Here is a 144179-nt window from a genome sequence, read left to right on the forward strand (position 1 = left end):
AAGTATCATATAATATTGAAGATGGATGGTCTTTTTCCATCATCTTTCTTTATTAAATGAATACATTAGGGTACATATCACAATACTTTTAAATTTTGATACACACTGTTTAAAAACTAAGTCCAATTAATGAATATCAAGCCTACCTAAAAAGAATTGTCTAATATTCTTACACTTCCCAACTTATATAACTTAAATTATCATTAAAATATAATGGAATTGAAAATAGATCTGAAATTTAAAACTACCTTAACGTGTAAAGCTAACACCTCTCATGAAACTGAAACTTACCAAGGACTTTAATAAAAGTGACGCAAAGAAAAATGGTAATTTCTATATTTGATTACTGCTTTGGTTTTTATTAATTGTCCATGTGTACAAAATCTTATTTGTATATATAACATTCTTTTTTACATACTGTTAAGTGTATTTCAATAAGTGCTCCCTTTTTGAAATAATTACTGTACATGTATAATACAATATAAGACACTAGAATGGAAAATAAAAGTGTTAAGGATGAAATAAAAATAATAATAATCTGTAGGAACATATGTTAAATAATTTATAATCATAACATAATAATTTACAACAGTCAATATAACGGATACAAAACTAACCAACAATATTAATTTGACTTAGTCCACAGCACTCGAGTAATGCTTAAAGAATAATCTATACTTTCACGTGTCTAAAAAATAAATCATACAGTTCAAGATAAAAATATACTAAATAAAATCATATTATTTTATACATCTCTACTACTTTTATCACTGCCTTCACTATGTTCAACATTTTCACAAAAAGTTATTAGTCTTGATATAAAGTCTCTGCATTGGAAACGCAAGGATGAGGAAACAAAGGCGTTGTTGATTTTATCTTACAATTACACAGCACAAGTCTGAGAGCAACATAAACCAAATCTGTACAACAATAATTGTTAACAATAAACAACATGATCCACTAAAGATGAGTCCAGGAAGGCAACTGGCGGTACTATCCTGGTTGTTGGAATGCTTTGAGCAAGGTTCTAAACTACGGTGTCCCCACTGACAGCTGTATCCAAGTATGTCCCACCCTGGAACAACAGTTTACTCTTTAACAAAACTTCCATCCAATTTACAGTATGAGTCATAATTACAGTATTTTCCAGCTGTATCCATGTATGTGCAACCTTAGAACAATGGTTCACTCGTTAAAAGTTTCTCTACCCAACTTACAGTAAGATTCAAGTTTGCCACTGACAGTTGTATCAATGTATGTCCCTCTCTGAACAACGGTTTCATTCTTTACCTTGGTTCTTCACCCAACTTACAGTAAGATTCAAGACTATAATGTCACTGCTCACAGTGTATCTGTATATGTCAAACACTTGAACTACTAGTCTACGAGCTGAGAATAAATTTTCATTATGAAGCACACGACTTAGTTTGTCTTGAAATCAACAGAAACATTTCTCCTAGGAAAGTAATTAATTGCCTGCCACACTAGTTTTGGTACGGGTCAAAATTGTGGATGATATTAAAAGGATTACAAATATCAAAAAGTTTTTTCCAAGATCATATCTTTCTACGTTTGACATACTTAAAACCAACAGGAAGAATGTTTAAAATGGTGCATTTGATTTTTTGGGTTTGTAAAATATTTTTTTATTTGATTTAATAGCCCATAAAGATAACTTTCCTGAATACAAGAAAATAGAACATATTTATCATTCCGCGTGAAATTACAACTATTTGAGAAGTAAATTCAGGCCCACATCAAAACGGCTGAAGTTAAAAATGTTAAATTGTTATAGTATGTACATGAGTTATAGCTTCAGCAAGTGACATGTTTTATCCCTCCAATTTGCTTTAGTAGTGGCACATATATGAAGAAACAGACAATGAGAAATTCTTTACCAGTGACAACTGAGCATACAGGTAGATGTGTAGTAGGCCTAGTACCAAAACTATTTTTCTTATATAAATAATTACTGAAATAATATCTTTTAAATACATTACACCAACAGCAGATGATCTCTTGAGCAAGTGGATAAGAAAAATAAATGGAAGGAACCAAGAAGTTCAGCAGTCTACTCCCGAAACTCACCAAATCTCTGCAATAATTCATACTAAGAAAATCTCACCACCAACAGGTTCAAATTTCAGCAGCAACCTTCAGTCTACTGTGTTCCCAAACATTCATCGCTATGAGGATGGCTCATATGTAAAACAACCTGCCTACCTCAAGAGACCAAGACCTATAATCTCAACCAAAAAACCTTATTCTGTTGAAGAAGAGAACGAGATAATAAGTATTTGTGAAACTGTAAGTACCTTAAGCACAGACATTCTATCAATTAGAACCAAGATCAATGCTGAAAATTAGGGCAACCAGAAGAACAAAGTTGATCAGAGAATAGATCTTGTACAAAAGGCACCAAACTCTTCACATTTTTTAGCACAGGCAAAAAGGAAAAAAGTGAAGGTCAAACAGACTCAGCTTTTCCCGACCAGAACATTCATAAACTCAAAATTAACAAAACACAATCCAGACAAGGTAAATTTATAAGTCCCACACTCCACCAACAACCAACAGATTTGTCGGCCCATATTAGAAAAGCAGATGGAAAAAACTCACCTGAGAAAACCAAAATTCTCCACCACAACGTAGACCGACTTAGCAACAAACTTGATAGGCTCAACCATTTCCTTGATCATTCTAAGCCTGACATAGTTGTGCTGACAGAACATGGACTTAGCAACAGCATTCTTCCTAACGCTAATCTGATCAATTATAACCTCATAACTTCCTATTGCAGAGTCAACCATATCAAAGGGGGCGTGTCTATATACAAACGCAAAACTCTAGCCAACTCTGTAAAAGATCACAGCATTGCTAATCTAAGCCAAGAATTAATCTGTGAAATGGCTGCCGTAAAAATGATGACAGGGAAAGGTGATCTCTTTGTCTTGGGGATGTACCGACCTCCAAATGCTCCTTTTGATGAAACACTAGCATTGATTGCCGAGGCTTTGGATACTATTCCACAAAATAACTGCGGAATCTGTTTGGTTGGAAATCTGAATGTTGACAGTCTGGAAGATACCAATGAGAAGTTCCTCCTCCGTGATCTTTTAGCTTCCTATGACATAGCTAGGCTTGATCTACCACCAACAAGAATCACCAACACATCCATCTCATCCATAGACGTTGTGTGCACTAATCTGAACAATACCATGACAGATGTAGATATTGTGGACACTGGCATATCCGACCATACAGGGCAGTTATGCACTATCAAGTTTCCTTGTAGATCTAAAAAGAACCCAACATCTTGCAACAGAACCTTCACCTCTCGTAACGTGGCACTTTTTAAAAACCTAGTGTCTAACCAATCTTGGGAGAAAATCTACAAGGCATCAGAAGCAGACATGGCATATGATAACTTTATCAACATTTTGGCAACCGTGTTAGACATAACTTGTCCTTACAGAAATTCAAAACGCAATAGTCAACGATCTAAGCTAACCATCTCCAGCCCAGAAGCAGATAATCTAAGAAGATTATATATTGCTGCTAATAACAGATACATTCTCACAGGTCAGGAAGAAGACAAAATAGCAGCCTCGAGAACAAAAAAGGAATATGACTTAAAATTAAGATCTATCAGGCGTAAGGCTAATGAAAAGTTGATAACTGACTCTGAAAATAAAAGTAGAATGATTTGGAGCATGATTAATTGTGAAAGGGCTTCGAGAATGAGTGCTGAACAAGAAAAATGGAAGCTAAGCATCGCAGGAGAGCAAACTGAGGAACCCTTAAAGATAGCAGAACATTTTAACAAGTTCTTTACAACAGTGGCAGAAAAGACTTTAAAAGCCAATAACCCCCCAAGAACTGTTGGTATAGGTGTTTTTCAGCACAACTCGAGGAGCAAACTTGTTGCTTTCAAACCTACGAGTGAAGAAGTCAGGATTATCATCCAAGGAATGAAATCTTCAATATCAGCTGGTGTAGATGATATCTCCTCAAGACTTCTGAAGCTCTGCAAAGAAGAGTTGTGTGCTCCCTTGAAGGACATCATAAACAAATCGCTTTCACAAGGAGTCTTTCCAAATAAACTAAAAACTGCCAAAATAATTCCTCTGCATAAACAAGGTCAAAGAGATGAAATAACCAATTTTAGACCCATATCACTTATCCCAACGGTATCTAAAGTCATCGAAAAAGTTGTGCTAATAAGACTAATTGAACATCTTGAGTTTAACAAGCTCCTACCAGAGAGAAAACACGGCTTCATCTCTGGAAAATCCACTACAACTGGGCTTGTTGACCTGATTGAGTTTGTTATCGATAGCTTTGAGTCTGGAAACTCTGTTGTTAGTACCTTTCTAGACTTAAGCAAGGCTTTCGATTGTCTTGACCACAGCCTAATACTGAAGAAGCTTGATTCTCTGGGAATATGGGGAACACCTCTCAAAGTTTCACAAGCTATTTGTGTAACAGAAGACAGATTGTTGAAATCAAACATGTTATTGAAGGGTCAGTGAAAAGAGTGGCTTCAGAACCTAGGGGTGTATCACGGGGCGTTCCCCAGGGATCCGTCCTGGGACCCGTTCTATTCATCTTATTTGTTTCAGACTTGCCAAAGTACTTAGAAGGTTACTGCTATCCCATCATGTATGCTGATGACACGGCCTTACTCACTACCAGCAGGTCTGCAGAAGAACTGGAAATAAATGCATACATATCTCTAAGTATGGCACAAGACTATTGTGAAAAGAACGACCTTGTGTTCAATGAAACAAAAACAAAGCAGATGAACCTGGGACGACTAAAAGATAGGGTATCAGGACCTCCTAATATAATAATGACTGACTCACTAAAACACCTGGGAATGATTCTGGATAGCTGTCTTTCATGGACTCTGCATGTTGACTACTTGTGCCAAAAACTAAGCACGGCAACATTTGTTCTGAAAAGGGTAAAGGCCACCAGTACAGATGAAGCTATGACCACCGCTTACCATGCTCTGTTTGAGAGTCACCTACGATATGGTGTGGTACTGTGGGGCAGTACATCTAGTACAAATATTCAAAAAGTTCTTGTCCTGCAAAAGCGTGCCCTAAGGACTATGGTGGGTCTATTGCCGCATGAAAGCTGCAGACAGGTGTTCAAGGATCGCGGAATCCTGACAGTAACAGCTATCTATATTCTGGAGGTAATTCTTCACGCCACAAAGAAAAACTTGAAGAAGCTTGGAGACTTTCGAGGGCATGCAACTAGAAACGCACAGGATTACATCCTCCCACTACACAGGATGGAACTCTTCATACAAGAAATTTTAAGTTCTGAGATAATATCTCTTAGTTGGGATCATCCCAATAGTTCTAAGGTACAGTCAAACATGATACTATTACTGATATGGTACATGGATTTTGTTGCATCAGCTGCTCCCTTTTTATGTTATTTAAGAGGGAAATGGTTTTAACTGCCTATGTACATGAGTGTTCATACACTTGTATGGACAGATTGTGAGTGTTTGCAAATATGGATAATGAAGGGATTGGTGTGCTCAGAATATGTATAAATTCCATTTATTTATTCAGTTGATTCCTTTACCCTCACAAACAAAAATGATGTTTTTATGTATGACCCTCAAATATAATGTAAGCGTAACACGTTAAAATAATAAACATTTATATATATAGAAATCTAGATAACTCCTTATAGAAAGGAATGTTCTGAAAAAGTATAGCAGGCAAGTTGTGATTTTGGGGAAAAATAGTTTTATTCTTATTTTCACTCTTTTCATTTTTATTCTAAGAACAAAAATACTTTTTATTTTTCAGATTTATAATTTCTTTTTGTATTTTTATTGTTTTTGTGTTCTATGTGGAAACTATAAAAATATATATGAGTTTATAGAAAATAAAATAGAAACAAATAAAATAAAAATAGGACTATTTTTGTGAAGCTGGGTATTCTTACAATCTTCAGTCAGTACATTTTGAACAGTCTGTTTTATGTTAAGGCAAATTTAAGCAAACTAGCAAGCACGCACGAATGCACATACACACAAAACACCCACAGAAAGCATAATAAATGTTCCATACTGTAGACTAAGCAAGGGGAAAGATTGCTTCCCGGCTCTCTCGACTAGGGTATACAATGCTCTTCAAAGAATTGGAGTATTGCAAATTCAAGCTGAGACTACAGTCTCGGCTTAAAGAGAATCCATTGTACTCTATCAATGAGTTTTTTAGATTAACCGGGCCACAAGTGTCTAATTCATTGCAATACGTAGTAATTAAAGTTACCAAGTTATACAGGTTTTAAAAGTGAACAGTTTGTTTAGTTAAGTTAGTTAGTTAAATTAGGTCAGTTATCACACAGCTAATCCAGAAGTGCTGGTCAAAGGCACAGGAGAAGGTATTCAGGTATGAAATTTTGATCTGGGCTAATAAACAATTTAACAATGAGAACTTTTGTTTCAGAATGAACTTTTTTCAGGTCCCAATGAATAGTTGGGCTAGAGAGTATGCTTTCATTATTATGAATATTGCAATCCAACATTATAAACTAATATATTGTTTTAGGAGTATTTGTATTACTAGCTTGTTACCAGTTATGACCTAATATTTATCTTTACCAATTATTAGCTTTCAGCAATTCTGTACAAGCACATCTCTACTGCAACAAAGAAGCTATAGAAGTTTTTTCAGATAATTAGAGAGTAAGTGATGAGCCAAATAAGCTGAATGCATCTTGATGATAAGCATGTTACATATGGGATGTGTGTGACAATTTCAATTGTAGTATACAAAAATAACGTGATTTCCTGAAATATTTTATAGAAGTATTTTCCTGAGCAGGAAATGGTTGCCAAACATGCTGGTTCTGGTGGAGGCCAAAATGGAAGGGTTGCAAAAGGATTGAAATGATAAATTTTTCCATGAGCATATTTCAAAAACTTTCAGTCTGTTTATTTTGCTGGCTAATGCTGACATAACTGTTATTTGCATGTTTGACACTTCTTTTTAAATATTTCAAACTAATAAATAAGACCTGTAAAAGTGTAACTTTTAATAATTATAATATTTTTACTTCTTGTGCAATTCCCTCATTTTTACCCTCACCAAAACTAGAACAATAAAGCTGATGATCAATCCCCTTCTGAGGGAAAATTTCTCTAAAGACTGAACATAAAATTAGCTTGTTCTTTTAGAATGCATACTGGTTACTCACTAACCAGACTATATGAAGAGAGAAATTTTAAAGCACACATCAAAGAAAAAGTAATATAAAAAAAGTATGAAATGTAACTGTGTACTTAGGATTGATATATTTTAGTGATTTACTTTTAAACCATGCTCAGCTTAAAATCATTATTTTAGTCCTATTACTTTCCAAAATAAAAGCAATTTTTTTATATCCTTATACCAAATAGTTTATAAAACTTAAGAGGTTACTTAACTCTTAAATTGTCTGGCACATAATTATTGTTAACAATATGTTCTTTTAATTTCCTACTGCTTATACGAGGGGTATCCAAAAAGTAAGTTTCCCTGTTCTGTAAAAAGACGTGTACGTAACACAGCGTGCAGCTGTGGGCGGGGATATGTAGCGCGGTTCGGTTGGCAACAGGTGCGCCGGTCACTGGCCCATTGTCACGCTTCTCAGTCAGTTGCTGCCCAAACATCATGGAGACTCCACTGCGTTCTGCCGCCAGTTGCGAAGTCCGTAGTGTTATTCGTTTCTTGACCGCCAAAAACGAAACTGCCGTTGAAATTCATCGTCAGTTGTGTCATGTGTATGGTGAACATGTTATGTCCGTTCAGATGGTCCGTCGTTGGCGTGCAATGTTTTTGGAAGGAAGAGAAAATGTTCATGACGATGAGCGTAGTGGCCGACCGGCCAATTCTTGGCAACCTGACATCATTAATGCTGTACGAGCAGTTATTGACAATGATAAGCGAGTGACTCTCGATGAAATTATGGATAAACTGCCGTCAAGTGTTGAAGTTAGCCGGTCATCTGTGCACAATATCATGACAGAAGATCTTCAGCTTGCAAAAGTGTGTGCAAGATGGGTGCCTCGCTTATTGAGCAATGCCCATAAACAACAACGAATGGCTGCGGTCCAGTCTTTCTTGCGATTGTTTGACGATGAAGATGAAAACCTTTTCAGTAGAATAGTCACTGGTGATGAAACATGGATTCACCACTCAACTCCAGAGACCAAACGCCAGAGTATGGTGTGGCAAAAAAAAGGAGAGGCAGCTCCTCAAAAAGCCAAAGTTTTTGAGTTGGCAGGAAAGGTAATGGCTACAGTTTTTTGGGACTGCCGTGGAGTGTTATTGATTGACTATCTTCCTCGTGGCGAAACCATAAATGCAGAAAGGTATTGTGAAGTTCTCACCAGACTTCGGCGGGTAATACAGAATAAACGGCGCGGACTTTTGTCGCGCACGGTTCTGCTTATTCAAGATAACGCCCGACCACACGCTGCTCGTGCAACAATGGAACTTTTGAGGAAATTTAAGTGGGATGTTTTTGGTCATCCTCCATACTCACCAGATCTTGCGCCTAGCGATTTTCATCTGTTTCCGGAGCTGAAAAGACACCTTGGCGGTCGGCGATTTGCCAACAGCGATGACCTTCAAAATGAGGTGGATACTTGGCTTAAAAATTTGGCGGGTGAATTTTGTGATGCTGGAATAAAAAAACTACTTCCTAGATACGAAGAGTGCTTAGAAAGGGATGGTAACTATGTAGAAAAATAAGGTATGATGTAAAAAGTTGAATAAATGTGTTTCAGCTATTTTTTGAGTCTTTTTAACTTTTTCATAATTAATGGAAACTTACTTTTTGGATACCCCTCGTATTTATCATATTCAGTGCACTAATGATAATGATCAACATTTTTATATTTCTGTTCAAACTATTTTTGACAGGCACTGCTTGATATTGTTTGACTCAAAATTAACACTAAAAGATCAAACCGTAGGAAATTCCATGCAATATATAAGAATTACAAATGCATGTAGTTTAATACAATACACAATTTTGAAAATAGCTAAAAAAGTTACAGTATTCTTGTCACCATAAATTCATTAGTACTGGACTGTTCCTATGGTAGAGTACGTATTTTGTCGGACTGGATTATTTGTACAACAGATAAAAAAATTTTTTGTATTTTGTGATCAAAAGGTTACTCTGTCTTGTTTGATCCAAACTTTTGAAACATTTTTTCTAAATTAATTTAAATCCACAACAAATACAATTTTGATATTGATACACCACTACAAACAATTAAAATTTACGATTTTTTACCACAAAAATATAAATAAATAAGCTTATATTAGTTAATAATGATATACTATTTTATTTTATATGAATTAGAATATTACCTGGTATTAGTTGGACATGCAACAGTGTCACAAGTCTTTGCTGTCAATGCAGTTGGACATCAAGTTGTTGCTCACTAGTTTGTTAGGCCGTGCCCACGTGTAAACATAGCCATCCTGGCAGGCAGCCACAAAACAATCCTCTCTAAATACCAACGCTGTCAAACGTTCGTGTGCAATCTTTTTACAAATTAAAGGTTCTAAGAGTGGACATTCGTCGAATCTGGGGCATGCGCTGGTCCCTATAAGCCTCATTGGATCATCTGCAGAATTGTGGGGTGTAGGGGCGGACCCAGAGTTCCTCGACAGGTTGCGTTTATGGTTGCTACTACTTTCCTTCCGATCGCCAAACCCTCCCAGCCCCCCAACCAGTCTTTGCGTAAATGAAGGTGGTGAATTATGAGTATTACAATCTTGAAGGTTCTCCTTATCTTTGTTATGAATTGAGTTAGATTGAACATTATTGCATTTAGTATGAAAACTACTGCCACCAGCTGATCCGTTACCACTGACTGAGCCTGCAACATTTGTCCTCGTCCTCGGACAGATGGGTTGTCGTAACACATCCTCAGTGATGTCCCACAGACAGAGCTGTGTGTCCTGCCCTACGGAGCCCAACCTATAACAGATAGGCGACTCCAGTCTGTTGCACTCTGAGGACGTCGAGATACGCTTGTTACACTCGTGACTGTACTCGTCGTCAGAACCACACACAGCATCACTGGCACAATGTCCCAAGGATGTCGTGAAGGGGTCAAAGGCCACAACACTAACCCAACTATGATGTCCTTGTCCTCTCGCAACAACACGTTTCTCATAAAAACTCCACACAGTCACTAAATCATCCTCTCCGCCAACCACCACGTACTTGCCATCTGGTGACCAACACACACACAAGAAGCCACCAAAGTAACTCCTTGCAGCTCCAACCAATTCCATTGTGTCGTAGTGGAAGACCCGCAGAAATCCATCTTGTGATACTACGGCAAGATGTTGTCCACAGGGTGAAAATGCGAACTCATTGATGCTGCAGCCTTCAGCTCCAATTACCCACCGATATAGCGGGTTACGTGTCACCTTGGTTTTGCAGGTATGTATTGAGTAGCCGTCACCCTGTTTGAATGTCTGGTAGTGAGGCTGGGATGTGCCACACAACATCTCTTCATTGTACAAATAGAGCTGGCCACTCGCATGAGATACCAGGAACAAATTTGGAGATCCAGGCACCCACCTGATACAAGTCACTTTGGTCTTGTCTATTAGCCTCTGGAACAATGAAATCAATTAATTCATATTTAATATATAGCTTAATGTTCTTTCAAGTTTAATTAAAACTAACACAGTAACTCAGTTTTTTATGATTGAATTATATTTAAAAGTAGAGATCTTTACTAATTTTTTACCAATATTTACAAACCGAGAAAAATGTATAAGAGTACATATGAAACTAAACATTTCTGAAAACCCAGCAGAGATCACTTCTGGCTGGTTTATACCTTCCAGTTGAACCTACCACTGGGCACAGCAAAAATCGATGTGTCACTTAAATCTGGGCAACCTTATGGATGTCCAGAAGCCGCACATCGCTAACCGAAAATGTCGAGATTCTGGGGTGCAAAGGTAATTGATAGGTCTAGTCTACTGCGGGAGATGACTGTTGGAGTTGGTGGGGTTCATTCCCTAAGTATCAGAGATTCTTGCTAGCCTCAACAAGGGTGTGCCACCCCATGCCTGCTTTGACTGGAGAGGCTGGTTCAGAGCTGGTTTTCCCTTCTTTTGAGGGGACATGCCTTTGAGATTAGTGCCCTAATTCTCCTTCATGGATTTTGATAGGAGCGGTCCCTACCTCTTAACCTTATCCATCCTGAATATCCTGTCACTCCGGAAGCAGTGCTAAGGTTCTTATAGGACTAAGTGCAATTTATAAGCTTCTTGTCCTAAGAGTACAAAAAAAATTTCTGAACTACACATCTTTAATTATTATGATGTACTAAACATACCTTGAACTAAAACTTGTAAAATGTATAGTATAGTCATCAAATAAATTCTACATCAGCCATAATTATATTTTACATTATGCAAAAAAGGTTTGGGTGAGTGGTGGGAACTGGCTATGAAGTACGGTAGAAGTTAGTGGAAACTCCTTGGTGGAATTCATTGACAGTTTCACACAGGTCTTTTTAGTGACTTCATGAACTTTGTGTGTATTTGAAATAATCCTCTCAGTTTCAATGAACTTTTGAAGTAGAATTTTTCATATTGAAAGCATCCAGCCTCATTGCTTGAAATCAAGTCAAAACACTCACTAATTGTGTCCCTAATTCTACAGGGACTAGGAGCTAAAAATGACTAAATCCCAAAATTTCACTCTGTTAGGTTAGGGATATGCCCCAAAACTGTATAAGCCTATTAGCAAGCATTTTCCCATCTACAAGAATTATGAAAAAAACTATCACTACAAACCCAATAAAATTAATGAGAAGAAACATGTTTTTAGTGCCAAAATGTGCAGAAATTAATTGTTTTCAATAAAAAATATATATATATATATATATATATATATATATATACTTTCAAAAACTTTGAAAATCTAACAAGTACGAAGTATAAAATAAGCTAAAAAGGTTTTAATTTGAACAAATTTAAGTTTAAAGTCTCAGTTTTATTTAACAGTTTTTACTATGTTCTGCATATTGTTTTTACTTGTTCAAAATTTCAAAGAAAATGTAATTTATCTTGTTTGTTTTTTACTAACAAACATACATATGATATATCAAGAGTGAAGACAATTTGAATATGAAATAAACATAAATAAAACTACTTATTGGGTTTCATTGTTTGTAATATATACAAATTTAATAATAAATATAAAAATTGTATTATTTTATATATATATATATATATATACTGAACCAGTAATATAGCAACGGTCGGTCTGGAGCAGAAAAGAACGTGCTGTCACGATATTGCAGGCTGGTCCTCAACACTGTTCTACTTTACGAGCACTTGCTCTTTGATTATCCTGCAATAGCAAGGGAGCGGTATGCTATGTTTGGTAGTTTGTACAAGGGTGGTGAATTTCCCCAGGAGGACCTGATAGGTTGTTTTTGGCGGTTTGAGGTACTGCTGAAATCACAGAGTGGTAGGCCTCATGGTGTGCTAAAGAACCTTGAGGCTTAAGTGCATGGCAATAGGCCGCCCCATAGAAGAAGAAGAAAAAGCAATATAACAACAGCTAGTCTTAAAAGAGTTTAATGTTCATTTCTGAAGAAAAATGATGACCATGTAGGAGATTAAAGGATAACCACACTTAGCCAAATCAAACAAAAAAAGGTAAATGTTCTATTGTGTTGATGCCGTTTTCTTTCAATACCTCCGAAGTTTGTACAGTGGTGTATGATGAGGTGTTGTTATAGTGCAGCTTTAGAGACCAATGTTCAAGCTCTAAAAATGTCTGGCAAACATTGTGGAGTTGATTGTTTACTTAATTTTATTATGATTAAGTAAAGAAAATTTTGTTGGAGTCAGCTTATATCTTTAAACACCCAATTCAAAACAGTCACGCAAAATTGTAAACATGCTTCTGATCTAATCCTTACTGAAGCTTCGCTTAAAATGTAAGTGAAGTTTCAATCACAGTGCGGCTTACTTGAAAGTTCATCATCCTGATGTGAAATACAATATGTCCAAAATTCAGAATGCCATAGCAAATAGTTGCACGTGATAAATATTTAACACCAAAAGTAAGGCTAAAACATACACAGTTTTTGGGAAAAAAACTGATTTTAAAATTGTAGAAAATTATGGAATTCATGATTGATGATGACTTAAACTTCATGTATGGACGACCCAGGTTATCTGATAAATCTATACAAACTGAAACAATTAGATAAGGTTTGTGTTACCGTAGAATGCACAGTTTAACCATATTTCAAAACTATTGGTATGATCTTAATATAAGTTTTTTTTAAATTTTTTATGACAACATTTTGTTACCAAGTAGGCCTGTATATTTGTCATGTCCACAGTCATGTTTTTCACTTTATTTCTTGTATGCAAAACCTTATGTTGCAGAGTTTGACATTTGGAAAAGAGGATACATACCACTTCTTAAAATATTGTTTCAGTTTTTTCAAATGTAAACATAAAAAAATAAAATTATTTTCTGTCAGCAAAACACTTCAAACATAGAATGTTACATTACTTGTGGAATCAAAGTTGTTTCAAAAAGCATTTTACAATACTAAGTTTACTCATTATGTTACAAAAAGACATTAAATAACTTACATCTTCATTGAATAGCTTGTTGATCTCCTTCTTGATAGGATCTATGACCTGCACCTGACCAGTGGAGAAGCCAACTAACAGAGATACAGTGTCCGGAGTCATGGTGACAGTGTTGAAGTCATGACAGGTGGGACTTGTACCTTTGTACATCTTCTTATCCACAGGCTTGGTGAGGTCAGCAGCCTGCAACAGGTAACATAAACCCAATATACTTATTTGATCTTGTATTATTCACTAACACAAATCCAAGCTTTATTGTAATAACTATCTTGTGATTATATGCTGTGATTAAGATTTAGGTGCATGAGATTAATTTTATGCCACTCAACAGCAGATTTAATGGTTGAATGCTGTGCGAGTTGGTTTTTCCATTTAGGTCATATATCATCAGGAAAAAGTTAGTCATCACAGACATTATTAACAAACAAGAATAACAAAAATCCAAAATTAAAGCCTTGAGGCACTCCAGAACTGACAAAAAACTTATTTAACTATAGTGAACAGAACACACTTAACTAAATTGTACTTGAAATGCCAATGCTAGAATCAGTTTTCCTTAGTTGAATCTCTGATGAAACTAAGCTGGTGTGGAGAAATATGATTTCTAACTCTCCTAAAAATAGAACTGCAAATAACATTCTCAAATATATTTTTATGACAACTACCACAGAAATTAATCTATAAGTAGAGTTCTAATCACTTTTTACCACAATCTTGATACACAAATGAGAAAAAGCTTCCCGTTTAGAATCCCTGAAATAAAGAGTACATTGGTGACACCAAGCAAAACATTATTCACCCTAGTGCAGTTGGAATCGTACTTCCTGTTGGATCTACAAACAATGAAATACTCTGGGATAAAGGAACATCACAGACATTCTAATTAGAATAGTAAAGTACATAACTGTTTACTAACAATTGTAGCCTTTGATCAATCTAAAGTTGACAAATATTTATAATTAGTACGGAGCATATCTCTGAATGGACATATTAAAAGAAATTTATACATTATTAACTACTTGAAAGTCACATTTCGCAGGAATAAAATCTTAAGTCTACATTCGCATACACAGCATGTAACATACTGAATCCTTTGAAAATGGTACTAACAATCTCAGTGAGGCTAGGTCATAAACTGAGCTTTTATTTTGCCTGATATGTTTAGAGGCCACACATATCACTATTTTGGATTTCTCTTTCTTTTCAGTTGTTAGTTTTTAAGACAAATATTGTCGGTTCAGACAGGAACTAACACTGTTCTGTTCAACATTGTATGTTCAATACAGTTTTAAACCAAAATAAATTGTTTAGAAATTATAAAGATGAGATTCTAAGCTTTAACTCATGCATAAACATTACGGACTCATGTTGTTTTAGCTATGAAAAATATCCCAAGATAATGACCAAATCTAATTTTCCATCCGCTTGTCTAGCAATGACGACAAAATTGTTGAATTTTGGAAAATTCAACTGAGGTTATTATTTGTCTTAGAACCTGATAGTAGGATCCACTTTTAACATCTAATTTTGTAGAAGAAGTGGTCAACTGAACATTTTACTACCAATGTATAGTTTTTTTATCTACAAATTTTAAAATAAGGCTAACATTTAACATTGTTTTACGCTGTCAGTCGATAAAAAACATAATTTAGCTGATAAAAATATATATAGGGTGTAAATTAATTCCTGATATGCCTGGATATATTCCAAATGGAATGAGATATCGATGTACAATCTTCACCATACCTATTAAAATACTTTTTTAGACTGTTTGAAGGATAAAAAATAATGTAGTAAGTACAGGAGTAGTAATCCTAGCAAAAGTTAAGGGCAAATAATCCCAAAATTCAGGGTAAATATAATCATACCTTGTAGACTCTTGGAGCAATTGGAAAATTCTTTAAATATTACTAAATGTTAATAAAAACACTACTTTTTCCAAATTGTTTATTTTTCGGACGAGGCCTTTCGAAACCAAAGGTTTCATCTTCAGGCAACTCCACAAATAAATATTTACACCATATGTTATTTTAATATTAATTGTAACAAACAATGTGTAAATATTTATTTGTGGAGTTGCCTGAAGATGAAACCTTTGGTTTCGAAAGGCCTCGTCCAAAAAATAAACAATTTAGAAAAAGTAGTGTTTTTATTAACATTTAGTAAATATATAGTCATACCTATTACAACATTGTAACTGACACGTAAACTAAATCACTTTAATAATTAATTACATATTGAATGTAACATAATAAACAATTTAGAAAAAGTAGTGTTTTTATTAACATTTAGTAATAATATAGTCATACCTATTACAACATTGTAACTGACACGTAAACTAAATCACTTTAATAATTAATTACATATTGAATGTAACATAATAATGTATATATATATATATATATATATATATATATATATATATCAATTATAATTTAAATTAACCATTTCGATTAAACTCTAACATAAATCTCTTTAATACAAAAAAGAGATTTTTTTTCTTCTGTTGGAAATGGAAATAAAACTCTCATACTTCAACAACACGTAATGATTCTTTGAAGACATTGAAACGTATGAAAAATTTTATGATCATGTATGATTATTGCATAATTGTATGATTAACTCAAAAAAGAAATGTATTTTTTAATTTATAAGAATAATGTTATAATTAATATTTAAAAAAATATCCTAATGCTCATTTAGGATGGAATGGCCCGGCTTGAATTTCATTCTCTAGATGTCCTGTGAATAGACAGAGACAAAAACAGAAAATAAATTTTTCCTTGCCCCAGAAGACAAAAGAGAAATTGTCCTGGCCTACCAAGTGATTGGCTTCAATGATGCTCAGCCAAATTTCATAGTTGGACTTGTACCAACAAAGAATTTATTCTTATTGGCTGAACGTAAGCAAATCCTACCACTGGTGAGGCTAGAAATATTTAATTTTATCTGTCTGTCTGTCAACACAATAATTTGAAAATGACCTGACCTATAGACTTTATAAATTATACAATTATAAATTTGTAAACTAAATGACAGTTTTATTCATAACAATAAAAGGGTATAAGCTTACACAACCCCCTTTTATTTATTTATAAAATTATTTCTTTTATTATAATCATAAATACTGCAACTAATTCTGATTACAACAACAACACTATGTGGTTTGGGTTTGATATGTATATTCTAAACTATAGGGGAATTGATGACTATTTGCAAGAAGACCAAAATCGGCCAGTTGTTTGGTAAGTGTTTGACTACCGCCTTTAGAGTTAAAAAGGATATGTCTACAATGCCCTATTATTCAGCATGAATAATTCGTGTAAATCTACAGGTAACAGCTAGCCTATATTTATAAAAATGTAAAAAACAAAAGTGTGTAACATTTCATTATTTTTTACTATTTTGAAGGGTGATGTCTGACAGCTTATGACACAAACAACACATGTATTTTGCTATTGTACTACTTGCAGCAATTACTCAAATACCATAGAAAAGATTTTACTTTTTTTAACTTAATTTGGAACAATATTGTTATTTAATACATTAAAAATAGCTGGCAATAATGAATTGTAAACAACTATAATTAGAACATTATTGTATTCGATAGTTTAGGTGAGTCATCCCATATCAAATCAACACAGGATAAACATTACCACCTCAGAATTTGATGAAATATGGTATGAAAGCAGTCCTCATATAGATTAGGAAATATGCCAATATTCCCCTAATATTTCAAAGTGTTTAAAAGTTACAGTTATTAAAAGTTCCTCAAAATTAACAAAAAAAAACTGGAATCAACATATTTTGAAATCACCATAGCTTTTCTCCTAATCGAGCTAGAGAGATGGGAGTGGTGTCATTTTATTCAGTTTTTTTTTATTTTATTTATTTTTATTTATTTATTATTAACGGCAAGCAGCCAATTTACATACAATATGCAATAAGATGGCAGTACAGTGTATATAGTGCAGTAAAAAGTACAACTAGTATAAAATAATACAGAGCTAGCAATGGCAGAACACAACACAATATGACAATGATCGATTCCAAGTCCCAATAACTGTCCATCACAACAAGAAAGTTTAGTTATACACTAATATCATATAAAAATCAACAATATATTATGAAATAGACCAACGTACAATAGAATCAACAACAATGCATAAAATAGAATAGTATAACAACAACAAGTACACGTAAATAACAACAACCAAAATAATATAAATACACCAATGATGCAAAAAGTCGAAATTAAATTAAATGTACCTTGCAGTAGAGCAGAAACATAATAAAAATACATAATAGCAAAAGCTAAAAAATGAAATAGTCTTAAAGTTACAGGGGATTTTAAGTGTGTTGAGACAAAACATAAGTGGCCCCCTTTCTGATTTGATGTAGGCCATCAGCGAAAAAATCGCACTCTGATGCAACACGATTCCCCAGGCGAACAAATCTTGCCAGTGGACTGTTGAAGTCGTAGTTCGTGGAGTGGTACTTGCGGCTGAAAAGCCCACTAGATCTGGGCACTGCACATGGGCGCCAACTAACTTCCACAACATGAGTACATCTGCTACATCACGGCGCAAAGACAGAGTTGGAATATTAAGTTCTGCAGTTAATGCTTCCACGGGAACATCAGGATAGTTGTAGCCAATCCTCACACCGACCAGACGAATGAAGCGTCGCTGGAGGGCCTCAAGTCTAGTCCTGGCACCAACTGTATAAGGAGACCACACAGGACTGGCATACTCCAAGAGTTGTCTTACCAACGAACAATAGAGAGAACGTAGGGCAGAAGGATTATTGATGCCTCTAGAGAATCGAGATATAAAGCCCAACATCTTGTTAGCCTTACTACAAATAATATTCAAATGCTCAGTAAATCCCATGTCACTAGAAAAACACACGCCCAAATCTGTTACGTTCAAAAGTCTTGGAATTTCGGAATTGGATATAAAGTAAGAGTACAGAATCGGTGATTTGATTCTATGAAAGGTAACAACAGAGCATTTGCCGGGGTTCACAGACATATTATTGCTTTTGCACCATTCCTCCACTGCAATCAAGCTACTTTGTAGTTTTAAAGAGTCTTGTGGGGAGGAAATTTCCATGAAGAGCTTAAGATCATCCGCAAATAGCAGGGCGTTGACATCGACCACCTCCATGAGATCGTTAACGAAGACATTGAAGAGGCAGGGGCCCAACAACGAGCCCTGAGGCACTCCTGAAGATGGCGAGAATCTGGTAGATGTGGAGGAACCAATTTTAACACAAAGATAACGATCCCGGAGATAGCTGGAGATCCAAGACAATAAGGGGTTGGCAACTCCGTAGCCCCTCAACTTTGATGCAAGAATAGAGTGGTCAACCCTATCAAACGCCTTTGCCATGTCAATGTACACGGTATCCATTTGCTTATTCTTGCGAAAGGAACCAAGCACATGCTCTTGGAAGAGTAGAAGATTGGTTACTGTGGATTTACCACGCATAAAACCATGCTGTGCGGGGTGGATTGATTTCGATATGAAGCGACTAAGCCTATCAACCACAAGGCCTTCGAATAGCTTGCCAATCACTGGAAGGATGGTAATTGGCCGGTAGTTCCGTACATTGTTAATGTCCTTGGACTTGTGCAAGGGGATGATAAAGCCATTCTTCAAAGCGCTGGGGAATATGCCCATTTCCAGTGACTCGTTGAAGAGAGATGTAAGAGGATCAACGAGGAGGCTGCGGCAGCGATGAATGACAGAAGGAGGAACGTTGTCAAGCCCCGCGCCCTTAGTGATATCCAGATGCTCAAGCTTGAGCAAGACCTCCTCCCTGGTTAGTTTTAGGCAGCATAAGCAGTCCGAATTGGCGTAACAATGGTTGAGGGAGCAATGCGATTGTGGCGAATAGACAGAACTAAAGTAAGTGGAAAACAATTGGCATATGCTTGAGGAATCCGTGGCCTCCTCTCCATCAAGTGTTTTAAATGTTCTTTCTTTAGATTTACAATACAACATACTTTGTCTAATAAAGTCCATTATAAAATAAAAACAATTATAAACTAAAACCTTTATTTTGTAAATAACTAAATTTTTGTCTTAGAAGCAACCCTCTTTTAAGTACTCAAATTATAATTATGATAATATAATCACCATCACAATGAAATTAAGTAAAGTAAGGATAACATAGTATGAAATTTTTATAAAAACTCCTAAACACCCTTTCTTAAATTAATATTTAACCACCAACCCATTAGCCTACCACTTTGAAATTTTGAGAATCACTTACTAAAACTCTTAAACTATTTATATAATTTTTTTTTAATTTTCAAAAATGCACTTTTTGAGAAAATCCAAATTTTTAATTTGATTTTTCAGCAAAATCTTTTATTACAAAGTATGTTATGTTGTAAGAAATCGAAAGAAAAAGAATTTAAAACTAAGTAAAATGACATTACTCCCATCTCTCTAGCTCGATTAGGGAAAAAGCTATGGTGATTTCAAAATATGTTGGTCTGGTTTCTAGGTGGATTTTGAAGAATTTTACATAGCTGTAACTTTGAAACTGTTTGAAATATTCAGGAAAAATTTGCATTTTTCCTAATTATGGACTACCTTAATACCAATTTTCATGTAATTCTGAGGTGGTAAAGTAATTTTTTTTTATTTTAGTGTGTTGATTTCATATGGAATGACCCAGGTATTTATAATTGATAATTTAGTAATCTGATTTGATTGTGGTGGTGGCTGTTTACTATACTCCAGCGAAATTTGAATAGTAAAACTATATAATACTAAAACATTTGATAGATTCAATCAATCTTTATTAGATAATTACAAAGCAGGCTATAAAAGAATAATTACTGTATGTATTTACATAAATATATAGTGCATTTAATTTGAGTTTCACAGTGAGTTTAATTTTGGTGACTTACTTTGTTTCCAGGTAAAAACGTGTATGCAGCAAATGCATAATAACATAATCAATTTTCAACTTAATTTACAGTGTAACATTGACCAATTTTATCTCCAAGATTTTGGAGCAATAAACTTATCCATATCTTAATATACAACTAACTAGTATAAATTTACTAGTAGTAGTTAGTATAAGTCAACTTTAATCATAATAAAATATTTACACCATTTTTATAATTAATAATCTAGCATATCACTCACTATAAATGAGTCCCTTGACACTATTACAAAGGATGTCTGTTAAAAGAATCATGAACTAAAAGGGGTGTTGAGAGCAAGTCTTGTACCTTTTTGGTTTTGGTGTTACCCGGAGGCTATTATTTTTGGAAAATGTTTCTTACCGGAGACCTAAAAAGACTGCATTAATAGAAAAAATATACTTTATTTGACATAATGTGAAAATTATGAAAATTGGTTCTTATGTTAGCTGCCTCCCAAAAGGAAGCAATGTCGGCAAAAACGAGGCCACTCAGTCTCTGTCTACTGTTTGTTATTAGACTAAGTAGATTTAGATTAGGTTATCATAAATATGTTACTTCTAGTACCAAAGTTAAAGATAATCTTTACGAGCACTCACTGATCTGAGCTTCAATTTGGGTATTAGCACTCATGTGATCTGAGCTTGAATTTGGGTTAATCTCAAGGGATGTTTTATTCACCACAAAGGTGGCGTGGCATCAAGAGCTAATATGTATGTATGTATTTACCTACTTACTTAACCTAATAACAGGTAGTAGATAGGGACAGACTAGTCTACTTCCCTTAGAAATCCCTTTCTTTAGGGAGGCAGAAAACAAGAACTGATCATCATAATGAGAATAAGTCAATTAAAGTCTTTTCTTTTTAATAATGCAGTTTTTTTTTTAGGTTCCTGGTAAAAAAATTCTTCCAAACATAGTGGCCTTTGGATAATACCAAAGTATTACCTTTTAAAGTATATTTCCTCCAATTATTAAATAATTTTTATGTAAATGTTTTTAAAATATTTGAATTTTAAGATTATTACATATTAACCGAACGTCAGACAGCAGCTGAGCTCTATCCATTATTCTCTGCCACAACGATTTGAAACTGGTTGTCATAGCAACCGAATGCCATTTTGCTTTCTGTATGTTGCTGAGTTTTTTAAATGAAAAAGAAGTAGTGCAAATTCTTTGATCACTGAAACTTCACAAGTTATTTTGTTAATTTTTATATTGTAATTGATTTTTTTAGTAAATAATACAAAAAAGGTTATTTCTACCTATCTTGACATTTTAGAAAAAGACTGTGGGCATACACTTTTAAAAAACAACTAGGCTAGACATAATCCTAGATATCTTTTATTCATCATTGGAACTATTCCTTTCTGATATAAAACCAGCTGAACCATAGTGTTATTTGTAATACCTACAACATAATTCCGAATGATTTTGGTTTTGGTAGTTTAGATAATCATAAACATCGAAGATTTCATTGTGATGGTGGCCACTTATTAGACTAAAGCCTTCAAATTCCCGGGTCTGTTTCACAAATCTATTCCAAAAGCAAAGGGTCTATCTTGAATTCTAGCCATTTATGAATTGCTCATGAAAACATCCTAGATCACCTGTGTTACAAGAAATAAAAGCCTAGTAAACACGTTAAGCTTAAATTAAAAGTTCCCTGATGTAATAATATGTTTGAAAATTGTAGGATAAGAGAATGATAGTGAATACCATCATGTTAAATACTTAAAACATAATATGTAGATACCTTTCTGTCAAACCTACTAGTAACAAATGGGCTATCATAATAGTCCAGGAGAAGATGAGGACTAAGAGACTAAATTCAGAATATAAAAGTGCAACTTAAGAAAGACATGAAATCAATAATCTTATGATATACATAATAATCATAAAATGTTACCTTTTTAACGCCTTTATAAATGAAGACATAGAGTTCTCTCCCAATGTTAAAACATATCCTATCACCATTACCACTAGGATCCGGTAACGTAACAAATGACACTCGAACAGATGTGCTACCTTGCATATTAGTGTAGCCTACACGATTAGGTCTAGAATACTCCGATAACGTAATTAATCTATAAATGCCTTCCCTAGTAACAAACTGAGTTTTTAACTCCTCTTTCCCACCACTATCAACATTCACCGCCATTTTACACAAACTACTAGCAGAACAAGTACTCACTGAGTAGCAGACAGTGGTTCAGGTTAGGGTGGGGGATGCTAATGCCGATTAAATAATCGTCCTCGTTATTAAACTATGTATTATAACTAATTATGTAAACATAATAACTTTTAATTTCAATCTCTCTCTCTTTTTGTAGGAGTTTTAAATAGTTGTGCGTATAGTGTTTTTATTAAAATAATTAAAATAACCCCATTCTAACAAGTATACAAATGTATTTTATTAATGAAGCGTCCTGACGTGACGGGAATTATTGACTCTATGCGTCTAGTCAAGTCCGCTATCTATTCATCGAACTGCATATTTACAGTACAATCCCGTGTCACGAAATGACGTATGCGTCAACCTGTTTTTTTCATTATGAGCTTAGAAACTTTCAGGAGTAGAGCTGCTCCTCTTGTCTGTCTTCGGTTGTTCCTATATCGTGACATTGCTTTTGTTTTTGTCTTGTTCTTGCAAGTTATTGCCTCTTGGAGTTAGAAATCATTATTTGTTTGATGCTTCATAGTTTTTCCCTTGTAAACTCTTAGATTATAATATTGTTATTATTACTATTTTCTTGTTATATCTTGGTGATCTTAAAGTCTTGTCCCTGCAAGTTGTTACCTTTTAAAGTTTAGAGTTTCTTACTGTGCATGTACTTGAACCATGTTTAGTGTGTTTTACTTCTTGTTATTGTTATGCAAACTGATACCTGTATCAGTTATCCTTAATCTTAGTATACAATACTTTCTCAGTGGTTATTATGTATATATGTTCAATGTAGCTAGTTACTCTTTTTTATAAACTTCGTTAAATAAGCCTGGTTGATCTTGTTATTTAAATTAAGATAATTATTTATTGTCTAACACATTTTTATGATATCTGGATGTTTAGCGCTGATTAATATTGTTATATTATATTGGCACTAATATTCAATAATATTGCTAACTATTCATCCATAAATTGATTGAGTAAAATGATGTGTTGTCGTGTATGTTAAATAAATAAGTTACATTTACACTGGAACACATGTATGAGAGCTTGTATGAGATATTTGTTGAATTAACAAATCCGGAACAATGTATTTTGGAAGTTATTTTAAAACTTTTAATTCATTTATCTTTTAATCTAGATTGTATTTCTAGTTGATGTACTTAACTGAAGTCGGAATACAACACTGCATCTATTTTAAATTTGGAATTATTAACATCTCATTTTTTTCGTATAAAATCTGAAAACTGTTATATGTTTATTTTCTTTTTCTCCCTATAGTGATAAGTTATAGAAAGAATTAGATTCATATTGCATAGCTGGATGTTTTCTGAAAGTACCTTGCTTAATTGGAATTAGGATATCAGTGTCCTCTAAGAAACATATATTCCGCTAATTGACAACTCATTATTTATCATTCTTTTTCCTTAATATTAAAATTTTATATTTCTTATTTTATTACAGTTCATTCGACTTTTTATATTCTCTAAATCTTAATTTTCCAACTTTGTTTAACTCTCCATTTATTACGAATCATAATTTTTGAATATTTAAAAAGGAAAATATTAAAATTAGCTGACTTTAATTTGAGAACTTCAATTAAAGCTTGCAAGTGCAGAATCAATATTTACCAAAAACTAATTTATTTTGTTAGAATAAACTTGTGTGCATGTGTAAACGCTTTGATGACAGTAAACAAGTATTCGGATTTCAGTATTAAAACAGTTAACTTGTTTCCAGACAAGTATATCTAAGATGAATCTTTGCTAGACAATAAAAGCCTCGATTTTGATTATGAATCCTTCAGAGCTCAGAAGGATTCATAATCGAGGTTCAAAGGCTGAAGTCTATAATGAATGTACGAAAGTAAGGTATTTTTTCTATATTGGTATGACACTGGAGTTTTTTTTTAATCTGCCAACGCTTATTATTGGACATGCTAGAGCTGGTCAGCTGGTTTTTATATGATCACTGAAGTTGTGTTTGTGTTACTGCTTCGTGGGCTGCTGTTACTATAGTGAAGTAGAAACGTGGGTTACAATAACAGTTTGTTAAATTTATTATCCTTGTCTCGTTCTCGTTATTGGATAAAAGGTAATATTTGGAAAATTTGTCTAAAATATTAATTTAACTACATTCAGAAAATTAACTTTTAAATATCGTTTCTTTTCTGAGCTTGTCACAGTGGTTGCAAGGTTAGGTTAACTTTAGAGGTTAAAACTTATTCTATATTGTATGAAAATAACAAAAGGGTAAAATAAATGGGGTTCTTTATGCCTGTAGTGGCATTATTACTGGGTGAAAGCAAGTAATTATTTAATTTTTGCGAAAATAGTTGAAAACTCTCCTTGGCATAAACCGGGTGTTCCAAATTTTATGTACACTGAAAGGATCTTAGAAAACATAAGAGATAAAGCAAAGATTAAATGGACAAAAGTGTGTGAGTAGTAACAAGACTAACATATTGATGTGGTTAAGTTAATTGCTGTTGAGTCGGTCACTCACTGCGCTCAAAAAACTGTTTTTAATCAAAATTTTGGTATCAATTTACAATACCGTGACCATGGAAAGGTATGTTCATTTTTTTTCCCTGAAAACTACAATTTTTCCTGAAAACAACAGTGAAGAAAAAATTCGTCGGCAACAAAAATCAAAGGAGTTACGATTGTTTGAAATTCTCTGAAAACTCTGTTTTTGACAGTACCTCTGGCAACACTATCCATATTTGACAGTTTGGTATTACTCCGCGGCTCTCTAAATTAAAGAAGGGACGCCATTTTGAACTATTTTGTTCCTCCGTGTCTATTCTTAACCTCCTTATTGGACAGTTTCGTATAACTCCGCGGCTCTCTCAAATAAAGAAGGGACGCCATTTTGAACTATTTTGTTCCTCCGTGTCTATTCTTAACCTCCTTATTGGACAGTTTCGTATAACTCCGCGGCTCTCTCAAATAAAGAAGGGACGCCATTTTGAACTATTTTGTTCCTCCGTGTCTATTCTTAACCTCCTAGTTCAGTAGTAGTAATGGTACACATTTGTGTTGGATGTTCGTTATCTTACGTGGAAGCAATTCGTAAAGACGAGTACCTATGGAGTTTTGCAATTTTATGTAAACCACGGGGCTTATAACCGGACTAGGCGTTGTGGTAATAGGAAGTGTGGCAACGAACTCGTTGTAAACGAATTTGGGGACTTCAGTTTTCGGTGTGGAAAGTACTACACTGAACATTAAGGTATAAGTGATTTTTACTGAAATGATAGTGACTAGTACGTTAATCCTGTTAACGATGCCTGCCCGCTGCGCAGTGCTGCGCACTGCTTGCTCTTTTAGAAAAAAAATTAACTCGAGCTTGCAAAAGTCGAATCCCAGATCACGTGATGCCCCTGCTCCTTAACGTAATAATGCCTGAAAGGCATCAATATAATACAATAATATTCTTTCCCCTCAGTTTATATGCACCTGTGATAATAATACTAGGCTATAAATGCCCAACCCATGAAAAAAAAGTCCATTTTCCATGGTCACGGTATTGTAAATAAATACAAAAAAACTGCCACAATTCTCTAATAGCTAGTGTATGTATTAAGTTCTCTTATATGGATGTTGGGTAAATCTTAAGATCAGCGACTACCACTCCAATCGCCGTAATGTTTTGCATACTAACACAGGTTAACGTAATTTCACCGAAAAAAATAGTCTCGATTATCACTAACATATAAAAACCAGTTTTTTCGGCAGTACAATGTTGGCAATACAAAACACATAAATAACAAGATTTTTGACTATCAAACTAAAAACAATGGCCGACCATGGTCGTTTTGATGAGTTTACAATGAGAGTTTATGATGAGTTTACAAATAATTTCACCGAAAAAAAATAGTCCCGATTATCACTAACATATAAAAACCAGTTTTTCGGCAGTACAATGTTGGCAATACAAAACACATAAATAACAAGATTTTTGACTATCAAACTAAAAACAATGGCCGACCATGGTCGTTTTGATGAGTTTACAGTAGTCACGTGACAAACAGGAAAGTTTCCGATTGGCCGGGCGGATTACGTGACCTATAGGACGGCTTCGATTGACGGCCAGACGTAAACAAACAAACCCACATGGACAAGGAATATAGTGAAGTTATTGACGTGGCATGTGATGGTTCTTGTCACACACGCTAAAAAGACCCTAGCTTGCCTATTCAAAACTCAGATCACGCGATGCTTGCTCTTTTGGAAAAAAAATTAACTCGAGCTTGCAAAGTCCAAGCCCAGATCACGCCATGACTGGTTACACAGACAGAACTAACGCGGGTTTCATTACAGGCAAAAGATAAGCGCCGCGCGTTTATCACTGATAAGATAAGACGAGTTTATACTAGAAGTAGTACCTGGACTACTGCCCTATGAACTAATAACACCAAAAAAACGAATAAATGCACTGTCAGTCAGGTTTGTTTTTAAATTTAATTTTTTTCAAATTTGTTTTTTGGGGGGGGGAGTAAATGGCTATGGCGACAATCGGGACTATTTTTTCGGTAGTCGGAGCGGTAGTTGCTGATCTTAAGATTTACCGGATGTTGATATTAAACAATATAGGCCTAGGTTTAAAATTAATAAATCACAAAGTAAAATCATTGTGTTATATTTAGTAATGGCCACAAAATTACAATGATAATGAATATGAGGTATTGTAGCCTATCTCATTCTGTCAGACATGTTAATCCTTTAAAGTAGTGACTAAGTAAATTTTACAATGCGTTGTTTTTTACATTGAATGAACACACATTTGATAATTTTTAAGTAATCATTAAACTCTTGCATGTTTTTGTATGAAAACAGGATCTAGGATAGAGCGGAACCAGTTTTTACATCGCTTATTACAATCATCGATACTTTACATTTGAATAACAGGTGTATCAATCAATATCAAAGTATCTAAAATACTAAATTAGTCACATGTTTCAAATTTATTAGAATTAATTTAAACAACTAGATGTAATGTCATAAATAATAAAGGAGCAATAACCATTAATCAAGAGATAAAATTAAGACAAGTGATAGGGAAAAAGTGGTTTAAATAACTAAGAATATGTAACAACAAAACAAACATCTTGAAACTGAGAAGATACAGTAAATAATCTTTTAAACTTATTTTGTATAGTTTTCTAAATTTAACTATATTTTTTTATTTAAAAGAAGTCACGTATAGAACAAATTGTGTTCAGAATATGAAAATGTGTTTACAATTAACAAAGATGATTTAGTTACTCGTATTGTTCTCATTAATTACTACTTGTTGGTTATATCGATGAGAATATTAATTCGGTTTGGTAATTTCAATATAAAAACCAGGTCCGCTTATTGTACTCCACCCTAAAAATAAATGAACTATACTATAATAATAAATTTGAAATACCTAAAACATAATTCAGTTTAAAATTTTGGTTTTTTTTATTTTTTCCGTAGCTTAGATGATCAGAAATGTCAATGATTCGGTTGTCATCGTGGCAAGCAGTATACTACAGTCATTGAAAATTAAAAAATTTTCAATTTCCAGATAGTTTGGGGGTTACATTGTCTAGGCTACAATTGTATCCAATTTATGATTTTTAGCATACTAGGAAGTGGTTTGAACTTTGTATGCTGAGTAACTCAGTAACACAGGGGGAGAACAACAAGGTGTTTTGATTACCTGATAAGTACCTTACAAAAAACAGTAATATTTGTCAGCGAAATAATTTGATCTAGAAATTTAATTAATTCAGGAAAAAATCTGGGCATACCAGGATGGTCACTGGGGTTTAAGAGAACATGGGGTTCTTTTCTGAATGGAGCTGCTTATGTTACGAGAATAAGTAGACAAGGAGGATAGGTATCTCAAAATGTTTTGTTCATCAAAGGGTTGTTTTCCAGATGTTTAACTTAACTGGGGGGTATAGACTTTACCAAAGTTTGCTAGGGGTAAAATTGTGTACATATTTTTATTCTTTTGCTATTTACTATTTGTTGTATTATGTGATACAGCTAGACTATGTTGAGTTAAATTTAATCTCCTTGACCACTTATCTGATATGAGCTTGAATTTATGTAATATCTTGAGGGATGGATTTTCTTTTTCTGAAAAAAAAAAAATACGGAAAGCCCATACTGGTACTTTCTGACCTCAGATCATGTTGGACAACCAGGCACAGATAAGTACCGATAACATCAGTATTCTTTGTTTGAAGGTTATTTTTGACGATGGTAGGATTGTGAAGGAAACAGGATTTTTCCGGACATTTGCCATCATTCAGTGAAACAAGAAATCATTTCTTGTTTCACTGAACGATGGCAAATGTCCGGAAAAAACATCAGTATAGAAAAAGAAAACCTATCCCTCAAAATAGTACTGAAATTCAAGCTCAAATCATGTAAGCAGTCATTGAGGTTAAATTTAACTTTTTTGTTTAAAGTAAATACCTATCTACCTACCCTAGGCTACCTAATATTGTGTAATAAATATTAATTCAATATTTTAAATTCTTATTTTACTTTACTTTACGTTTTTGACACCTAGAAATAATGGTCTTAAATGTTATTAAAAACACTGAATTTTTAATATATCTCAATAGTAAAAAAATTGAGTTTAAAATAGTATAATATAAATGCTAGATAAGGACAGATTACATTGCTTGATTAATTTCCTATTCGGTTACTACTTTTAGATTATTTTCTTTTTCAGACATGTCTTTGTCTCAAATGTATAGACTGTCACTTTGTAATATATTTCAAACGTAAAACAACAAGTTGATTTAGTAACTGTGAAGTATTACCCTCTTTTATTATTTTAACAAGGATTCAAGTGTTTCTGTTTGTAGTATCAGTGAAATTAACCACCGAAGTTGCTGATAATAATTTTAACATTATTAATGTTTTCTACTTGTCCCCCTAAACAAAGCTGTACAGGGTAAGGCAGACCATTCCTCCACGATGTATAGTGGCTAAACCAAGAATCCTACATTCTTCGTTTTAAACAAAAACCCCAATATTTTCGACCCCAAAGAATTCAGGAAAATAACTTTTAACACCCTAAAATACCCCAAAATAGCACTTTTTAGGGGGTAGGGATACTTTCTGAAAGATTTACAAATGTAAAGGTAGGCTGAGCCATATATAATTTTAAAGGTCTCTATTTATTGATCATTAAAATAAAAAGTTTAATTTATTTTGCATGTTGTATATAGAGTGGTCGAAAATATCAAAAGTTGTATGGTTTTACAAGTTTTACTTTTTACTGTACTTTATTCAATTTTAACAAATCCAAATTTTTATCCAAGCTTGCTGTTTGAAGTACTCTGTTTAATAATATGTTACTGTTGTCACTTTTCAGCACATTCCAATTCGTTTTTAATAGGTCAAATTTATGATAATTTATACTTATGAAATTTAAAAAAAAATTCAAAAAGTAAGTCACAACATTCATTACACCTTTCAATAACTCATAAAAACTAACATTTTTCATATATAAAATTTGGCTTTATCTTGGGTGGTTGAGAAATGGCACCAAAAATACCAATTTTCATGACATTTTGTTGCATTACATTGTTTTAAACTCCTGTATTTGCCATAGGTTCATGGTGAATTTTACACTTTAAATTTTGTTCTCCCTGAGAAGCTGTAATTTAATTAATTATCTAGGTTACAATTATCTAGGTTCTAACTACTTCGGTCCAACAATTACGTTATTCAACTAACTTTATTTACAAATGTTTGAACTGTGATGCATAGTTTTCTAAACAGAATTCACTGGAACTGAAGTTTTCTACAGCCCTTAAGACCTCTTTTCCATGTATTAATCGAACAGCAGCCTTGATTCGTCATTGTATCATGTCCTTTCAAGTTGTGGGTCTTCTTCTTGTTTAAGGGGTGGCCTTTTTACCATGCACTTAAGCCTCAAGGGCCTTTTGTGCACCCCAGAAGTATACCATGAGGCCAACCTGTTTATGGTTTCAGCAGTCCTACAAACCATTGAAAACAACTGATCATGTCCTCCTAGGGAAATTCACCACCTTTGTCCAAACTATAAAAGATGGTGTAGCGCTCCCTTACTATTGCAGTACAGCAAATGTTCATCAATTTCCTTCTGCTCTTCATATATTCTAACAGAGCAGATCCTCCCGTAGAATGCTGACTCTATGAAGAAGCTTCCTTAGGTAACCGTGACCCATAATTAGAGACCCACAATCTGAGAAGAGACCGATTTACTTAGGAAACAAAGTCAGACATCACCCTGGGGGAAGGTGACTGTAAGACCATTCTGCTCCTTCTCAAACTCGGATGCAGTCTCTACCTTCTCTCATGTTCAGCATGAACCCACTTCGAGACAGCCCCAAAGGAACAACTTTATAGCAATCCAAGACAAATTTGTGGTTGAACACACACAAAGTCAGTGCCTTTAATGCTGCCCGGGTATCTGTGAAAAATGCTAATCGTCTTACTCCTATACTGCAGATAAAGATTCTAACGAGCGCATTTCATTAAGGCTGTAACTTCTGCTTGAATGGCTGTAGGATAAGGCCCCATAGAGGCCACCAGCTCCCTATATGGTCTCACAATTCCATGTTAATTAAATATTCATTCAGTGTATGTTTTCAATTTGGTAAATGAACACTGTGTTATTATTTATTTATTGTGTAACAGAAGTAAAATATGATGTGTTTGTTGTGTTTTTCAGGACAAGCCAAATGGTGGTATTTACCTGTCAGAACTGTGGGGAATCGATCCAAAAGCCGAAAGTCGAAAAGCACTACAACTCAAGATGTCGAAACAGAGATGTTAACCTTACATGTGTTGATTGTTTAAAAGATTTTTTGTAAGTTAACATATCATCTTTGGACTAAATATAAGTTCTTCTTCAATACTTGTATTCAATATCATTTTCTATTCAAATCCTCCATTAGAGACATAATCATAGAACTATCAATAAAATCAGAGAAGTTCATGGAATTTAATATTGTTCAAACTATTAGAGAATCATGAAATGGTAATTTGTTTCAGTGGTCAAGATTACACGTCCCACACGAAATGTGTGACTGAGATGGAGCGCTATTCTGCTCATGGCACTATCATCAAAGAGAATAAAGGACAAAAGAAACAGGACAAATTTGTTGAAATGATCCCTAATCTGCTCAACTCGAAGAACCTAACCATTCCCCAAAGGAAACTATTAGAACTCTGTTCCAAATTTGACAATGTTCCAAGGAAGCGGCCAAGGTTCAAAGTAAGTAAACATTCTGGTTGCTGGTGATCAACTACTGCACACATCACGGACCTGCCACATGTATGGCTGTCATGGCGTGAGATCGGAGGTTAAAAAAGAGGCCCCCATATATAACAGAGCAAGTTCTACAGCCTGAAAAACCCTATTTATTATTAACTATGAGGGAGGATTTTGTAAACTGCATTAACAAAGGAATAATATACTACAGTATTCAATAATTTATTATAAAATAATAGGAATCAACAAAATAAATGTGAGCTTCTAATATACATACTATTCAGTTTTATAGTCAAGAGAATTTGCGAGTAGCTTTTATTTCAGGTTTTGCACTTGTATTTCTGGAGCACGCCTGATTTGAATTAATTATATTTCCGTCAACGAAGTTGCTTTTTTCATTCAAATTAAGATTTTATAGAAGCCTATGTAAATTGTGCAGTAAGTTTCATGTAAATCCAATACGTTAAAAAAACCAGTAAACATGTTTATATTTAGAGATTACAAAACAAAATTTTCTTCAGGTGTTATGTAGAATATTTGTACATTTCGACAAAGAAATGAAATAAAATTAATATCAATAGAGGAATTGATCTTATATTTATACTGTTTAGTTGCCTAGATTTAAAATTGGGAGTGCCGATGGCCGAGCCGAGCGGTCTAAGTTGTCGGACTTTGGGTCTGAGTTAGAGATAATGCAGGTTAAAATCCTGTCTGTGACCATTGCACTTTTTATCAGTACCATTGATTTTGTACTGTATCAACTCTCCCCCTTATTCTGTTTGATAAGATCCTCGCACAGGCTAGTGGTCCATGAGGACGGGCAAAATAAGGCTTAAAAAAAAAATTTGCTTACACTATATTTCAACATTCCTTCAATTTCAGTTCGTTTCATAATTTGCTTTTGAATTATTCCTTTTAAGCTGAAGCAATTATCTAAATGATTTTTGTTTGGTTTGTCAAATAATATGTATGTTTAGTTATTCTTACTCTTAAAATAGTGATTATTTTGTCAATATGATCTTTGAGACAACATTTATTTATATATACAGTATGTGTGTGTGTGTGTTTTTTTTATATACATGCACACTCAGAAAGCCTCTACATCCACGGTCAGGCAAAAAGAGATAGAATAAAAAAATCCTAACTGTCCCAGTTTCCTAATAATATTTACAGTTAGTTTAATTCCATCAAAGTAAATGTATGCTTACTTTGTGGACCAACTGGCTCTTTATCTTGGTTTGTATCCTCTGCAAGCTTTTTACAAATGATGAATATTTGTAAACCTGTTAGAGTACAGTATATAGGTACAACCTTCCTCTCCCTCTCAATTAAGAAGTAATTAATTTATTAATTTGTTAAATTTTCATTTTTACATGTTAAAATATTATATTAATTTATCCACATTGTTTAAATGTAATTATTTCTTTAATTTTTTATTCTTAAGCTAACATTTAATTCATTTTTTTAATTTTACGTTGTTGCAGGTTAAGTGTAAGTTTGTCTGTATAAATAAAGAATTTTTCATTTCATTTTTCAATCAACTCAAAACTCTGATTCTGGCCCACCTTACTCTCAATCATCTAAATCTCCAAATTCACTACTGTTAAATCCTGTTCTATCAAAAAGTCTCTGTGATCACTATGACAATAATTTTTTAGGTAATCTAGGGTGTGGTAGTACAAAGGTTTAATCAACAGCCAATTACTATGAATGCTGTGCCTCCAGCTAATAATAGTCATATCTCTCAATCACCCAAACATACTGAAATGAATATAATAAATATGTAAAGACTTTTTCATCAAAATATTCACTGTAATAATAAAGTAATAAAATTGGTCAGCTTGAGGCTTTTGCTGCATGATCAAAGTAGACTTTGTTTGTTTGACAACACATTGATTCACTTCAATGGAAAATTAAAACTCGCCATGATGTCATGAGGCATGATGTTGAGTTCCTCTTTGAAGTGTCAGTTCCTGAATTAAATATGACCCTTTTTTGTGTCTAATAATCCCCGAATGGACTCTTTGCTCTTTTTATGGAAAAATTCCAAACTGTGCCATTATCAACAAACACTCTGGTTATGTTTTGAGCGCTGGTGATTTTAACAACAACATTTTGGAATCCTCCAACGAGACTCTTCAGTTCACTGATCTCATTAATAGTTTTAATTGTATTACCACTATTCATGGAATTACAAGAAAGACTGATAAAGGTAGCTCTTGCCTGCACATTCATATAAAACTAGCATCAGATTTACATGCCTTTTTGATCATGAAGGGCAGTTACTAAAATATTTTGTTCCTAAAAATAAACAAATTTCTACCAAAAATGTTATTACACCAGAATATTTTCTCTTAGAAAAAATTTGGATAAACTCCGAACTCTTCTACAATAATGACTCTTCTGAATCATGGCAGCTAGTTCAAAATCACTCAATAAACACACTGTTTTCAACTTTCTATGACATCCTCATAAAATACCTTAACATTTCTTTTCCATTGGTCAGAAAGGTGTTGACTAGGCCTGGGAGGCCTAGGTGGATTACTGAGGAGGTTCGGGAGATCAGGCGCTGTTTGCATGATGCTTACGTTTTGCAGTTTAATGGTTCTCATGAGCTTCGGACCCACTATAACCTCGTGCGTAGCAAGCTAGAAAGCTTGAATATGGAATTCAAGGAGTTGCACTGAATTGGTTTGATTCTTATTTAAGTGGTCGAGTTCAGTGCGTCCAAATCCTCAAAAATGAAAACACTCATTTATTAGAAAGGGCGCAGATCCTCTTTTATTCTTTCTTCACGTAAACGATTTTCCTGATTTACTTACCAACGAACGTAATAAGCTTTCTCTAACTGTATCCCCTTTTGCAGATGATACGGTTTGATTTTCAATTTTTAACTGTATTTATCAAGTTCTCTCCCAGCATTTTCTTAAAACTTCTGACCAACTTCATAACTGGTTAGCTGCAAGTAAACTTCATATCAGTCTGGCTTAAACTCAGCTCATGGAATTTTACTCCTAAAATACACTAAACCTTCCACATCTTTTTCTTCTTAATAATCACTCTTTGAATATTGCTCTTATCACTAAGTTCTTGGGTGTCCACTTAGATTACAGTCTTAAAATGGACTCCCACCAAAATTACCATGCAAAGCATCTTAATTAAGCAGTTTATGCTCTGAAGTGCTTATCTTCATTTGCCTCCCAGGAAACTCTCAAACTGGGCTACAGTAGCTTATTCACATCCAGAATTAGATACGGCATAATGTTTTGGAGTTTTCCAATTTTTTTAATAGAGTCCTTTATCTCCAAAAGAGGGCACTGAGAATAGTTTGGGGATTGGACCAACGGGAAAGTTGTAGGGAGTTCTTCTGATCAAGTGGTACTCTGACATTGGCAAGCCTTTTAATTTAACATTCTATCTATACATTTTTCAAAACAGAAGTAATTTTGAAGTTTTAGATCACTTTTACAATACAAGACACAAGAAAAACCTTGTAATTAATAAAGTTAACTGTCCCTACTCAAAAATGATCTTTTTTACTTTTTTTAACTTGCAGTAATTTTGGATTTGTGTAAATTACGTGTGCATTGTCATAATTTTAAGATAATGTACTAAATTATTTTTTTATTTGACTTTCAGAATTTTCTTATGAATGCTGCCAGACATATAAAATATAGTTCTGACGATGTAGACTCTGTTTTTGATATCCTTGAAAATGCTCTGAAAGAACTCAACCAATCTGATACTAACAAGGAAGAGGCTGCTGACAAAACACCAAAAACTGACAAGGACAAGAGCAGTGTGAAAGAAGCTACTGAGACTCACGAGGACATGTTGCCTGTTGATAGCACTCATGATGAATCAGAAACAAAGAAAAAAAAGAAAAAGGACAAAAACAGACATTCTTCAGTAGAAGGAAGCATGGCAATAGGAAACAAAGATTGTGATGAACCTGGAGAAGAAACCAAGGAGAATGTAAACGAATTATCCAAGAAAAAGCTGAAAAAACAAAAGAAATATGAAAAATATCTTGCCGAACTGGAAAATGGAACAAAACAAGAAAAGGGTGAAGATGAAATAAGTGATGAAAAAATGGAACTCGATCAAAGTTTTAATGAAAATCATAAAAAAAGTAAAAAGAAATCAAAAAAATATCAAACTGAACAATTAAATCAGCAAGAAAATGGGTTTGAATCTGAAAACACTGAAGGTAAAAAGAGTAAAAAACGAAGACGTGATGAATCCATTTGCGATGTGACTGAGAAAAAACTAAAAGGGGATACAATAGAAGGTAAGTTCTATTATAAACTTCTTTTTTATTTATGACTCCATGTTATCAGCCAGCTATTTAATAAGAAAATTACTAATGCTTTATTAATACTTCAACTAACAGCCGGAATAATAGCTAAGTGGCATATATTACAGATCTTAATTTAAACCATTGCATTAGAAGTCCTTGGCCTTTAACTTTGTTTATTGGTATTTGATTTCCATTGCAATGATTTTAGTATTGATTAAATTTTATATTAAACCATGTGTGTGGGAAAAAAGCAGAACAGACACTATAATCCATTATCTATACTGATGATGTCTTCTCTCTTTTTAACTAGTTTTATAATAACAATTTTTAACAAAATAACTAAACCATAATAAACGTTAAAAAGATTATAAAGTCAAAACAATGTGAAGAGTTAATTTTGAGCTTCTCTGTCACCAACTTTGTTTCGATCTCTTCAGACGAATATGACTTCAGATTTCAGGAGTCCAGATTCCAATTTTGTGACAGTGTCAGATTCTAGATGCTGCGCTAAGAGGAAGGAGAACTGAAGTTAAATTCTATATTCACATTGAATCAACCCTTCTCACCATAGATGAGTTCCTATTCAAAATACAGTTTTAAACTTTAGCCTCATCTTAAAGGAGGGATCTTAGATGCACAGATAACTAGCTTTACCTCTTAATTGATATTACAGCTAATTGGTGCTAACATTGGAAATGACAAGTACGCATTGAAAATTTTCACATTAATATTTCCAGGATAAAATATTATACTAATAATATACTAATCTCAGATAATGTAGTAATACATCTAAAATTTCATATTGTCACAGAATATCACTACCCACTTTGGCTGCTGTGCTTTTTGTTTTGGGAAATTGTAGAGAACTAAATATGAAAATTTTACTTTTTCCATCCACTGAATACCCTTTATTACACAAATATAAAAACTTTTATTTTAAATTCTAATTTGTTTATAATTTTAACTGTTTAGACTGTTTGCCACCTTTACAATCATATATGCATGTCACAGCAATATTTAGTAACCAGTTTCCATTTCTATTTTTGGCAGATGAAGAGCCTACTTCTCAAAGCACATTCGACTGGGCTGATGTAATTACTCGAGTGCTGGAGTCTCGTCCAGACAAGGAACTGTCATTAAAAAGACTAGGAAAAAAAGTCATTGATGAATACCAGACAGTTAAATCAGACCATCGAAGTTACGAAGAACTATTGGCAAAGTTCAATAAGAAAGTGAAAAAAGTGAAGGGTGTAAAAGTACTTAAAGACAAGGCGAAACTTGCAGAAGAATGTTAAAGATGTATCATGTAGATGAATTGTTTCCAAGAACTGTTCCATTTTTATAAAGCTTTTAGCAATACTGAGTGAAAATAAAATTGACTTTATAAAAGAGATAATTACTCCATTTTAATTTACCTAGTTTTTTTTTTAATCCTCTTGGATCTCTAACCGCACATCAACTTATAGCTATACAGGGTGACGCAGACCACCCGTCCGCGATATATAGCAGCCGAACAGAGAAACCACCTACCTTCTTTGTTTCAACAAAAAACACCATATTTTAACCCCAAAAAATTCAGGAAAATAATTTTTAACGACCAAAAATAACCCAAAATGGCATTTTGGGGTGAAGGGGTCGTTTTTGAAATGTTTTCAAATGTAAAGATAGTTTGAGCCGTACCTCATTTTAAAGACTAAAGTCCTCACTGATAATTTGGAAATGAAACTTTTAATTTATTTCGCTTCTTGTACACAGGGTGGTTCAAAATGTCAAAGTTGTATGGTTTCACATTTTTTTTACTGTTACCTTGTTAAAAATATTAGTGAATACTAACTTTTATCCAGGATTACCAGAGAAGTACTCTTTTCTAATTATATGTTACAGTTATCACTTATCAGCACATTTCCAGTTTTAAAATATTAGTTCAAATAAAGGATATTTCAAACTCGTCAAATCCAAAAAATTCAAATAGCAAGGTACAACTCTCATTTATCAATAGCTGTCATATAAACTAACAATTTTGATATTTAAAATGTGGCTTTATTTTGGATGGTAGAGAAATGGTGTAAAAAATACCAATTTTCAAGATGCTTTATTACATGACAGCATTTTGAAGTCCTGTATTTACCGTATATTCTTGGTGAATTAATTTTGTTATCCCTTACATGATGTAATTTAATTAATTATTATTTTTACAATTATCTAGGTTCTAACTATTTCTGATCAATAGTTATGTTATTCAACTAACCTTATTTACAGATTTTTAAACTCTAATCCGTCGTTTTTTTTTCAGTTTTATCCTGAAACTGTAGTTTTCTATAGTCCTTAAGATCTGTTTTCAGTTTTTTTTTATTATTATTATTGAGCAGCAGCCCTAATTTTTTGTCCTCTTGTCATGAGCATTGATACATAAACCAAGTCTTTTAACCTTCCCCACAAATAGTAGTCCATGCATGTTAAATCTGGGGATCTGTGTGGGTAGTTGACGGGTTCATCTATTCCAATCCATTTTTTATTTATTCCTCATTCAGAGTAGTGGGCTGGCGCCCCATTGTGCATAAATTTGATTCTTTGGATAGTTTGTTCAGGAATATTCAATAATGTATAATGCAAGTAATTAATGACGAAGTTGTACATATTTCTGTCCAAATGTCCTTAAAAAAAACCAGCAAACAATTTGGTTACCAGTAATACCACACCGAGTATTGTGTAACTTCATGGTTGTCTACTTCTCGCATCCAGTGGGGATTTTCAAAACCCTAGAACATCATGTTGTGATTGTTCACTTCTCCATTGCTCCGGAAGGTTGCTTCATTGCACCATATAACTTTGCAAAAAAATTCATCTTCATGCTTGTTATAAGAGGCCACAAACAAAACTTTACTCTTGAAAGGTAGTCATTTCCATGCAGTACTTGATGTAGTTAAATCTGTTATGGGTGCATTTTATTGTCCTTAGAGATCCTATGTAGTGAGCGTTGGATAATTCCTGTAAGGGTAGCCACTCTTTTAGATGAGTCACGTGAATAGAGCTGAACCGCAGGTACCAAAACATCTGGTGCCTTATCATTTGCATAAGATCGAGGTCCCACGTTTGTTTTGCCAATTTGCTCACAATCGAGGTCCCACGTTGGATGTGTCAGTTTGCTCACGATCGGTTTTCTAAGTGTGCTGCCCCTCGTTGGTTGAGCGACTTGCTTACGATCAGTTTTATAAACCGCTTTTTAACATGTGTTGTGGTCCCCTGTTGGCCAAGTCATATTGTTCCAAGTTGGTATTTAAATAACGATCAAACGTCAATGTCTGTGGTGTTGTTGGAAGTGTAGTTTGTGTTAGTGAAAGTAGGCTACACGTTATATATCACTAGCACTGGGTCTATATTTATCTCAGGTTTTTTAAGTAGGTTGAGTGATGGTTCAAACTGAATATTACTCTATTGAAGGCTCTGATAAATATAATTATTTCTATCATGATAAAGTTCACAAAGTATTCACTGGGTTCTCATCAATCACTTTGATTCTAATAAGTTTTGAAAGTAATATTCTTTGAGCTAAAGCTTATTTTCTTACTTGCCACATTTCTTTGTAGATGGGATAGTCAATGAAAGACAAAGCAAATCACTTCGATGTCAATTTATTTCATATTATACTGTCTAATTGTACTCACTTTGCTTTGATAATTTGTTCACTAAAGCAACATCCCATCCCTGATTATAACTTTAATGCATTATTGTACAGTTTCATATTTCATCACTACTGTACCAGGAGGATCTACACGAGTACACGTCCTCCCTGCTTCAAGTCCAGAGAAAGAAGAAAGATTCTCCCACTAAAACCACGCGTACCGGCTCAAACAATGCTCATCCCCTCTCCCGTTCAAATCAGCGTCTTCACGATTGAATATAATTTAATTCTTTTCTCATAGTTATCGAAATTTATCACGTTCACTATAATTGATCAATTTAAGTCTTTCTATTTTCTTTTATTATTTTTCTATAGCTTTTTTATTTAAATTTTTTGCAACATGTGCTTTCTGATGTCATCAATACGCAAGTCATTTTATCCCACAATTGGCTTTTCTGCGTAATTTTATTTAGTACTTTTGTAAAACAAGAATTTTGGTTATGTTTAACTCATTTTAATTAATTAAATTTGTTCCCGTATAAAGTTTAATATATTTCTCCGTTATTAATTAAATAAATCTCAATTCCGATAACATGTGATTTACTTACGTCACAGTCTGCTAATTCCCCGCGAATATTTAAATGTCGTAATTTGACCTGTCACACATTCCTTATTACAGGCTTAGTGAACTGTCTTCCTTTATTGTGATCTGGTTGTAATTTACAGTTTCATGGACACAACTATAAAGTCTTTGGAAAACCTTTCGGGAACAATGTTCACAGTCCGGGCAACGTTGAGCATACAGAGCAGCAGCAGCTGTTTAATTCTATAAATATTCACCTAGCACCATCAATATCGAGAAAGTTTCCTCATTGGTGGATGGCATATTTTAAAAGGCAATAATACATTTCTTTACAGACACAGCACAAAACTGACTGAGGAACTAAAATAAATAAAATATGATAACAATACTATCATCTCTTATCATTTTTCCCAAACTTGTACATAAAGGTTCAGAAGTTGTTAAGGATGATCTTCTCTGTACCAGTAGAAAGTAACTGAACGTACAATGTTTCTTATAACGTACATGTGTTTAGTTTAATTAAAAACAGGTTAAAACATGGCTGGCATTGCTATTTGGATTTGTTATCAACAAATCCATCACAGGCCACTAATTGATCAATAATAATCAACATTTAAATTTCATGGGAATTCGCACTTTTAGTATACAGTAACTCACATTATACAAGAATGTTTCTGACTGATGTGCATATCTTGACTGAAGTTTTGGACATGAAGAATCAGAGAACTAATTTTTTTGTACAAAATAATGTGAAAATTGTCACCAAATCATTTTGGATCTTTTGGTAGAGGATTAATTCTTTTCATGTATTAATTTATCAAATTGTTTTGTAACAGTCAAATATTGTGGTATCTACATATAGTATTAATGTGCAAGGATATGCAGACACTTGTACAATTAATGTGATTAAATGTAAAATCATGAGCAAAATAACAAATAATAAATGGCCAAGTAATGATGCTTGTAAAACACTTAAGTATATTTTTAACCAGACTTGTCAAACCCAAACTATGTTTTATTTAAGAGAAGTAAAAAATGAAATCTAAATTATATTTATTAAATTAATTAATAATTTTTATTACAAAGGTTTAAATTGTTAAATTTGATTGATTTTAATTTGATAATGGGTGAAGTGCCAATTCTTATTGACTGTCATAATGCATAGGTATGATATAGAACCTAAATAGGCAGGTGAATGGTTAAAAATAAAAACCAGAGCAATAATATATTTTATTAGTTATGTTTCAATTGTAGAGGATTGCCATATTAAATACAGTTTTAACCAATATTGCTTTAAATAATGTTTAAAAACTTGAGTCATTGTACTTCAGCTTCCTCTAGCTTCTTTCTCTCAAATCTGGTAACTTCCAGTATCCATGAGATAAACACATATACCTAAAAATAATAAAAACATTAATTCAAAGATTAATGTTAAAAGATTGCAATTCATAATGTTTATTATCTCATACTGTTACAACAAAACAAACTTTCGAGGCATACTAATTTCATAGTTATTTTAGAAATTGGAATTAAATCATACTTACTGGCAATGTTTGTACAATACAGAACATTTTAAACATTAAACTAGTATTCTATTAAAACCTCAAAACATTTGGTTTTAAACGTGATATAGACCTTTTACTTTAGTAAATTTATATTTGTATACAACACTAAATATTCCTACGAGGATGAGACAAAAAACGTTAACCAGAAGTTTTTCTCAGATTATTATATCAATATATAAAATGATCAATCCGATCATTTTTATCATCCTTGGAACTATATGCTCTGATCAAGAATATGAATTCACCTACCAGTTATTCGTATAACCTGTAGAACTGCAGTGTTACTATTGTACAAAATGTATTAATTGAATAAAGAAATTGATTCATTTTTCTGCGTTTGATCAATAAGTTATCAGTTCAATTACTTATTTGCTCATTGAGTTATGCTGTGATCAACAAGATCACTTAAATGTCAAATTATTTATTTGTATTCTTATAGCTAGGCATTGATCCAAAGAGTTTAATTGATAGTATAATTATTTATATCATCCTTTTTTTTCCTTGGAGCGGCTTACTGCCATGCACTTAAGCCTCAAGGGCTTTTTGCACACCCCGGAAACACACCATGAGGCCCACCAGTCTACAACTTCAGCAGTTCAACAAACCGCCGAAAACAACCTATCAAGTCCTCCTGGGAAAATTCACCACCCCTGTCCAAACTACCAAAGATGGCATACCGCTCTCTTGCTATTGCAGGGCAATCAAAGAGCAGGTGTTCAGCAGTCTCCTCCTGCTCATTACACCTTCCACAGAGCGGATCCTCCTGAAGGATGCCGACTCTGTGAAGATGCTTCCTCAGGTGACCATGCCCCGTAATGAGACCAATGACCTTAGAAGACATTATTGATCTGTTTAATGAGAGAAGGTCTGAAGCCACCCTGGAGGAAGGTGACTGTAATACCATTCTACTCTCAAACCCGGATGCAACCTCCACCTTCTCTCATGCTCCGCGCGAATCCATTTCGAGACAACCCTAGAGGATTCACACCTTGGAACTTAGTACTATGCTCTAATCAACAAGTTGAGTTAACTGCCTTATCAATTGTATTTATTTAATGACGGCTTGTATGCCTGCTCTGTGCGAGATTGTGTCACCAGCATTTGGCGACGCTAACATTGCCTATGTTGTGTCAGTGATCGTTTACGATACTAATGTTGGACTGTAACTGTGTTGATCAAAGCATATTTCCAAGGATAATACTAATGAATGAACTGTTAAATCATATTTTTGAATAGAGCTTGCTTTCAAGGATGACATATAATATGATTCTTGATGTAATATTTTTGATGTGTATATATACATATAAAAATATATTACTTCAAGAATCAATTATACATCATCCTTGAAAGCATGATCTCAACTTCACTACTGTACAGTTCATAGATTCTCATATTAGCAAATGTATATTAGGTTTAATTTTTAAAGCTTACATTTAAATCTTAAAAATTAAAGTATGTATTACTTTTCTATTTAAGCTAAACAATAATAAAAATAGTACACTTCTAATAATTAAATCTACGGTTATACAATTTAATTGTTAATAATTATATAGATAGAATGTGTTGGTTTAGTCGTAGGAAAAGCATGTCATGGGATATCACATAAGTATTTTCTTTTTCTTAGAAATCATGTAATTAAAAGACTTGTTAAAATAGTATGTTAGGGTTTAATTTAGGCCCATATTTCTTATGGAGTTGATATATTATGGGAATGATGTGCAGGATATAAATTTCATTTAAACTTCATTCTATAAAACTCCCCTTCTAGAACAATTTTATTTTAGGGTGGTAAAATTATTATACTGCTATTGTTAATAATTTAGGTATATAATACTGCCTAGTTTGAATATTTTTTTAACCATAGTCTTTTGTATTAGACTGTATCACTTGCAACAAAGCCATAAATGTTACCAAGTGTCATGCAGATCAATGAAATCAATTTAGATAGAGTGTTCTTTGTTTATAAAATATTGATTTTAATCAAAGAAAGGTAAATTATTTAAATAGCTGAATAATTTTAAAGTTAGATAAGTGAAATTCTTATCACGGTGTATTCAAAGATTTAGACCTATGCTACTGCCCAGTTTCAACATTTATTTAAATACTGTATAGTTATATTGTACTTGCCACAAGGTATAGATATTCACCAGTATCACACAAGTCAAACAAATAAATTTAGGATAAATATTAATTTGTTGAACCTTTGATGCAGGCAGGTAAGTTATTTAAATGCCATTAAAAATAATCTAATTCAATTCTTTTTGTATTTCTTCTTCAATTATTTTCTGGTATTTAAAGAAATTTAATCATTATCTTGTATTGTTCATGGGAAATAAATAACTGGTGACCTCATTTTGACTCACTTTGGTGAGTGAAAAATTACTAGACCATTGGTTCAGTTTACTGAACAGATTCACTCACTCTAGTGACCAGAGCACACTGTAGTTCCAAGATGACATTAAGGCTTCATCAGGGATGCTACAGGTCAGGGAAATCAGGGAAGTCAGGGAAAAAAAACAGGACTGGAAATCAGGGAAAAGTCAGGGAATCCGGTCTCAAGTCAGGGAATTTCGACGTTGGTCAGGGAAAAATATAAAATCCCTTTACACAAATAAACTTACTGCCGCCGCGCCGAGTCCAAACCTGCAGACGACGCGGCGCAGAAGCAGGCAGCTCCCTACCAGCCTTTGCTTTTTTATATTTGCCACCCTGTTAGCCTCAACACCGCTTTTTTCCACCCATTAATTGCCAAAAACCCTGGGGATTGCGTCGAAAAAAGTCAGGGAAAAATGAAAAATTTGGTCTGGAAATCAGGGAAAAGTCAGGGAATTTCATTATTGGACTCCTGTAGCAACCCTGTTCATTATTGATTGACTCACTTTGGTAAAGATATTGGTTAAAAGGTGATATAATGATAGGACTGTTGGCTCATCATGGTTAACAAAGTATAGTTTGTATAAATAGTTGTACCACTCACCTTAGTGAACAAACCATAATTCTGAGGGTGACACAAAAGGCGGGAATCTTTTCTGGAGCTTACGCTTACTATTCCCTGCAGTTCCCATTTTTCATTATGTTTAGAAAGCAAACCCCCTCCACTGTCTCCATTACATACACCAGTTCCTGTAACATCAAAGTCTGTTACTGTAACAATCAGATGCCATATATTATAAGATAGTTCTATTACAACCTATGTGAATGTGACAGACTAAACTCTTTCTCATAGTTAACTATAAATTACATGGTTTCATTGGTTCTAATTATTTTTATTTCCATAAAACTAAATGTATTTGAAGCATTTAATAGACATGAGTTATTATAACATTGAACTAGTAACATTTTAATACACAATTTCAATTCAGCATAATATTATTAAAATTGAAGTTTATAAACTGTTAAGATATAAATTTTTTCTAAAGTTAACATTTGTTTTTTTATGTATTAAATTAATTATGAATTGAGAAAGACTTACAAAAGTTACATTTAAAAATAATTAAAGAGCTTGGTAAAACAATTTTTAAATAAAAATTTCAATTCAGTGCTAGTACATGTTTGGTGATGACCTTCATTGTAGAATTGAATGGTATAAAGATAAATATTAATTCCAATGAAATTTATGAATAGTACTGTAAAAGTACTATACACATAATTTACAACTTCATCAACAGTATAAACTTGTTCAACATAGATTACATAAATTTTGTTTAAAATACAACCAACTGTTTTATATAGATCCTTTAGAATATGATTAATGAGTGATAAACCAATAATCAATTCCACCATATCATATCTCGTATATATAAGTTATTTGGTCTTCTGATCATATGTTAGTTTGGTTATTTAAACACATATATAAAAGAAACGCCCAAATACAAAATAATTGAATCGTAAAAAGTAAGGGCTCTGTGATGTAATGGTAGCACATTCACCCGGCAAGTGAGTTATCCGGGTTCGAGTCCCGGCGGAGCAAGTACTTTTTGTGATTCAATGTTTATTGAAATTTTATATATATATATATATATATATATATATATATATATATATATCAGGGTACTTTATTGAATGAACATCAAGTACAGAATTTGTGTCATCAATTACATTAACATAAGACAAAATTATACATAAAATTAAAAAGAAAAACGGTTGACACTAAGCAATAATCAAGTAGTCTCCTGAAGAATCGGCCAACTCCTTACCAGGTGTTTGAATCTCTGTAACAGAACTATGTGAGCTCCTGCATAGCTGGGTTTCATCTCAGTCATAGGGTGATAATGTGTAGCAGTAACTATAGTACTTGCATCCCTTGTGTTGTAGATATGGTTTTTTGCTGCTAATCTCATGTAATCGGGTGACTTCAGATGTAGATATGTAATAACTTCTCAGATATACAGGTTTATTACTGTCAAGAGTTTTAAGTTTTTAAAACTTTCTCTGCAGGTTTGCCTAGGAGGAAGTCCTCCAAGTATTCTGCTTACCTGTTTTTGCAGTAGGAATATTCTGTGTGGGTTTCCCGTGGTGGCAACCCAAGCTGCAATGTCATAGCACAGAAAGGATCAAACAGACTGTGATAGGCGATCTTGTCTACATTTATGTTATATTTACTCTTAATCCTTCTAAATGGTAACATATTATATTTGAATTATTCATTGCTATTTTGAATTCCAGCAAACTCCCTCTAGTGTCCATCATCGGGTTGGATTGGAACATCTATCATCGTCATGGAGTGAGTACTCTGTTAGATCAGCTCCCTTCAATACAGTTATGTAACATGTCAGAATGATCTACTGATATTTATGCTGTTTATCTGTTCTCTGCATGCTGGTCCTACAAGTAGCTGGGAAAAGAGAGTCTGCCACATAAGAGTTCCATATGTGGTATGTCTAGGATACTTGTCGAGGTTGTCTGTTATCTTCAATACTCGTGAGATGCAACAGTATCTGTACCAATGAGTCCCATGTCATGGATAAATAATTTGTTGTGACTACATTGAATCCATGCATGACTCCTTAAGATTGAGAAATGCCTGTCATACACCACATTAGATCCACAATGTTGTGCTAAAAACAGGATCACCTCCTATCGTGTTTGATTCTTCAAAATATATTCTGGTCTTGCAACAGGTAGCTAGGGCTAAACTAAATTGAGCCTGTAGTCATATCATTGTTGCCCCTTCACCATAGAACTGATCCTTAGAGCACCCTTGGCAGTCACAAAGGGACCAAATCCTTATTATCGAAACCTTTCCAAATATTTTTGTGATTAGTCATTGCAGCAAATATCTATTAGTCAGAAACTCATATTTTATGGGATCCCAAATGGTAACTATTTTAAAAAGCATATTTTATACGAATGAACTTATCATTATAACATACTCATATAATCAGTGAATAATTGAATTAACACAGCAGAACCTTTCAGTTTACCATTGATATATCCAGCACAGAAAGTGGTGTAACTGAGGAACTGATGGAATGTCTGAGGGATGTGGGTTAGACATTTCCTCAAATCTCTTATTGGGATCTTTGCATAGTAAAGGCTTGGTGACTCAACATACTTTTCATTCTTTCCCCAACCGGAGACCTGAAACAGTACTTCATCAGTTCTACTCATTCTTAAAGTAACAATCAAAATTATTTTAATTTCTCTAGTAAATTTGTAAGAAACTAATCTAAAGAACTGATTACATTAAAACCATTGGTTTTTTTCTATGTGTTTGTGTGCCAGGCAGAACAAAATAAAATGGATCTATTTAACCGACCGATCTTGAAAGTAAAAGTTGTATTTTTGGCATTATTACTCTTATTTTGTGATTAATCATATTTGCAGACAGCTTAATCATATTTAAGGCAGGTTGTTTTATAGAGGCATCAGAGTTTTCTCACCTTTCACAACACCTGTCCTTTAAACTGAATTAATAACACAAACGAAACAAAACTATCAGCATTTTAGATTTGATGTACTGTAACAATACTTTTTTCTTTAACTATACTGGTACATAAGGAGAAAATAGGAAATCAGTCTTACAACTTACAATTGCCATGGTGTACGGAGATATTGTGATATTATCTTTGTCTGGGAGACAAGCAGGTAAGATGGTCCTTGACAGTTTGGCTGGAGTCTTGAGAACCAAAATGGCTATATCACTACTCCACCCATTTATCCTGTCTCTATACACAGGCAATAAATAGAACCGTTTCACCTAAACAAAGTACACAGTACATTTTATTTAAAGTTTTAATTTTTGTAATAAGCTTAATCATTTGGTTTATTTTTTATCATTCTAACATTTTATGGTTACTTTATTAAAGTAATAATATTATCTCACAGATACAAAACTATATACTTTAAACCATTATTTTTAGTCATACTTTAAAAACATTATTTGTTATTTACACATACCTGAAAAATCACATCTTTTCTATTTGTTGTGGGTAATTTGCGGGAAAGATGTCCGAGCATAACAAATAAGTCCTTAGGTGGTTTCTTCCATATGCAATGAGCAGCTGAAACAATGTATCAACTTTTTGTAATTCATTAATTATTACAGTTTTCAAACAACTAATTTTAATTTTTGTATTTTCTGTAATGTGTTACTTTTAGCATTCTGTTTGTTATTTAGTTTAGAATAACACTCTGCTGTTATTTCGCTCAATTCTGTAATTTTTTAAGTTTTCATTTTCTAAAATTGCACCATTTATTTTCAAGTAGTGTATATATTTAAGTATCAACAACACCCCATTTAAATTTTTTTTATCAGATTGGTTAAACGGTCACCAGACTTTTTGTAGAGCTGCCCCTGTCGTGAAAGTGTCAGCGAGGTGTACTAGATATAGGGAAGACTTAAAAACCGGCTGCAGTGAAACGTCCTTTTGTTTTACCTCATAATAACAATTTTAATCCTTAAACGTTTTTACACCTTTATTTTTGTTATTAGAATTGTGGAAGATGTTTCATTTTAAGAATATGACTAAACACATCCACACGCATTTTAGTTTTCTTCAAAAATGTATACTTTTTGAGTATTTGAAAAAAAAAGTTCAAAGAGTTTTAGAATGTTTTTCTGAATAACTGATAAAATTATAAAAGAAACTAAAAAACATTCTTGTGAAGATAAAAACAATATAGCCACTAGTGCAGATGGCTCTTAAGCCTTTGAGGATCATAGACATGCTCAAAATGTCTCTACATAAAGTGCTTTTGGGCACAAGAGCGTTCAGTGAACGTCCTCCATTTTCCGGCAGTGGCCACAATGTTGGATGAATCTTATCTTATCTTGTCACATAAGGTAAGATATCTGATCACTATGTTGTGTTGACTGACTGGTTTTCAAATTATCATTAGCAAATACAACTGCAAGTGAAATGACATAATTCAACTTTTCTGTTGTTGGTTCAGTTATGCAGTCATGGATTGTGATGCATGCTTGAGATTAATAATTTATTATTAGATAGTGGAAGTTATAGTTGAAATGTTGTTGTCAAACTTTGTCCATGCGTTTGCTCAAGCTAGTGACCTTGAAGATTTGGAGTCGAACAATGTTGATGAGTTTTCGTGTAATGGTAAATTTGTTATAAACTTGTGTTAAATAGTTGAAATTCAATCTAGTTATAATAAGTTGGACAATAGATTAAAATGTAATATCACACTTTTAAAATGTAGGAACATCAGATCATGTTCCATTTTAAGTGTGAACGTTCTTAGCACGTCTTTGATTAGTAACAAATTAATGGAGCAAATAATTCTTACCCAATGATACCTTCTAAACCACATCAAAAGGATCTACAGTGAGTTAAGCTTGAGCATAATTCATAATGATCAGCCGAAGCAGAATGATTCTGGCTTGACTAATAATTGTTATTAGTATGCTCTAATGGCGCATTGATAATTCCATACTGAATGCGAAAAATTGTCAAAACCCGATGTGTTGTATTGGCTCTCAAGTGCTCAATACAAAATCAACAGTACATCGTACAATGCAAAAAAGCGCCTTGTATTGCCTCTAAAAGGTGTGTGTCCATGGGAAATGCCATTGTATCTCATGGGTACAAATGTAATTAGCATATGATTTGCATACAAAAAATACTGGGATGAATACGTAAAGGGTGGGGCACAACCAGAACCAGCTAGTTGTTGAATTAGTACCAAAAAAAAAAAAACATATATATATATATATATATAAAACAGAGGTTTATGGTTTTGTTCTTTGTAACCACTATAGGAAATATTTTAAATATTTATATTACACTAATATAAACAAAGGATTCAGAAAACAACTAAATATTTTAGAATAGTTGCTTAACACAACTAAGGTACAGCACCTGTAATGACAGCATTGGTAGATATTAAGGTGCCTCCACATATTAGTTTCCACGTATTGTCTGGCTCGTGATGGAAGAGAGCGGCTGCCCATGGCCACTGGCCTGCCTCAACTTGAGAACCATGTAGAATTAACGGTAATGTCTCCACAGGATGTGTCTTTCCACAGTCTGTCACATAGAACTTTGGTGTTGGTGTTTTTAAGGAAGAAGAAAACCGGGGACAATGAGGATGAATGCGTGTCAAGTAGGATACCATAATGTTTGATCTTTGTTTGACAAACAACAATTTCATTAGTGTGATAATTATGTACAATGTACAAATAGATGTTTATAAATTGATTGAAAGAATCTTTAAAATTTTATTGTTAGTACATGTGTCACATTTAGTTGCCAACATTATTAATAATTAATCTTTATTGGAAGTATAATCTAATGTTCATAAATGTAGTCTATGATCACTTGTATCATGAGTTTTCATACAAATAACTTCATAAAATTCGCCTGTGGCGTCTTTAAAATCTGACTGTTCATAACATGTCTAGTTACGTATTTGTTTGTGGCACAGTTTTTAAAGCGCTGTGCTAAAGAATGCGTGTACCGTATTGGTTTGCATTTTTGTAGGACTTACTTTCTTTTGAAATTACATTGTATCAGACCCATGCAATTTTCATTCATACCGTATCGATAAAAGATAAAAACCGGCACTGAAAAATCTGTTTTAGCAATAAATGTTTATGAATAAAAAATCAATTTCGGAAATAAAATATTTCTAGTAGTACAGTACATATAAATTTTAATTGACAAAAATCAAATGTCTAAAATATACTACACAAAACTACACACCAAATCTTCCATAATCAATCAAACTTTAAATAAAACATTTTAACAAGACTATGGCGCTATGGCACTTAGAATGCTTACATTTTACTCTAAAATCACACTTTTCATAACTCTGTTCTACAATATTGACTGATATGGAAATCAAAACTAAGTTAACAGACAGTGTTATAATTTTTCTCTGAATTCATATACAATAAAAACGATCTAGTGCTCTTCATTTCAAGATTCAATGGTAGACTAAGTTTGAGAAATCCTGAGCTCAGTTTACAATCTATCTAAGATAATCTTAAGATCTATTGCAAGGATATCATTAAACAAATAAGATAGTTTACAAAAGGGTTTTAGTACCTGGAATGCAGGAGATAGATTCCGACCATTTGCCAGATTTGCTGCACAAAGCCAGTTTACTGACCGGCTTATAGAATTGAGCGCACTCGTAAATAACAGCAGTACTGATTGGCAGTATTCCATCACAAGAGATGGAACCGTTGTTACTCACACACTTCATAAACGTAACATGTTGCCTGTTGTAACTGTGTATCTCACAATACACATTTGGATTTGAATCCACGATTTCATTAGTGTTCGATAGAGGCCTGTAACAATTTTATTGTAAAAATTAATAATTACAGATAATGAATAATTAATTACATTTTAATGACACATGAAATATTAATGCGCAGATGTACGTCAGTTAGAAGTAGTATGATAATATTAAAATTCCCAAAGATTTTGTAAAATATATCATAAAAAAATATAAATAAATAAATCATTGTAGCAAAATAATATTTTAATTACTTCATTATAAATGACCATCTCATTTTGAAATATTTATGAATATATTTTTTTACCTGGCACTTAATTAATACTTGTCATCTACAGTTTAATAGAAAAATGTAATGCATCGTTGAAATCGATCTTTAATATTATATTGAATTATTTTAATTATAAACTTTATAATAAAACACTATAACATTTCATTGATTCACTTGGTTGCCTATAATAGTTATGACTACATAAGCATGGTGTAGTCAAGTCTGTCTTCTTATGGTCATTTATGCATACCTGGGCAGCAATATGCCTGACCATGTTTCATGTAATAACATACTTGGCTAAAGATAGAATAAAGATCATCCTATGAAATAACATTGTATTATCATCAAACTTAATCTTTTCTATGTAAAAATTAAGATTCATACAAAATGTTGTCTATAGCTAAGAATTTGCTCTCAACATATCCCCTTAGTGGTAGGCTTCATCAGCGCTCATCCAAAATTTATGATCGGACAAGCACCATTATGACCTCCATCTTATCTATGTAGATTATGAAGGTTCATGCAAAATATCAAGTGCGTACCTTAATTCGTTCTTAAGATACCCCGTGGACTGACAGATGCATGAGAATTTGTAGCCAATAATTTATTTCAAAATTAAAATCCCTTTTAACTTATCTCATTTATTTTAATCTAATTTGTGTGATTCATAAACCAAATACCTATATAAACATGTTTGATAATGAATTTCAAATAGAGAGAGTCTAGACACTGGGTCTTTTTTTGTCACAAAATGACCACAAACCAATTATCAATTATAGAACTGAGAGTTCTTTACTACACAATCCAACCATACACGTTATGTAACATATATGATATAAATGAAAAACTATGAGAACTGCCGTATTAATCCAAACTGGTACAGAGTTGGCACAAGATGGGATGTGATTAGTGCCCTCATCCTTGCCTTGGACACAGGGATGATTTTAATACAACTCCCGAACTAATTTACTGAGTTTTTGTTGTTCTATGCTATCGGGCTCGAAAGCACTCCCGAGCTTTTGTCTCGTATATATGTATCACTGCCTTATGTCAATATACACTGAAATCGACAGTAAAATGAAGTCTCTAAAATATACAAGCTGAGTAGAGTTATCAAGTAGAGCTCCCTGAAGACACTTCAACATGACTCTCTGTTGTTCAATTTTGCGATGACTCAAACAGCTTTTTTTGCAATCTGAAAATACTCTTTCCTAGTTTGATATGGCACAACTGCCCCACAGAAATTTCGTACAACAGGTATGGAAATATTAATCCATAGTAAACCATCATTAAAACATCAGATGTAGAAAGCTTTGATAAATTTTGAAGGACAAAAATTCCAGTTGCCAATTTAGCACATACTCTTTTAATGTGAACTTTCTATGTTAACCCTTTATCTACGTGTATTCCTAGAAATTTAGCACAACCAGTTTCCTCCAAAACAATTTTATCCACCATTACTGTAGGGTTTTCATAAGTATTCAACCCACGTAAACAGAAGTTGATGTAATTTCTCTTTTCATGTTTAGTTTTGAGATTATTTACAGAACATTTTGAATGCAGGAATTAAGATCAATGAAGGTTTGAATCTCCAAAGAAGTTAGAGAATCAGCCGGAAACAGAGAGTCGTGTCATCTGCATATTGAATGATTTTCCCATATAAGTCTGACACATGGATGTTATTCACATAAATCAAGAAAAGGACAGGACCCAAGATTGATCATTGTGGGACTCCTTGGTATATTCTAGTACTGCTTGATACTGCATTCTGAACCTGGACACACTGACTTCTGCTGCTGAAGTATGAGTGGAGCCACTGTTGTGCTGTACCCCACACACCACAGCCTTACAGCTTGTGTAGCAATATACCATAATTAACAGTATCAAATGCTTTTGAGAGATCAAGAAAGACACTGAGTGTTATTTGATGAGTCTCAGAGCCTTCCACAACAAAATCTACAAGTTGTGTGATTGCTCCAAAAGTTGATGGATTTGTTCTCTTTTGAAAGTATTCAATATGCTTGACATTTAGAGAGGGTATTCTGGCTTTTCAGAATATAGCGCTAACAAAGATAATTATGGGGAAAGGCTGTTGTGCAAGGCATGCCTAGTCATATGTTAAGGTGTAAATCATTTTACAAGATATTAATTAAAAACATTATTTTAACAAAATTGGCAACCATTTATTGCTTCTAAATGTTATGTACATTTTCAACATTGTGAATGGGGGTATTATATATTTAGCAAATTTAATTTTGTTTTTTCCAAATTCTTAAATTGTATTGACTGCTTACTTTATGTTATAATTAAACGGGTTGACTTGTTCTTTTTGTGGGCATAATTCATCTTCACCTGGACAATCCTCTCCTTCGCAGGTAGCAAATAGGCAATCATTATCCTCATCAACCCAAATTGCATATGCAATTCCAAAACCTGAAAAATAATTACAATATCTAACAGTACATAAAAATGTATAGTTATAATTTGAAACATTTTAACAAGTAAATACGAAACATTAATTTTAAAGACTAAAACTACATAAACAATAACTATATTTTAAAATAGTAAATACTACTAAAATCTATACAATTAACCTGCAGTCCTCTTAAAGTTCAAAATTTATCGTAGACGTCTGTTATATACACATGTTGGTATATAAAAAATAAGGTATACAACAAGAATAATATTCTCATATAGCTGCCAAACTTACAATTTTAAATTTTATAGCATTTAAATATATCTTGGAAGGGTGCCCACAGGCCGCAGCTTGATTGGGAGATATAGAAAATTCCCAGATTTTTTGGTAGTGGTAACTACCCCCCCTCACTATTAGGTCGTCCTATGTACACCTATGATCTGATATGATTCTCTATTTTTGTAACATATAACAAACAGTTAATAATAAGATTCTCCACTAATAAATACTATGCGTAATGTTAGTCCGAGTTAGTTTAAATATTGGCTATGCAAGTGGAGTCAAAGCGCCTAACAATTGCTAGAAGAGGAACCCACTCTGGAGGGGGAGGGGCAGCAGAGCTGTAGCGGAATATAAAAATGGTTACTAGGTTACTATGGTCACTTGTGGGTTTTGACTCATGTGGTTCACAACTCAATAGTGCTACAGTCTGAAACACAATTTATTGATAGCCAATAGGTTCACACTTTGGTTGTCGTCCTCTGGTGGAGAATGTTTTGAGTACACAGGGTTAAAAAAAAGTTTTGGAAAGAAGAAATGCTCAAATGTTTACAGAAATGTTCACATTTTCAATATTTAGTACTAGTGTGAAATGTCTAGCATACAATATATTAGGTTAATTAAACCTCATACATCTAGAATCCTTGATACAAGAAAGTTATTTAAACAATATTATTTATACTTAAGGTACTTACTCAGTAAAATTATTATGTAATAAAATCTGCACAGATGCTTCATACTCTATTCCTTCATCAAAGTACTTTTAGAAAAAGAAGACGTTCACTTTTCGTTAGGTTTGTATATATCTTTGGGCTTGGCATTATCATCATAGATTTAGTGTGAAATTTGGTGACGCTTTTCACATAAATATCGATTGCAATCACTTAAATATTCTGCTGTACCAAGAACTATCAAACCAAACCTTTTTGTGTAATACATTTTGTAAATAAAGCGACGTTACAGTTTAAGATTAATAAACTAGTGTTATAAATTATTAAACAGTCATTGTCCTTTTTATTATATGTGTTACAAGGTCACGTATTTATTTATTGATATACTCAACAAAAAATTTTATAATTCTCACCAAGTTCACAAGAAAATCTATATAACGTGTCCTTATAACCAACACGTTTAAAAGGTATTAGGTTACTATACATTCCAGATTTTCCATCAAAAACTACTTTTTCCCTGTACATAAAAGGTGATTTTCTAAAATTTCAAACATTTATAGATTATATACTTACTTTGATCATGGTGTCATGGACCCTTTTGAAAGACGTTATTAAGTCATCTTAAAGATAATTTTCACTAAATTATACACACCTAAAATCTAAATTACATATATATTTTGGGGTAAGAAAAGTTCTATATAATTTGTATGGCACTAATTTGCTTATTGTTACCATATGCTGTGTGAATAACAATTCCAAAAATCTCAATTTATTTTATTTTAATAGTTACTGAAATTGCACAAATAATGTAATCAAATACCATTATCTAATAATCCAGACAGAACCTCCTAGTAGCAAATTAGAAACTTTTATACCCTCCAATTTCAGGTACGGTATATCTGCCTTTCTGAACCCTTAGAAACTACTGCAGTCATAAAATACTTGAGAAACAATACAATTTTTCACAGATATTTGATCTATCTCAGAGATGTGGATTAAAACATGTCAATGTTAACCAACTTTGAGACTTTGTTCATTGACGCCAAATCCTTGAATATGGCTCTCCAGTGTGGAACCCCCACCAGAAGTTTCTCATAGATGAACTAGAGACTATTCAAAGAAGATTTATTCGAATAGTGGGTGTCAGGAGTGGTCTTCTCTATCGTCAGGTTCCCATCGGGGAAGTGTCTCGTGATCTGGGACTCCTGACACTTGCGGATCGCAGATTCTCCGCTGACGTTGTACTGCTGTCAAAGATCCTTAACGGCAAGATCGACTGTCCTGATATGCTGAGCCAGATCCTCTTCAGGACCCCTTCAGCCACTCGCTCCAGAGACCTGTTCGCTAGGCAGCAACATCGCACCAACTACGCAGCAAACGATACGATGTACCGACTTCAGAGTTCTGGTAATAGCGTCGCCGACATCGTTGACTTTTTTGTGGACAGTATACCAGTGCTCAAGAGGAAGATCGCCGGTCTGCATGAGTTATCTGCCTAGGAGTTGCACAATGAGGGAAGACACTCGTTCTTACACTTTACCTGTACGTCTCTCATTGCTGTTATTTATATATTGTGTCTTGTTAATTCTTGTCTATTCTTGTTTATTCATGGTTTTATTCTCATTGTTTCGTGCTAATTTATTGCTGTTATTGTTCGTTGTTTTCCAAAGTTCAAATCACGGTACACTAATAATTAATTACGTTATTGTCATTCATAGTTTATATCCGTTTCGACACTTAAATAGTTTATTAATCGTTATTGCTCTATTTGTCACTGTGGTTGTTTACTTTCATTGTTTAATTATTGTTCAAAACTGTAAAAATGGAGATGTCCGTTGAAATGTAAAATAAAAATAAAAATAAAAATTGATATGAAATATTTGTATATCAGTTACTGAATCCATTCACGTTCTTTCTAAAGTTTTTATTAATCCACTAGCCTTCAAACTTTGGTATTTAATGTTTTAGAAGAGGTCTCTGAGATAGGAATGTCCAGAGACAGCATGCTTATACAAGTTTACACATCTTATAAATTGTGAGATGAGAGCAAGTAATATCAGTTCTCATTTTAAATCTTCACAATAAAATTTTGAGGTAACACAAACTATAGGAAAAAGCTCATCAACTCACAATGGTACTTCAGTCAGGAAATATTTTGTAACTCAAATAAAATACAAGTTGTAAGGGCATAACAAGTGATCATTAGCCTTTCGATGCAAAGAGTTAGGGTTAGATAGCTAGTTAAACCCTCTGGCACCATTGAAATTTTAGTACAATCAGTTTCTCGATCATTCAGCTGTATTTTTCTAAATCTATAATCTCAAAAGTTTTCAAACTTTTTTTCCTCATATGGTCTATTACTTACATGTTATCCATATATTGGTCTGTGTGAAGCTGGCGGCACCCATTTAAAAAAATAAATATATTGAAACCATTCAAACAGTTTGTTTAGTGTTTTTTTTTTAGGTTTGTTTAACTATTTTCGCATTAATATGCGAAATATTAAAAAAACAAAGTGGATGCAGATAGCTTTATAACTTATTTGCCATATTTTATATTAAATTTTACTGTAATTCTTCACTAAAAACTCAATTCCACTAATTTGGTAGGTTGAAATGACCTAATTACAAAATAAGAGATAAGTTATAATTTTGTATCAATTTGAGAATGATATTTTACTGTTTTACATTATATAATTAGAATGAAAGGTCTTCATGCTAAATAATAAAGATACTACAACTAGGGATTCTCAGAAGCATGTGAACTGACTGAAGTGTAAGCATGTCAATACAATGATATTCCGCTATCCTGAGTTGTTATACTTTAGTCTTAAGGTTATAAAAATGCTCAAAGCAGAAAATTCTGGAAATGTATTCAAAAAGAGAGACATTTTTAGTTTAGTTTTAAAACTAATAATTGTATTGTGCACTATTGTATTAAGATTTTATGTATAACATACATGTTTAGAAAACCATGTGTGTGTTTCAGATTGATTTTAATTGAGTATATTTGTGACTTATTATTTTTAATTATTTAATGTGTACCGTAGTTGACATGTGACATATATGATTTGGTATTGTTTTGATAGTTCATAGTATTTATTTAACTATATTGGAATGTAAAATTCATTAAGGATTTTAAAATAATAATTCATTTAGGATTTTAACATTATTTTATTTTTTTAATGAAATAAAATAAAACAAAACAAAACAAATGAAAATAAATTGATAAAAGAGAATTAAATTTATTAAAACATAGTATACCGGTAACGTTGGATATTGAAATATTATGTAATTAATGCAGAACTGCCATTGTTTAATTTATTATTGTGCTCAGCATTTAGATTATGTAATCTCATGTATATGAATTGTATTTTATATTTTATCATTTTAGTATTTACTTTATTTTTTTTATTTATTTACATTATTAAATTTTATTTGTATTTTTTAAATTTTATATTGATTATATTCTTAAAGTCATCACTCTTGTACTTCTAATTTTTATTTTTGTTTGTACAAAAAATCTCCTGAACAAAAAGATAGTTGGAGGAGAAATATAAATTATAATGTAATATTTTAAATATTATTAATTTATATTTGAGTGTTATGTAACAGACCGAAAATTTATAAATATATTAATGTAGGTTTTATAGCAGATAAAGAAAACAATAGCCAATATTAAATACAGAGTAAGTAAATTAAATAAACACGATATTACAAAATACGTAAGAAGTATAAAAACAAAAATATACTAAAATAAATATCTAAAAATATATCTGTCTGAGTGACTCATAGCTGGCGTTGAGTAGATGGGCTACCATATAAGGTAATTTAACATCTGATTAGTTAACAGAGTAGCGAGCAGATGTGGTAGGAATGACTTATCTGGCAAAAATAGTTCGCTCTGAGCAGGAGCAGTGAGCATAGTCACTAGTCACTACCCTTGATTATGAATCTCTCAGAAGGGTTCATAACCAAGGTCAGTCAGCAGTACTCAGTTATCTCGACCACCACAGAAGTTGGACATCAGTGCAGCACCGTGAAGCTGTCTTCTTCAGGACATTTACAGGGTCATAAGTTACACACTTTAAATATCTCATAAGAAAGAAGATTTTAAAGCGTTTTAAAATTAAATTCAGGAGATTTTTTAATACTTTTGAACATCAAGATTTGTATAAAAGACTATTTAAATTAAATTGTGAGTGAACAAACTATAGTGAATTTATTTCTCTTGAGTAACACAAGTGACAAAATTAATAAATTGAACTTGTTTAAAAATTATATTCACTCATTCAAATTTCTTATTTTGTTCATCAAAAATATTGATATAATTAATGGAAAGTTAATCTTCAAGAACAAATCATTTTTTGAGCCGGGATTCTGAAATATAAATAGTTGTTTTTAACTGAGTTTAAACAAATTCAATTTTGACACCACGCACATTGTGCTAAGTAAAAATTATGAATTCCCATTTGAGCTGAAAGTTGATAATAAGAGTGAATAAACAAATCCTTTATCAATTATGAAGCTGCAACTGGTTAATATGTATCCTTATCTATGTAAGAGTTCCCAAAATCTTCGAACATGGATCCTGATCATCCTTTATTGAATACAAGAGTCCTAACAGTATAAATGATATCAGACCAATTTTAGTCTTGCCAACCATTTGAAATATTTCCATGAGACTAATTTATTGTGAATTACGCTAAAGTAGAAAATTTGCTTCAACAACTGCAATTTAGGTACCTATCAGGACAAACCACAGTACTTGCATTGCTTTGGTCGACATTTATGCAGATTCATTTAAGGTGAGAGTCTGTAACAGGTGTATTTTGCTGGTTATTCTTGAATTGCAGGCATCTAATTCATTGAGTTAGGATCTGCTCCTTGCAAAGCTTGACTATTTCAACCTAGAAAAGTGCACTAAAACTGGATTGAATCTTTAACCTTGGTATCTTTTAAAACCTCCCTCACCGTGTTGCGAACACCAAGATTTATAGACATTAGAGATATTACGTTATCTCCCTTAAAACAATAATATAACATACTATCTCTCTAATTGTGTATTTTATTAGGGCGTTATTTCTTGAGATTATTCCAAGTAAATTCAAGAATCTTTTTTTCTTGTGAAATAAAAAAGAGAAGAGCTGTTTTAATATGATAACAAATGTTGCTTAAAAGTGTTTACTATAAAAGTAAATAACTATGGTTACTTTTTTTCAATGACCAGTCCAGGATCATATAAAATTGATTTTGATGTTTATAAAAGAGCTGTAATTTTAACTAATGAACCTTTTTAACTATAACGTTTTTGTTTAACAGATTCACAAACATTATACAGTGACACAATCCTGTTACTTGTATTTCTTGAAAATGAGAGACAAAGAGAAATATGACAAAACATGTGACGTTCTGTCAAACTGTAAATCAGAGAGGTCTTGTGAACTAAAAAATATATCCTTGAAAGACTTGCCAGCTATTATATTGTCCGATTCTGGTTTATAAAATGATGTCATATTAAAAATGTAGATCTAACCAATATTGCATGATTTCTGATACATTTTTCATTTTTCCATTGTGTTTTTGTCAAGAATACTTTCATATCTGATATGTGACATGTAATTAGTTTCAATTGTTACCAGTACTATGATAGTGCCTTGATGTACGCAAATCTTTAACAAGTAAACACTTCCTTCTCTATACTGTAAAAGTTTTCTTAACTCAAATTCAGACAACATTCCGGAAAACATTTATACTAAAGGCTGGTTCATTTCTTTACATTTTATAAGACATGAATACATATATATATATATACTATTATGACCAATACACACACACACAAGTATATCTGGCTTGGTCATAATTTATAGTTCTTTGAATAGGGATAGCAAGATATTCTATCAGAAAAATTGATAGTTGTTAATGCTACATACATGTTTTGTTTGCATTACTACAATATTGCTCCACATCAAAGTGCCTGTTGAATACCTGTTAAAATATATGTTGAATGAGGGTGGAAAAAGTATAGTAAGCTATTATTAGCATATCCCTGCTGACAAAGAACTTTAATTTTCTAAGAAAATATGCAACTCTTGCCAATTCTTACAGATTAACCAAACATGTACATCCCAGCTTAGCTTACTAAACGTTTTGTAGGGTTAAAATTTAAATTATCAAACTATAAAACTATTAATATCCAAGGATAAACATATATCCTTTGCGTTTTTCCTTCATTTAAATTTAGATAATTAGACATAAACCACTCATTAGCTACATCCAATAGCCTCCTCTGATCCAATAATAATTTATCTAATTTTTTGCTACTCACAAAAGTAGTATCATCAGCATATATCACAGAAGAACATGGCATGTTATCTGCAGTCATTCAACGCTACTATAAACAAGAATGGACCCAGCACCAACTTCTGTGGAACCCCTAACATGACATTACTGAAATCTGATCTATCTATAACTTATAGAACCAGTTGCTTACAACCATAAAGATATGATGAGAACCGCTTCAGTTCATTTGTTTCTTCACCGTTTCTTAAGAAATAAGTTTTGTGGAATACAATCAAAATGCTTAAAATGCTTTTGATAAATCTATTGACACATTGAATTCGGTAGACGCAAACCGATACTATCCCAGCTATCCTAAAGTTGGTAAATGTCACGTGTTGCAGTGAGGGTGTTAATGAAGATAAGTAAGCCATTTTATCTTTAAAATGATTTAACACATTTGAAACTATTTACTCTAAAGCTTTAATCATATTCCATAATCCATAATCAAAGTTTCATTACTAAATGTAGCAATTACACTAGCATGATCAGAAAAATAAGTTTGAAAAACTAAACAATTTGACTGGCTCTCAGTTCCATTAGTTATTAGTTAGTTAAATGTCCAAGCAAACATTTTTTTCTTATACTTTCTTGATGTAAACAATACAGATTATATTATCTTAATACAGTCAGGAAATATTCACTCATATTTAATGTTTATATTAAAATCTCCTATTATAATTATTTTACCATTATGTTTATAAAAGAGCTGTAATCTTAACTAATGAACCTTTTTAAGGATAACGTTTTGATTTGGCAGATTCACAAACATTACACAGTGACACAATCCTGTTACCTTTTTTTTTTTTTATCCGTGATCCTATACATGATTGGCCCTCCCCGGGATTTGAACCCGTGATCTCTCAGTTAGAGAGCCGAGACTATAACCATTAGTCTACGGAGGAGGACTCCTGTTACTTGTATTTCTTGAAAATGAGAGACAAAGAGAAATATGACAAAACATGTGGCAATGGTTCAATTGGTTCAATCATATTTTTGAACCAAGAACTTAAGTAAAATATCAAAAAAATAAATAAATAATAAACATCTGTGCCTGAAGTGCTGTAAACCCTTAAAGTTACAGTTTTAATACTCTGTAAATATATAGCTATTAATTCATGCACTTTTTCTGCACGGTAATTTCCAACATCTATCACCTTATAGCCTATTCCATCTTTGACCAAAATACAACAGCCACCATAATAAGAGGTGATTTTCTACAATACAAGCCAGTGCTCATTAATACTCAAAACCTTAAAATTTAGTCTAACCAACATTAATTGTAGAGAAAGCGATTTATTTCTAATTGGTGGTATATTAAGATGAAAAATACTTAAAACACTGCTGTTGTAGGCTACGTTCTCAATAGTGGGAGATCCATTTTTGCCAACTGCTTATTTCAAAAATTGTTGGTTCTGGTGTTTCTTGCTGTAGGGTTAATGGATAAAGAAGAATACATGGGTTGTAAGCCGCCAATCCCTGTCATCTCACATATCTTCCCCGCTAACCACGTCTTCCCTCATATTTTAAGATGATTCATACCATGAGTTGTAAGGAAGGATCGCTCTTCCTTACTTATTTACACTGAAGTTATATTATCATGTGTCTCTCACACACAACCTGTCAGTGAAGTCTTATCTGTTTGGTAAAATTCCATTCACCTGTTTTTCACACACAGTTTTCAAAATTTGTTGGTTAGTTTTTTTATACAATTTATTCTCCAGATGCTTGCAAGAACACTTTGTAACTTTGAGAAATGGTACGACAATTCATGCAAATGATGTGGAGAAATAGCAGTGGCACTGAAAGAGTTAAATGGCATGATAAATATTTTCCATGACTACCTGCACAAATCAGGATTTTACTCTAAATGTCTGGTTTACTATTCAGCTCATTGCTAAGATCTAATGGCATTAAGACTTAAAAGTAATTTTCATGTACAAACTTACGTCCCTCTCACTAATTCTATTCAACTTGTAAGAGTTGGTGTCAATTTTTTTTCACTCCTCAGACAGGACGACTGAGTATTGTTTCTTTTTCTTTGCTTGTTTGTCTTCTATTAGTTGTATACAAATGTTTGGTGGTAGAACTGATTTTGGATGAACTGGTAAGATTTATCTTTTTTCTTGTATAGCTGTTTTGGCACAGTAAAATAATTGTCCGACTGTGTTGTAAAGCCATCCCTTATTCTTTTATTTTCTCCTGTAGTATAATTATTTATTCTTCCTTTTGCAGTATTATGGATTCAAGTGAAGTTTTCTGACTTCTGGGTTTTTTATTTCTTGATTTATAAGAGTCAGCTCTTCATTTATTGTTTTTACGACACAGTTTATATTTTCGACCTATTCTTCCAATTCCTTACAAACTTCATTATTTTTTTCTTTCTTTTTGCCTGACTTCTCTGTTTAATAAAAAGAAAATTATCGTGAGAGTAGTTGGTATCACTTTCATCAAAAAACTTGTCATTTGAGTCATTGTCTAACTCACTGTTTCTCAAACTTTTGGACTCTAAGCTCCTTTTAGGTTTGTACTGCTTTCCGCGGCGCCCTATCTCCTCAGTTCTCACTATGTTACCCTATAAATCTGACAGTATGCAACTGGTATATAATATCCTATCTGCAATGTTGGCCAGTCACCAATAAAAGCAATAAAGTAATGGTTTGCTGTGGATATTCTGTGAGACAGCTGTTAGACAGGATGATAAGATATTATGTAATGACATACACCTTTTTCTGTTCTAAGTCACTGCAGTAATTAGACTAGTGTTTTATTTTCTGCTCAGCAACTATATTATTATTACATTAAAACCATTGGATTTTTCTGAATGGGATATAAAAAGTAGTCTTTACTGTGCTATTTGTATCATACTAGGCTTCATTATTTTTTAAATCTGTATTAAACAATATGCTAAAGAATGTTTTTCAACATTGCCAAACTAACTATATTTATGTGTATGTCTTTATCTTACTAATGAGAGATAATTTAATCACATTACCTACTACTGTAGAGATATGAAGTATATTAAACTGTGTTTACTCTCTTAAAACCACACTAATTTAATACCATACAAGGCACCAAAAACATAAAATAAAACTACCATTCAAAAGACTAGCATTGTTGTCATAACTTTACTGTCAACCAAAAGAAAGAGAAAAGGATGTTCCCAACAATGCTTGAGATTTGTTTGTCCCAGTATCAACAACTTATACTGTGTTTTAGTGTACTCTTTATTTTAAATTTATGTTATTGGAGATACATTTTAAATATATAAGTATATTGAACACAAATAAAACAAAATTAATTGTCAAATACTGTGATTTTATTCTTCATAAAGCTACTTAATTTCTTGAGAATATTTTAGTCATGTTTTTCTTATTGTCAGTGCCTTTGAATTTTCAAAATCCACAATTAGTTTGATCCAGTAAGTGTAAAGCATCACCTGAAAAAGACAATTTTATTATATAAAAGTAAAGTTGTTACAAATGTATATCTTCTTGTATATTGCAAGAGGTATACTATATTTTTGTTATCACTGTGTGGATAGCTTTTTTTCTAATGTAAATGGAATGTTAACACCAACCAAAAAATGGCAAGGTTTTAAGGCCCTCTAAGAGTATAATATTCTTTTGTTTTACTTTACAAAAACTACTATAACAAAAGTATTAACTAAAAAAATTAGTTCTTTTTGAGTTATGAAGTTGCAAAAATCCATAACAGATATAAAACAAAATATCTTAAAAAATAATAGTAAAATCGATTAGAAAAACATTAACATCTGTTTTAATAAACAAAATAATCTTTAAAAAATGCACTGGTTATCAGTTTTTTTATATAGCAGACTTCCATCGTCATTCTTTCCAATAACTACTAATTTTCATAAACTCAAGTATTGTATCATCAACTTTCTTTTCATCTGTCTTATCTTGACAAGTAAACAATTTTTTTAGTGTACGTAGGTCAGCAAATTGCAGGTAATAAATCCAAATTTTACCTTACAAAATGGATCTATTATTACTGTACATGTACAAATGTAATAAGTATTTGTACAAATTACTCATCTAATTAATAGTAATTCATTATTATTATTGTTACTTTTGAACACTTACTATTTTCTAGTATAATAATACACTAGTTAAAGCAGAATAATTGTGTCATGACCATCTGCTCTCGTTATGCAATTTCAAATACAATTTCCTGGCCAAGAGTTTGTTGTGGGGAAAAAATTAAGAACACCAATCTGCTATTTTTTACTCTAATTGAGTGTTAGATTTCATTAGACAGCTATATTTTGAGTTTGATTGGATTAATTTTAATAATTACATGACACTCCATTAAAACTCTCTCTACATATTTGCTAGAAAATATGTGATGTTTTTTAACATTTATGAAAAAAGTGATATAACATTTTGATTTTTTAGACTTTAAATCTCAAGTTCAATCAGACTGAAATTAGGATTTTAATTTGTTAAAGCAAAGAGTACCGAAACTACTCAATTTATATATTTAGGTTGAACATTTCTTACCTTGGTATATACAGAATAACTACCATGTTGACATGGTCGACTAAACCTTGAAAGGACACCTTGTAACACCCATTTCCCATCATGTTGAGTCAACAATCCACCGCCTCCATCCTCATTGCATACCGTAGTTCCTTGATTAAGCATTGAATACAGAAAATTAACTTATTCAAATAATAGTTTCAATAATATATTATTAATATAGATTGGAACATGAAAGAAGCTTGAGTGTATCCAAATGGTAAGGTCCCAATCCAGTGGGGGGAAATATTCTTAAAAAGTTTTAAAAGGCTGAAAATGTGAGAATATGTTCAAAGTATATTATTTATAGTTTTTAATTTAAAATCTTTTTATATTAAAGTCTCCTCCCTCCCCTTAAATTTCATGCAAATCTAACACTGTTATAGCAAGTTGTACTTTGATGATAAGAAATCTAACTGATTTTACTGTTTTCTTTACACAAAGTAATTAGTGCTATTGTCAATAAGTAAGGTAATTAAGTTGTACTGTCTCCTTCAAAGAAAAGAGGATAAAAAGCAGTAACTTTTCATCATTTAACTCTGGAGATATGTGTTGTTCAATACATATGTACCTGGTTAAAGAGTTATACAATATTGTTTTTAATATTTGGGTGTCACTACATGTGTTGTGATTATTATTAAATTTATTAAAACTGGAGGACCAGCTTGGCTTGAGAAGGTATTTTATCATTCACCAGTTCCTTGAGAAATTTGTCTTTTCCATTAAGGGATTCCAGAGAGTCTATGAGTCATGTGACATGTATAGAGATCCACTTTCCACAGGACACAGGAGGGAGTGATGAATACGGCCCAGTTTGGCACACTTTAGACATTTGTCGACAGTTAAAATTTTGATGTGAGAGAGAGAGATTTTTGTATGAAACTGAGAAACAGAGCGACTGCTCATATGCAGGATTTTGGTACACTGCTACTTTATGCTTGGCGACGCTAACGCTTCCAAATCTGTGTCTTAATGGAGCGGGATATTTGTATATATTGCTAAGTTGTGTTGAGTGTATGTATTTACTAAATGTAATGAAATATAAGAGAATTAAAATTACAAACCATAAAAATAATGTATTCTATTAATCTAAATTTTAAACATGTTTCATCACAAGTGTCTCATCATCAGATATTTTAAAATGTGGAATTTAACAATAGGAACAACAATGAAAGGGACGTTTATGGCAACACAAATTCAATTCAATAAACAAAACGTTGATCTTCATGTTTTGACAATGAGTGCTAGTACTGAAACATATAGTGACAACTATATATAAAAAAACAATTTTGAACTGTTTGGCAGTGTGATATCATATATTTTACTATCACAGTTCTTGGATATTACACATAGAAGCTTTCTCTGTGCTGTTACAAACATGAATTTATATGTAGTTAATACGTAGGATACAGCTATTTGTATCCTGTATGTACTTTACATGGTTTATTTTTTTAGCCCTTGGCTTGCCTTAAGCTTTTAACTGTTTTCTAGTATAATAATCCATTAGTTAAAACAAAAATGTCATGACCATCTTGGCTCTTTATGCAACAACTCAACCACTAGAGTTTGTAATTTCAAATACAGTTTTATTAATATGAGCTCTAATTTTACCATTAATATATCCAGCACAAAATGTAGTATAGGAGATGTACTGTTCTAATTCCTGATCAATATTTTTAAAACATCTCATTACATCAATGATTGGTACTTTAATGTAGTTTAAGCCTTGTGATATTTCTTGATTTTCATTCAGCCCCCAGCCAGAAACCTGAAAGAGAAAAATACTCATGTTATTAATAATGACAAGTTTTTTATGCAGCTTGTGTATTAAATCTCTATTGCCTCGCAAAACAGATGTTTCCTTCGATCAAATAAGTCTTGATACTCTAAGTACAATTTTCATTTGCTTTTGAGATTAGGATAGGTTGTAGTGAAATTACTTAGTTTCGCCCCTTTACTTTTTGTTGCAATTTTGCAAGATCTTCAATTTTAAAGACTTATAAACTTTTAAAAACATTAAGATTTTTAAAATAACATAATAGTATTAGAAAAATTAAAAATAAATTAAATACTTATTGGCTACAAAATATCAAAAAACACTACAGTTAAAAAAGTAGGTTTATGGTTTACCATTCTTAAGTAATAAAAATAAACATGGCCTATAATATAGACCATTCAGAGCCGAGTTTCACTGATTAAGAAAGAATGCTTGTTTTTAAACTTTACACGTTAAAAGAAAACCCCTTTATTGAAATACTGGAAAAAGTGTTTAATGTACCCAATTAATGATATTTAGTATCACGGTCAAAATACAGTTAAGTTAATTACACAGTAAGTACTTGTTCTGCCGGGACTCTAACCCACACCTTTAGAGGCGAGTTTGCTACCTTTACAACACACAGCCATTACCTTTTACAATTCAATTATTTTGTATTTAAGCATTCCTGTCATATATGTGTCCAAACTAACATATGATCGGAAGACCAAATACCTGTCATACAACTTTGAACATTCATTAAATTTGTATAAATGGCAATAGTTTGGTTTAATTTTAATAAAGATTGAAACGGTACACAAAAAGTACTTGCTCCGCCAGGTCTCTCACTTGCCTGGTGAGTATGCTACCACTAAACCACAGACCCCTTACATTTTATGGTTTTTTTTTAGAAAAAAGGAGAGCCGATCCTTTTTTAAGCCTTATTCTGTCCATCCTCATGGACCACTGGCCTGTGTGAGGATCTTATCAAACAGAATAAGGGGAAGAATTGATACAGTAAAAAGTTGATGGTGCTGATAAAAAGTGAAACAGTCATAGACAGGATTTGAACCTGCGCTCCATTAGCACTCCCAACATAACTCTCAATATAATTTATGTGTGTGTGTGTGTTTAATTCTTTCCATGTTTTTTTAAATACCAAATTCCTTTAATAGTTGTAATAATAATATTCGAGTTCTTACAAAGCAAAAACACTATTATTACCAACAGTTCTTATTTGACATATTATGGATTTGTGTATTGAAATAAAATATAAAGAATCTTGTACATGTTTCCCACTAACACAGGAACAAGTTACTTAATGCGAGTTGATGAGGTCTGGTAATGTTACATTCTTAAGTATATCTTATATCTACTATAGCAACAAATCTAGGAGTACTGACAATAAAAAACTACAGTTTCTTACATCACCTTATTACTATCATTTGTGAAATGATCTCAATTAAATCTAGAACTATATAAAACAATATACTGCAAGATACTTACAATTGACATAATATATGGATGAACTACTGTGTAATTATCTGGTAGGCAAGCTGGTAGAATGTTTTTTGTCAGTATCACTTGATTCTTAAGGACCAACAAAGCTATATTACTGTTATATTTATTAGTTTTATGTCTGTAGACTGGCAATAAATATATTCTTGTCACCTGGAACATATTGAGTGTGTTACATGCAGTAAAATTGTAAAATACCATTACTGAATAAACTCCAACATGTAAAACGGACACGTTCCACCAATAAGAATACTAGGGTTCGGGTCAGGGAATACACAATAACTGAAGTTAATAAAATGGAAAATTTGTCTGAATCTAATACTTAGTATATGGCACCATTTTGGTTGTGAAGTAAAAACTTTTGCTGCTACATCTTGTGTAAGCGTACCTTTAAAGTGGTTGTACTTGCTTATGCATTGACGGATATTGTTGAAAAAAGTACCGTTAGAATTGTAATAAAATATTTCAAATGTTTGGCATAAATTCAATATTTTATAATTATACTGGTTTTTTTGTGATTTGATTTTAAAAATGTTCAACAGACAACATTTTGTTAATATTAAAGAATGACACAATTTTTATTTATTTTTCTCTTATCTATTCAATTTATGTGCCAAATTTGGTTTCTTTAGCTTAACTAGTATCAGAGATAATAATTTTTTAATAAAAAATACAAAATGGCGGTTAGTGGCTAAACGAGGCAATGCTCGGCCTATGATTATATGACACTTTTTGTTTTAAATGATGAATACCCATAGAAGTTTATGACATCCTTTTGTGAACACCCTGTTTGTTATTTAATAGTATGAATCAGTGTTGATGGTGTGCTATTTTCTTATCATACCAGTACTATGTTTTACACTTAATTTTTCTCTTATTTTCTTTCAACTAAAATTTATACTAACTAACTATTGATTCAGTTCTTATCAACCATTCTCAGTTTGGATGTTACCTTTGAAACAATGTTCGAACATTCAAACATTAAATCTTATTCTATTGTATATTCTCTACAGATTAAAGGAACTTACACGATAAATCAGATCCCTTCTATTAACTTTGGGGAGTTTTCGGGGAAGATGTCCAAGTACAATAAACATGTTCTTAACTTGTTTTCTCCACACACAGTGAGCAGCTGGAATGAAGTTTTTATTTTAAGTAGGAAATGATAAATTATCATAAAAGTATTCTTATCTCAGTAGTGACTTATGATGAAACGGTTTCTTTACAGCTGAAGTTCTTCCTAATTCAGTATCATGACATTGAGCTGTGATAAGTACCATGAATTTGTGATATTTTTTAAAATCTAACTATAAACTCATATTCTATCATTGCTAATGCAGGGGAAGGTTCAATTATTCCACTGGCTTGTTGTCCCAATAATCCTAATTGTTTCATTTTTGTAAATTGTACAAACTAGGGTAGTTGGCCTACCAAAACCTTTATGCTGCCTGTTGTGAAACATCTTATTGCAAACTTTTTCATTAAAAATTAAATGAAAAGACTAACAGTCAACAGGTAAATATTAAACAACAATGTTAAATATTATTCCACAAGATAGAAGGCCAAAAAACTGACCAAAAATGAAATGATTACACTTACAGAATAAAATGAGTATGCAGGAAGACATTCTATTTTGTGGAGAATTAATCTGATAGGTATAGCAGCACACAGATTACAATACCACTGCAATCATAATGTTCTGACAGTTATGGTAGTCATCAGCAGTTTTGGCAAGTAATGGTTGCTATCAGCTACATTTAAATATTAAGAAAATCTTTAGGGGTTTTCCAAGCCAAAACTGATAGAAACACTGTCACAGTACAATACAGTTTTTCTAATATCAATAAATCTCGAAATATAGTTTTAGTCTCAAATTCCCAAACAACACAACAACAGAAATACAAACATTTAAAGATTTTTCTCAAATCTGGGGCGGTCTAGCAAGTAAGTTATAATTTAGACTACAGCCCTTGTTTATGAAAACACTAACCTTTACTTTGGCAGTTTCCTGTAAAATTCTATTGTAGCCTCTAATTCTAATAGAGATTTAATCTCACTCATATAAATTGGAGACAACTGGAGCCAGGGTAGATATGGTACTATCACCTATTGTTTAAGAAAGTGGCCACCCAGTGATACCTTGATCTCCTCAACCTCTCATCCAAGCTTATTCTACAAGAATCTGTATTTGTTAGACTCTCAAAGCATGACATCAGCCATATTACTAATTAACCTTTATAATTAATGATCATATACCTGTAATGACAACATTGTCAGATACCAATGTTGCACCACATTGAAACTTCCAAGTGTTATCTGACTTTCTGACAAAGATGGCAGCTGCCCAGGGCCATTGACCTCTCTGTACCCTTGAACCATGGAGAATCAGGGGTTCTGCCCTCTCAGGGTATGTGAGGCCACATTCTGTCAAAACCATAAATTAAAAATGATTTCAATTATTTTTAGATACAAATACTTGACAAATAAGAGTCTTCAGTATCATCGATTTCAAATTTAATATGAACAATTTTCTCATTATATATTCTTTTATTTTAAACCTGTAAAAGATTTGCAAACAACTGCAGGCCACCCTTAAAACATAAATATTGTCCATGCTGTAAATGTTACAGTATGAAAAATACTCATGTTTCTTAGAAAGGTGATCTTTAGGTTTCATGAGTTTGGGAATGACAAGCCTTTCATTGATAATAAAATACAGCCAGCAAAGTTCTTGTCATAAAAGCAACAAAGTTTGCAACAATTTAAATCTTCCTTGCCTGCCTCGTTCATAACCATAATAATAGTTTGCTAGTTGTGCTACATGTTCTAATAAAACATTTTCAATCTAGTCTGCATTCTTTAATTTTAATAAAATTAATTTCCCTTAGCTGGAAAATCTTAAATACTAACTTCACATTGTAGTCTGGTGGTTCTATAAAGTGAAGTATATATAATTAATTCTTCCATCAAAGTATTATAATAATACTAGCAGTTACCCGTGGCTTTGCATGCATTTTCCTGTTGAAAACTCGGACAATATATTCATGTATTCTTTATCTATGACATAATAAACACACCTGAGATAATCGATAGTCACTCAAAGCTATTCCAATCTTCTGATCCATTTTAGATTTAAGTTTAAAGAACAGTGTTTTGGGGTCCTGAAGTCGTAAATTGAAACATTTTTTAAAAGATTCGTATTCCCTCCAACATTCCATGATAATTTATTGAAGTGCTCCGATGATTTCAGTAACAATAAGAGTTAGCCTTTTTATCCCAATGACGAAAGTGTATCATCCAACTAAAAAGTTGCTGCGGTCAATGTGAGTCTGTTCTGGTTGTTTAAATTCACTCCCGGTCTAATCTATTTACAGTTCAACAATTGATTTATGCTGTTGCACTAACCAAAACAATTGTCTCATATGTTGGTTTCGGAATTCAACTTAGATTAAATTTTGGTGATTAAGTGATTTTGATATTTTTACCGATCAATAAATATGTATAAGGGGTATATGCTTCTAGTATAAAGGTAAGAGTGTGTTATCCCCCCATTTGCTTTTCAATAACTACAGTAAAAATGCCAGACACAATGTTAAAGGAGCTAACCAGATTCGATTACTTAATGTGCAAACATTCACAGCTTTATTTAATGAGGTAGTTTTAATAACTACCTCATATTGCTTGCATCAAAAAGAAGCAGGACCTGATGGAACAATCAGTAATAGAACTGAGAAATAAAATGAACAGCCCATCTACAACAGTTCTTGAACCTGACGTCAAGAAGAGGCAAGACAAAACAAGACTAGATTATAAGGTAAGCCCATACCCAAATGAAGCTACACAGATCCTTAAACTCTAGTGCCAAATCAACCCCAAAACTAAATAAAAATCTTACACAAAAACAAGTTCAATCACCTCGGAACTTTTTCAGTGTTTCACTGCAAGTTCAAAAATTGAAAGATTCCAAAGCCACAGTAGACTCTGCTAACAAGCCGGCCATGGTAAGTGAAGAAGCTTGCCAAACTTCATTACTTCATCTGAATGGTTCTCCTATGACTCAGAGTCATCCTCCGACAACTGACCAGATTTTACAGAAGAGTGGGGGATCCAGACAAACCTTGTCACAAAAACTGAACGATCTTCCAGTGACACAGGGTCTCTCTACTGAAACCGACCAGACCTTACAGAAGAGTGGGGGAGCCAGCCAAACCAAAAAACTGACCAACTCACAAGACTACTACATAAATCCATCTGACCAACTTTCTTCACCATTCACCCCTGCGCACAATAGTCATTACATAATAACACAAGCACAGGTTGATTTCCCAAACAACTATTCACCACCAAAACAATGGAGGGATGGCCAAATACATCAAAATAAGAATTTTTTAGACCTTTACCCAAGAAAAACGAGCAAATTCAAAACCAGGATATTTGTAAACTCTGCCCACCCAGCAAACAGTCTAACCTACACACAAAACAACAAGTTCAAATAAATTCAAGAAGTAAACTTACTAATCAGCTTAACTTCTTCCACCAAAATATGGACAGGATGACAAACAAAATTGAAAGACTGGAACACCTTTTGCATAGCACTAACCCGGACTTTGTAATTCTTACAGAACATGGACTGAAAAGCAATGTAATAAACCATGCCAAGTTGGCTGATTACACACTTATCAGTGCATATGGAAGGAAAGAACATATCAAAGGAGGGGTTGTTATTTATAGGCATAACAATATAGCCAACAAAACTGAAAATTTAGAGATTGAAGAGTACAGCTTAGAAATGGTATGTGAGGTAACAGCAATACACATAAACAAGAAGAAGAGCTTGTTCCTCCTTGGATTGTATCGACCACCTTGTGCTGACCTTGATACATCACTACAAGTTCTGACAGATGCCCTCGACAGCCTTCCTACTCAGAGAAATGACACACTTATCATGGGGGATATTAACATTGATAGTTTAGACGAGGCCTCTAGAGAATCCGTTGCACTAAAGGCGCTACTGGCTGGTTACAACATAAGAAGACTTGATCTCCCAGCCACAAGAACCTCAGAGACCTCAGTGTCCTCAATTGATATGGTGTGTTCAAACATTCATGACAGGATTAAAGTAGTGGTCTCTCACACAGGTCTATCAGACCACACAGGACAATACTGCACACTGGACTTTCCAAAAATGAAAGCAGAAACGACATACACTTCTAGACGGAATTTTAACTACAACAATCTGCTGTTTTTAAAAAATGAACTCTCCCTTGTTACCTGGGAATCTGTTTTGACAGCAAATGATGTGGAAGAGGCCTACTTTAATTTCAACCAAACGCTCCAGCTTGCACTTGACGGTGCATGTCCAAAAAAAAGATCTCGAACTACACAAAAAAGGGGTAAACGACTGAGGTATAATGAAGAAATTATGACACTTAAAAAGGAGTTTTTAAAAGCGCAAGACAGATTTCTCCTAACTGGCCATCCCAATGACAAGAAGACAGCCACAGATAAAAAGAAATCCTACGACCAAAAATTAAAGAAGGCAAGGCAGGAAACATGTGCTGCATACATTGAACAAGCAGAAAACAAAACCAAAGCCATATGGGACACCATCAATAGTGAGAGGAAAGGGAGGAAAGAACTTGACAACAATCCTACAATAGAACTAAATGACAATGGAATAAAACTTACTGACCCTACAGATGTAGCAAATCGCTTTAATTATTATTTTGTAAACATAGCTGAGGAAACACTAAAACAGAACAAAATATATAACACACCACCAATAATTCAAAATCTTCCAGCTACCACAGACAATACTCTTACTTCTTTACGTCCAACAACACCTGACGAGATAGGCAGAACCATTCAATCATTAAAGAACTCCACATCCTCAGGCATCGATGAAATATCTTCAAAAATCCTAAAAACATGTGCAGATGAGCTAATATCGCCTCTAGTGAAGATCGTCAACATGTCCATGGCAGAGGGCACTTTTCCATCCAAGTTGAAGATAGCCAAGGTATTTCCAAAACACAAGCAAGGGGACCTACAAAACATTTCTAACTACCGACCTATCTCACTGCTCTCATCTGTCTCCAAACTTATTGAGAAGATTGTTAAAGTAAGACTCCAGGAACATCTTAGTCAAAACCAATCATTGACAGACAGCCAACATGGGTTCGTTACTGGAAAATCAACCACAACTGCAGTGATAGACCTTGCTGAGTATATAATTGAGAACATAGAAAATGGTAACACTATCACCAGCCTGTATCTTGACCTAAGCAAGGCTTTTGACTGCCTGGGACATGATCTTATTCTAGCTAAACTTCAAAATTTAGGAATCCAACGAACAGCACTAAAATGGTTTGCAAGTTATCTAAAAGGACGAAGCCAAATGGTAGAACTAAAACACACAACAAGAGGATTTACAAGTACTGTCAGATCTGAATTGGTACCGACTAACAGAGGAGTTCCCCAGGGCTCTGTCCTAGGGCCAATTCTGTTTGTGCTGTTCATCAATGATTTTCCAGAACATCTAGAGGAATACAGTAAGATTGTCATGTATGCAGATGACACTGTGCTGCTTACTGCAAACAGAAATGTAGATCAACTAGAAGTGAACACTTTTATTGCCTTCAATATGACACAAGACTATTGTATGAAAAATGACTTAGTTCTCAATGAAAGTAAGACCAAGGAAATGTCATTTGGGAATAAAAAGTCTACAGTATCTGAAATGCCCAACCTGACAGCAGCTGACAAAATCAAACATCTATGTGTCATACTTGTTGAAAATTTATCCTGGAATAATCAAGTGGACAATCTTTGCCTAAAACTCGGGTCAGCTCTCTATGCCATAAAACGAATCAAGGCAACTAGTACCCCTGAGGCAACAAGGACTGCATACTATGCATTGTTTGAAAGCCATTTACGCTATGGTATTACTGTCTGGGGTGGATCCACTATGGGCAATCTCAACCGCGTCCTGGGTATGCAGAAAAGGGCAATCAGAGTAATAGCAGGCTTAAGTCCAAGACAAAGCTGTAGAGATGTTTTCAAGAACCTGAACATCCTGACGGTCACTTCCACCTACATCCTAGATACTGTCCTTTACTGTGTGACCAAAGACCCCCCTAAACAAAGTGACGTGCATGAATACAACACCAGATATGCAGGAAACTATGTGCTGCCAGGTCACAGAACAGCCATGTATGAAAGGAAACCATTGTATGCAAGAGTGAAGATGCTAAACAAGATACCAGACCACTTGAAAGCTGGAGGCCCTGTGCTGATGAAGAGGAAGCTACAGAGATGGCTGCTAGACAAGGCTTTCTACACCCTAAATGAATTCTTTGCTTGGGGAGACCCCACATAACACTGAAGAAGCTTTTTCATTTCACTTTGTACAGATTATACTAATTTGACTTAAATTTGACGCTGTAACATTTCTTGAAGAAATTGTAATAAAGGATATTGTCTATTGTCTATTGTCTATTGTCTAACAGAGTATAAATAGCATTTCCATGGCATTAGATGGATTATTGATCATTGGCGCAATCAAAAATTAAAATTAGATAATAACTTCGTCTCTGCATTCTGCATTACACTACTGATCAAGCAGTTTACAGTAATTTAATAGTTATACTAAAATTTCAATGTAAACAAATGTGTCTGTCTCTTTGATAAACTTCAGCTGAAATTTCAAAAATTTTCAAAATTTCATTAAAATCGATCCAATCGTTTAGGAGTAGTTCAGTCACATACACATGAACACAAGAAATATATATATATATATATATATATATATATATATATATATATATATATATATATATAAAGATTGTATACATGTATTTTGTTTATTTCAATTTAAATCTTCCTTGCCTGCCTCGTTCATAACCATAATAATAGTTTGCTAGTTGTGCTACATGTTCTAATAAAACATTTTCAATCTAATCTGCATTCTTTAATTTTAATAAAATTAATTTCATAAATACTTTTAGATATTATTGTTCTTGTAGTTATAAGATACAAATCTTCAAAAATATACCCCATCAAATCAAATCAAAGCTTATTAGTAAAAAATTAACTTTTTATGAATATTTTGAGGAAAAACTATTTCAAGTGTATTTTTTTTAATTAAGTAAGTATAGTTGTTTTAGCTTTAGTATACTGTTTATTATTTCCCATTTTATGATAAAATTTCAGTTTATTGAGCTATGAACCACAAGTCACCATGTTATACACATATGTTTACAAGAAATTTATTATGATTGTAATAAATTATACTATTAAGAACTTAGTCTATTTAGATTTAGAGTATCAAAGTTCTCTGTGACATACCAGGAATACACAATATTGGCTCAGACCAGTTGCCATTTTTCTGACACATAGGGAGTATACCGGCCGGATTGTACATATCAGGACACTTGTAAGTGACGAAAGTACCAGGAGGCAGTGGTTTATCACACGATATCAATGTGTTCCCAATCGAACATTCAATGGATTTGAGTCTTCGTTGACTGTAGTTACCAATTTCACAGCGCTTCAGATCCACCTTGGATGCAGTGATTGGCCAATTTATTGTCAGAGGTCTGGAAAAATTTGGAAGAAAAATGTACAGCTTTAATTTTGATATGTGATATTTTAATTTAAATAAATTAATAAGCTTTTACCCTTAAAGTTTTTAAGCTATTGTGTGTATTTAAAAGAATAAAATTATAACTGATAAAATAAATTTTTATAAACTCTATCACTGTAGTTAAAACTTCTACAGTTTACACACCTTAAGAAACTACTACTGTATTACTTCTATATGTATAATTTACAATTTTCTTTTATAATGAATAAAAAAATACATATATTTATATTGAAGACCCCACAGAACATAACAATAGTTTTTTACCAACTGACCATATTTTTCTGACTTTTCCTGACCGTAATTTGCTGCTATACGACCTTTTGCCCCCAAAATCAATATAATTCTTCTTAGGGCCATTGCATAAAAATTCAAGTTTGTATGACCTTTCTATTAAAATTTATTACACAGACAGATGGACAAAATACATGTGATTTTAAGAGATAAGATTTTGTGAGATCCATAATAACAAAATTCCAACAAAACATTTCGACACATCTAGTTGTGTCAACTTTTTCATCAAGACAAAGTCCAAATAAATAATAGTAAGAAAAGACTGAAATTTTTCCATTGACATATATGTAGACTTCTTTTCAAAAATTACTTTGCTTTTTACATCAAAGACGTGTTTATAGGATAAAAGTCATAATACATTACGTAATTGGGTCTAAAAAGGATGTAAACTTTATTCAAAATGTGAAGATTCTATTTAGATAACTAAACTTACATGACAAATTTTATTAAAATTAGATTATCCATATGATAAATAAATTCAAAATATATCAACGCATTAAAAATATTTCAGAAATTTTATTTTATAATTGAAACTTCGGATGCAAAATGTTACATGGAAAGAAAAGTGCAATCTCATAAGAATAAATATTACGTGATATCTTTTGTTGCGTTCATTTTGAGTTTGTGAGGACAGATTTCTTCTTCTCTTGGGCAATCCTCCCCCTCACAGAGTACATACTGACAAGCTTCATCTTTATTTCCAAACCCGACAATAGCCTCCAAGTGTCCAATACCTGTAAGATTTTCATAGTTAAAAATGTATTTTTAAGTAATAAAAATATTAACTTAATACATAAGTGAATACTTACAGAACAAGATAACCACGCTGTAAAATGAATGTGTTTTTTTCATATTATTTGTCAACTAAAAACGATTGAACTAAATATTATGTTGTGTGATAACAAACAAACATTTATAGATTTTTGAGAGAGTGACTTTTTGTAATAAAATGAGCATTACATTCTCATTAATATGGATTAATGTTAGAGTGCATTATCTTTTTATTTATGGATACATTATATTTTTATATGCCTTTAATTTTGTGTTAGTTGTTAAACAGAAAGAATGAACCAACGCCATAAAAATATTATATTTATTTCTTTGAAAACTAAGAAATTCATCAATTATTAATTTAAACATCCATTATTCATTTGTAATCCGTTTCAGTTCTCCTATTTAAGATACTAAATCAATATCTAGGAAACCCACTAAGGTTGTTACATTTCAAATGACAATAAAAATCTTATCATATACATTTTCCAGTTCACATTCTAACAAAAACATTCACAACAATTCTTGAGATATTTTGGCCTTGCTGTGAAGAACCATCTTACGTCAAGAGATTTTGAAAGGAAACTAATGAAAGTCAGCTTATACTCTGGTTTAAATAAAAACTAAGTTGAAGGAAATTTTTCTCTGTTGTTTTGATAAATGTGAGTATTATTTGTTTCTGTTAACATAATTTATTGCATTTTGTTCCATCCGACCATTTACATCTTTCAAACTATCTATTGCCAATAAAAAACTTAAACAAATAAATAAATGCCTAGTATAATGAACTACTTATATATAAAATTATCATTTCCGTTAAATTAAATCTTAGGGACTGTTTTAAGGAGAAACGTTTTATGTATTTTACATGAATCCTGAATGATGTTTTTACAAAAGTAAAAACTAAATCTCATTCAGGATTCAGAAACATTTATAATTAAACTGTGTATAAATTATCATCTGATCCAAATTTAATCAGAATTTGAATCAGAGTAGGGTACTTGCCAGACCAAGTTAACTTATTTATAATGGGCCAGGCCAAGATTAATTTCTTCTCCTTCTGCTATGTGCACTAGTTGGTTACTATACCAAAAGAATATCTTTGACACTTAGCGTTAAGACACCAAGTTTTTTTATTGGATGAAGGTGTTACACTTTTAATGTCAAAATATCAGCTGACACAAATTAATTCATTTTATTAATCAGTATTTACGTTATTTACAGTTATAAATTTTAAACTTCTGTTTAGCATTATAGTTCTAGAGCCAATTTGCATTGTATAAGCTCACAACCTGGTTTTTCTTGAAATGAATAATTTACCCTATGAAAGAAATAGAACCTCAGCTGTGCAAGTGTTATTGGAAATCAGAGGGTATCAAAAGGGTTATTAAAATAAAATTATAATTTTCCTCAGATTAAATTTTTTTGTAGTACAAGAGCCAAGAGTTAATTTCAGTTTTATAAGCATGCCTAGTTTATGTTGAAATTGATAGTGGAATTATTCCTATACAGGAATTTGATTCATGGAACAAAAACCATTCTGTTTTTCTTGGACTACCCACTGTTTGGAAGCCAATGGCACATCCTTGATGCCATCCTGGTCATATGAGGGACATTCTATGGATAGATATGCATCATTATAAACTCAGTCTTGACACAAGAACAGAGCCAGGAAACATTTTTTGGGGATCCAGACAACTGATTTTTCCTGTAGTGGACAGAGAGTAAGGCCCCATTTTCTACCTTAAAAACTTCTTGACTCGTTTCTTTGTTGACAACGATTTTTCAGCAGTATATGTCAGTAATACTGAATTATTTAAATAATAACAATCGTTTACTAAAAAAGTAATTGAAAAAGTAGACTGTCGCAAGTAAAATTTCTAAATCTGACGTAGAAACACGCCTGCCAAAGTTAGCATAATATTTATAAAAGTGTTGTTTCATTCTACTTTTGTTGGCAATAATGTAGCTATTCTACCATGGGTATGAAGGATCCATAATGTGCTGTCTTAGAATATAAAATTTTAGTAACATATTCTTACTCATTTAAACTACAGTTTTGGAAGAAAAATGATTTGTTTTTTTTCTTAATTCACTAATTGAAATATTTCTTATTAACATTGAAATAGATAGAAAGAACTCAAACTAATTTTTCAAGAAGAAAACGTTTTGTTTTTAAAATGTAAAGTAATACTGTTGGTCTTGGTGTAACTTTTTATTGCCGGTTATTGTTTTTACCATCAGTCCTGATCAAATAACAATAACTTATATTCTGTTAAAATCCTTTGTTTAAAGTTTTTATTGGCGATGGATAATTCCAAAGGATAATAGAACTTTGGATAATTGTCATAGTTACTTTTTATTAGCAGATGTCATATACTACAGATAAAATGTATACACAGACGCAATTCATCAATTTGAGTGTATTCTGGGAACTTTGACTCTTTAGAAGGAATTAATAGCAAACGGTAATGTGGCAGCTATAATTTTTAAATGATATTAAATGCATTAAGGCAATTTCCATGCCAAAACACAATTTGTATGGGTACCTTTTTACTTGAATAAGTTGAATATGTCAGAAACAAATACCAGGACGAACTGCTGGGAATTCGTTTCCAGTAACATATAAAAGTATTTCTGCCTAGTTTGAGTTACAGATTATTTTCAAATAAATATCTGTCTTCCCAAATGTTTAAACGATTGCCATAGTGTAATAGTTTAGAATCATGTTCCATAGGTTACCGTCAAATGAACATAACAGCACAACAATTTTACCTCCATTATCTATTAAACACAAAGCCCTGTAGCCCCTTGTAATGTTTGAAACGCAGTTATAAATTATGTCCTTTTCTCTTCTTGGTGTCTTGATGTTTTCTTGTGTATTTCAACCGCTCACCTTCGATTCTTATAAATATGTTACAATAAAATGCTGAAATGATGAATATATGAGAAATATTTAGCAATCACTAATCTATAGCACGCTAATTAAACATTGTATGCCTTTTATGTCTTCTTTGGTCATTATGAGTCATTCTTGTATTTTTATCCAGGTTCTCCATGAGGAAACAGAAGAGGACACCTTGTAGGTAGCAGTGGTGTTGATAAGGAAGGTTCAGACAATCGACTCCCAAGCCCTAAAGAAATTTTTAAAATTCTTTATATTTAATTTGTTTGAACGTTTTTTTTTTTTTAGTACATAACCTGCTGTTCATTACATATACTTCCGTTTCCTACTACGTTTTTTTATTAATTTATTTACAACCAAGTTGAGGGTGAAAACAGTAGAGTCTGTCAAAGTTTGGTAAAGAACTTTTTACCGCGGCTTGCTGTGAGATCTGTGTGAACAGTCAGCTATACTTTACAACTGCCTTCTTTGTGTTGCGTATCTACTGTCGAATCTAGTTTACAGCGCGGCGCTCCAGAATAAATTCTTGGAAAATATTTACTTTTTTGTAGGTTACTTTTGTTTAAACACTAAAGTAATGAGCTATTTTAAGAATCCCTGGTGTAATTCTCCAACAAAATCACATAGTTTGTTCTGATAAGTAGGCCTATAGTACTAACATTTATCATTTCAAGCTTGGAGCTTGGCCCTATGTTCAGTTACCGCAAACTTCTCCTCCCCTTACCATACGGTGTTGCCACATTGTCAAATCAACTGATTATCAGCACGAGGCGACGCTACCACGTCTCAGATCGTGCCGTCTGTTCACATCAGTTTACTTCTTTAGCGTTCAATTATTTTGCGTATGGTATGTATTCAGCAAGGGACCTCTGTTGCTTTATTCAAGCCTGAAGACAAGAGTATGGTCCTGACATTGTTAGAACTGTTAGAAGCATTGAGTATAACTTTGATCACTGCAATTATTGATATTGATTTCTAAACTCTTAAGGCAGCCAAATATAATTTCTTTTAGACCCAACAGAAGTACGTGATATTCAAGGCACAAACTTAATGGGTTGTTCTACAGGCTTTGTCTGTGTTTGAGGTATGTACCAGAGAATAATAGCTAACCGGTCAGTATGAGAACAATCAGGCGTCAAATCTAATATGAAATAACAGTACCTAGCTCCTTTTACTACATTATCCACTTTTAAGCACACCGTTCTCCATGATTGCAGTAAATTCATGTCGTATTTGAGAAGTCAGGTAAGAGATGTGACCTTTACCTTTGTTACCATATTTCTCAATATATTGGGCAAGGAAAAGGTCATATTCACTAATTAACTCGAGATATTCAAGATACAAAATATTTAAAGTTGATCCAAATCCGCATTCGAAAGGTAAAGTTAACTGCTAAAACAGAAACTATTCTTGAGAGTATACTTCACCAGCAGTTTATATCTTCTTCATAATCTTTAAACACAATTTTATCAACCTGCATTATTGTATTATTTGTTTTGGTCTACTGTTGTACGTAAGAATATTAGGCATATGATCATAAGAATGTTCATGACGATTAAAGAATTCATAGTGGTGCTTCCAGTTATCAAAACCAGTATAAACATGGAGGATAGGGAGATTTACGGTGTGAACAGCGCGCAAGTGAACAAATGATTTATTGGAAGAGAAAGGTTCTCAATGTACACTTAATACTATCCAAAATTTTCTGGCTCTAGTACTAGTTTGATTCTTTAAAACTGTGTGATGTATCATTTCATAAGACACTGATAAAATTACTAAGCTATGTGTAAGTAATATTAACAGTAAATTAATTTGTGTAGGTCTAATATAGGGTCGTTGGGCCAACGATCAATGGAGTAATCAAACTACACCCAAATAAATTGCAATTTTAATCCTTAACAAAATGTTTTACTATGGGTCTGTTTACATCCTAAGCCTTTTTATAACTGAAAATATAAATAACTAAATGTATATCATTACTAGTCAATGTTTACAATATGTAATAGTTTTTAGTTAGTAATGAAACAAAAAATATTTTAAAACCCACTTATTTTATTTATTATTTTCAATTATCTATGCAGTGTATTAAATATAAAATTGATATTATTTTAAGTAATTTAAAGTATAGTTTTCCGTAGTTTTATAATATAGCACAAATAATACATTAAGTTTGGCATGACGATATTAAATTTGTAGTCTTTGTAATAATGAATTTTTATGAGTTTTATTGTTTTAAAGGATTATTTTTTTTTAATTATTTATATTAAAAAGTGTGTTCAAGCTTCAAAATATGTTTGAAAGGTCATCCCTTACCTCATGGACGGTCTTCAGCTAAAATCTCTTTCTGTCTCACTACTGTCGTTAGCTGAAGGCTAGTTAGGCTACCGTATGGCAACCAACTTTGAAACAGGCATAGCTAGAGCTGATGCATAAAAAAGAGAAAATATTAACAGTTCGAGTAAATAATTACTGTGTTTGTGTTCCTTCACATTCATTTCCCTTTACTTTTTTATGATTATATTAAAATTATGTAACAAAAATTGAAGGGAACTTTAATTAGAGGGGAAAAAGTTGTAAGTTCTGATAGAAGAAACTGTATCCACAACCAACCGATCCGGATCAGCTGATTGTAGAGATTGATGACTGATTATAATATTGTAATCTTACCAATCTTGGTGTTTTGCCTGCAGTTCTTGCTCGATTACTTATCAACGAGTGTTTTGTTTATATTTATTTAGTCTTAAAGCTTATGGACGTTTGCATATCATAAAAGCTTAATTATGTTTAGAAGAAAATTAATCGCTTTAGATCATCATTCACCTGACAATTTCTCTATTAATGGTGAGTTAACCTAACCTTAATTCATGCCGGTAAGAAGTTCACTTCAACCAAAACCTAAGCAGATAAGATTCTTATAGTTGTAGCTTAAAAAGTGTTAAGGATAGCAACTTTAAAGGAAATAAAATGAGGAAAGACTTAATAAGCGAAATTCTCACAAGAGGGATTAAATTCCTCAATGTAGGGAATTTGTTTGAAATCTCCTTTACACCTAAAATACTGGTATATTAACCAAAAAGTTATTGAAAAAAGTACGAGAACAACAGTAAATGTTTTTTGTTCATGAAACTAACTACAAGTGCCTGATTGTCTCGACTAACCTACGGGTTATCACCCTACCCAAGAGCTAAATGCTTTCTATTACACATATGTTGTGTAATTTTTACATTTTGTCTAGGCTATCTACACTTATATAAAAACCTAATGGCATCTTTACTCAATCACGTAAACTCTACTGGACCGATTGTAGCCTACTGAAATTTTACATTGACATTCTCCCTAATGGTCTCTGAAGTAGTGAAAAATTACATCTTTATCTCCAAAGTTGCATTACAGCAAACAAATGTTATTAGGCCTAATTGAAAGATCCCGTTAAATGTAGTAAACTGTTCTGTGTAAACGTTGTTTTATGTAGTCTACCATTTATGTGAAACAGTTGACGCAATTACTGTCCTCAAAGAATTCGTAGAAAAAGAAGTTTGTCTATTGTTTATGACAATACACTATATGTTTAATTAATTTTAACATTATTTTCAGCTTGTTTATGATATGCATAGTCTAGAAAACATAGAGTAACAACTAAGTAGTAATAACAACTTTGGCTGCAGTATGATAAGCGGCCACCGCCACAATCAGATCATGATTATTGATTTTAAATATCGATACTATCAAATACAACATTGACCTATAGATATTCACAATGAATCATTGCCGGCTGTTTTTATTTCGGCAGTAAATATGCAGATGTTGGACAAAAATGTATTTTTAAACATTGAGCAATGTTTTAAATACAAACTTCGTAGATCCACTAACTTCTGCAAATTCCAAACTATAGAATCTAATTGGAGAGCTACAAATAAATCCTTAAAAACTGGTCTCAAAAAGTCACTTCTGCATTACTGATCATCTTGCAGAATATATGTATCGAGAGAAGTAATGATTATTGGTGGTGATCCATTTGATCATTTTTTAAATTCTATAACACATGTCTACCCTGAGTGAAGTAATTTTAAGTAATACGCGACTCAAGAATAGTTTAAATACAGTTTAGTTATTTTCACAGCTTGAAATAAATACATTTCTATTAAATATAAAAGTATAAATTCTCTATAATACAATTTAAAAACCTAACACAATTCACATAAACATTATCATTAAAAATTTATTCAAAGTAAAATCATGTTTGGAAATACATTCAAGTGAAATCATGTATTTGGTTATTGACTAAAGGCGGCAAGAATAATGTCATACATGTGCTCTTTGTTTCACAAGGAGTCACGTTTACCTTTGAATGTAGTTAAAGGTAAGTAAATTTTATTGTTTTGTTTGTAATTATATTATTTATATATATTGTATTTTAATTTATATATTAATTTGCAAGATTTTAAACCAGAGAATTATATGTTTCTTTGAAATATCTATTACATTATTTGGTCCAACATTTTGCTTTCAGTATATTTAGATGGTTGGATGGTTCATCAGTATCGATGATTGGATATCGTTCGATAATCATGACCCAAAATTATGTTAGTGGCTGCTTATTATATTGCATTCACAACATTTCAACCTTTTCCGTAACCGCTATTTAGCACTGAGTAAGAAAATATCTATATAAGAAAATTAATAGTTTGATTTATAAAATATTTTAACTGTACATTTTAGTAGATATAAGTATATGCTGGGTCCAGTGATGTAATGCAGATATCAAAGACAAAGTTACTATCAAACTTTCACTATAATTTAAAGACTTATAAAACCCATCTCAGCTGTATTTGTACAAAAATAGGCATGTTAGACCTGCTTCTGTATATATATATCTTCTTGATCGGAGCAACAGAGCAAACTCAGTTGTGGCACCAAAAATATCTTTAGACTGGAAGGAAATTATAATGACCGAAAGTAGAAACTATGATTAAAGTAGGCTTCTCATACCTTCATACCTGTTAAGCCTGTGTGTATGTATGTGTATGTATATATATATATATATATATATATATATATATATATATATATATATATATATATATATAAACAGAAAAATCAAAGATTCTAGTTAATTGTATTTTGTCTATATACTTTTGTCATTATTATTGAAAAATTCAATGCCAACTAAAAAAGTCAGGTAATAAACCGTCATTGTGAATGTGTAACTGAATCTTAGAACCTATTCCTGTACCAAGCAGGTACAGTCTTTTCAAACAGAAAAACAAAGATTCTAGTTTTGTATTTTGATGGACTATGGATAGTAAAGGGCCATCTTGTGATAGAGTTCAATAAACTTCTAGAAGGATCAAATATGTAGGAAATAAAAGAGCTCATGCTGAGTATGAATTGGTATAGATACACTATTTATGATTTTACAGCCTGTTATATAGGTTTTATTTTTAATTTGTATTTTATTTGTCAACTAAAGTGTAAATTTAAGTTTATATTTTCTATTATAGTACAAACAAATTGAATATTTTGTATATCTTAATTAAAAAAATAAAGAATTTTTGTGTACTCTATGATTAACATAATGAGCTGGAAACTGTCTCTAAAAAAAACTTTGACTTCTGAACAAATATCTGGCATTAATCATTTAAATCAAATTTAAACTAGGCCTGTTTTTATATTAAATTTTTTTTCAGAGTAAATTGGTATATAATATCTTATATTTTTTCTATAAGTAAGGTAACTCCAGCTATTATGGTTATAACTGTATTTGTCTTCCACAAAATAAGGAAATGTAACAATACTAAAGGTTGCAATACTATAAAAGTTGATTTATGGCATGCAAGAAACCAACCGGCCTACCCGAGAGTATTGTTTATAATTTAATTGTTATTTGAGGTAACTAATGAAAACTCAGCTGATCCTCTCCAAGTGCCTATTTTTAATGTATCGCTAGAAACAGGCGTCTTTCTCAAACATTGAAGAATGGTTACTTACTCCACTGATAAGTCAAATAACTCCTGTAACATGACACTATCGCCCAGTAGCCACCCTTCCTACCATTGTCAAAGCATTTGAAAGTATTGTGATAGACATGTAAACTCCTCAAATTTCTAATACATTATGACAAATCTGTAGTCTAACCTCATCTTTTTCAACAATATGTTCTGGTTTTGAAAACAAGAATAAAGAATTTTGTGGTTGTGGTCAGTAGAAATCATTTGAGTAGTACTTGAGAAAGTTTTGTTTCGTAATAATGAACTACATGTTGTTTTTTAGTTTCTTTGAGTCTCCAAGTGTGACCCATCAACAAAATTTTGATTGGATTGAAATGTTTAAGACTATTACTATGGTAGTTTTAGTAGACTACCAATTCAAGATTTTGGGAATATTTTCAAAAGTAGTTCATAGGCTATTTGAAATTTTAAGCTTAAAATCCTGATTCTTCCAAATTTTTTGTCAAATCAATTCTGTATTCGGCAAAATTCTTCTTTGAAGACTGGATGTTAGATCCAATTGGAGACTAATATTAAGACTTGTAAAGATGGTATCCAAGGTTGAGTGATAGCATTGAAGAATTTCCACAGTTAAGTATTCTTTTTATTACATTACATGACATTACATTACATTTCCTATTCTACTATTCAAAATACATACATAAAAAATTGTATCTCTCTTGATTATTGGTATGAAGAAGAGTTAGTGAAGAATATAACTTTCAATTTTAGAGAGTTTACAGTCTGTCACATTGTCAGACAAAAACAAATTTACATCCTTTTTGGGTTTTACTATGAAAAACTAACAAATTGTTTTTAAACAGGTTATTCAGTAACAAAATTTGTTTCCAGATGAAAAACAAGTAAGAAGTCTTGTGTTATGGTTGGAAGACCAGAAAATACGACAATATAAAGTAGAGGAAAGAGCAGAACTGCGTGATATTGAATCTCCTGACTGGCCAAAAGCTTTCCAAAAATACTGTCACGATGTGGCATGTCCTTTGCAAGAGGGTAAGATGACAGAACAATTGGAATGGCTGTTGGGATTTGCAGTAAGACTTGAGTATGCAGACAATTGTAAGTAGTCTCATTTTATAAATAAAATATAAAATTTTAGTCTCTAATATGTACTATAAACTTGTGTATACAGTATCCATTTTATGTCTTTTTATATATTTTAGGTTGTACTATGCGGTAATCTTTTATAGTTGTTGAACTACCATAGGTTTAATTGGCAATAAACAAATCCGGACATGTTTATATAACCAAATTATACAGAATTATTTTGTAATTTATAAAGTTAAATTAAATTCAGGGAAAACGTGTAAGTATGAAATTTTATTTTGTATTACAATTCTCTCATAGAATTCTTCATTTTCAATTATTTATTACTTTTCCTTGTTATGTAGAGATTTCACAGACTGTAATAAAAAATAGTAAGAATATATGGCCTCTGAAACCAGAAGGTAAAGTGAAAAGGAAAAGGTAAAAATATAAAATAATAGCACCTATCTAAAAAAATGATCATTAGTATCTCAATGTGAGTGAGTACTGGCTACCATTTTACCATTAAGAAGTTTTTTGTGTAGTGTCCACTTGTTTAGTTGAGAGCGTTCAACTTCTTCAGCCTGGTTTTATTTCAATTCGGCTCTCATAGCCCATGCGGTCATTTATGTATATTCTAAAAAAAATTTTGATGAAGACCCCTGCTTTTTTTGTACCATACTTGGATGGAGTTTGCTAACCCTTCCATCATCGTTACCTCCCTAACCATACATCATAATCCTCCCCATTTGCAGTGATCAAATAAAAGTAACAGGCAAATTGTTATTTCACACAGTATTGTTTGTCCAGACAAATATAATAACAACCATGGACCTGCTGTGTTTGTTTTGTTTTATGTTCTGTTGGTGAGATATATTTTGCTGTTTGTACAAGTATTATTGTTTTATTCTAACAATATAATATATTGTTCTGACAGAATAAAACACATTGTAATATTAATGAATTTTCTGCTAACCCAATAATTCATAAAAAAATTGTAATACAATTTTGTTCTTGTGATAATATTAGTTTTCTTTAAAACCAGTGCTATAATTGCGTTCTGGAACACAACACTACTGGCCTCATAAAATCAGCTTGGAAACTGAAAAAAACACATTGTACTCATAGGCACCTCAATTTCTTGAACTCATCATTGCTTTGCATAATTTGTTCACAGTTGAAAAGTATAAAAACATGACATCTGAAGAAGTATCAAAGAACACAGTGAAAGCCCCGAAAGTTGTTTCTTCGAATCCCCTTGATAATATGGATTGTAAGTAAATTTGTTTTAAATTTTATAGCTTTAAGCTAAATATTTTTTTGTATTACAATGTGGTGCTTATGGAAAACTCAGTGTGCTTTGTTACTTAATCATTAATCATTATTTTCCCTATGCTGGTAGGCCTATTTTACCAGATAGGTGAAGGTTTTCTTAAACTGCTTTGATATATGTTTTTTATTTAAAATTATATATTAAATAATTAAATATATAATTAAATATTTTATATATAATATTAATTATATATAATAAAGTATAATTAAATATTTATTTTAAATTTTATATATATATATATATATATATATATATATATATATATATATATATACTGTGTAACATGAAGTATTAATGTATTAAGTTCAGAGTTAACATTAAAAGTTCAAGTTGCCTCATCAAATGCCTCATACAGAGGAAAAAACAAGCAGGCCGCATTAATCTAAACACACAGTAATCCGAACGCAGCGCTATTCTGCAGCACTTTCAGTAATAATTGGTCAGTATTTTTAGATTTTCATATTACATTTTGAAATGAGTCACTGGGCATTCTAAAATCAAGTTAAGCATGTTTCTGCTATTTTATTACTATTTCTCCTGTAGTCCAAACATTTTAACAATCCAAACGTCTCGAGCAAACAAATATTTCAATAAACATGGTCCACTTGTTATTATTGCAAAAAAATTTAGTGGTGAAGCCACAACCTTTGATTTGATTTTCCTAATTAGTACCAAAACTTTTTTGCATAAATCAAGATAGCCAAAGTATGGCTAGTACATCAATACGGTAAGTAAGAATCATACAATGCTTGTATAAAAACTGGAAATTTGAATTGGGGAAATACAAGGCTTTTTTTCAATAAAAATAGTGTTTTATATACTGTATTATCCCAACATTTGCTATAACCAAAGTACAAACATATGCTTTAACCCTTTCACTGCCAGAAGCCTATGTATAGGCTTTGGACAAAATTGCATTGACTGCTGAGTGCCTATATATAGTCAAGCTCCACACGAGCGTTGAATAACACGTATTTTTGTGTATTACAAAGTAATGTTTTATTAAATTTTGATAAACCTCATGTCTTTTTATTTGGGATGAAACTCACTATTATAATATAACAAATTTCTTTGATCCGTTTCATTTTTGTAATATAGTATACAAGTTCTGAAAACTCACACAATATACGTAAGGCAATGGGCAATACATTGTGAATGCTGGTCTGTCTTACACAGTGTGTCATTTGTTTACTCTGTTAGTCATTTGGGTAATAATATAGCCTAGTAGCACAAAATTACTTCAGATTATGTTTATGGAGCTCAATCTTTCAAGAAAACTTTTTTGCTTTATTGAGTTGTATGTCATTATTTTAGAAGTTTTAACTTTTTTGTTTCTCAATGTTGCCGCTCTCATCACAAAATAAATGGTACTAAAAACAATAATTTATGTGTAAAGGTACAAAAACAACAAAAAAGCTTGGCGTTCTGGTGCACAGGCTGCAATAATCGGCTGGTGTGTAACAATGGCACTGGAATGGCTGGTACTCTGACGCTCACACTCTTTATTTGCTTGGAGGTCAAAGGGTTAATGAACAAATAAAACCTTTTATTGTGCTTTATACTGAAACATTTTTTAATGAAATTTGAAACTTATATCAAATTTAAAAATTTGTAAATGTTTAAGTAGTTTATAAAACATCTACAGTAACACGTTATACATCAGTGTATTACTGTAGTTTTGTATGGCATGTTCCAAAGAGTTTAAAATTTTTGTAATTGATTTTATTTCAACTTTTTCGGTTTTACTATGGAAAGCCATAATATTGTAATCATCAATTCTAAAATTGTAAGGCCTAGCTAGTATTTCTCTCCAATTTATCTGTCAACTTTAATTATTTTTCTTTTGAAATATATATCAAAGGGCATTTTGTTGTACCATTTGAGATCGTTAAAGGTGTCTGAAAGACAAAATAAACTGAAACTGAATAACTAAAAAATGTCAAATTAAACTAATATAGTAATCATGTGTCCTTATCTGCTGTCTGTTACCATGTAATTTTTTACTTATTTTTAATATTATTTGAGACATTTACAAGTGTAAAAAAGACAAAATAATCTAAACGTAATAATTCAAAAATGTAGAATGAAGATAATAATTGTAGTAATTCTCTGTCCTGATCTAATATTTGTTATTACTTAATATTAATAGGTGCATACATATTAGACAGAAAAAAGTTTAATTTAACCTTAAGAGCGGCTACTTGGTCTGAGCTTGACTTTAGATATTATCTCAAGGGATGCCCCTTTCCTTTCAGCTGGAATTGCAGTAGGGCATTTCTGATCAGACCTCAGATTACGTTGGATGGTCTAGCAGGTAAAACCTAACCTGTATAACATAATAAATAATAGATTGGGAGTGAAAATTACCATATTAGCTTCATTTAATATTTTTAATTGGGTTATGTTTAGTTTATTTCTTCTTTCATCTAGTTTTTTTGTTTCAAATGTACTTAAAAATGTTCACGAAGTAATACATTTCAGTAGTAAAAAGTTTATATAACAATTGTAAAGAACAACCTTAGACCTGAGATCAATTCATGAATCAATCTAAACTTTCTCCTTGTTGTAAAAAGAAGTATCAGGCAATTTCCAATTTAACATTATACAAATAAGGGGAGTGCAAGAATAACACTCTCTTATTCTGTTGTGCTGTATTTTTTCTGTCAGTCTGTTGTATCTGAAATTTCCTACCCAAGTCCGACAATAGACTTCAAAATGGTGCTTCATAATGAATTGACATGAAAAGACTTTATTATTGTAAAATTTTAAGACAAATTTTGTTTCAATCAAGGAGGGTTATAGTGCCAGCTTTACTAAATATTCACTAAGTTGTAATTGTAAAATGAGCATCATATTAAAATCTGCAATCCAATCGACTATTGTAATAGAAAACTGGGAATATGATAATTATTCAAGGCAGAATAAGTTCAAAATTTAAACAGGAATAGTTAAGAATCAACAAATTGACTGGGCAAAACACAGTTTGAATTATTACAAACTTCACAATCTGATTACCAACTAAATTGTAATTATTTAAAAGTTCAGAAGTTATATAATATTGAAGAATTTCATATGAATTGAATACTTGTTGTTTGTTGAATACTTGTTAATAACTATTCGCCAAAATAATATTTGGTTATAAAATTCTCTTCAAATTGTTTAGAAAGCACTTTTTTACTCAGTTTAAACAAAAGGATGTAAAAAGACCATCTGACTCCAGCAATTGTCAGTTCAGGTTAAAATTACCTCTATATTGCAGAGCAGAGTTAACTATGGAGATGAGAGAGCTTTTTCACTACACTACATCAAAAATCAACTGTGAAGTCTGGTAACTTCATTTTAGGTCAGACTATTATAAATCTACGATTGAGCAAGGATACAAAGATCAACTTAGATAACTCCCTAATTTAAACTAATTTTAAGTATAATATATATATATATATATTATATATATATATATATATATTATGCATATATATATATATATATATATATATATATATCCATCATATTGTAAGTTTGTTTGTACTCTTTTTAACAGTTGAAAGCAACGAGTTCAAGGCGGGCGTGAACTCATTGGCCAAGCTGTTAGAGGTGACACCTCATCCTGACCATCTGGTAACTTTGCGGGCCCTCAGTCGACTTGTAACACAGAGACTGTCGACAGAGGCTTTGGAGAACCCTGATTCAGCCTTACCCAAGGTGAATTTAATATAAAGTAGTTTTATTCATACTGTTCATTGAAGATTTATGATTTGTATGGAAAATCAGGTTTGCCATATGGTCATTCAGGAAAATATTTACTGTGTATTTTGTGACGGATCGCTAGTGTGAAGTTGGCCTGCAAGAATGGCTTCATACAAATATCAAAAAGTTTCTAATCATATTTAAACGGGTTATAATTCTAAACTAATGTTAAATCTTTGCAAAATTACCTAAAATAACGTAAAGTAAAGATTATGATGAATTTTGTGACGGTTCGCTAATGTGAATTTGGCCTGCAAGAATAGCGTCATACATATATCACAAAAGTTTCTATTCACATTTTAAAGGGTTAAAATTGTTATACTAATGTTAAATGTGTGCAAATTAACCTAAAATAACGACAAGTAACGATTAACATAAATTTTAATGAATTCTTCGTCAGTCTGCTAGTGTGAAGATGGCCTGCAAAAACGACGTCACATAGGGAAAAAAATGTTTAAGTTGGCACACAGGTTAACTACCAGCCATACACCTGAAGCTCTGGAGCTAAAGTCAAAAATTCGTTATAAATAGGATCTCGTCTTAAATCAATGAATGTTTCACTTCAGAGATTGATTTTAGTTTCTCAGTGCTAATGAATTGCTAAATATATGATTATCTATTAATACGAATAGTTTTTAAGAAATCTAAAGTATATTGAACATAAATATGTTAGTTGCTTCTAGCTAACAGCTTTTTTAGATTCTGGATTCTAGATGTACACTGACCAAATGGGTAGGTAGTGACAGGACTTGTGTTTTATATGGTTAACGATTATTTATTGAGGATACTGGTTTTCTGATGTTAACTCAGTGCTAAAATGATTTACTTTATTCATTAAATATTTGAAATATGAAAAATACGAGGGGTATTAGAAAAATAAGGTTCCCTATGCCGCCAAGACAGAGTGCGATATGTTGGGAAAAATCAGGCAACACTGTCTTACCCATCAGCTGTCCCTCTCTCTATCCATACCACACACGCCTGGCTATGTTCAACAGTGCCACCCTAGCTACCTTCGAAGATGGAGCTCCCTATCGTTGTTACCGCCAGATGCGAAATTCGTGCTGTGATACGTTCTTTAAATGCAAAACAGATTTCACCTATTGAAATTCATCGTCAGTTAATCAAAAGTTTATGGGGAAAACTGCATATCTGTTTAACACGTTTGGAAATGGTGTAGAGAATTCAGTGAAGGCCGCATGGAAATTCACGATGAAAACCGAAGTGGACGGCCTGTCATGACAACCGTCTTTTGGGACAGGAAGGGCATGCTTTTGATCGACTTTTTGCCTCATGGAACAACAGTAAACTCTGAAAGATATTCTGACACATTAAGAAAACTAAAACGTGCGATCCAGAACCGCCGGAGAGGAAGACTGTCCAGTGGTGTGAGGCTTCTCCATGAAAACCCTCGACCTCATGTCTCACATCAAACTCAAGAACTGCTGCTGACAAATTTTTCATGGACTATTGTGCCCCATCCCCCCTACAGCCCAGACCTAGCCCCAAGTGATTATCACCTATTCCCAAAATTAAAGGAACACTTTGGTGGCCAACGCTTCAGTACCGATGATGAAGTCAAGGAAGAGGTTACTCGATTCCTCAAAAAATTGGTGGCAGAATTCTACAACATGGGGATAGAAAAGTTGGAGCATCGTCTACAAAAGTGTTTGGACAGAAACGGTGATTATGTGGAAAAATAGCTTAACTTTTAAGTTTTAAATTTATGTATAACACTAAGTAGAAATATAGAGCTGTCTATTTTAAAAAATCATGGGAACCTTATTTTTCTAATATCCCTCGTATTTATTTCAACACATTACATTGAAGCAGCTTTGCTATGATTGTACCAATTTGCCATTAAAATTTTATTTCCTTGAGGAATAATAATACAGTAGACGCCCTCTTAACCGGCCTCGGGTCAACCGGTCACAAAGCAAACGATGAGTCATCAATAGGTTACAACTTGAACGGCTTTTTTGGGACGGTTTAGACAATGCGTGTTCAGTTGAGCAGGTGGTTCCGAATGTGATAAATACAGTTAGTTGACAATTTTAAGTTGTGCAGTTTAGTGTTGTGTTGTAGTGTTTTAGGTGTGCAGTTTTTATTAAATGGACTAAAAGTTTGAATGATTATATAATTTTATTTAGTTTAAAAAATGAGTGAAAGAAAACTTAAAAGAAATGTTTTAACTGTAAAAGAAAAGCTCGATGCGATCCAGCGAATTAACAAAGGCGAATCGGTGAAAAAGGTATGTGATGAACTTAACGTCGGGAAAAGCACTGTCAATGATTGGCGACGTAATCGCAAATCCTAACAGGATTTTTGCACTAGTGTTGAAACAGAAAAGGTGTTGACGAATCGACGAACATTAAAAAAACCAACAAATGAGATGGTTGACGATGCGTTATGGCTTTGGTTTATGCAGGAGCGGCGAAGAGGAACACCGATAACTGGACTTTTACAAGAAAAGACAATGTTTTTTCATTCGAAACTAGAAAAACAAAATAATGCCGAGTTTTCAGCCAGTGATGGATGGTTAGGAAGATGGAAGAAGCGACATGGAGTAAATTTTGTAAACATTTATGGGGAAAAAATGTCCGCAGATATCGTTGCAGCAAACGAGTTTGTAATCAAACTAGGAAAGATAATTAACGAAGAAAATCTTTCACCAGAACAGGTTTACAACGTTGACGAGACTGGTCTGAACTTTAAACGTCTACCACAAAAAACATTCTCTGTTGGGAATGAAAGTTAAGCTCCTGGATTTAAACTTAACAAAGAACGGGTTACACTCGCCAGTTTTGAATTAAATATATATTTGTTTTTTTACCGGTACAGTATTACGTAGTTGGTATGTATACAATATACCAATTAAGGTTATGTTCGTCGGATTAACCGGCCAAACTGCTTTCCGGCCGGGTGTTCGGTCCTGTAATGGCCGGTTAAGGCGTCTACTGTAATAATTTTTAAAAAGTTCTAACTTCTTTATTGTTGTTGAAGTGCTTCCTGCCAAATAATACTTCAAGGAACGAAAAAAGAGAAAATTGCTTGAGGCAATACTGGCTTATACTGTAGACGTTCCAAAACTTCTCGTCCAAAATAGTCAACCATTTCTCGGATTTGACACCAATGTGAGACCTGGCGTTGTCGTGGAGAAGCAAAATTCTCTTTCTCAGCTTGCCACGTCTTTTATTTTGTATCATTCGGTAGAGCTTGATTAAGGTTGGACAGTAGGATTCTGCATTGATCTTATTTCCTCATGGCATGAATTCCACCTGCAAAACACGTGCCTATACTAAAATCTGTTACTATGATCTTTTGCTGTGACAGGCTTCGCGTTGATGTTCAGATCCGGGAAATTATTTACTCTTTTGACTGAGAAGTTCTGGTTTATCATCTTGACCTTGCAAAAAGCGATTATCACCTTAACATGACTTGAAGCATCTTGGTTGGAAGCACTTCAATGACGATGATGAAGTAGTGAGAACGGTCTTAAAAGTTTGGCTGTCAGAACAGGCAACAGATATGTTTAAAAAAAGAATTCAAAGTTTAGTTTCATGATATAACACGTGCTTAAATAAACAAGCAACTATGTACAACAATGAAGAAATGTATTTAAAACGAGAATAAATTTTTCAAAATATTGTTTGGGTTTTTATATATACAAAAAGGTCCTTACTTTAAAAAGGTACCTCATATGTAATAAAGTATATTAAAATCATTCTGAATAAAGTTATATTAGAACGGAACTCGACATTTTAGTTCACTGTTAACTGAAGTGATATAGTTCTCGTTTTTGGCATTATGTAAGTGATAAGACTGTTATTTTACTGTATAATAGGGATCTGCAGGTAATTTTAAAAGTGAACTAAACATAAATACTCTTATTCAGTTATAAATAAAAATTATTATTCAAGGTTTTTTAGTAACACCAAAATATATGAAGCAAAACTAACACTGAATTTGAAATCTAGGTAACAAAGGAAATTATGCCAAATAGGTAACTAATGAGCTATAATACTAATAAGGAAGAGAAAGACTCCATGCTAGTACAGGACATAAAACTATTATAGGTAATCTTTTTCATCTGGTTGCTTTTTATCAGGTAGATTTTGTGACCATCCTGGATATGGTTTTTCTGATCATATTTCTTTCAAAATTAATTACAATTGTTTAGTTTTACAAAAAATATAAATGGTAGATCTGTTAAGTAAAGAATTCTTCCACCTCAGTCACAAGTTGTAGGTGGATTTTGCAGCAGCTGAAATAATATGGGATTTACAATTACTTAATATATCTAAAATAGTTTGAGGTGCAACAAATTCATTACTCATTAGTGTTTTTTCTAATTCCTGAACCCTGGAACGTACACCAGTGTACTGATTTTTCATTTTACTGTAATTTTGTGCCAGCTTAGCACAACGCCATAATCTTCCGTGGCCTTTATCCCATCCTTGGCGACTTTTTCCCCATCAGTTGCATTGTTTACTATGTATGTGACACATCATCCTTTATCTAGAGTTTAAGTTTGGGGAACCCAGTGCTCCGTTGTACGGTTAGTTTATATTATCTACAGGAGTGTACTTATTTTAGTTATTACGCATTAAAATAATAATGGATAATCTGCGAAATGAAGACATTATAAACGAATTGGTTTAAACATATGAGGCCGATCAGTCTGATATATTTGTATAACCAGATCCAAATGCCTAGATGTACATATTTTTAACTCTGACAAAAAACCAGTCAGAAGATCAGTGACAGAAGAGGTCTTGGAAGGAACAAAACCTGCAAAACACATCAAATCAAAGAGGAATTAGGCTTTCCATTGCCGAACAACTTGGTGTGTAAGTACGAGTCGAGCCCAGACCTGTCAGCTGGAAGGTGCAGCAAGAGCAAGGACACAAACCACCATCTTATGTGATGAGTGCAAGCACTTTACTTGCAAAAAACATTCTATCTCTATTTGTGTCTCTAATTACATTAGTCAAATTTTTTTAACTTAAAAATTTAAGCTCAAGTAAAATCTTTAAAAAATATTTTCGTATATAAACCTTTTACAGCCTTATATCCTTACAAAATTTTAATTATACCCTATAAATAATACGAAGTGGTTTTTCAATCCAAAATATTTACTTTAAATAAAAAAATTTTACTTTTGGGACACCCATTACCCCGGTGTATGGTTAGTGTAATATACATTGAGGCTTACAGTTCTAGGGTTAAATAACTGAGTTGTGAATTCTAGCAGCTGGCATATTGGAATGAATTGGTATTAGAACCTGGTCCAGTTTCAACTAGTTTGAGTTTTTTATGCTATAAACATGGCTTGTAGAAATAATGTTGCCCTCCAAAAAGTGTATATATATATATATATATATATATATTCTTCTTTGGAACGGAGGTGATGTTAACCCTCAAAGTGCTACTATCGCACTGTGCGATATGTTCGTACCAATTCAAAGTGCTACTATCGCACTGTGCGATATGTTCGTTTTTTTTCATATCACAGATGAACGGTTCGCTCAATAACGACGTGGTTTATAAGACTACATGTAGGAATAAATTCCCTATCTAGTAACGTAATTTGAACTATGTAATTCAGAAGTTTACGAGGAAGAGTAAGAAGAATAGTCAGCTGATTACGATGCGAGTTTGTCTGTTATGTTAGGGTCGTCTCGCGGCCGACGCTCTGTGACGTTGTTGTTTTGCTTCGTTCTTTTGATTTGTAAGTGACTTATATTATTGTTTATTGAGTAATTATTTGTGCTATGAGTGAACTTAGTAATTCAAGTGCCATTAGGCGCTGTTTTGATGGCGATTTGAGTGGAAATGATAGCGATGCAAGCAGCACCCCCACCAGAGAGTGACTCAGCCTAATTTTTTTTAGTCTAATGTAAATATGTATACAGGGGTGCTGAAAAGTCCCGGGACGGTCTAATAACTTTTGAACTAATTACAATATAAGAACCAAAATTTACATCAAGCTTTTGCTCATATAAAACTATTATTTTATTTATTTCACCATGATATCCTGCTTATGGAGGACGTTCCGCTAGGGGTTGGTGAAAATTCTTAAATAGAAGCATAGGTCGAGTCGTACATCAAATTAAAGCTCTTTTAATTAGAAACATTTTGGCGAAAATCTGACGTAAAACAGTTGACGCTTTCCGAGAGAGAAAGAATAACTTTATTAATGATGCGCGGGTTTGGTGACCGTATTAGATCATGTGATGAGGTAAGGCATCTGTTTAATGAAAATATCTGGTTTCAGCAAGATGGAGCCCCTCCACATTATGGCGTACATGTAAGACATTTTTAGACAATGTCTTTCCACGTAAGTGGATTGGTAGAAGGGGAACAATAGAATGGCCTGCCCGTTCTCCAGATTTGTCCCCTTTAGACTACTTCTTTTGGGGCTACCTCAAAGAAAAAGTGTTTAAAAAAAAACCTCAAAATTTGGATGAGTTGAGAAACCGTATTGTAAGAGAAGCTGAGGGTGTTCCTGTACAAGCTTTAAACAATGCGATATCAGCGTTCTTCAATCGATTGGGATATTGCCAGCAAACTGAAGGCAAACACTTTGAACATTTGTTATAACTGTTTTGGTAAGTGATTTGAAGTAAAAGAAGTAAAATAAAAGATTAAGTGTCTCAGTTTTCTCTAACAACCAGAATGTTTGCATTTGAAAAATTCTGTATTTTATAATCTTTGAGTGTCCGCCATTTTGTAATGCGTCAACTTTTTTACATCAGATTTTCGCCAAAATGTTTCTAATTAAAAGAGCTTTAATTTGATGTACGACTCGACCTATGCTTCTATTTAAGAATTTTCACCAACCCCTAGCGAGACGTCCCCCATAAGCAGGATATCATGGTGAAATACATAAAATAATAGTTTTATATGAGCAAAAGCTTGATGTAAATTTTGGTTCTTATATTGTAATTAGTTCAAAAGTTATTAGACCGTCCCGGGACTTTTCAGCACCCCTGTATAAGCCATTTTTTGTGTATTTTTAATACTTTATCTGTCATTTTTCTTACTTTTACTCATATCAGTAACTAAATATGTGTTTATTTTGAGGCAATAATCACTATTCAACTACTTACTGCCACTTGTTGATGTGGTAAACATTTTAGTAAAATGTTTGCGAAAAAACATTGTTTTGTTTTTTACCAATTAGTATTGTGATATGTTGTGCAAAAGGTTAAGAAGTGATATTTCTCTTATTCAGCATTACATTTGGAACATTTTGCATATTTTTAGAACTATTACTACTACATTTTGTAAAAACTATACGTCAAGGATTTTGAAAAATAAAAATATAAAAAACTACACAACCGGTTAGCAGTACCAGATTTTTTTATGATAAAAGATAAGCATTTTTATTTTTACTTGATCTTATAGAACATATGTTTGTGAAAAAAACCATATGTAATACATGCAATTTGAACATATATTTGTATATAAAAAGTTGTTTAAAAAAAGAAGTGTCATATGCTCGAAAATGGCCTAGCACTTTGAAGTGGTTTAGTCATCACTTGGAGGGTTAAACTATAGTAAGCTAAACAAAATCTGTAAGAGAAGTTTTACTTTAGTGAAATCAAAGTCTTCAATTAAATATTTTAATCTAGTAGACGTAACAGTTAATACAACAAATGGCTCACCCATTACATTTTTGCAGGGCAAACCATTCCCCATTCTGGAAGCTGACCTGGGTTTTGACACAGGTGACTACGTTATGAACCAGGCCGCTAAAGTGCTGCGGCTCCTATATATCCATGATCTGCGCCATCTGCAGACGCAGATTAACGAGTGTATCGTAGCTGTGCAGAACCTCACCGCCAACCCCAAAACTGACACAAAACTAGGAAAAGTCGGCTTCTAAGTTCTGTTGTAATGTGATATGATCACATACAGAGGTTTTTTATGTGGACAGAAATGCAAAAGGGGTGTGTAATTAAATGTATAATGTTTTGTTAAGAAAATGTATTTGGAAAATGATTTTATTTTATTTTTCAACAACCTACAAATGGTTTCCACTGCAATTGTGATGGCAGCAACTTACTCTGCACTTAAAATTTCTTGAACATTTTATTTTAACTTCCAATTGTTATACACTACAGTCTTGGTAATTCTAGGTAGACAGGACCGAGCCTTCCTCGGTAAATCAAAAACGTAAATTCCACAGAGCATCATGAGGAAAGGGAGTTGTTAATTAACAACCACTGTTTATAGATTAAGTAATGAATGATTACATTTTATTAAAGTAAAATGAAAGTATAAAAGAGAAAAGACAATCTAATTTTATGTACAGTACTTTAAAAACTGCCAATAGATTTTTGTTTCACCACATTGCAATGCTTACGAGCAGCGATATTTCGTATTGGCAGCGTAATATAGCATTGGCATCAGTTGTTTCTGCTTGGCTACATCTATCGCCACACAGCCTTCACTGTGAGTCATTGCATGTACAGTCTCTTACAAAATTTCTTCTTCACATAAGTCATGAGGTCACGTAACGAACTATGTGCCCTAATAAACTACCTGCCCGATAGTTTATTAGCGATTTATACAGCGTTTGCAAGTTGAAGGCACTGTTTAAAAGTGTTATTTATTGCTCTATATTTTACTGTCTCTTACACATAGTACTTCGAATCATATGGAAGCTCGAACTATCAAGACGAGGCTACTGCAATTGCATTATGGCTCACATCAATGAATTTGAGATCATCCTAATCACTCAAAATGGCTCTTTTTTATGATTGGCCTGTAAATAAAGTATGTATACCACGTTGTGATTCTGATATTTTAGTGAAATAGATTTTTATTAAAGACATTTTCTTTAATTCCTTGTATCTTACCATATATTTTCTGAAGTCACAGGATTATATACTAAATAATCAATCCTCTCCAATTGCTTCTTTTATCTCATCTCCTGTGATAACTGAAATACCACAAAGAAATCTTAAGAAAGCAGACTAAACTCTCTTAGTTTGTTGAGGATAGTGCAATAAGCCATTGCATATATTATTGCCTCTTGCTGCATTAACTAACAAGGTCGGCCGTGTCTATCTCAAAGCATGGCCAAGCTATACTGCTATTCAAACCCAAAATTTGTTCAGATCTTTTGTTTTAGAAAAGATTGACTATCCACCATAGGAGTCCAGCCAGGTGCCAAGTGATTTTCACATTTTCTGCTACCTAAATGAGTTTTTGGTGAGAAGTGCTTCAAAAGTACAGATGACAAAGAAAATGAGAAACAGTTGAAGACTACTAATCTTTGAATGAAGCAGACTTCAATCCCTGGTCTTCACCTTTCTGATGCTATTACTGCCCATATAGTATGTAATCCCTTTAGACAGTTCTTTAAGTCATAATCTGCAGGTTAATGTGCTTTAGCAGCTGTTCTTCGGGTGTAAAGAGTAGTTTTGTGCTCTTTGAAGACATCATGACAAACAAAATAAAAAGAGAACTGTAGGCACAAAACATTTAGCAACTATGACTGAGTCTGCCCTCAGACGGTATCCCCTCCAGCCAGAGTCAAGTGACAATGGTGCCATTTGCGTGTAACGAATTCGCTTCAGAGACAATTCAACTTTCAAAAGGATAACTTCCTGGAATAGATGAACAGCTATTACACTCACAGGTCTGCTTGTGATTAGTTCCCACCAAGAAAGGTTCTTGTTGATCACAGAATTCTACTAGTGATTTCCATTAACTGCTGAGACCCAAAGTTATTAGGAATACTGCATTCTGAAATAATCAGATCTTGCAGGTAATCAAGCATAACAAAGACGATATTACTTGCTTTGATACTATTGCCTATATCTTTATTACAGTTTAATATTAATGCTGGATGATTTAAAAGTAAAACAGGATTGTAGATATTTGACATGTTACAAAAATGGGACAATACATTTTAAATTTTCTTGACCCTTTGCGATCGAGAGGCTTGTAATAGAAGCCAAAATTTATCTCTGGCTCAGTTCGGATGGTCACAGGTGGTTGTCTTTTTAGCTCGCCACGGCCATGGCTGCGTTTTGTGTCACTACTTGGCATTTCCGTAACCATGTATGTCACTTTTAATCGGATTTAAAAACCAGTATCTTACCTTTGACTCTTTAAATGACTGAGATTAAAATGAAATTCTCACATAGTTTACAAAGTTTATTAGCTTCAAGGTAGAAACTTTATTGATTGGTTATTTATTATTTTCTTTTAAACAAACCAAGTAGTATTTAATTTAAGGTATAGATTGATCTGTTTAAAAATACAATCAGTCTCAAGTAGGTGTCTAGTATCATAAACTCGTTTTCATATTTTGAGCTTTGTCTCCATCAAATGCAGTAGCGTAGCCAGAAATTTCGTTCGGGGGGGTCCGTAACCGGGGATCCGGGGGACGTTTTGTGTGTTATTTGCCAGTGAGTTCACTGGTAAAAGGTAAATACCAAAAATATGGAGCTTTAGTAACTACGCCTTATAGAAAGTGGAAAGATGTAATAGGCAAATTCAACTCTCACAGCAACTCTAGTACGAGAAATTTTCTTGTATAGCTACAGAAACTTTACGAAGTTCTATTCTGGCCGAGTAGAAGGCACCAATGTGATGTTGCATTCACTGGATAAGAAAGAAGAAGAATAAAACATAACTTCACTCAAGCGTATAATTGACACAACTGTATATTCTGTGGAGAAAATGAAATACCCCTTCGGGGACATTGGGCCACTGACGGCCGAAATCCCTTTAGAAAAGGAGGGCAATTTTCTAGCGTTGCTTGGGTACCGACCAAACTAACGGTCGGAAAATGCATCGGAAAACTGATTAGAAGTTCGGCTGCTTTCAATTTCACTGATTGAGGTATTTATGAATGAGTTATAATGACGATTTTTTGTATCATTACACTGTAGACGAGTGCATAATGATAGGAAAAAACAAAAAATCACTTTCGGTCAGAAATAAAATACACATAAAAACTAATGATTAGAACTTCAACTACTTCGGACCTCAGTTATTGAGGTAAAAGTGGTATTTTTGATTGAGTTAGGGCGTCGATTTTTTTTATCATTAAACTGTACTTGACTAACTATATAATTATCGAGAAAAAAATCACTTCTGGTCGGTAAATACCGAAGAAAAGCTCTCTACAGATTCAAGTTTTGACGTAAAATGACCGCTTAGAATTAAGTTACGACGTTGATTTTAGGTATCATTAAACTGTAGACGTGTATATAATTATCGAAAAAATTTAAAAATCCCTTTTGGTCGGAAAATACACTTGAAAATCTCTACTGATTAGAACCAACTAATTTGGACTTCAGTGATTGAGGTAAACGTGATGTTTTCGGTTGAGTTAGGATGACGATTTTTGTTATCGTTAAACTGCACACTGTACCTATATAATTATCGAGAAAAAATCACTTTCGGTCGGTAAATACCGAAGAAAAGCTATCTACAGATTCAAGTTTTGACTATTTTGGATTTCACTGGTTGAGTGGTTGAGGTAAAAGTGTTACTTAGAATTATGTTAGGACGTTGATTTTAGGTATTAATTCAACGCCGACTAATACATGTATAATATTATCGAGAAACAAAACAATAAAATCACTTCCGGAAGGAAAATACCGAAGAAAAGCTCTCTACAGATTCAAGTTTTGACGATTTTGGTGATTTTCACTGGTTGAGTCGTTGAGATAAAATTGGTACTTAAAATTGAAGAGTTGAAATTATAACCGGGCTAGGTGACAGAAAATCGAAAAGTGAGTTTGAACCTGAAATGTGTGCTATTTACTGAGGCACATTCGATGAAAGACGGGCTATGTGATATAAAAATCTGGAAATAGTTCTAAAACAATCCGGGAGCCATGCGATGAAAAGCGTGCTACGTGCAAGACAGCAGACAGTTAAGAACGGGCTATATTTACACAATAGTTTGCTGTGCTTTAGGTTACATGTATGAGGTTAAACATTATGTTGGTTGGTAATTGATTTGGTTTTAATTTTATATATTATACATGGAAGTAATGAATCGTGAAGAGGTTGTACATGTTTCTGAGGAAAATATAACTCAAAGAAAGAGGCGAATTAAAGGTGAAGGTTGCTGGAAAGATGATGCAAAGAAAAGAAGGAGTCGTGGCCAGGCATATACAGGAAATAAAGGAGTAATCAAACCAGCAAAAGTACCACCATCTGCTCAGTCGGTTAGTACAACATTATCAATACAGTTTCTTGTTAAGTAATATAAGGACAAGGCACTATAACACAGTCCCTTACTTTATTTCCCATCGGAAAAGTTTCACTAACTAATTTGGGATTATGTTTTAGACTAAATAGGTTAGGCTGTTGATGTCCAAGCATGGGCTTAAGCTTACACCGTAACCCCAATATTTTTATTTTTATGCTGTTGTCGCAAAATTATTTTCTTTTATTAGACGTTTCGTGGAAAACGGATTTGAAGAAAAATCAATACATTGAAGAGTTGAAAGCCGAGCTAAGTGGTTTACAGTAAATTACAACTGTATGCCGGTTAAGCTTTTGATTTTGTTTAGGTAAACTGCAAGTGTAAGAAAGGATGTAGTGAGCTACTAGAATTCGACCACAAACTCAAGCTTTTTAATGATTTCGATTTGTGTGAAGACAACGTCAAACAGAACACATTTTTAATGGGTCTTCTAGTTGTTACCCCTGTAAACAGAAGGCGAAACCCAGACAAGCCAGAAGAAAGCAGAACACAAGCTTCTATTACCTACACTTTGACAAATGGTTCAGGTGGAATTGTTAAAGTTTGTAAAGCAACTTTTCTTGAGGTGTTTGCAATAACAAAAAGGCGAATTGAGACTCTAGTGAAAGCAAAAAAGCAGGTGATCTTACTTATATTGAAAAAAGAGGAAATAAAAAGGAACGTAGAAAATATTCTGAGGAAGAAGAAAAAAGGGTTTTTGATCATATAAATAGTTTTCCCCGTGAAGCAAGTCACTATAGTAGGATCAAGTCTTCAAGGGAATATCTTAGCCAGGATTTGACAATACGCTGCCTATACAAAGCTTACAAGGAAGCTCACCCCGAATCTCAGACTTCATATAGATTTTATTATAATATTTTCAAAGGAAAGTTCCCTAAGTTGTCATTTAAAACTCCAAGATCTGCCACCTGTAACAAATGTGATTTTTTACAGGCCTTAGTTAAAAATAATCCCGGAGACGTGTCTACTACACATAAGCTTGAATTGCATCACCGAAAATCAGAGAAGGCAAGAGAACAAATGAAAAATGATCATGCCGATTCACAAATATCCAACACATGTACCCTTTCAATTGACTTGCAACAGGTGCTTTCATTACCTGCATTAACTCATACCAAAATGTATTATCTAAGGCAGCTGTCTTGTTATAATTTGGGTATTCAACGGTAATGTGTATTTAAATTTGTTGCATGAAGCAATGAGTGGCAGGGGAGCCAATGAAATCGCTTCATGCTTGCTTCTTGCAATTGAAAGCGGCAATATTACAGGAAGTAAGAAAAAACTTATTGTTTGAAGTGACAATTGCTCCGGACAAAATAAAAACCAAATGCTAATATTTCTCTGGATGTACCTTATAGGCAAAGGGATATTACATGAAGTACACCAGAAGTTTTTAGTAGTAGGTCACTCATACCATAGCTGCGATCGGGATTTCGCATTAATTGAAAAGAAAAAAAGAAAGGCAAAGTGTGAAGTGCCTTTGGATTTGGTAAAAATGATGATAGCTGCTAGAGAAAGAAACCCATTTACCGTTACAATTATGGAGCCTAATAACTTTTTTGACTTTGCAAACGCCTGCAAAGCCACAATCAATACTAAAAACCTCGAAATTTCAAAGGTCCAGTGGATTTGTGTGTTCAAATGTCATCCAGGAGAGGTACTAGCAAAAACAACCTTCAATGAAGCTGAACGTTTTCATCATGTTAAGGTTTTTAAAAAAGGTGTAACCATGGAACATGTTGTTTACAGTCTACAACCTTTGTCTTGTAAAAGTAAACTCTCTGATGGAAAAAGGGCTGACCTGAAAACAATGATTCCCTATCTCAAAAGTGAAAACCGAGAATTTTATGAAGAGATTTTAGCACAGTCAAATTAATAAGTGTGAAAGGGAAAACCGACATTGCACTTTGTATTAAAGCCATATACTAACTGTACACTGCTATACTAATAATAATAATTAGTTTTATAATTTAGTTTGTAGTCATATTTTATACTTTTAATATAAAACCATTGAAGAACACAAAATATTTGTACCACATAACTCTCACTTCATGTTTTAGTTGTTGCACATACCCCACATTTCATATATTGAGTAAATGGATATAGCCCGTTTCATTTTTTTACAATTTTAACAATTTTTATTGATACTCAGGGATTAGCTAATTAGGTTTTAAAACAATATATATATATATATATGTATACTTTTATTTATATTTGTCAAATAAAAAGTATGAAATTTACAAGTGTAAATTTATTCAATGTGTCCAAATAAACTCAATTATTTCAAAAGTAACTATTTGTCACTTAGCCCGGTTTTCATTTCAACTCTTCAATTATGTTAGAACATTGATTTTGGGTATCAATTGAACACCGACTAATACATATATAATTATCGAGAAACAAAACAATAAAATCACTTCCGGACGGAAAATACCGAGGAAAAGCTCTCTACAGATTCAAGTTTTGACGATTTTGGATTTCACTGGTTGAGTCATTGAGATAAAAGTGGTACTTAGAATTATGTTAGGACATTGATTTTGGGTATCAATTGAACGCCGACTAATAACTATATAATCATCGAAGAAATATTTTTAAAAATCACTTCCGGTCAGATAATACACCGGAAAACTCTACTGATAAGAAGTTGTTCAACCACTCAACCGGTGAAGTCCAAAATCGTCAAAACTTGAATCTGTAGAGAGCTTTTCTTCGGTATTTACCGACCGGAAGTGATTTTTTTCTCGATAATTATATACTTAGTCGAGTACAGTTTAATGATAAAAAAATCGTCGCCCTAGCTCAATCAAAAATACCACGTTTACCTCAATAACCTGAAGTCCAAATTAGTTGAAATTCTAATCAGTAGAGTTTTTCAAGTGTATTTTCCGACCAAAAGTGATTTTTTTTTTTTCGATAATTATATACACGTCTACAGTTTAATGACACCTAAAATCAACGACGTAACTTAATTCTAAGCGGTCATTTTACGTCCCCAAGACGAATTTGAACGAAGTGGTCGCTAATTTAAACTGTTTGCCGTGTTACTTTGCGACATCACGTGACAGCGCCCTATAGAAATACCGTGATTACACTACACTATCCGAAAGGCCGAGTCCAAAAGTATCGTTTGATACTTTATGATTTAAACGAAAGGACAATTATATTTTTAACAACGGTCACTTTAATCAATTAAATCAATCAATTTAATGTTTGTAGACAAGAGTAATGATAACTATCCTTTTTTCTCCTGCTCCATGCTTCATTTTTTTAATGTCTTGAAATTTCGGGGGGGGTCCGGACCCCCCCCTTCGCTACGCCACTGATCAAATGTACTAGCATTTTAACACATTGATGGGATACAATATAGCACCTACAGTGACATATAAAAACTAATTATGAACGATGTTTACTATATATGGTATGTGCTGAAAATCGAGAATTGGTTGAAAGATTGTGGCACAATTTCCAGCCACAATTGGATAAGGATTCAATTTTTAACTGTGTAATATAGTTGGCCACATATAGTTGCCTGACGAGCTGAATGCCAATACAGCGGGAGCCACTACGTGTGGCCCGTCGAGGTGAGGGACTGGAGTGGTCATAAATCTTCTACATGAGGCGGAGAACAGCCATGGCCACCATAGATATGAATGGGACAAAATCTCAATCAATATATGATCCATATGAATCATATGGATTTAATGCTGATTCTAAGGGTTAAGGGGGAGGGTGTACCTGGCATAAGCATAACTTTGTAGTAAATATAAATTTAAATTAAAGGAAATAATTTTTAAATTCTAGTTTCAGAATAAATATGGTTTTAAAAGTAATATTTATTATATAAATCTTGAGAAACATGACGATATTTTGTACAAACAACAGAACAACTTGATACATGCTTTAATTTTATCAGGATACGTCCCAGAAGATTGCCACTGTACAGCATTTACACAATAATATTCAACATATAGTATATACAAAAGGCAGCAATTCAATAAATATTTCATAAAATTGTAAATATTAATCTTCAGTTTGATGTTGATTTTAAGGTTAAAAACTATTAGTCGGAAATTGCTCAACTCAAAAATCAATGTTTCTTATTTCAATATCTCTTTTATGTCTAATGCAGAATGTACAGTTTACACTCTTGTGCAAGTTTCAAATAAATTATTAAAATTCCTTTTCCAGAGTAAACTGTTGTTTTGTAATGACGAATAGAAATAAGATATGGTTACATAAATGCAAGAAATATTTATTTTCTACAATCCACCAATGTCACAACTATGAAACACCATCACTTTTGTTATTGCCAGGCTGTTGAAAAGTATCAAAAGGTGGAAGATCCAACAGTCTTGCAATACCTAGTCCTATCGAACCTGAAAACAAAATACAAGTAAATTAAATATAAAAACAATGCATAACATTAATGTTTCATTGCATCTAGTTTAGTCGATAACTAATAATGAGTGTGGCTATGCCTTGAATGAGTAACTCAGAGCATACTATAATGGTTTAGAAGTCTTAAGCTGTAGGTTCACATACCTACATACAAAAATGGGTAAGTAAAACTGTGAAGCGAAACCAATTTTGTCTTTACATGGAGGATCCAGCCATAATCCAACAATAAATTTATTTAATTTATTACAAAACACCATATCAGTATCCCCATATAAATCTGCGTATACTGTAATAGTTTAGAAATCATCTTAAGCTTTTGGTTCATAAACCAACCAATCATTAAAAAATACTTTTTACATTTTTCCCACACTACAATAACAAAATATTATGCGATAAAAAACATTACACTCTAAAGGCAAACAAACATGTCAATATAAGAAAATAATTTCCAATACTGCAGTACCTTAGAAGTAAATTGCCAAAACAACCAATAGGATGGAGTTACAATAGTGAACATGTGCAGTATAACAAATGTAGATGGTTTCCACTCTGTATTAATGAATTATACACCTGTTATCAGTTAACAATGATTTTGCACACACACAGTTCAAGTGAGCGCTCAGAGACCAAGTGGATTTTGTCTAACTACGTAGAGGGCTGTAGCTATCAGTACATGCACCACATGCCGGCTATTGTATCTTCCTCCCCTCTGATGACAAACAAAGCTGGTGAAATGAATATAACGCAGTAAGAGACTCCAAGAATATTTTCTGCCCTTTATTGAAAGGTGTGAGTATCTGAACTACACTAGTTTAAACAATTTGTTCCTATACTTATAACAATGGATACAACTATAAGCGGAGTCCTACCATGATGGTAATATCTATTTATCAAGTTAAATACAAAAGCGAATAAAATTGTATCCCTTGCAAACAGGAATAAAACTACATCTATTTCTTACATCGGCTACAAGCTAGATGCTAGTGAAGAACATTAATACTGGTAAATGTTCTATTCCAGGTAGATTTTGAACATTTGTTATTTTAAAACATAATTATAAAGTCCAATGTTATCAAGCACAGACACCAGCTCTCCCACAGGTTTTACTAATGAATACCTATGTATTTGCCAATGGCACAGTCTAGTAAGTACATTAACTAATGCAAGATAACCGAGTCAAGGAACATTGAACACAGCGGTTACTTGGATGGATGACCGCTGAGCTCATAACTATGTTAATTATGTGTTAGGTTCAAATCTCACAACATATTGTTACTGACTTCATGTATTGGGAAGTGCCCAATGGCAAACATGAAAAAATCCTGTTGTCCTTACACAGACATCAAGATAAGAGAGCAACAATTTTTCTTTTCACCTAAGGGAAAACATAGATACATAATTGTTTTTAATCAACATGTGTAACAGCCTCACTTCCGATCCTTCTAGAATCTTGAAAGATAGCTATATAGGTAGGATTACCATCTACGGAATAAGATACTGGAATGAATTGTTTGAATAGAGAAGTTAATATCTCTGACAAGTTCGGAACAGTCATCCATTCACTACTCTGAAGAAGTATCCAAATCAGTTTGTCAACATCTCAAGCGTGATGAAAGAAGCCTGAAATAACCCTCAACTTCACCAATGGTAATAATGCGGAATATTAATCTCAATGTAGTGCCCAGCATCGCAATGAAACTTCTTGTATGCTTTGTGTTTGGAAAAAACTAGTTTCCAGTCTGCCCCAAATCGGGTCTTTTTTTATGAACATTGCAACAAAACCTTCTTAAAATTTCTGAATAAAAGGCCTGATAACAGTCCGGCCTAAAGAAACAAACTATGAATGAACTACCCCTCCCACATCAAAAAAAGTAATTGAGCATTGTCTTGATGTATGGTCTGATTTGAGGAATTTTTAGACGGGGTGACATACCGGCTTCAATGGCTTTACTGTTGTTTTGTTTTTTGGTCATAACTGTAGCACCATGACTCATTGCCAGTAATGACGTTCAAAAGGAAATCAGAATCGGTTTCAAGTTGCTCTTTCAAATCACAACATGTTTCAACTTGACATTCTTTTTGATTGTCAGTCAGAACATGAGGCATAATCTTCAGATATGATTCGCTGAACTGAACTCCAAGATAACCCATTAATCTCTGACATTTGATCAATCGTCTGTCGACGATCTGAAAGTACAATTTCTTAAATTTTTGGAACATTTTTATTAGTTTGGACATTTGCAAAAAGGCTTTTTATCAATGGACATGTTGCCATTTTTAAACTAAGAAAACCACTCATACACTTATTTTTCCCATATTGGTGTTTCTGTAGGTTGTGCTTAACAGCTTAACATTAAAATAGTTACAACGTGTTATTACCAAGCAGAAAATAAAATTTCATAGCTGCACGCTGTTTCCTAAAACGTGCCATCATAAAACAAAAACTGTCTTTAAAGAACAGAACAAGCCAGGTCGACAATCCAGGCGGCACTGAAAAGGCGATGGAGTTGTTGCTATCCATACCTAGCGGTAGAAGTTTGTACTGCACAAGCCCTGCCCATAGCAGAGTTATTCCGGGAACTTTTGGGTACCCCTTTGTTTACGGTTGAGCTAGAAGAATGATCAAATGACTGAACCACACTCCAGAATAAGAATGACCAGGGACTGATAAAAAATAAAATTATATGAAGAATTAAAATTTTTTGGTAAATCTAAACATAAATCCCAGTAAAGAACTTGCATTGCAGTGATATTAATAATGTGCTTCTGTGGGCTGAGTAAAGGGATCATAATAATTACACGGCCCTGATCTTGTCCAGTCTCCTCAAGGAAGTGTTATTTGATCATACAGTGAAAATGTTTGTGCCCCATTAAATAGATAATAAAACATGTTTGATCTCAATATTATTGAGGGAGTGTTGGAGGGCCTCATATCCCCTGCTCAGTAGAGATTCCACCATGAAGATCTTCATATAATTAACATACACAAGTAAGTTTTAAAATATTACATATGACCTCTTCAATCCTTACTTCTATCTGTATTTTCATTTTAATGGTAACCTACTAGTACAAGTACTTATACCACCACACCTCCTTATCACGTTGTTTGGTGGTTTTCCAAACCCCTCAAATTAAGGTGGGTCCCAATGAAAAGTTAGTAAATAAATATGGAAACAATTATAACAATAAAAAAAATATATAAATATTTAAAAAGTTTTGGTCATAATTTGAGGGTAAGTCTAAGCTATTACTGTATCAACTTTAATTAAATTTATAACGTATTTTTAAAAAGTGAGCTTACTAATATTATAAAGAATTAAGGATACAATAACACTAGAGTTGCAAATATTAATTGATTCAGCAGTTAGTGATAAACAATTCAAACTTGGACTGTCTATTTTGCAGACTGGAACAAAACTCAACAGACTGAATACTTAAGACTAATCTGACTTGGTATGCATATTTATAAATGCTCTATTAACATATAGTAAAAAAATCAACTTCCCAGGTCTATCTTAGGAATAAATATTTCACGAAAACCCTCTTCAAATTTTGCAGACTAGGTACTTACAACTAATCCAAATCCCATGAAACTTGGTAAGCATATTTGTATAAAACATACAGTAAAAAAAAAAAAAATAAACTTCCCAGGTCTATCTTAGGAATAAATATTTCACGAAAACCCTCTTCAAATCTTGCAGACTAGGTACTTACAACTAATCCAAATCTCATGAAACTTGGTAAGCATATTTGTATAAAACATACAGTAAAAAAATAAACTTCCAGGTATATTCTAACTGTGCATTTTATGAAAAACCTCTTCATATCTTGCAGACTGGGTAGTTAGATTAATCCGAATTCCATGAAACTTGGTAAGCATATTTGTATACTTTTGTTAATATTATAAACAGTAAAATAATAAATTTCTCAGTTACATCATAGTATGTGTATTTCAGTAAACATTTTTTTTAATCGATTTAAAATTACTGATCTATTTTTAAATAGATGTTAATTCAATTATTAGGCATAACATTGATAAATAATATAAATTGTTCTATATTAATCTTACTAAAACATTTCAAAGGACCAACTTACCCAAAATGAAAAACATAAAATCACAAATGAGCTCACATGTACATATATTACTTGTGAAGTACATAAGTAAACACATTAAATGCAATTTTACAGGAATAACAGCTTTTACAATATTTGCATAATTTATCCTTTCGTCAGCTACGTGGAAAAGTTTAAAAAACACATTATCCTGAAAATAAAAAATAATGGACTGCATAAAGTAAACAATATTAAAGTTAAAATGTTTAATAATAATATAAACTTAAAAACATCTCCTATTTCATTGTTCTTGAATGATGATGTACTGAGAAACAATAAAAATGACTTTAAAATGAATACCGAAATAAAAATTATACTTACATATAGTTGATTGTATTTTCTTAGCACACATCTATTTAAGGTAGCTATAATACATTAATTTGGTTAACAAGTCTATTTTTGTAATATTCAAACAAATCAACAGGTAACAATGATGACACAGGCACAGGATACAAGACCACCATTTGGATTTTTACTATCTCTGTTATGACAGAGATGAAACATGTAATTGATGTTTCATCCCAATAATTAATATTTTAGTTCATTCTGTCTCATATTCTGATGTTTGTCATATATTTTAGTAGTGATTTATGTATTAATTATCTGTACTCCTTCAAGTTTCTACACTAATAGCACTTAGTGAAAACTTCAATTCTTTTCAGGATTATTTCACCATACATACAACAGTATAATGCACAGTCAAATCCAGTAGACTGTTGTGGCAAATCTAAAGGAGCATGTATAGTGAAATCTCTAGCACATTGCTCCAGACATGGTATACAAAATAGTTTTTGTATAAGCTGTGCAAAAAGGTAAAATTTTCTTTGGGTGGTCTATCATGAAACTATCAAAATAAATATATTATTTGCTGTTTTCAAAGAATAACAAAGTGCATTGAAAGGCTGAACAATTGGTGTCATTACTATATCTTATTCTGGAAACTTATAATTTAATAAATGTAGTCAATCCATATAAAACAAAATGTTCATTTGGATGGACTACTATTTGCAAGAAGAGTATTGTACACCAATATCTCTTTACCCTCCCAATTCTATATTGTTCATAGTACAAGGGTAACGCACTATAACCGATTCTGGTACATACAGATCATGATTTTAAATGGTCTTAGTTTGTGAGAGACAGTCTAAATTTGATTGGTATATGATTTTGTCAACAATTTTAATGGTTTATTTTTTTAGAATCTATGTTGAATGTGTTCATATGGATGGAGTCAAAATCATCATCAGAATCGCATTCTTTCTTCATTGCTATAGATGTTGCCATAGGCTTCTGCATTGTATAGATTAGGTTACTACGATATGAAAGAATATTGTACAGTCCAAGAGTGAAAGCATTGTATCAAATTCAAATAGGAAGTGTGAATTTGGTGTGGTATCAATACCAGAACCATGAAACTATTCACCGGCCACGTTACTTTTTGACCTAAGATTGTGTCCAAAGTATGACAAAGTTTAATCGTTTACCATAAGTGAATAACGCATATAAAAGAAGCTTACCAGTTTCATAAAAATCGGATTAATCTAATCACCCAGTCTGGAGTTTTGTTCCAGTGAGCACGGTTAAAAGAGGATTTTTGTAAAATACACATACTTAAGAACTTACTGGGAAATAGATTTGTTTACTGAATATAAACAAAGTGTATAACGCGTACACAAATATGCGGATTGATATATATATATATACTAATCACTGTGTTGAATAGAAGAAAACAAATAAACATTTTTCACTTCTATATTTCGGGGGATTTAATACCCCCGTCTTCAGGAAGTATATATATATATATATATATATATATATATACACATATATATGCTTCCCAAGTTTCATCAAATCTGTTTAATGTAAATACTGAGTCTACAGGGATTTGAAGAGGTTTTTTGTGGAATAAACATATTTAGGATATACTTTAGAAGTTGATTTTTAATATATGTTAATAATTCTTACCAAGTTTTATTGAAATTCAATAAATCTAGGTAATTCTAAGCAATATATGGGTCAACCCTCGATTTTTCTCACATTACAACATAGTGTTCCAATAGTCAATTAGAAAAGGAAATGACTAGAATTTCTTGCCGGAAAGCAGTTATAGGGAGCAGGCAACTCATATTACAATATAATGTTCCAATAGTCAATTAGAAAAGGAATTGACTAGAATTTCTTGCTGGAAAGCAGTTATAGGGAGCAGGCAACCGCGAGAATTACCTATTAGTGATCAGGGGCACTGACGTGATCTGGGCTTCAAATTTGGAACTACTCGAGTTAATTTTTTTTCTAAAAGAGTAAGCAGCGCGAAGCGCTGCGCAGCGGGCAAGCATCGTGCGTGATCTTCGTCCATACTGAATTTGATTCAGGCCAAAGGAATGACACAGATTCTTTTACCAGATTTTTACGGAGATTTTGTATTGGGCGGATTATATTGGTTTACTTTGCTTTCCAGCATGTAATTATGTGTTTAAAATTGTTTTACATACATTACCTACATTATATTGTAATATGTAATAACAATTTATCAGACATTTTTAATAAAAAAAAGGATCACGCACGATGCCTGCCCGCTGCGCAGCGCTTCGCGCTGCTTGCTCTTTTGGAAAAAAAAATTAACTCGAGTAGTTCCAAATTTGAAGCCCAGATCACGTCAGTGCCCCTGATCACTAATAGGTAACTCTAAGCAATATATGACCGTCTGGCGGTTGCCTGCTCCCTATAACTGCTTTCCGGCAAGAAATTCTAGTCATTTCCTTTTCTAATTGACTATTGGAACATTATATTGTAATATGAGAAAAATCGAGGTTGACCCATATATTGCTTAGAATTACCTAAATCTAAATACCTAGTCTGTAGTTTTTCCAGTCTGCAAAATAGACAGCTCGTTCAAACTCGCCTTACTTAACTGTCAGATCTTCCTAAGGGTCCATCTGCCAATTCGAGAGTATTGTTAATAATGAAACTGTTATTTTATCTGAAGAAAAACTAGTGACAGCTCACGTATCTAATTGCCCAACATACCTGAGGGCCACCACCCTGCCCAAGAGCCTTCTAGAGAGCCAGCCAGCCTATTTGATAACCAACTAAGTTACTGTATCTTTATTTTCCACCATAACTTACTGATCTGATGTTTCCTCACTGTTCCTTTTTTAAGCCGGCCAGCTCTCAGGTAGGTCAGGTGGTGAATTTTGATTAGTTTACCTCAAAATATCTTATATAGGCCAATCAAACCTTGAGTAAGCCTTAGGATAGCCAGGTAGTTATGTTTGGTGAGTTTTCATTAGTTTAACCTCAACCAATAATAGTTAAATTAGCCTATAAAAATAATATTTGACAGACAGGTAGATCCGACTGGATAAGGCAGTTGACTCTTGTGTAGGCCAGTCGGTTTTGGATAGGCGAGACAGTCAGGCAGTTAGGTTAGTCTATATAAGTTCGAACCTTTTATCAATTACAGTGGAACAATTAGTCATGTTTGCAACCTCTATATCTGTCAGATTTCCCTACAGTCTGTGGTAATGAAAGCATAAACCAAATTGAAGATAATCCAATAAAAGATCAGAATTACCATAATGGTGTTAGTTTTGTGTAACAAACATAAACTGCTCAATAACTTGTAGGAAACTACATCCTTGCAAAAGATGTGAATCTTACCTCTAGACTGTCTATTAAATAAACATATTAATTCAAACCAATCATACCTAGACTAAAAGTATACAAAAAATATTGTCCATAGCCTCTCTTCATTGAATATGCTTGTTTTGCTACATACACGCCAGCTCCCGATAATCCAAATCCACTAATAAGTTTGCATGCTAAACAGTCTCTTGGGCGGTTTGTAACTACAGATTTATGTTCATCCATCGAAAATGAAAGGGTGTGTACCATGAAGAATTGAAAAATAAATATGTATGTATCCAATTACTGTTCTATGTCTAGTTTACTTTGCACTGCTCTATTTCACTATTTGTTTACATTTATTATTTTTTTTTTTTACATGAAAAAAGCTAATTGCCTGCATGAGTAGCCACCATCTGTTAGAGTAAAAAAATTAAAAACAAAATAACTATACTACACATGATGTTAAATAAGGTGTTATTAATTATATCAAACTGTATGATTGTTTCATAAATTTTTAAGTCTAACAAATGATTAATTGTATAATTAATATATTACAACTAATGAATACTTATCTAAAATAAATCCTAATGCAACAAATGTAACTAAAAATGTTTGTATATTTTCAACTTCATATCTCCTATTGAATTATAAATCTACTTTTAACTTAAAATCTTGCCTCTAAAATTATTTGTCATATAAATTATCTTCTATTCATACCGGAAATTATTCAAGAGACAAATAGAGCAAGAGAAAAGTGGCAGCATAACTGCTTGAGAGCTGACAAACAAATTCTAAATCGACTACTGGACTGATTAAAGTTTAAAACAAGTCGATGTCAGAAATACTTATAGGGTGATCTCTTATGACGTTAAACAAAAAGTACACTAAAGCGCTCTTCGAAATGTCCTCATCTATGCCGATCGGATCAAGCAAGGGCAAAACTAGTTTTAATAAAGTAGAATAATTTTCCGAACACTTAAGCAATATTTTTAACGTAATTAATCCTTTAGAGTCCAAATTTCGTATAGACTGACCGATAAACTGAATTCAGTAATTCCCCAAAACCAATGACAATGAAATAATTTTAAAATACAATCAAACGATTCCATCTTAAATATTTTGAGAACTCGTTACAGAAAATATATCATCAGGATTAAATATCACGTTTTCCTATAGAATGGCATTTATCTGAGATCATTTTCTTTCAAGAACTTAGAAAACTGTCCCATCTCATATCAACCTATCATCCCATTAGTTTACTCTCCATTCCATAAAAATGGTACCGGTTTGGTTTCAGGAGAGCTCAGTCCGTTATTCATCAAATAACTTCACAATAAGGTTTATATTCACACATTTTTGTTTATAAAACTATTACCCCATTCTAAGGTTCTTTTCAGAAGACAGGATTCTTTTAATGTATAATTTTGTCTCCTGTTTATATTCACGTTTAACTTATCAAAATCAACAGATACCATCATCGTAGTCACTTATTCAAGTATTATGGGATTATTAACTTATTATAGTATATCCTCATCGAAATCTAAAAAGATTAAGAACATATCCATGTTATTAACAAATGACAAACCTTTGATGGTTAAATTAGCCAATGCTTGTCATTTAAAGTTACTTTAATTTTTACACGATATAGCGCCAAAAGTCCCTTATAGACTGGATGCAGGCAGATCCGACAAGCAACCTGCCTTCGGTGCAGAGAAGCTGCATCGCCACGAGGTCTTAACATTCCAACTTACCTACACGACTGAACAACATATAGGATTACTTTCTTTTTTACACGAGATATTTGCCTTCCAGTCCGACTAACCACCATAACAATCCATCAATGCAACACCATTCGATACTTAGGATTAGCCTACATGTTTCTTCAATAAAGAGCTATACGATACTGATTAGGTATATATATTTGTGCAATTTATAGACGTAACCAAAAAATTAGGATGATATAGCGAACAGAGGTTGGAAGGCAAGGGCATACAGTACCTATACTGTTTATCGATATTGAACTAATACCGAGGATACAAGCAAAGACAGCGAGATGGGTTACCGTAAAGTAGGCATGTATTTCACTTCAGAGAATTGAAACAATCATAAATATTATTTGCACATCGGAATATTTCGAAAAAGGTCTTGGTAAATAGGGGTGTGTGTCCGCGTACATTATCTTAAGACACGTTTGGCGTACAGTGGAGGGATTCAGCACCAATGTTGGCCTGTTGAAGAGTAAGGCAATTCTGGAAGTAAAATTTTCTTTGTATCCCTTATACCTAAGATTACAAGTGCCGGAAGTAGGCATTGTTTTATGCAGCAAGGTTTTTAACTTAAAAATATTTCCTTGATCGAAGCAAGAAGGCGAATTCAACTTTAGGGACGAAAATATAATTCACTCGAAACAGACGTGCTCATATATGCGAAAAAACCTGAAAAATAAGTCAGTCGCAATTTTGCTTAATCTCCGGTTCTCTTTACTGTAAATACTGGAATAATATTTACCTGATAAATTCCTCTTTTGTTTTAAATCGTCATAGGGCTCTATCATATCACATTATAAATGCTTTTACTAAAAATATTGTCAACTTGGGCTTTATTATTCCAGCACATAGGCTTCTTTATATTTGATGTAGCCTATTGAATATTGGAGAGATGTTTTATTTAATTCATTGGTGCCGATAAAAAAGTCATGACCTCAAAATTATGAAGTCCATTTATTCCAAAATATATCTGGAGATTGAAATTTATTGAGTCACCATCATTTTTTACATACGTTTATTGTAATTGTAAGTCATTTTAAAAGGATATTCCTATGATGTCTCAATTGTTCACCGGTAAATTGTGTGCGAAGCCGTAGGCAAACTGCTAGCATATTAATACAACATAACGCTGATAGCAGCTAATGAATCGAGTTTAATGTATATTAATAATTAGTGATAAGCATTTATTATCCCATGAAAGTGTCTTCGTTTTGTACTTTATACATATGAAAAGCTTTCTAGAGCCTTAAAATATGAATTTTGTAATTTTGGAGTTGTCAGTAACAAAGGTCTAAATAACACACTATAATTGATGTACATTCTTAAAAGTCTAACAAACGAAAGGATAAATAAGTATAATAATTTGATTACCAAAAGTCTTCCAAGCCAAACAAAGATAGGTGGGCATTAATAAATTGTAGCCTATATAAATACATAGGTTGAAAACAGTGAATTCACAATAGCATTTTGATATGTGGTCTTCTATGAAACTCCATCGTAGCTGAAACACATAACGTAGCTTTAGTGAGAAGAGTTAATTCAATTAAACGTAAGAAGAAGGTGAACTGTAGCTAAACACAACATTCCCATCAGTTAGTTATAACAAATTATAAAACTCTTGATAGTGTGTGATTTCTGGCTAAATCAAACGTCTCCATGAGAGCTTTTGCCTGAATCTTGATTAGTCCGATCAGTTCATCAGTAACATTAGACGAAAAGTAACAAGTAAATTATTGATATCTAATAAAAGTGAGAGTTTGTGCTTCAGCGAATTTGGTTTTATGTAGTCATGATATAAATTTTATAGTACCCAATACAATTACTGTCTAATGTATAGAAGAACAAGCAAGAACAGATTCCATTATTTTGTAAATTGATCATTATTTTATCGTTTCTATTTTAATAAATTGTTTGATCAGAAACATCACAGTATACATGTGTTGGTTACCGGTATGTACCATAAGACAAGTTGTCTAAAATGTCACTAATCACGAATCCAGTCGTTCTTAGCATATTGCAATTATTCTTGTTATGGCCAACCTCCTTGCACTTGAAGCAGTGAAGGCCTAAAGACTATTTAATTCGTAATAGGAAACGCAGACGTTAGTAAACACTGGTCAGTGCAAAAATGTATCTAGTTTGACGACTGCATCTCATTATTTGTAAAGGTTTGTAGTTTTGAACATTGTGTTTTTTGAGACCATTAGATCCTACGCCAAGTGTCTGTATAGGCTACTACGAGATTATCTTACTGGTCTAAATATTGTACTTGGGACAGCGCAAGCTTTATTTGTTGATTATTTAGATACTTAACCTCTTTCGGCAAGCACCTACACATGACAACTGTGTCAACTCTAATCATCCAAATACAGTTTTACTTATAAAGAGCATAAACTTGTTGCTCGGCCAACCAGTTACACCGAATATCACGAGAAATGTATTCCAAGCCCAGCTAATTCATTCTACGAATGTTTCGAAATACGTTTGATTCGTTGTAACTATGGTGATGATTACTTATACAAGTTTTGCAACCTGATATCGAATCAGGGGTATCTTCTGAAAGTTAGTGTATGACGTCTAGGCCTCTACTGTGTACTAAGGTACATATCTTTTGCAGTCGCTGAACCGAAATTATTATGCAGAGATTAAGCTATGTCAAGTTTCCAAATTGTATTTATCAAATATTATTTTAAGCACTTCAAAAGTTTTCAAAGGAGCCTTTACTATTGGGTTTAAGACAAAATCGAATATCCTTCTTAGCCGGGTTTTTTCTCTTCAGACTCGAGCTTTAAATCCAGGCCGCAATAACGTTACATTTTTAAATGCGGCTCCTCAGGTTCCTCGGTGACGAGGTAGAAATTGATAACTACACTAGATGAATGTATGAATATAACTATTTTAACTGTTGTCAAATGCAATTGATCGTGAATGTTGAGTTCAGCTCTAGGTCACCTTCCTCTTAATGCAGCATGTGAAATTTGACACTATCACAGACTTAACTTCTGGAATTTAACTTCGAGTCATGTTTGTTTGAAGAGATCTAAAAAGAGTCGGAAACGAAGACGCTCAAAATGAGCGTTTTCATCGTGTCGACATCAGAGACAACTAGAATACAAAATATAGTGTAATCTCTCCTAATTCAAGAGATACGCTAGACATTTATATTTAATAAAAGGAGCTTAGTTCTGCCCTAGAAAACCCCGGTTTAGGAAGGTATACGCAGAGAAAACCTAAGGAATGTATGACATACCGGTGTTACACTAAGAAATTGTAATTTCCAGAAACAGACATAATCCATATTGTGCAATTCTTTAATCTGCCAAGAAGATCTCCTCTGAAGAAACGGTTAATGTAAAAAATCATTGGCTTAGAGCAATGAATACAACACTATAGGCGTATTTATTGCTCAGAGAGGATGTAAATGTACTTAATCAACGCCATTGTATAACTTGGATCTTATGTTTCCACTGTTCAATCCTAAGAAGTCAAGTCAGATACTACAATCTGATATCCCAGCATACTTCTAAATATAAATATATTCCTGAACTTCCTGAGCATTATGATAAGATGTACCGTACTTACAAGTATGACATTCAGGGTCGAGTTTAAGCTAGTAGCCATGCTAAATAACCACGATTGGACTTGCCATGTATACGTATAGTTAGTTCCATAGGACCTTCCAGTACTTGAGGCTTAAGAAGATATGTATGTGGATTTAGAGACAAGTTGGATTTACAGATCCTGTTATCTTGGTTTGTTGGCTATACGATTATAAACTCCGTCATCTGGTATAATCGAAATGATATGTTTCGACATTAAATCAAACTCTAGTTAGTTAATTCCATTGTTATTTTAACTTATTAATTAAACACACATACAGTAAGTTACGGTAATATAGATGACGTTTTATTCTATGTTCATTTTAGTCCCCAAAATCTGCTAGGTTTATACTATTTATATTTTCAACTTTCATTATTATTCTTGATGCCATAGAATTTTACAATGAAATGCAGAATTGTTGTACATAACTCAGGATTGAAGAATTTACTGTTTATCAAAGATTTTTAAATATTTACTATTTTAAAGACAAGGTTTAATTCGTTTCTTAATGTATTTTTATGACTTTTCTTAAACATTGTTAAAATAATGTACGAATGGGCCGTATCGCTTACTGTAGCATTATACAAATTGTTTACATAATTCAGCATGTCATTGTGGTAGACTTGTGAGTTGAGATAACCATGTTATACAATTGGAATAAATTAAAGGACAAAGAATCAAGAATAAGGGTTCGGTGGGCGGTTTGAGTTCAGGAAATGAAAATATTAAGTTTATGGCAATTACAAAAGGAACTAGGTTACGAAGAGGATATATTTAAATAGCGTTGAATAGCAATTACATGCAGATCTAATTCACGTTATAGAAAGCAATATAATAAGCTTTTATGAGAATGGTTATTACCTATATAATCAAGCATAACATCCTATAACACCGTGATTCACCATTCACGCGAAAAAGTCTGGACTAAATATTGTAAGTTTGCTGATCAAATAGTGTAGCCTAATTAATTAATTAGTACATTTAAAAAAAATGATATTATTTCAGAAAATACTGTGTACTTTATTAACTATTTCTATTTTGGAGTGATGGAATTTACAAAATAATATTAACCGTAGCTGTAAAAAATATGATATATTGTGTCAACACTCAACGGCACCACTTGCACAGTGGTCTCCGGGCATGTTACAACAAGAACGCATGAGAAGGGAGTGTATGAATCTCTTCCAATGACCTCAGGGGCGTTTCATGGCACATTACCAGCGCTACTACTGAAGACCACAATATTCGGATCTTTGGTGCAATGATAGGGAGGGTTCATATGTAGAATTAGTTCCATTCTACAAGATACTTAAGAATACCTGGCATCCACGTGACGCCCCCGTGTTTTGCTGCAAGCTCCAGAGATCTACTATCCCTTGTGGAGATACGTATTTCTAACATTATTTATCACCGGTTAATATGAGATAGTCGTATTTAAAGACTTCAATATCTAATAAATGAGTCCTAATTAATATTCAATGTCTAATCAATTATGTTCCACCACTACAGCGGAGTAATGTAAATGCAGTTGCGAGTAAAAGCTAATGTAATAAAGCATCGATAATTCAGATGCCATCGTATACTAGGCATTTTGTGTTCACGGAAACAACGTAGTTAAAATCATATCTAGCTATAACGCTTATTCTCATATTGATATATGCAAAAAAATCTATTTTTGGAGTCTGATATTAATATTGGTAACAGTTCTGATAATGTGAAATTTTTCGCTGAACACCGTTTTCTTATTAGTGCTGTAATTTAAGCATTAATTCCTGTATATATTTGGGCGATGGTCTCAAAAACGAAATGTACAAGGTGTAAATCTTTAAGAAAATGAAAATCCATCTTGGTCGCCTCCGACCGCAGGATTCTTATTACGTTTCAGTTTCTCGACTCGGCTGCTTTGAGGTCGTAGTAGGGTAATCTGAGGAGGTAATACGTATAGAGCGGAATAAGACGACCAGCAGAGCTGCGGGAGCTGCGCGGGGACGGAGGAGTCACCTATACACCACATGAGAATTGGGTAGATATACGAGTTCTTTCTCTCTGATTCCGCATAACCTTGATTTTATGTGAATACACCCTTTTTGTGCTTTGTAACAATATAAACTTAATATACACATATTCTTACTTATTTTGTAATACGAAGTAATTTCAATAATTAATCCAGTATATCCATGATAAATTTTTTTATTTCCAGTTTTCTTTTAAGATAATATTAGTAGTATTAAGTGGACAGAACCTGTGTCCACAAAAAAATTTATCTTTAGTTCGTAATCTACCATTTTCTATATAACTTGTTTGATGTTAATGCAGACCCACCAGTTCTACCAGTAAAATCTTACTGGCTTTGAGGATCCTTGTTTTTGTTTGTTATCTATAAATGTATTCATGGATGTTTTCAAGATTTGTTCGACAAGAGATAGCAGAGATATCGAAATAAACTTCAACAAAGATAATTATTATCAACGACATTTTATAATATATGTAATATATATATATATATATATATATATATATATATATATATATATATATATATATATATTGCTAATTTACCTACAATCAAGCTTCGGCAAATCTATTCAGAGTGTTTTGTGGCATGAATTTGTAACTTATACAGACACCATTGAACCGAAGAGGACATCAAAAACCTCCCAAGAAGAATTTCATGAAGGATAAAGAAAACTGATCTTGAGTAGGAGATTTTGAATCTTCAAAATAGGCTACATGCAGCTGGAAGACGAGGTTAGCAGAAGGAGTGGGCCGAGAGTGGTAAGGGGAGAAGATGACAGGGGCGAACAGTTAAGAAGAGGAAGGGCGCAAGAGAGAAGCCTGGATACTGAAGCGCGAGTTGTTGAAGGGGGAGTAGCTGTCGAGGTGTTAGCAGGGGCGTATACAATTTGGCGGGAGGAAGGGCGACTGGAGACAGGACCTACCTAATTCAAGAAATATTTAACCTGGCGTTGTACAGGTTAAGTTAAAATTTATTTAAAATATTTATATTCATGATATTTTATAACAGTACGTATAAGAAGTACCATGATCCGTACTTTCTATATCTCACTTGCTCAAAACAATAAATAAGTTGTTATTGAAAACAGTCAAAATATTTTAGTCACTGTGTACAAGTTTCAGGTCACCCTTTACATTATGTATAATATTTTGTATTATTATTTACAACTAACACAATCTGAAAATAGATCACTAATATTTAAATAATATACACAAGTTTTGTATTAACTACATGCATAAAGTCTAAACACACAATTAACATTGTAAAATAACTACGGTTTCTTTGAAATTTAAAATTTGGTAATAAACTCTTACAGAAATGTTAATAAAGAAAACGATAATATTTCGTTCTATTTGTGGTTTAGAAAATACTTTTGCTGAAGGAAACTTCAGCAATAAATTGTGTTTAAAAACTCGTGAAATAAAATCAATAGTCAAAACATTTTGCATACGTTACGTAACTAAGTACTGTCTTCTCCTTTATTTTTAACTGCTACAATTCATAATGTTCGTAAATGTGGTGTATTATTCTTAATATAAAAGTATAATGGCAATCAAATTATTTTATCTATTAAATATACCTAATCAGTTATTATGTATTAACCTTTATACTCTTTCCCTTTGTGTAAATATTGACCATATTTAGTTATTTTTTATGAATTTTAAAGAACAAGAAAATAAAGTTATTGCCACATATTACTAACGTTTTACTCAAAGTTCTACTATAATTCAGCCCCTCGTAGTTTTGGCAAAAGCATATGAGTTCGAGACTGGCCGCTAGAATATGCCACATGTCGGGCTGGCTCTAGAACGTTTGGTTTGCATGAGAAAGAAAATTCCGAAAATCAAATCAATATTATAAATAATAAATAATCAAAGAAATCTTACCAATGAAGTAGTTTTCATCGATCCAATGACAGAATTTGCTTTCTTTTGTTTTAAAATGTCGAGTTTTAAAACTTTCTCTTTTGTGTTGGAATTATTGATTTTCTATACATCTTCATTAAACGTGATTAATTTACACATAAAACATAAATAGAAGAAGTATGTCGGCATTGAAAATCGTGTACCGAAATAATGAGTTGGTTAGATGATGAAAATTCATTCTCTCCCTGCGAAGGTTCCCTCTATAATATAGCAGATGTCGTTCTCTCTCGGTGCCCTATAGCCCATCTGGCATTTCCCCAGCTCTTTTCAGCCCTATAGCCCATTATTGTTATCGTCTCGCAGCTGCATAAAGTGAAACGGCGTCAGTGTGGGTCCCCTACTTGTTCTCGCTGTATAAAGCACGAGCCTCTGCGCAGCGCAATGCCGTATCCCCACTACGGAGATCGATCGCGGAGGCCTTGGCGGCTCTGGACGCTCGGTTCGAAGAAGAATAATAACGCCGTGGTTTGTGATAAGGATGGCAGTGTAAGCCATTCAACAAGTGACTCAGTCTGACATGTGGGCATGTGCGCACTACATGTGACTGACCCCCGTCGAAACTCTTCCAATTGTTCCAAGTTTTCGGCATTTTCCTTTACGATTTCAATTTACAATCCTATTATTCAGTTACTGTATAACGTACGATTCTCTAACGGTGGACTTTAGTATTTCACTATAACTAACTAGTAAAAACTTATCAAAAGTAGTTAGTAGGCCTACCTGTACTTAAAATGAACTATTTAGTTTTTAAAACTGCGGATAATTTTCTACCGTAATGCCATGCCCTACATTGGCATAGTTCTTAAAATAGAATATTTCCAGTTGTCTGTTTCTAAAATAGGCGAGAATTGCTAATAACCTGGATTATTTAGACTTCTACGTATAAGCAATGCTAATACTGAGTCTTACTCGCCCAGTTTTAAGGAGGAAATCATTTGTGCCGTATTTAATATTTTACGAAATCTCCTCCGTTAGAGAGCACTACTAATTCATGTTGAATAATTATTAATATAATATTTATTATTTAAACTAGAGTGGGTTTTTTAGTAACGTGATTGAAAATCCAAAAATAATATAAATTATAATTTACCCAAATTTTGTACCTACCTATTTTAACATTTTACTGCAAAGATTAAAAATATCACATGGCATTCTTCTGTTAAGAATGGCCTTTTAATATTTATAGAACAGACATACACATTATCTACACTAAGCTGTTTAGTGAAGAAAATTATCAAAAATAGTCATGCTGCTTTATTATTATAATACAAATCAGACATGTTGAACTTGTTAACAAAATCAGCGTTCAAAATCAGTACTCATTTGTTGTTTATATTATACTGTATTTATTGTTTGCTTTTATTGTTTGCTGTAATTGTGGTTACACCTGAGGGTATTCAATATAATTAGTACACTTCAAAATGTCTGTACTCTTGATTCTTGCCAACTTAGTCCTAGTTACATTATTAATATGTATGAATCATGATGTTTACATTACTACAGAGCAAGACTATTTTATTATTACTCTAGTAATATTACATTTATTTAGTTATGTTATTATTATATTTAATCATATTTTACGTATAACGTGTTGTGAGTTTACAGCTTATAGTAGTTGTACTATAGTGTGTTTAAAGAATTTTTAATTTTAAAAATTATGCTCCAGTGTACATTACAACTACTGACTTTAGAGAAATCAAAATTGACTCCTTTAATGTGTCCTTCATGGGATGGGCTCAGAAGTTTGTCAAGTGAGGTGTGATTTAAAATATAAATATTATGGCTGAGTTTTCTTATGTTATTTTACATTCCATCAGTGCTGGATTCCACTATCTTGGGTCGCTAGGCCAAACAAGAATTGAGTTCGCCCGCTAACAAATTGTTAGACACTTTTGAGAAAATTGAATTACCAAAGGTGAACAATTTTAAATTCTTAATTAAATTGTTATTGATTTAAAGCATTTTAAAGAAAATTAAATTATTTTTTAAATAACTAAATGGTGAGAAAATTAGTGTGTTGTAAAGTCAACAGCCATTACACTTTTCTTGGTTCTCTGATGAAAAGTTTCATCGTTAAAGTTCATATGATATATTTCTGCTTTGACGTTGAAAGTAGACAGAAATTGTAATTTACTAATTGTATAGTTTGCGGCTCGCGTACGCTTGAGCCCAGTACGCGACAGTACTGGTATTCCGCCACAGTATTCCATGTATCACTAAAATACAGTGTCACGTGTCTTACTTACTCGTCGAATGTATTGGGTCCTCTCATTGCCGCAGAAACTTCGCATGTTCATAAGCACGAAATGGAAAACTGAAAAAATGTATTCAACTTGTAATTTATTTGTTATTGTATGTTTAAGTCTAACCATATTTTACAGATAAATGTTCAAATATCTCAAAACTAACTTGAAATTTGAAAATCCTCATACTTCTTTGTTTGAAGTTTGTTTTTGACGATGGCAGGATTGTGAAGGAAACAGGATTTTCCCGGACATTTGCCAACGTTCAGCGATGCAAAAAATCCGTACACTACGTTTCGAGATCTGAAATCTGATCCCCTCTTCAGGTAAATAACTAACCTAACACATAATTACAAACTAGGTTAAAATAAACAAATCATACTAGAGCGTTGTGACACGCATAATTCAGGAATCACAACCACCGTGACATTGTGTGTCAACTTCACTAACTCTAAAACATTATTCTTAAGTGCACGCATAAGTCAGAAATCACAATATGGTGTTTGTAATTCTTGACTTATGCGTGTCACAATGCAATGGTAAGATTTGTTTATTTTAACCTAGTTTGTAATTATGTATTGGGTTAGTTATTTACCTGAGGAAGAGATCAGATTGCAGATCTTGAAACGTAGTGTTACTGATTTTTTGGTATCACTGAACGATAGCAAATGTCCGGAATAATACTGTTTCCTCCTCATACTTGCTTATTTTTCATCATGTTTTCGAGAAAGAAGAAATCGTCTGAAATTTCAAAAAGGAGAAGGTGAGCGAGCACTGCAAGTATAAACTAATCGTATATTTATTTTAGCTTTAACGACAACTTTCAATGAAGTAGAGATGAAGAATGTAGCAATCATGTGTACAACCAACCATGTAACAACACACTGACATATTACATGTACAGCTTCGGTGCATACAAAAATGCTGTTAATACATATTTTGTAATTAATTCTCTGGTGAAGAGAAGCATAAAGAAAAAAGTGTTCTGTAGTTCCAAATTACATTTGCATTCAGCTGGAAAAGTGTCGTGTTCGCGTAAAAGTAGCCATTTACAAGCTAACGTAGAATTTTCAGTATTACATGAAAAGAAGTAGAAAATAACACTTTAATCAAAATCAACATTAATTTCTAAGGTAATAATCTACGCCGATTATAAATTGAAAAAAGTTGTCATAGTGGACTATAGGAAGAGAGCAATAAGGAAGGAAAGAGGACGGATGTGGACAAGGAATGCTTTTCGTTGTGATGGTAAACTTTCGTTACCAGATAGTCTAGTGATGGAACATAGGCTAGTATATTACGAACTATCTGAAACTCTTGATTATGTTTCATAAAACCATAAAACATGTAATTTCATGTATGTATACATGAAATTATTACAAAACACATGACATACTTGAGCCGAAACATTCTTGAAAACACTATATCGAATTTAAAATATACTCCTGTATAACTTTATTTCAATCAGTAACATTTATACTAATGAGGCAATAACTAAAAGTATTAATCTATCTGTATCAGGCTTTTAAGATCAGAGAAAGTGTAAATGTGCAAATTACCATTCAAAAAGATATAAATATTAGAAATAATTTGGAAAACGATACGATAACAAAAAATTCCTGAAGGAACTTTTACTTAGCCTACAACAAAAAGTGCGTAACAAACAAAATTACCTACCATTTAAACCATTTACTCCTTTTAATCAACAAAACTAACAACTAAACAGGCTATGAATTACTAAACCACATTCGTTACTGATGCATAAAATTTGATAAATCTTAATTTTGAATAATTTCCAACTCCACGGTTAAATGACACAATAATACAGAAAGCATTAATGGATAATAGTATCATTGGATAGCTCTAAAATAGTTGTTCACTTTCACAACACCCTCTTATTTCCTATAAGAACCAAGCTATCCAATCCTGATTCTTTAAAAATGTTTGAATGAGTGAAATTTGAGCCTCTTTCACGAAACGCAAACGCGTACCTAAATGCAGACTTGTCTCATTGTCTATTTGTCTTATTCATAATAAAGAAATTCTTCGCTTTACATCTCTGTACTTGCCAAACTATTTTTAGCTCTTCAAATAATATTTTTACTAAACAACAATTAATAACGAAAATAAATTGTGCCACGTACTGGAATTGGGACGCCTCTTAATCAATAGAAGTCAATTGTTAAAAACCGTCTCGAGACCCAACACGCTACATTTGAAAATGGGTATTTGAAAAACACTCCGAGTGTGAGAATTTGTCATACACACGTTTCTCACATACTATTTTTACGTTCCATAAGAGCCTGCTACAATCTCTACGAAAAATATTAAATTGTTAGAAAAATTTGTCATTGAAATGTGTAAGTATTGGGTTGTGTACACCGAAGATGGACGAAGACACGACTCACTCAAATGAGTTATGTTTTCATCAGAAATTATATGCTGGGATACTTAGACTTGGGCCTCTGCCTTCTACGGATACGCAGGTACAGTATCATGAAAATTCTGTAAAAGCAGTAAGTCATCTACAATGTTCGAATTTAAAGAGCTGGAAAATTATGTTATTTCGTAAATTTACTTCTATCAGTTCTGGAAATTCCTATAGCATCAATGTTACGCAGCTTTACAGCTTTAATTACTAAATCAATGAAACTCCTGTATCTGTAGTGACATTCAAGGTGGGCTTATATAAAGTATATGCACAGCATCATGCAATAATCTTGGTAATTGAAAAATGGACGAACCACAGTACACCAAGACCCTCCTGGTTTTTAAAACAGTACCTAATGTTAAACAGAGAAGGTCATGGTTGTATTCTATAAAACACTAGGACCTTGCAAGGCAGACTTTCTATTGACCATATTGTTGATCTATTCTGTTGACCTACTCGATTTCTATCTTTTTTCAATCAATTAAAAATAACCAGAGATTAAATTTACATGTAAAATCACCTACTACCGCATTACAAAGGCCAGGTGCTAGTTGTTGAGTTCAGCCCATTTTACAAAAGTAAAAATTGCTAATTCAAAAGCCAAGTGATCTCGAATACTCTAGTGATCTTTATTCAAAGCATAATATCATCACCATATGCAGGACGTAATAGTTTAAGATACCATAGATGTTATATCCTTGAAAAAACGACAAGAAAAACAAATGTACCAAATTGTAACCTTGAGGTATTAATGCGTTAATAACAAAACTCTCAGGATGTACGCCTCCAAATCTTACAATAAATACATCCTTCAAGGTTAAATTTTATCCAGCGAATAGGGGCTGGAAGAAGTCCGAAAACATGAAGCAGCATACACACAGGCGATATGGGATTCTTCAATTACCCTTCGGAAGTCAGAGTAGTAGCATCTTTTGGTACCGTGAGAAAACAGCAGTGAAGTAGATATGTATAATCGCTTTTCATAGTTACTTGATCTTGTACACTAAACACAACTTTTATAAATTAGAAAGAGTTAGGGATTTTATTTTAGTTTCGGTGTGTTTGGGACGAAGAAAACTCTCCTGTTTTAACGTCTTCCTGAACTATGATACAAGCAATTGGACAAAAATAATGTTACCGCAATTTTGATAATGTATGCAGAAATATTTTCATTCTTTCAACATGAATAAATATTTACATCTGTGATTAAACCTGTCTAGTTTGACCGATTCGAGAGTATATCAACAATAGCAAAAGTTCAGACTTATACCACACAACAGACTACGGGCCCTCGCTCAACTGCTTGATACATGGTAGAACGACTGATGGTAGAAAGATGGTCAGAAATAAAGTAGTCTAAAAACGTACATAGCTACATAGAGCGACAATCCTTTCTTCGATGTTGACATATGAGATCACCAGGACATTGAGAATTTTACGAACACTGGTTCGGACTAGTCTTGCTTTACAAACCATCTCCTTCTTTTTTTAAGAGGTTTAGAAGCTCTAAAGTTTTTAAACATTATATAAGGAAGCTTTGGAATTCAAGAGACTGTACATAGGATATAACTAATGACTTGTTAGAATTAAAAGATATAAACATAAAGACTGAATGAGATGTGAGAATGAGAGATGTGACAAAGTTAAGTACTTGTATTAGATAGTGGTTAAGGAATATAATATCCTATCCTATGATTCGTCCAGAATACAGTCTTGGATATCTGATGGTAAAAGTTAAATAATATGAGAGAATAAAAATCAGACATTGATGAAAAAAAAGAATGAGGAGAAAAGAGAATGGAACAATGCTACAGGAGCTGTGAATAGTGTATAACTACGATATACACATTTATTTACGTCACGCTTATTACAGAGCATAACAGTCAATAATACGATGAAAGTTCACAATGCTAAGTGAGAACTGCGAATAATTCAATTTTAAAATAAAAAATTTTACAAGAATGAAGACGATCCTATCTCTATTGGATTTAGAGATTCCGTATCACACATTGATGAAGTTTAACTGTTCTGAAAAAGGAGAATGTTTTTAAAATAAAACATAGATGGATCTGAGACAGCCATTCTAATATTCATGAAATAAATATGCACAGAAACTAGGTTTGTGAGAGAGGAGGTGAACTATTATGTGATGAAGTGTAATAACAGAATTAAGAGGAAGATCAAGGTAAAATAGAATAGGTAGAGGACAGGGAAAAGAACAAGGTAGTTCATAGTTGTAGTTTTAGTTTATCTATACATAAGGTGAATACAAAACTTCGATTTAGAGACCAGTACTTACTGTATTGTGCTTAGAGCAAGCAATTACTATACGGTTATATGTGGATATTTATTCCTACACTTTGAATAAAACAGGGTCTTGATAATTGATAATTTCGCACTAGCACACTATATTCTCTACTTGGTTTTTTCTTCACTATTTGACTACAAAATACTAAATATTATATTCTGTAAGTAGTTTTTATGTATTTCAAACTTCAATTCCTTTAGAAATTCTCTTTTTTCACTATTTGAGTCGGTATATTCTAGCATTGCTCTTTTTAAAACGTTTATTTCGTTAATGATATTCTCTCCCATTTTAAATTTGGAACTCATATGAAGATAAATTTTCTTAATAATTCAAATTTGAAATTCGTATGCTCTAGTTAATGTACTGTAAACTCTCACAATCTATGCACCCTGCTAGAAATGTGAGTTTTGGAAGTTTCCAGGTTACGGATTTTTTATTGTAAACATGCCAAAAAAGAAATAATTTGAGAAGATCTCCGGGTGCCGTAGCTTTAGTTACGTAATGTTATTACGACCTGCGCTCGTTATATCTTAATAACACACATTTAGTTGAGATTTCACACCAATCCTTGTAATAAAACTCATATTATCAGCATTGCTGCTATGGTGAATATTAAATAAATTTAAAATGAGCTCTAATCTCTTGATAACAAATATTTTAAAAACATGTAAAGAATATCTTAATGTTAAAACATTTAACTTCATTTTTAGTGGGTTAAGATCTTCAGATTGCATTATGTTATAGGCGTTTAAAGCAATAAAAAAATGTAAACAAATTATTTGCACGATTTAGAAAAATATGATCCGGCCAGTTCAGCATGTGTCATCCTTAAATTAATTATTAGTGATTTACAAAGTACAAAATTACTGCACAGTATTTTAAGTAATAGTGCCAGTTTAACACAATACGTTTGGATAAATGGAAATCATCCAATGTTATATCACGATTGTCCAAGCTTTCACTAATTTGAAAATTTAAAAAAGTACATTACATTATAGCAAGCATCAATAAACTTACAATTATGTCCACCTTATATTGTGTGACATCGCCACAAGGGTTGTGATGTGTATAATGACAAAATAAGTTGAACAAGTACAACATTGTTTTTAACTCCTAAGATAAATATTTCTAACAAAATGTCCGCAGTACTAAACGCTGTATTTCAAGTTATTTGTATTGTTAGAAAACAATTTAAAATTATGAAGTAAATATACAAGATCAAACAACCTGCAATAAAATAATATCTTTTGTGAAATACAGAAATATCTTCTGATAGTTGATCGGGATAGAAGGGTTTTAAGAACTATATCGTTATCATTTAAGTCGTAACAAATTTAATTTAAAAGGTTTCTATTATTAAAAATTTAGTAATTTTTTGGCACGCAACATTGCACTACTTAAAATTTTACATTTTTCGACTGGATATTAAAATATTAGAAGAAACGTTTTATTAACGAACTCATAAATTTACGATTAACTAACGTTGATACTCATATATAACAGTCGAAAGTCCATGTTCTGACATAGTACTAAGGACATTTCTAAAGGGTTTCACTCAAAAGATCATTTACCAGTCAGGACCAATGCCACTGCGCGAATTAACCTACTGGAAGAATTTGTATGTTTTGTTTAGCTCCAGTTTACCTACCATTGCAGCATCTGGTATATGAAGCTGTCTCAGACTTGATTCCTGGAATCTGGCGTCATGTTCGTCTGAAGATATCGAAAGGAAGTCGGCGACGAAGAAGCTCAAAACGAACCTTTACATTGCTTCGACATCAGGGACATGTATAAATAGTTTGTTGATGTACAGAGTTCCACGTATTTATCATCTTTTTTCGCATTTGATGACGCAAGCGTTTAAAAAAACACACAAAGATAATAATTACCTACGAAATTTATATAGCCTATATATTAAACGTACATTTCCAAAACAAACCTTCGATTTAAAATTATTGAATACTAGTTGATTGCATTATCTCACGTCGTTAAAAAGCGCAAAATAAAACTGATTTAATGTGATATATCATTTTATGAATTGGGAAAATACAAGATTTTAATGAGGTAAAATGGGCTAATATAACATACTTTTTCGACGATATGAAGACAATATACGTTGCAGACCATACAAATAAACTAAAATACATAATTAATTATAATGGGACTATATGTAGAGTTCATACAAAATTAAATTCTCGTGATAAAATGTTAGGAAAATGTTTCCTATCCTAACCAAACTTTAACTACAGATCCCAAAGCCACCTCATTTTTGAACATATGTGGCTTGTAAAAGTGACAATCGCTGTAATTTCCAAACGATTCAACCCAAATTTGATAAGTATAGCTCAAATGCTTAGGCAGTTTCCTTTAATAAATACAAATTTTCAAATCGGCGGCCGTTGGCATTCGTATTATATATAAATTGTTGTGTAAAGAAAAAAGGCAACCCAAATTGTATTAATCCCACACATTTGTTATTTTTGAATGTTTTTCATACCTTGTAGGATTGTTGTAATAGATACGTTACAACTTTCAAACATTTTAGAACAAACTAATAATAGGTTAGAATCCTCAGGTCATTTACAACAACTTTTGCATATCTCGTATGAGATTTCTATGGGGCCGTTATAAGAAATAAAGTATAAAATAGAGAAGGCGTCTAAATGGCTAGAACCAAACTTGGCACAAAAATAGAACTTACTTATGTATTTGATAAATTATGTATATGATAAATTGATAATCCAGGCTTATTAAGAGAAATTTTTAGATAGCAGACGTTTGTATTTAAACAAAGATATTATCTCCACTACGACACTATATAGATTATAGATCAACAATAATCAGCTTTAGACAAAGCATATAGATTAACAATAAGCTTTAGAAACTATAAAGCTTTTTAAAACACTATTTTTGCAAATATTTTGTATCCATTTATATACTACTAGCAGTTATCCTCGGTTTCACACGCAATTTCTCAGGTTTTGCAACTGTATGAGCACTTCTGGGTGGGTATATTTCCAACGCCAATGTTGAGTTTTCCCTCTTGCCACAATCAAGAAAATGTGTTAAAAAGTGTATATTTATTGCCATTGTAATTTACTCCATTCTTAGTATATTTTGTGCCATAGTTGATTTTCCCTTGTTTCCCGAGCAATAAAATATATATCACAGATCAGAGAAGCCCACCTCTGTCTTTAAATTTATAGTAAAAGTTAGATAGCAACTTTGTCTTTTATATCTAACGCTTAATATTTGCTAAAAATGTACAGTTAAAAGTACATTAACATTGAAATTATTTACGTGTTAATTTCTTTATAAACTGGAAATATTTTAGAACATTTAGAGTTAGAATTGGTACATTAGTTAAAAAAACACAGCTCAGCGAAATACCATATACTTGTTGACTGGTTCAAAGGAAGTCTTCGGAGTCAAATTCTGATTATCTTATGTTTTAGGACACTTTCTAAGGTAAATGAGTACTTACCTAGATCACTGAAATATAAAAACGGCATGAAAACTAATGGTTACTCCTTAGAGAATTTACGCAGTATAAATTTAAATACATTTAAAATAGTGTGTAAAGTAAACTAATTAAACATAACCAAATGTCATAAAACAGTGTTGACACAGAACAGAACAGTTGATTAAATTTGGCAGTCTCTTTCAATTAATATTTCACAACTTTAGAGACCAAGATGGGATTTTTCGCTACTATAAAGATCAGTGGGGCGTAACCCGAAGAGATTTTCGAACTAAGAATTATCCTGTATACCACAGACTGTAATCCATGTACACTTTCAGTACAATCTGTTGAATAGTTTAAGTGTGAAAGCAAAACAAACAAACAAAGGCACTTTTGAATTTATAGGCCAAATATTTATAGGATATCTCAGCTGTTAATCATTTAGGAAAAAGTAAAACCTGATTTTTAATTGCCGAGTAATTAATGACATAGTTTGTCCTTATTTTATGAATTTCTGTATCTCTTATGCAAGATATCGTAAGACCCAAGATGTGGGCCGAACACAGGTTTGAGATATACAGGATACAATACGCAGAAGCAACGGCATGACGTATAATTTCTAACTGATTGCAAGTTGAACTTGGCACGGTTGTATTTAATATGCCCTGAAGAAATTTTCTAAACTATGTAGAGTATTGAAGCTCATTATATTAATTTGTGAAATGTTTCCTCATTTATTTCAAAATAGATAATTTAAATACATTATCTACTATTTTATCTAGATCGTGGACTTATGTACACCCAAAATAAAGTGATATAAATTACATTTATTTCGATACAACATAGCTTCTTACAATTATTTCGATATACATATTTTAATATTTCAAGATACAATGGCTTCCAAATTTTTCAAGGTATTATTTATACATGTCAATAATCAGAGTTAGAGGAAAAATACTGCATAAGGACTTTAAAAACTATTAATGCGTCTTATAATTGCTATTTCCGGATGGTAAGAAGTATAAATGAAAATCTATCTTTCCGGGCTTTGTTGAAAATTATATGTATCAGATACGTTAAGGAATAATAAGAAAACCCACATGCGATTTAAAAACATACATTAAACCTGTTTTTAAAAATTTATGTGTTATTTTCTTAAAACATATTGTAAACAATAGGATGGAGGGTTATAGGGTTTATTGAACTTGAAGACGTCTGACTTCTTTCCTTTCTTTATGTCTTTAGATGACAGTTTTACTTTACGTCAATCTAGATAATTCATTATACATATAGCATCTGCAATTGCGTAATTTTTTACTTTAGATTTTAAATTAATATATATTTTAATTTCCTATGTTAACTCGATATTATTTGAGTCCTCCCAGAATCCTTTTTCCTTTGTCGTATAATTGTTCACTCTGATATTAGTAGGTTTGGCTCTATGGTAGTTTATATAGTATATATATATATATATATATATATATATATATATATATATATATATATATACTATTTTCTGAAAATATATATTATGAAGAAACAAAACAATTCTTATGTAAAAGTTTTATTTTACAAGCCTCCTGATTATAAATAATACAATTCGTTCTTAGTTTTGAATATTTTTCTTAGAATTGAGCAAATTGTAAGAATAAAAATAATCGAATACGACTTTGTGATGTTGGCCTACAATTTAACTGTGATATATATGTAAATAAAGGTGTTAATTAATGTTGTGTTGTGTACAATTTTAGCTGTAGTTTTGTTTTCATAAACTTTATTTTTTTAGAATTGAATTGAATTTTATTCAAAGTGCTTGATACTAAATTAAAAATTCTTCTTCATTAACCTGTCACGTATTTATCAAAACCAACATAATGTGCAAATACAAATGTTTACCTACCTAAAAATGTTCAGTAGAAATATCCAACATCTGTGATTGCGTATTTTTTAACTAAATTTTTCTCACTTTATAGACTATTTTTAGACGGATCTTTCATCTTGCTGATTATTACCATCGTTGAAAGCTTTAATTTAGTGGCAATACAAGTTTTAGTCTTCTTTTTACCCACAAAATTGTGTTTGTTTTATTATAAGTTTTTCAATATAACCAGTATCCAGTTCGGCGTTGTCGTGTATGGTAAATTAATTATTTTACTGCTGTGTCGGGACGAGATGGGGTTAATCCCGCCACCCACCACCCACTCCCAACCACCTCCACCCACCCACTTGGCAACCCACCCGTCGCTTGCTCCCCTCTCCCTCTTTTGCTTCCCCATTTTCCTCAATTTCTGTTCGTCACCAGTCCCAATTAGTTTCAGAACAAAAATAATACATCGGTTGTTCGTACTGCTGTGTTCTTAATGAAATAAGGGTGTATTATTTTCCTTAAAGGGTTTCCTGGTCGAGGATCGGCACTAATAAAAGAGTGGTTGTCGTTCCTTTTCATCGTTCCGTGAAGAAATGGATGACGATATGAAACATGATGATAGCTTTTCTAGAAGTACGGTGTTTCAGAGCAAGCAATCGCACACAGATTTTAAACTTCTTCTTCTGTGACACTAGAATATAATTGATGAAAATATTTCACGTACTTTTCAAATTGAATGGGAAATATGTTTCATTTCATCGTTCCGTGAAGAAATGGATGACGATATGAAACATGATGATAGCTTTTCTAGAAGTACGGTGTTTCAGAGCAAGCAATCGCACACAGATTTTAAACTTCCTCTTCTGTGACACTAGAATATAATTGATGAAAATATCTCACGTACTTTTCAAATTGAATGGGAAATATGTTTCGGTATTTAAGAGTACTTATAAACAATTCAGTTCTTGCTATGTTGTTAAAAGTGCAAAAAATTACTATTTTTATCTCTAATACTTACCTTGTATGCATACAATTTTGAAATATCTTCTAGTAGGTACTAAAAATTCCTTTTTTATACACCATTAATTTGTATTTCTAAATAAGTATGTCATGCAGAATATATTAATATATAAATATATAAATTAATATATAAAATTATATAAATATAAAGTAATAGTTTAAAATGTTCATAAAATCTGAACAACGTGTTTGAGTTTAAGTGCACAAGGTACGAACGTGAATCAAGCAGGACCAGCGCATAGAATTAGGGCTGCGTCAGGGCCTGACATATATACAGTACCTTCTATACCGGTACCGCAATGTTATCCCACAACAATCCTTTTGACAGTCTAAGGGTATGTAGCTGACATACAGGACTTTCAGCGGTCATCTATAGGCTGGACAAAGAAGGGCTGTCATTATTTAATTAATCTCTAGAGTTAATTAACTCTACACATTTGACGACATACATGGAAACTTTCTCTAAATCCCTTGGCAGTTCTAAGTGCAGGACTATGAGCTGCCATCTATAGACTGGACAAAGAAGGGCTGCCATTACTTAATTAACTCTAGAGATTTGACGTACATGGGGACTTTCTATAAATCCCTTGGCAGTTCTAAGTGCAGCACTATGAGCGACCATCTACAGGGTAGACAAATAAGGGCTGTCATTACTTAATTAACTCTCAAGATTTGACGTACAGGGGAACGTTTTATAAATCCCTTCGCAGTTCTAAGTGCAGGACTATGAGCGGCCATCTACAGGCTAGACAAAGAAGGGCTGTCATTACTTAATTAACTCTAGAAATTTGACGTACAGGGGAACGTTCTATAAATCCCTTGGCAGTTCTAAGTGCAGGACTATGAGCGGCCATCTACAGGCTAGACAAAGAAGGGCTGTCATTACTTAATTAACTCTAGAGATTTGACGTACAGGGGAACTTTCTATAAATCCCTTGGCAGTTCTAAGTGCAGGATTATGCGCTGCCATCTATAGACTGGACAAAGAAGGGCTGTCATTAATTAATTAACTCTAGAGATTTGACGTACATGGGAACTTTCTATAAATCCCTTGGCAGTTCTAAGTGCAGGGCTATGAGCGGCCATCTACAGGCTAGACAAAGAAGGGCTGTCATTACTTAATTAACTCTAGAGATTTGACGTACAGGGAAACGTTTTATAAATCCCTTGGCAGTTCTAAGTGCAGGACTATGAGCGGCCATCTACAGGCTAGACAATGAAGGGCTGTCATTACTTAATTAACTCTAGAGATTTGACGTACAGGGGAACTTTCTATAAATCCCTTGGCAGTTCTAAGTGCAGGACTATGAGCGGCCATCTACAGGCTAGACAATGAAAGGCTGTCATTACTTAATTAACTCTAAAGATTTGACGTACAGGGGAACTTTTGAATCCCTTGGCAGTTCTAAGTGCAGGACTATGAGCGGCCATTACAGGCTAGACAATGAAAGGCTGTCTAGATTTGACGTACAGGGGAACTTTCCCTGAATCCCTTCGCAGTTCTAAGTGCAAGATTATGCACTGCCATCTATAGACTGGACAAGGAAGGGCTGTCATTAATTAATTAACTCTAGAGATTTGACGTACATGGGAACTTCTCTAAATCCCTTAGCTTTTCTAAGTGCAGGACTATGAGCGGCCATCTACAGGCTAGACAATGAAAGGCTGTCATTAATTAATTAACTCTAAAGATTTGACGTACATGAGGAACTTTCTTAATCCCTTCGCAGTTCAAAGTGCAGGATTATGCGCTGCCATCTATAGACTGGACAAAGAAGGGCTGTCATTACTTAATTAACTCTAGAGATTTGACGTACATGGGAACTTTCTATAAATCCCTTGGCAGTTCTAAGTGCAGGGCTATGAGCGGCCATCTACAGGCTAGACAAAGAAGGGCTGTCATTACTTAATTAACTCTAAGAGATTTGACGTACAGGGAAACTTTTATAAATCCCTGAATCTCTTGGCAGTTCTAAGTGCAAGGATTATGCACTGCCATCTATAGACTGGACAAGGAAGGGCTGTCATTAATTAATTAACTCTAGAGATTTGACGTACATGGGAACTTCTCTAAATCCCTTAGCTTTTCTAAGTGCAGGACTATGAGCTGCCATCTATAGACTGGACAAGGAAGGGCTATCATTACTTAATTAACTCTAGAGATTTTACGTACATGGAAACTTTCTCTAAATCCTTTGGGACATTCCGTAATCATTTGAAGGGTAAACCTCTAGGGTTTCGTTCACATAACTTTAATATTTCGTCCATTATATGCTTAAAACAGTGATAGGTTACATTTATGTTATAAAATACCAAGAAATTACACATAGTTCGATCACGAACATGATTTAATATCTGGTTACAGATAACCAGTAAAAATAATTAAAATCAAAGTTATAGTTTACGTCTAAATAATCGTGTTAAGGTATCTCTTAATCCAGCATGATGACATTAATAATGCAATATGAGAACTTTGACGATCCAAAATAAGAGCACCCAATATTCATCATACGGAAGTACATTACTGTATATAATTAGGCCTACTACAATTTGAAATGAGAATCCACATTATTTGTAATCAGAGTTATCGCATTATGTAGCTCCTAAAATCCTAAAGTGTGTTGGTATAAAACGTATTCTAATAACGGTGCTAGATCGATTTGTTGTTTTCAAAAATTAAAAATAATTGTTCTCGGTTCCCAATTCTTTTGGGATGGTTTGACATACTACGTAAGTCTTTCGCTACCCTGTGGACTCGAGATGACGGCTAGTTCAGCTTTTTGACAATCTGAACTGTAATATGGCAGGCATCATGCTTTTGAAAGC

General features: G+C 32.8%; 5 protein-coding genes and 1 long non-coding RNA gene across 8 annotated transcripts; 2 read left to right on the forward strand and 4 right to left on the reverse strand.

Annotated features, from left to right (window-relative positions):
- Positions 1 to 537: 537 nt before the first annotated feature.
- LOC124374037 (WD repeat-containing protein 20) lies at positions 538 to 22810 on the reverse strand. Its single transcript, XM_046832342.1, has 4 exons — positions 22532 to 22810; positions 13680 to 13862; positions 9396 to 10658; positions 538 to 1075 (listed from the first exon to the last, which is right to left on the reverse strand). The coding sequence occupies exons 1-3, from the start codon at positions 22781 to 22783 to the stop codon at positions 9423 to 9425; spliced, it is 1671 nt and encodes a 556-aa protein (XP_046688298.1). The 5' UTR covers positions 22784 to 22810; the 3' UTR covers positions 538 to 1075; positions 9396 to 9422.
- Positions 22811 to 24736: 1926 nt separating this feature from the next.
- On the forward strand, positions 24737 to 37740 carry LOC124374047 (cell growth-regulating nucleolar protein). The gene is made up of 5 exons (XM_046832349.1): positions 24737 to 24883; positions 31505 to 31642; positions 31828 to 32050; positions 35687 to 36338; positions 37398 to 37740. The coding sequence occupies exons 2-5, from the start codon at positions 31515 to 31517 to the stop codon at positions 37640 to 37642; spliced, it is 1248 nt and encodes a 415-aa protein (XP_046688305.1). The 5' UTR covers positions 24737 to 24883; positions 31505 to 31514; the 3' UTR covers positions 37643 to 37740.
- A 4025-nt stretch (positions 37741 to 41765) lies between these two features.
- Positions 41766 to 55611, reverse strand: LOC124355517 (limulus clotting factor C-like). The gene is made up of 9 exons (XM_046806682.1): positions 55481 to 55611; positions 54385 to 54523; positions 51624 to 51871; positions 50436 to 50603; positions 48517 to 48620; positions 48149 to 48316; positions 47541 to 47697; positions 45095 to 45240; positions 41766 to 41947 (listed from the first exon to the last, which is right to left on the reverse strand). Exons 1-9 carry the CDS (start codon positions 55521 to 55523, stop codon positions 41870 to 41872), a joined length of 1251 nt encoding a protein of 416 aa, XP_046662638.1. The 5' UTR covers positions 55524 to 55611; the 3' UTR covers positions 41766 to 41869.
- A 9490-nt stretch (positions 55612 to 65101) lies between these two features.
- LOC124374056 (clotting factor C-like) lies at positions 65102 to 84825 on the reverse strand. Of its 2 annotated transcripts, none has more exons than XM_046832362.1 (9): positions 84534 to 84825; positions 79137 to 79278; positions 77956 to 78206; positions 71866 to 72033; positions 70638 to 70741; positions 69598 to 69762; positions 67947 to 68103; positions 66318 to 66448; positions 65102 to 65233 (listed from the first exon to the last, which is right to left on the reverse strand). In XM_046832362.1, the coding sequence occupies exons 2-9, from the start codon at positions 79157 to 79159 to the stop codon at positions 65156 to 65158; spliced, it is 1077 nt and encodes a 358-aa protein (XP_046688318.1). In that variant the 5' UTR covers positions 79160 to 79278; positions 84534 to 84825; the 3' UTR covers positions 65102 to 65155. The 2 variants fall into 2 exon arrangements, with proteins under 2 accessions (XP_046688318.1, XP_046688312.1); XM_046832356.1 differs by lacking the exon at positions 84534 to 84825 and adding an exon at positions 79354 to 79428.
- A 20-nt stretch (positions 84826 to 84845) lies between these two features.
- Positions 84846 to 102338, forward strand: LOC124374072 (RNA transcription, translation and transport factor protein). 2 transcript variants are annotated; one of them, XM_046832372.1, is made up of 5 exons: positions 84846 to 85061; positions 89060 to 89284; positions 90429 to 90524; positions 94126 to 94286; positions 102019 to 102338. In XM_046832372.1, exons 1-5 carry the CDS (start codon positions 85001 to 85003, stop codon positions 102220 to 102222), a joined length of 747 nt encoding a protein of 248 aa, XP_046688328.1. In that variant the 5' UTR covers positions 84846 to 85000; the 3' UTR covers positions 102223 to 102338. The 2 variants fall into 2 exon arrangements, with proteins under 2 accessions (XP_046688328.1, XP_046688334.1); XM_046832378.1 differs by lacking the exon at positions 84846 to 85061 and adding an exon at positions 86505 to 86580.
- An 8050-nt stretch (positions 102339 to 110388) lies between these two features.
- On the reverse strand, positions 110389 to 119047 carry LOC124374089. Its single transcript, XR_006923495.1, has 2 exons — positions 118794 to 119047; positions 110389 to 110951 (listed from the first exon to the last, which is right to left on the reverse strand). It is a non-coding gene; the product is annotated as an uncharacterized LOC124374089 (long non-coding RNA).
- Positions 119048 to 144179: the final 25132 nt, after the last annotated feature.

This window comes from Homalodisca vitripennis, chromosome 1 (assembly GCF_021130785.1).
Source record: "Homalodisca vitripennis isolate AUS2020 chromosome 1, UT_GWSS_2.1, whole genome shotgun sequence".
In the NCBI taxonomy this organism is placed as follows: domain Eukaryota; kingdom Metazoa; phylum Arthropoda; class Insecta; order Hemiptera; family Cicadellidae; genus Homalodisca; species Homalodisca vitripennis.

Coding starts and splice junctions, on each gene's coding strand:
- LOC124374037 (XM_046832342.1), bottom strand. CDS start 22,783: ATGGCGGTGAATGTTGATAGTGGTGGGAAAGAGGAGTTAAAAACTCAG. Junction 13,863..22,531: donor TTTATAAAGGCGTTAAAAAG/GTAACATTTTAT, acceptor TACCTGTTGCAG/GCTGCTGACCTCACCAAGCC. Junction 10,659..13,679: donor ACAAGCTATTCAATGAAGAT/GTAAGTTATTTA, acceptor TCATTGTTCCAG/AGGCTAATAGACAAGACCAA.
- LOC124374056 (XM_046832356.1), bottom strand. CDS start 79,396: ATGAAAAAAACACATTCATTTTACAGCGTGGTTATCTTGTTCT. Junction 79,279..79,353: donor CAGCGTGGTTATCTTGTTCT/GTAAGTATTCAC, acceptor AAAATCTTACAG/GTATTGGACACTTGGAGGCT. Junction 72,034..77,955: donor GCCAATATTGTGTATTCCTG/GTATGTCACAGA, acceptor TGGTTTTGACAG/AATGTGGCCTCACATACCCT.
- LOC124355517 (XM_046806682.1), bottom strand. CDS start 55,523: ATGAAGCATCTGTGCAGATTTTATTACATAATAATTTTACTGA. Junction 54,524..55,480: donor TTACATAATAATTTTACTGA/GTAAGTACCTTA, acceptor ATTATTTTTCAG/GTTTTGGAATTGCATATGCA. Junction 47,698..48,148: donor CTCCGTACACCATGGCAATT/GTAAGTTGTAAG, acceptor GTACTGTTTCAG/GTCTCCGGTTGGGGAAAGAA.
- LOC124374072 (XM_046832372.1), top strand. CDS start 85,001: ATGTTTAGAAGAAAATTAATCGCTTTAGATCATCATTCACCTGACAAT. Junction 89,285..90,428: donor ACTTGAGTATGCAGACAATT/GTAAGTAGTCTC, acceptor ATTTGTTCACAG/TTGAAAAGTATAAAAACATG. Junction 90,525..94,125: donor TCCCCTTGATAATATGGATT/GTAAGTAAATTT, acceptor TCTTTTTAACAG/TTGAAAGCAACGAGTTCAAG.
- LOC124374047 (XM_046832349.1), top strand. CDS start 31,515: ATGGTGGTATTTACCTGTCAGAACTGTGGGGAATCGATCCAAAAGCCG. Junction 32,051..35,686: donor GGAAGCGGCCAAGGTTCAAA/GTAAGTAAACAT, acceptor TTTGACTTTCAG/AATTTTCTTATGAATGCTGC. Junction 36,339..37,397: donor AAAAGGGGATACAATAGAAG/GTAAGTTCTATT, acceptor TATTTTTGGCAG/ATGAAGAGCCTACTTCTCAA.